This window comes from Poecile atricapillus, chromosome 2, assembly GCF_030490865.1.
Source record: "Poecile atricapillus isolate bPoeAtr1 chromosome 2, bPoeAtr1.hap1, whole genome shotgun sequence".
NCBI classification, from domain to species: domain Eukaryota; kingdom Metazoa; phylum Chordata; class Aves; order Passeriformes; family Paridae; genus Poecile; species Poecile atricapillus.
This window is the reverse complement of record NC_081250.1, coordinates 32311733-32442711: the sequence shown is the minus strand read 5'-3', so window position 1 is coordinate 32442711 and position 130979 is coordinate 32311733. Positions and strand designations below refer to the sequence as shown.

At 41.1% G+C, this 130979-nt stretch overlaps 1 protein-coding gene across 2 annotated transcripts; it reads left to right on the top strand.

Annotated features, from left to right (window-relative positions):
- The first annotated feature begins 18241 nt into the window (after positions 1-18241).
- On the top strand, positions 18242-128582 carry IGF2BP3 (insulin like growth factor 2 mRNA binding protein 3). Of its 2 annotated transcripts, XM_058832444.1 has the most exons (16): positions 18242-18385; positions 18915-19136; positions 20364-20424; positions 43286-43334; positions 87893-87944; positions 88038-88101; positions 96269-96553; positions 98711-98845; positions 99412-99534; positions 101896-102031; positions 103854-103985; positions 118817-118936; positions 122957-123031; positions 125968-126099; positions 127202-127315; positions 128109-128582. In XM_058832444.1, the coding sequence occupies exons 2-16, from the start codon at positions 18962-18964 to the stop codon at positions 128208-128210; spliced, it is 1755 nt and encodes a 584-aa protein (XP_058688427.1). In that variant the 5' UTR covers positions 18242-18385; positions 18915-18961; the 3' UTR covers positions 128211-128582. The 2 variants fall into 2 exon arrangements, with proteins under 2 accessions (XP_058688427.1, XP_058688428.1); XM_058832445.1 differs by lacking the exon at positions 18242-18385 and having other exon boundaries at positions 18896-19136.
- The last annotated feature ends 2397 nt before the right edge of the window (positions 128583-130979 follow it).

Here is a 130979-nt window from a genome sequence, read left to right as displayed (position 1 = left end):
CAGAGTCACTCAGGACAGTGGTTATCCCTGGTTTAATCAAAAAGCAGTTGTACAGCCCAGTCCAGAGGCTGACCAAACAGTCTAAACCTCCCACCAGTAGCACCCAAGTGGGTTTGGCTCACTACCCCCTGCTGACAACCCCCCAGCTCCCCACTGTCAAACGGAGGTCCCTGGGCTGCAGGTGTTTCCCATCTTGAAATCTGAGGGACTGCTGTGGGCAAAACCTGGGAGCTCCTCTACCTACCACCAGCCCTAGGAAGGACAAAACATTCTCCCATTTCGCTGGTGCCAAAATATTCTCCTGTTTCTCTGCTGCCAAAGCTGGGGGTTGAGGATTGCTAAGCTTGAAGACCTCCTGCAGCTGAGCACTGACTGATGCCAACCAGGAGCACCTTGGGGACTCCCCATCCTTTGCCCTGCCAGTCCCAGGTAGAGAGGGAGAGAAAAGTGCTTGGTCAGAGATTCAACAGTTCCACCACCTGCTCTGGGGCAGCTTCCAAATCCACCAACCACACTGCTGCAAGCCCAGCTGCTCCAGTGGCCGTCTGAGCAGGTAGGATTGGAAGTAACTGGTATTGTGTTTGGGCTGTGGGGAGCAGAAGTATTTGGAAAGCTTGAATTGTGGCCATCTTGTTGTTTGAGTCCTTTGGAAAGAAGGTGCTACTTGTGCTCCAGATTTTCTTTTTAAATGACCGGAGGAGTCCAGAAATTAATGAATAAAAAAGTTAATTTTTTCCTCATGAGGGTCCCTGGTGCCCATCTCTGACAGGGGAGCACAGAGAAAGAGAATCTATGTCTGCTTTTGTCCCCTTCCATCTGTGCTTAACCCCTGCCTTGCCATGCCTCCAACCTTTTCTTTTTAGTTAGAGAAAGACATTTCTGCATTGCACCTGTGAGGAAGACTCGGTGGAGCCTTCACTCAAGGCACAGCCATGCTGCAGCACAGCAGGGGCTGCAGGCAAGCCTGCACAGAGATCAGCCAGAATGGGGGCTTGGACCCCACACCTGGGCACTTCCCAGGTGAAACAGCAGGTGATGGTTTGGCACCTCCACGTGTACCTCAAGATCAGCAATGTGCTGCTGCTTTCCGTGCCTGTGTGCATCTCAGCTGTCTCCAAAAGCAGAAAAGCAGAGGTGTTCACTCAAACCCTGGTGTGGTAACACAACCAGACCAAACACTGTTCAGACAGCACACCTGAAATCCTGAGGGGAGAGACAAGAAGAGTGAAATCAAGAGGCTGATACCTGGCTAGAATGTATCAAAACCTCAAACTGAGAAAACTTTGAATGAAATCATTTTACCTGAGCTCCCAAACTGCAAAAAGAAACAACTTTTCTGGGGAAGAGTGGATTTCCAGCTACTCACAGAGGAAAACTTCATCGCCTGTTGGAACTACACAACCAGGGATGCAAAAGCAGCATCTACCTGCTTCTTTGTCTTTTTCTTTGTGACTTTTGCAACTCTTCTTTGACTAAGAATATCATTAATCAATTTAATTCACTAATAGAAGCAGGTAGCTGGGCAATTGCTAGACCTGTGAAGGATATGCCTATTATTTAAATGAACCTCCACAGTGGGCAGATTGCTTGCTTATTTCTTCCTTTAGCATCTTCAAAATATTTTTTCACAAGTGAACATTTTACAGTTCTCAGTTTTTCCGATTCCTGTTGTGGCCACTGTGTAGTGTCTGACTTTCAGGGGCATTGTAAGCTGCCTGGGAAAGGAAAAAGTGGGCAAGAGAACTCTAATGCATAAGAGGGGTAAGTAAGCAAATATAGTGAGAATTAAGTAGATAGTATGGCTGGGGTATCCACAGTGGGGGAAGTGTGGAGGAACCAGTCAAATGAAAACTTCACTAAAATTTGCAGAAAAATGAACAACCCAAAACTTATCTAAAAGCAAAACCTTTGTTTTCTAACCATGAACCTATCCCTCTGCAAGGGATCCTGAGCCCAAACTCCATGGAGGAATGAGTAGAAGAGCTGATTGTTTTGCACTAACCTGCCTCAGAATACTGGTGTTCCAAAGCAGAAATGTAACTTTGAGGAGATGGAGAGTTTTAACATCAGCTTTGGAGCTGGGAAAGAAAACCAATGTCAGAGAAAGGTTTTGTTTGATGAGACAGGCACCACAAAGATCTGAAGGAGGCAGATCTACAGACAGTGCCACGGAGAAGACTCCTGCAGTACGGCTGGAGATGAGAACTAGGTTATTGACGGAGATACATGAACTCTCATGTCCTGCCCTTACTGATGCAAGTCACTCAAAAATTTTTCTTATTGCTCCACTTTGGCACAGGGAGAAAAACAGTGACTTCTTTCCCCTATTGGGTAGTCAGAAACCCCCTGACAATCCAAAGCAATTGGGACTCCTCCTTCCTGGCAGGAGGGGACAGCAGAAGTGAGTGGGGGCGCAACTCCTTGTGTCCCCAGGGGCAAGGCCTCAGCTTTTGCTTGTCTGAATAGGACCAAAGTCTGCTCTAGCCTGGATCCAACCTCCCTGATCTTTTAAAATACATCTTCATCTTTTTTTCTTGACCAGAACTTCAGGTAATAGCTGGTTTTTAAAGAAATTTTAATGGCAACTCCCTTTGTCTTGGAACAGGTGCAGATTCTTAAATTCCTGTGGCAACTGTTAGTCTGCTGAAACAGAGGTGATAAAATGAGAAAGCAGGAGGAAGATCAGGATGGGGAAGAGGAGGATGGGAGCAGGAATGTATCCATTCCACAACTCCATGCACACTCTAAGAATTTAAGGTAACTTTTTTTGAATAGCCATATATTCTTACATTAATAAAACAATTTCCTATGTTAATTTTTTGGCAGAAGGCTGAAGAAGTAGCAAAGTGCCTCAGGAGTGGTCTAGCTGTTGAGTGCTGTGAAGGTGCCCTTGCAACCTTCACAAGTTTGGAAACACTTGTTGCTTGGAGGTGATTTGAGTGCAGGATTCACCCTTTAGTCCATGCACTTTTACAGGAACAGGGGTTGCAGAGGTGTAACTGAGATGTCTTATGAGCAATTATTAAGGTTTTTGATGGACAGGAAAGCTATGGTTATCACAGGGTCACTATAAAAAACTCTCCAGCTTCCATAAGAGCTTGGTCTGGATGAATTTTTCTGCAACATCTGACTTCTTACCCCTTCCCCACTTGTCCTGTGAAGTACACAGAGGAGAGAGCATAGGGAAAACATCCCTGGAAGCACAGCAGAAAGCTCATGGCTCCTGCCCTGATGGTTTGCCTGGGACAGACCTAGTCACCACCCTCCAGCACCTGTGGTGTCACGGTGATCCCTGTCTCACCCAAGAGCACCATCTGGCTTCCACCCTCTGCCCTCCCAGCTTGTGCAGCCTCACGGTGCCAAGGGAGGAGCTGCGTCTCCCACCAGCACCAGCTTGTGAGCCAGCCCAGCATGTCGTCCTGAAGCTGCAGGTGGTAAATTATGGCTGTCTCTGGCAAAGTCTGTGTCCCAAAGATGAAACTCATTTCTTCTACAACTTCTTGAGGAAAAACTAAATTGCAGCTGCTGCTTCTGTTGCAGCACACCGCACGGGGAAGCTTAGCAAAACCAAGGAAGGGGGTTGCCATCATCTCTGCTTGAACTGAGAGCAGCTGTCGATGTATCCAGTTCTGGGCTCCAGCACCCACCTACCCCATCGGGACTGGTGAAATGGATATGGGGAGGTAAGCAGGGTCTGAGAGCAGCATCTCTGCTCATCTCTCCCTGAGCCTGGCTAGCGGCAGAGAGGATTTCCACTTGAATACCTACCCGGATAGCGAAAATCATCCTCTGCAGCATGTGGAAATATAAACCTTCCTTTTCCCGCCTGCTAAAGCCACCTGCTCTTGTCCCCTCCTGCTTTCTACTTTTAGCTCATTAGTTCCACTGTGACTACACTCTGCTGTCTCACTGCCTTTTACTGAAGGCACGTCACAGGCAACTAAATGTGTCTGAGCAGCTGTTTGACCCGCTTGCTGCTGAAAATCAGCACGGACCAGTGTTGAGTGCCTAATTAATAACAGCTCCAGGGGAGAAGCAGCCCCAAAAACTCTGACAGCTCCAAACACTGCCAAGGTCTTTTCGTCACACACTCCTTTCTAAAAGTTGGATTTGTTGATCCTTGTGGGTCTCTTCCAACTCAGGATATTCTATGATTCTCTGATTCTATGATTTTGAACTTGTTTGGAGTAAGAAAGATGAGCCTCCATGGCTATAATGATAATTTTATGAGTTAGCTTCTTAAATATCAGCACGACAACAGCTCACTGAAACGTGCTGCCAGCTTACTTTCTTGGTGGTGATATCCATGCAAAAACTTCCCATAATCTTCTACTAATCAGGAGGAATGTGAGTAGAATCTGAGGAGGTACCCAGGAATTTCCAAAATTTCACTCGGTGCATTGGATCAGGCTTAATCAGCAAAGGCTCTGCTTTGATTCTCTCCCTTTGCTGGGAAGGTGATCTTCCCCTCAAACAAGATAAAGTGTTGTCTAAATCAGCATCACCTTCATAATCAAAGTACAGTTCCTCCTTGGCAAAGAGGGAAGAAGAAAACCGTCGTGTGTAAGAGAGAGATAGGAAGGATTTGCCAGTCATTTGGGTGTGAGGCAAAAGCTAAATGGCGTTTGTGAGCTTCAGCAACAGGAATAATGAATGCACCAGAAGTGAAGAGAGAAAGGAGGTGTAAGGAAGGAATTTCCTGTTGCTTTGCTAAACCTCACTGGAATGTGGGCAAGGAGAGGGGAAAACAAGGTACAAGACTGAGGACAGAAGCACAAACTGGAAAATTCAGAAATTGCTCAGGAAGTTACAGAGGAGAGGGAAGGGAAGGGAAGGGAAGGGAAGGGAAGGGAAGGGAAGGGAAGGGAAGGGAAGGGAAGGGAAGGGAAGGGAAGGGAAGGGAAGGGAAGGGAAGGGAAGGGAAGGGAAGGGAAGGGAAGGGAAGGGAAGGGAAGGGAAGGGAAGGGAAGGGAAGGGAAGGGAAGGGAAGGGGTTATTGGAATCAAGAATTTGGATAGAAACACTGTGTGGAAAGAGAATATTGTGGGACACACCATGGGACAAACACACTGTGGAGCAGGTGGAAATTTTGTGATCTCTGCCTGTGGGGAAAGAGTGGGAGTGAGCGAGATGAAGATGAAAATGAAGAAGAAATTATGCTTGTCCAAGAAGTCACTTCTGGCAGTGCATGACACTGCCTGGAGCTTTGTGTTTTATCCGCTTTCTGAAACCAGTGCTAAAACTTGTCCTCTCTGTTATCTCATCACTGTCACCTCCTCACTTCCAGCTGCAGTGAAGGTTCTTATTACACAAAGTTGATTTGTGATGAATCCATTTATATGGTATATTGCTGAGTGCAAACTATTAACATTTGAATCAATAACCATGGAACTTGTAAAATCACACAAACAGCAGAAAGATTTGCAGGGAGGAGAAGATGATGTTTACAGTCCTTTAAGTCATTAATAAAGAAGCAAAACTTCAGTTTCAGAGTGAGCTACAGAAAGAGTTTTATTTTTCTTCTTGCAGCTAACACACTGTTTTTCTTCTGGAGTCAGACAACTCTTTAGTTACTGAGTGAACAATATGGATTTTTGACTACCGCTCTCATCCCTTTTTTGCTTTCCTTTATGCTGGCACAAATTTGCTCTTCCTGTCAGACATCGTTTACTGCAAACCCACAAAGATCTCATCTGCTTTTAACTTCCTCCTCTCAGCTCAGGGTCTGCACTGCTTCTTCTCCAGCATAGTGCCAATTTCTTGGCAGAAACTGCCTCTGCTGTAGGCAGTGTCTGCCTGAGCTTCAGAGCGTGCTGACCCCAGCATTTCCATCAGCAACAGCTTCCCAAGCCCACAGCTGCTCCACCCAAACCTCTGGTGAGATGTTTCCACCACCAAAGTCCTACTCATGGGAGACCAGTCATCAAAACAGAGTTGTAAGATATCTGAGCACTGTTTTTCAAGAGCAATCCCATGAAGGAAATGCTCAACCATGTTATATTGAACCAGTCTTTCACTGCCCTTTAGGGCTATTTCTTCTCTACCCCCTCCAAAACCCAGTTTGAACTTACAGGGATTCCCTAAAGCAGCAGTAAAGTTCCAGCAAAGCCTGACACTCACCAAATCTCTTCTCAGAGGCAAGTGGGAACCCTGCAAATGGGGGAACCTACACAAGGAGTACATCATCCTATAGTTCATTGCATAAATGGGCTTCCAGAGGGATAGAGGCATCAAATACTGTTCAGTAAGAAGAGGAAGGGAGAGAGGCAGGTAGAGAGACAGGGAGACAGAGAATTACAGCTGGGGAAAGAAAACTGGGTGGAAGATTAATGTCAAGAGTTGTAAAGGGAAGGAAGGAGTAGAAAGGAAACCCAGATGAATCAGAAAAGGCATGGCTGCAAATTGGGCAAAGAAGAGTAGAGACTTAATAGGAAAATAAGCAGCACCAGAGGTTTGTCACACTTTTCCTGTGTAAATACACATCAAACTTCACAACTAGCTGCCTCTGTTGAACAGCAAGGATCCTGTTGCTCTGAAAATGAGAATGTGAAGGCACCAGGAAGGATAGGACTGTATTTCAATAAAATAAGAGCTTCTGAACAGGTCACAGGGACTGTGCGAGTACCCCGGTAGGGCTGAATTCAGCCTGTTTATGGGTTACAGATCCCACAGGGTGACTTGCTCTCTGGCTTGCACCTTACTACCCTTTTCCCTTTGGCTTTTGCTGGCAGAAAAGGAAACATTCTGAAAATCATTTCCTAGGACATCAGTCTTTCTAAGATCAGATTTATCTATAGCACTTGGGAAGAAGGGTGTGTTTTATCTTTGCGGGGATGTGAAATACACTTTCTTAGGAACCATACATGTACACACTCTTCTTCCTCTGTCTCCACTATCTTCAACACCACAAAGAAAATGTGAGGAGCCAGCATCCCTGCTAGGGGCATATGTCTGAATAGGCGCAAGCTTAATAATGTCCCAATTTAAATATGTATAGAGCCAAGTGTGAATCGTTAATGTAAAAGCCCGCACATGCTCAAACATTTTGGGGCGGTTTGGCTTTTCCTTGGCGGTGAGGTTGGGGCATCTTTCGCGAGGTCAGTGCAAAGGAAAATATCGGTGTCTTCCCTTCTCCCACTGCTTGGAAACCGGGATCTCTGTTGTCTTTGTCCCCGGTCTTTTGTGGCTACTGCAAAGGAGCATCTTCCAGAAGGCATCGTGTGCTTGTCCTCCAGTGGCTGCTGCCCTCCCGGCCCTTTTCCAGCCGGGGGCCCCCCGCCGCAATCTGCCGGCGCTCCACGACCCCGGCGCGGGCATGGGCTGGGGGCGGGGGCGGACGGGCTGGGGAGGGATTTCTGTGGGGTGTGAAGAGACACGGGGCGGGTGAGGGGGGCTGGGAGAGCAGCGGCAGGCAGCGGGGAGCGAGAGGCGGCGGGGGCCGCTCCGGCGCCTCCCGGGGGCTGCCGGTGCCGGCGCTCCCGCCGCTGCCCCTCGAGCGGAGGCGGCCCCGGGCCGCCCGCAGCCGCACGGCCGCGCTTTGGAGCGGGGGCTCCCCGCTTTGGTGCGGCCCAGCGGGGTCCGGAGCTGCGGGGGCGGCCGGGGCTTCCCCAGCGCCGCCGGCTCCGCCGCGCATCCACGCCCGCGGGCCGAGCCTCACGCCTTCCTCCGGTGCCTGAACCCCACCCAAAGAAAGCATCCGACGGAAGCCGCTGTCGGAGGGAAGGGAGCCGGGAGGTGAGCCCGCCAAGTGCCCGACCCCGCGAAGCCATCAGGCCACCTTCGCGGGCGCAGCCCCGCTCTCCGCTGCTGCCCACCCACCGCTCCCGCATTCCCGAGCAGTCCAGAGCGGCGTCAAGCCCCGGCGGCGGCTGGCTCAGCCCTGCCTCCTCCCCGCCTCAGCCCTGCCTCAGCCCAGGCTCACCAGCTCCAGCCCCTTCCCCAGGCAGATGTCCTCCCTGCTCGACTCCCAGATGAGCCTGTCCTCCACACGTCGACAGGCTCCTTGCTTAATCGTTAGGCAGCAACTGCTGCAAAGGGGAGGAAGAGCGGGGAGAGCATCTTTTATGAATTTTATAAGCCTCCCCACTCGTGTTTTGGGTACTTCACAGTGTCCTTGCTGTCAGCGCCCCACTGGACGTAGGAGAACTCAATGAGCTCCAGAGTTTTCTATGCAAGCCCTCAGCTCTAAGGAGAGAGTGTCCACGTAAACCCAAGTTCTACTACTGTCCTTACATTATCTCTTTGTTTGGCCATGTGAATGCAGAAACTATTTTGTGATCCTGTAAATGTCATTAAATCTATTAGGGTTCAGCAAGTAGTGCATGTTTCCACCTAGCATCCGATCAGGGAACGTCAAAGTAAACCAGGAATATAAAAAAAATTATTACATTTTGAAATTAAAATGGTGTATCTGCAGGCACCTAGTACCCACAACACCAGCATAGATTTGACTCCTTTAGTGGGGCATGGATGTCCTTTTTTGAAGAAATACTACATGATGAGTGGAAAAATGATAATTTCCCCCATTCCCAAGGGACAGTTCTCTGTGCCCACATGCAAGTGTTTTAGGATGTGTCAAAGAAAAGGCACCATTTCATCTGTGATGCTAATGAGCTCCACTGGCCACTATTGCTCTGCTTTTCCTTTAGGACTTGGTGGCTGCAGTCAAAGGCAGCCCCACCACTTCCCTCCGGGATATTTCTCACCACATTACCCTGTTGAGTTTTTCCCTTGAGAATTGTTGAACTTCTTCAGAGAGGTTTGCTAGAAAGGAACCCATTCTTATTTCAGGACAACACCTTACTGTTAAGAGACAATATTGGCCACAGCTGAAAAGAGTTTAAAAAATTGTGTTAAAATGTTCTCTCTCAGTGTTGTTCTCTGTTTAGTTCTGTTACACCTAGATCAGAGTCTAAAACAGCAACTAACCATTATGCAGGTCTTCATTCCAAGACAAGGAGAGGTTTTTATCTGTTACTTGGTTAGTCATTGATAGAGATTTCTGATGCAGTCAGGAATATAGTATTTTGCCATATCTAAAACTTATTCTAAACTTATTTCAGGGATCACGTAGAAAGAGTTATGGAAAATAATAGATATCTGGGAAAGACTAAGAGCTGTGTTCAGTATTTAACAGCAAGGAAGTCTTCACCTCTCACACCAAAACAACCAAACACCGTTTTTATTTTAATATGTTGTTGGTATTTCTTGATTTTTATTTTACTTTAAAGATTATTTCCTAATCTAGGATATACTTCCTCAGCATTTAAGACTGTTTGTGTCCCTAAAGTGTATAAAAAGAAAATAATTAATAATAATAAAGATATAATCAATTAATTGGTTTGAGCATTACAGAATCTTAAATAAAACTTATCAGAAAATGCATTTGTTAAAAAAATTAGGAAATTAACACTTTAGCAAGAACATTAATACAGAAGAAAAATTATACACTTCTGAAGTATAGTGCAGATACAAAACAAAATTATAGGATTATTATCTTAGAAATTCAACAGCTTTGAAAAAAAATAAATCTGGATTTTGTTTATGTTTTTAAAATTTGAACATGAGTTTTTCAAGCATGATGTTTACAACCAGAAACAGTCATTTGATAACCAGATCTCAAAGGTGTGCAGAGCTTTCCGCTGCTTGACCTACAGCGTCAAATCTGCAAAGCATGTCCTGGCTTGTTTTCACCAGGCTCCACAGAAGCTTTAGGATGAGACTATGCCTGCACAGATATGTCTCATGCCATAGATTTGCAACAAGATGTCCAATGTGAAAGAAAAAAACCCAAACCAACAAAAAAACACCCAACATTTTGTATAAGACTAAAACTAAATCAATTGCAACTTTATCTGCAGTGGATGGAAACAGTGGCTGTCTGTACAATAGGATTCTTCTAGGGATTTTAAGTATAAAAATCTCTTATCTTTTTCACTCATTTTTTTCAGTCATAATTTATAGATAAAACAAAATATTCCTTCAGGCAACCGTTTGTTTGGTTTTTTGGGGGTTTTTTTCTTCTTTTTCCTCAAAAGAGTTTTTGAGCTGTCTGAAAGTATATATGGGGTAAACTTTATTTTTCTATGGGAAAAGAAAGGTTTTTTCCCTCTTTCCTAATTATTAAGACAACTGAACTTTGAAACTTGACAATTTGCTGCTTCTCATTGGAATACACCCATGAACTACTTTGAAGCTTGTTTTGAACCTCTGCAAGTTATTTACAGGACACAGAGAAAACCATAAATTAGGTTGACAGCTTTTGCATCCAGAAAGCTGATCTGGTTTGTTCTCTTTTTTTCAAAAGCCAGCAACTGAAAATCCCCTTTGCAGCTCAGGAGTGTAACCTTTAGCCAGGCCAGGGAAAGATTTCCTAAGGAACTGAGGGGCACCTGTTGGCTTTTGAATTGGTGGAGCCAGGAAATGCTCTTGTCTTGTTATTTCCACTACTGAACTCCCCCTGCCCACACTCTTTCTCAAAGTAAATAACCACAACTTGCTAAAAACCTGTGCCTCCAAAACAAGCAGTTCTTGGGTGAGTTTTAGACTCTTAGACCTTAAGGCAGTATTAAAAGGGTGCAATTAAAATTAAAAAGGGAGGATATAAAAAAGTTATATTTAATCAAATAATTAAATTATATGACTGATATGAAACATCCCCATTTATTGTTACCTTTTTAGAAAGAGTGATTTAATTATTTTGATTATTTTTAGTCCAGGAGAAAAAGCTCTATTTTTATGAACTTGTCAAACCTGCAAGAAATTTAACTAAAATTGTGTAAATTTCAGGGTTTACTTAAGCAATTTGAACACTGAATTCAATTAAGTTACTTTGTATCTATGTTCCATTGATATTAAAACATATATTTGGAATTTTTTGTTTTGAAAGAAATTAAGATCATATTTTGACTGGAACCATCTTTCAGTTCAAAATTAGCATTTCAGCATTGAATATTAACTTTAAAAATCCACACATGACTAAGACAAAGGGGCACAAACACTTTTGAATTTTCCTGCAGCCATCATTCAGTGTAAGAAAGTAGATTGAAGCAAGCAATTGACATTTTTTTTTTTTCCACCCAAAGAAAGAAAGGAAACACATTTTGGCATTTCTTTGGTAACGCAGCTTTGACTATATATTTTTTTTACATTGTTAACTTAAGGCAAATAAGGCAGGTATTAGCTTTGCCTCTAGCTGTTGCCTGTGAGAATGTTTCACTGTTTACATACAGGCTGGGGCTTTATCACAGGTCTGATGCAAGAAAGCTGAATTTTTTCTCTGGCCTCTGTGACCCCATTACGGTACTTTGTTAGTGTGCATTCTGTGAGCTCAGCCCCACTCCTACAGCATGACTATACGTTCAAACAATGGACTCAAAACAGGCTTGCAAAAAATAGCCTCAAACTAGCCTTGCAGGCTTAGGTTTACCTAAATATATCACTTGTTTCATGTTTTCCTACTTGATTTTCTAACTTTGGTTTGAGTAGTATTTTAAGAGCATTTAAAAGCTCAGATAAACTGTTTACTGTTGCAAAACTTTAAAGAAACCAAAAACATTTCAGATTCAAGTTTTTCTTCTAGAAATTTGTAGAAACAACTACTTAGTCTAAGATATGTTTGTGTGCCTCCAGTTGTATCAAGGATTGCTCAATTGAGATGTAAATTGAGCTTTAAAACAGGAATTAATTAGCATGAAACTAATGCTACATGTATGCACTTTAATTTCATCTAGACGAAGGCTTCTATTTATTTTCACAGCTTTTGCCTTATAGAGTTGCAGGAAATTTTTGTTTCACAGGTCTCTCTTCTACTACTTAAATACTTATTTTTGTAGAACTTTTAGTTACTTCCCCTTCTCTGGAAAATAACTAGACTCTGCACAAAATGTTTTAGAAATAATACAGTCAAGCTTCATTGACTATTTAAATGTCAGAAAACCATAACTTGGGGGGAAAAAATATGGAGATTTCCTTACGTAAAAAGATTGTGCCAGCCATTTTATACTGACAATACCTACCCAAACAGATCTCTTGCAATCAAAGTTCCCTAGCATTTAATACCAAAACCATGTACAATATACTAAGGTAATCCATTGCAAAGCAAATAGTTATATGGTATAGCTTTCATGAGAAACACAAAAGACTGAACCTAATTTATTTTAAACCAGATGAACAATAACTTAAATGACCTAACGAAATTATTCATATATAAACACTAATGTCTGCAGGAGGGGCCAACAATCTCACAAGCTCAGCCTTCAGCTTCACAGGTAGTTTTTAATTGCATATAATCTATAATTCAAAGAATCAACTATTCAGTCTTCTTAAGAAACAGACCAGAAACAAAAACATGACTGAAATTAACATTAAGATGGTTTCTGATCTTGAGAAAAATAATACATAGCAAATGACAGAACATATTTTGTAGTGGGAAAACACACTTTAAATACAAACATTCATGACCACATTCTTCAAAGGATATACATATTAATGGCCAATTTAAACAGCTCTTTTCATGAATGTTACATTGAAATTGGAATGCTTATTCCTGATGAAATTTGTAAAAGACCAAATGATTGCCTGAACTGGATCCAGCAATGGAATAAATGTATTTTAAGTTATCCAAACAAATTAAAACAAAACAAAAAAATAAAGTATGAAACTTCAGCAGCTACCATCTTAAATTTTGCCTAAACATAACAAAATAACTATTTTGTATCCAAATCAAGATTTTAAAAAATATTAAAACCAAATTGTTGCAGAGCGTCTTCAAAGGCCAACATTACACTAGCATTTTTTAGAGAAAGGGAGGGGATATATCCTTATTAATAAATAATGGCTACTTGGAAGGAAATCTGGGCATCAAAATCTAACCAATACCAGGTATTAAAAAGCAATTTTAACATTCCTTCTCTATAATTTTAAGATAGAGAAGGTCCTGGGGCTGAATTCACAATAGATCTACGATAATGTTAGCTGAAAACACCGTTATCATACCAGTAAGGCAAAACTGATTCTGGAGAGGAGGGTCTCATTGTTCTCGCCAAAGGGATTTCATGCTTGGGTTGCTGCCCCATTTTACTCCCTTACTTGATATTTTTTTCCTCTTGGCAAAAGATCTCCTTGATGAAAGGAGGAGCAAACAAGAAATATATTCTGATTTCTCCAAATTGTAAGAAAACAAAATGAGAACAAAACCTCATCTGAAACAAGTTAAAACACACTTAACTAGTGAGAAACACTTTTACTTCTTAAATAATGCCTTCATTTTCAGTTCTTCACGCCTTGTAAAAGCCCCACAAAATTTTCTTTAGCTAGAGGAAGCCATATTGGCAATTATTCCTGTCACTTGATCAAATAAAGTTCTGATTTTGTCTGGCTGTAATATATATGATATATATATATTTTTTCTACATGCTCTTTCCAACACAATTGCAAAGATCTCAGATTTCAGATATTGACCTGAAATATGGTTAAGCTCTCCTTTGAAAGTCCCATTTTAAATCCAGCTGTGCCAAGTGAAGTGAACACTGATGAAAAGTATATATATATATATATGTGTATATATATATATATATAAAGACTTAATTATTTTCATGTAATTAAAATGTAGGTGATTAGATTTTTTTTTTTTGCAAGATCCGTTTGCAAATGTTTGAAAGATGAAAACAAGATACACTGAGCATTCAGTACTTGAATAAAGAGATCCCTGGACAAAATGGGAAAAAAAAATACTTACTTTGAAATCAGCATGTAGAGATTCGTTCTAAGCCTCAGCCACCACCTTTCATATACCGGACTACTTATTTAGAAATTGTTTGTATTATTTTAATGCAGTAACACCGTGATTACATTGCTTTACAAAATCAAGAACTCCTGCAATTTTCCGGTCAGCAAAAGAGCACAGACAGCTAACCTCTTTGTAATTCTTTTTTATTGGAAAGAAACTCGAACAGAGCTGGCTACATTGTTTTATCTCAAGCTCTAAAACTTCCGATGCATCGTGCGGTTTATTTGTTTCATTCCACGCCGGCACAGCCGCGCTCTCCGTTGCCGATTCATGGCGTTTTGTAGCATTTTATGACCAAAACTTCCGAGCCGGAGCGGAGCGGGGCAGAGCCCGGTGCTCCCGCAGGCGCTGCGCCGCGCCCCGGGCCGCCCCGGCAGGTCCCCGGTGTCGGGTGAGCCGAGCCGAACCGAACCGCTCTCAGCTCCAGCAGCGGAACCAGCCGCCGGCACCGAGCCGTCGCCGCCTCCCCGAGCTGCCCGGGCGGGCTGGCGGTGAGCGCCGCGGGAAGGGCGGCGGGACCCCCGGGAGCGCCGCTCGCTCCACGCCCGGGAGCGCAGATCGCTCCACGGCGAGGGGCCGCCGCCGCCCCCCGGCCCGGGGAGACCGCGCCGCTCCCGGAGCGGGCATCCCGCGGCTCCCCGGTGCGGGCATCCCGCGGCGCCGGCCGCGCTCCCCGTGCCCGCACGAAGCCGCGCGCCACCGCTCCTTTGTTCGCCGGCCCTCCCGGCACGGGCTGCGGCAGGGCGGCCCCCGGAACCGGCACCTCTGCGGCGTGGCACCCACTTACCGCTTTACAAAGCCCCGGCCCGCCGCCGGGAGGGAAGGAGGGAGGGAGCGGGCTGGCTCTCTCATCCCATCCCATCCCGTCCCATCCCATCCCGGCCCTGCCCTGCCCCGGCCGGTGGCGCCGCGCCCCCCGCCCGTCTCGTCTCGTCTGGTCTGCTCTCGTCTCCCCTCCCCGCCCCCGCCGCCGCCCCCGCCGCCGCTTTCGCGCCACGCGCCCCGGGGGCCGGCGCGGGAGCCAATGGGCGGCCGCGCCGCGGCGGCGGGCGGCGCTGGTAGGCGCAGGGCGCAGCCAATGGGAGGCGGCGCCGCCGCGCCGCTTTACTACGAGCGGCTATGGCCGCCCGCGGGGGCTGCGCGCCCCGGGGATGGCGGCGAGGCGAGGGCGGGCAGGGGGACGAGCGGACGGACGGACGCGACGGACAGACTAGGCAGGGGGCGCGGCGGGGCCGGGTCGGGGACCGGCCGGGCCACCGCTGTTGTCCGGTCCCGTCCCGTCCCGTCGGCGCGGGTGTCCGCCCCGCGAGGACCGGCGGCTCCGCGCCCGCGCCGCCGTGGCGGAGGCAGGGGCGGCGGCGGCTCCGCCGTCGTGGCGGCGGCCGCCCGGAGCCCGCGGGGAGCGCCCGCCGTGCCCCGCGCCGGCCGCCCGGCCCCCGCCGCCCATCGAGCCTCAGCCGACAGCCCACGCGGGAAGCCTTCCGTGGGCGGCCCTAGTCCAAAAAAACCCCACAAAACCAAAACCCAACCGAGCCCAAAAGAAAGAAATTTAATGGGAGATATTGGGGCTGCGGGCGGTCCGACGTGCTACCCACCCACCGTGCGGCGAGCCCAGCGGAGCGGGGGGGCTCCGGGCCTCGGGAGGGGGCAGAGAGGGAGAGCCCTGCCCGCCCCTGGCCGTGCGAGAGGGGGGGACGGACACGGCGGAGGCTCTTGGATTCTCACCCGGAGGTGGGGAGAAGCACATGGTTGAGTTTTAATTCTAAACGGCAGAATGTCGTAAAAGCCCTTGCTAATTAAAGATTGGCTGTGCTTCCTTGTGTGCAATATTTATGTAAGTATTTCAACTTCTTCTTGGCTTCTGTGGGCAATAAACACAAACAAATGAAATACAGAAAAAAAATTAAATTTTTTAATAATGCCTTTTCTTACAGAGGTAAATCGAAAAATACATTAATATGTGGGAATGCTCTGTTGTGTGCTCACGCATTTGATTTGTGGCTGCCAAAATAAATTACATCTCAAATTTTAAAGCTATATTCCCAGTAACGTTAACATTTGGGAGTGCCCAACTGGTCTGAACTATATTCATCTGTGCAGGAAAGTGGAGATTTGTCAGGCAACATGAAACAATTTTTGTTGTTGAATTGCCTTTTTTGGCATTCAAGGTTTGGAATTACTCTTGAAACCACTAACCAACCCACACTTCTTAACAAACAAAGCTATACATTATTTAGATTTACAGAAAATATTTCAGCTTATTAACAAGAGGTTTCAGAGCATAAAAAAAAAGGGGGAGATTGCTAATAAGTAAGGGTTCCCCCCCCCACCAACCACTTGATTACAAAGCGGTTTATGATGTTGTTGGACAACTGATCCATAGTGTTATGAACATTCAATCTTCATTTCTTAAAGAAATCTTCTAACAAAGCAGATTTTTCAGACTAGAATATTAAATGGAATACGTGCACCCTATTTAGTAATTTAAGAGGAAATACCAGATAATGCTATAGACCAACCATGTAGAAATGAGCACATGCAGACTGCCTTATAGATGCAGTACAAATCAAATTTATGAAGAATGCAATTAATCTGCAGGAACAGTGACTAATTCCTTTCACAAGTTTAACTAAGAATTCAGCTGTTTGGAGGGGGCTGTTTTTAACTTAGATAAGCAAGTATTTATTTTAAACAGACTATACAGATTGAGGTTATGAAATACAAATTCATTTAGGAAAGAATTCCACATCCAACAAAAAAAAGTCACAAACAGGTTAAATCTCTAGGAAAAAAAAAAATTCTTCTATCCCCAAGTTAATTATTTGCTAATTTTCTACAAAATGGAAGTTGTGATTAAATTCTGATTAGTGAAACACAAAACACTCGATTTCCTCAATCACAACCTGACAATTAAAAGTTCATTAAAATAACCCTGAGATTAAACAATGGGTTGAAATCACAAATATTAGGGTTTTGGTCAGCCAACTCCTTGGATGCACACAACAAAAGGGCCGTGTTTCCAACTTACTGCAGCATTCCCCCAGCCCCTGACAATTTCACAATGGTCTGGGGCTCCAGCCTCATGGTGAGCCATGTCTCCTTGCATCATCATACCAGCACAAGAGAAATCTTCAGCGGCTGACTCACCCCCTGAGCGCTGGGTACCACCACCACCATCGCCGAGCTGCGGCGGCCGCAGCGTGCGTAACAAAAGCCTGACCCCAGCACGGCTTCCAAGGAGATTTAAACCACCCCTCTTTAATCGTACACTTATTAGAAGTTAGGCACAAAGCTAGGAAGCGTTCCTCTTTACTACAGATTTCCAGACATACTACAGGACATGTGGAAATCCAGTCACTGCTCACTAATAAAAGTATTTAACCATTTTCCATGGATATACCTATTAAAACGTACCACAAGAAGCCTACCACGGAATAAATGAAACCTTCGGCTAAAGTGCGTTGAATTATTAAACAAAACCTACTAGATCGCTATATTAAACACAGTGCTGGCTTTCATTTCCGTATCCTTTCTTCATCTTCAGGCAACGTTTTGTTTGCACTGGAAAGGCTCCACACCCCCAAACCCCTCCCCCACAAGCCCACCATTGTATCTGTACGAATGTGGAGAATTATGAATGGTTCCTTAGACCGGGCAGGGGGAGGGGGGGAGGAAAAGAGGGGGGTCGCCAAATCCCTTTGTGTGCCGTTACCAGCCGAGGGCAACGGTGCCTTCGCGTTTCCCCCCACGCCGTCCACCATTGCCCAGATGGGCAGGGAGCGCGGCCCCCCGCCCCTCCCCGGGCCGGGCAGCTCCCTCGCCCCAGGACTCTCTTCTTCATCATCCCCCAACTCTCCTCCACCCCTTTGTCTTTTTTTTTTCTTTTCCCTCTCCCCCTCTTTCTCCTTTCCGTAAGACTCAGCGCAAGGGGCACCGCGAGTAATGCGGGATCATTACCATATGGGGCTCCTCCGGGGCTAGAGGGACCCCCCGCCCCCGCCCCGCAGCCCCCCAGCACGCAGCCGCGGCGGCGCTGCGCGGGAGCGGATCCCGCTCTCTCCCTGGCCGCCTCCCCCCGCCATCGCACCCCCTCTTTTTCCTCTCCCTTTTCCTCCTCCCCCCAACCCATACTGCCGGGGAGCGGGATCGCCCAGGCACGACCCCGATGAATAATCCCCACCGCCTGGCACGGCGGGGGAGGAGCGGGGCGGGGGGGCGGGCATTGCGGTGCCTTTTCCCCTCCCTCCCTGGGATCACACCCCGCTCACACGGGGGGAGGTGCGGCCGCCCAGCCGTTTTTGGGCGGAGGGGGCGCGCAGAGCGGACTCCCCCGGCGGAAGGGCAGAGGCGGCGCAGACCGGAGCCCACCCAACTCCGGTTTCCATTTCCCCCGCCCTCCGGCCCTCTCTAAACTTGTCCTGTCCTGTCCAGCCTCCCCCCACCCCTCTCCCCGTCCTTCACCCCAGTCATCCTCCTCCTCCTCCGTGAGTGTGTGTGCGCCCCATCCACTCGCTAATTGAAGAGCTGGGATTCCTCACGTGAGAAGTTGATTTGTAGTTTGAACACGTGGCTCATTCAAAAAGCCGGAATATTCAAGTAATTTTTTTTTTCTCTCTCTCTCCGTCCTTCCCTCCCCCCTCCCCTCTCTCTCTCTTTTTTTTTTTTTCTTTTTTTTTTTTTAATACGGAGAGGCGGCGCCTGCATGCACGTAGTGTGACATTTTCATAGTCCGCCTGCTGCTGCCAAAGGGGCTTGGGGGCAAGACAAAAAAAGTAGTTTTTTTTTTCCCCTCCCCTCCTCCTTTTCCTCTTCTCAGCGCGCCATCCGCGGCCCCGGCGCTGGGTGTTTCCCCCGTGCCCCCCATGCGCCCGGGTAGCACGGCAGGCACTTAGGGCTCCCGTTTGGCCACGCTTTTTTTTTTTTTTTTTTTTTCTTTCTTCTTTTTTTTTTTTTTTTTTTTTTTTTTTTTTTTTTTTACCCCTTGAGAGAGAGAGAGGGAGGGACACAAGCTGCAGATCTGATTTTTTTTTTTTCCCTCTCCCTGTCCTCTCTCTCTCTCTCGCTCTCTCCTTCCTCCATCGCATTTTGTTTTATTTCCCCCTTCCTCCCCACCTCCTCTCGCAAGACGAGGGTTGCAGCCCGCGGTGCGCGCCTCCCCGAGCCGCCAGGAAGATGAACAAGCTCTACATCGGCAACCTCGGCGAGAACGTCAGCCCTCTCGACCTGGAAAGTCTCTTTAAGGACTCCAAGATACCCTTCTCGGGCCAGTTCCTGGTGAAGACGGGGTACGCCTTCGTGGACTGCCCCGACGAGAGCTGGGCCATGAAGGCCATCGAGGCACTTTCAGGTGAGCGGCCCCTTCCACCACCCCCGCCCTCTCCCCGCAGCCCCGACGGCTCCCGCCGCTCGCTCTGTTCCGCGGCCGCGGAGCGGCTGCAGCGCCGGCCTGGGCCGCGCCGCTGCCCTGAGGGGGGCCGGGGGGGTCCCCGTTCCCTCCACCCCCAGGTGAGGTGGGAACTGTTGTTTTCCGAGCGCGGCCGGAGCCGCCCGGCCTTGCCGTGGAGCCTTTGCGCGGGGCTTACGCGGCGGCGGCCCCCCGGGAGTGGCCGGGGAGGGGCGGGAGCCTGGGCCCAGGGACCCGCGGCGCGGCGGTTCCCATGTTTTTCCAAGCCCCGCGGCCAGCCCTGCCCGGCCGGGGGCCCTCGCTGCATTGGGGGGGAGGGGGGGCGGTGAGTGCAGTGAGGCGGAGGCGGGCTGCGGGCGCGGAGCCCTGCGCGGGGCAGCGGCTGCACACACCCACCCCGGGCACAGCTGGACCCCCCCGGAGCGGGCCGAGGCTCCCTTCGGCTTGGCTTAGGCCGCGGGGCTGGGGGCGAGCCGCCGAATTGTTCCAAACTTGGGAGGGGGGGAGCTCTGCCTGTCCCCCCCGCCCCTCGCTGCCCTGCTATTTATTTCGGTTTCTCTTCGCTGCTCTCACGCACCCATCACCGCCTCCAGCAGCGCCGGCTCCCGGCCCCGACATCCTGTTTTTGTGTGCTTAAAAAAAAAAAAAAAAAAAATTTATTTTCGCGTGAAGCGGCTTTGCGGAGGTCTGTCGGGAGAGGCTGCCTCGGAGGAGATGGGCTCAGGTCTGCGGGGAGCGGCTGCCTCGGAGGAGATGGGCTCGGGCTGCGCTCCGCGCCTCCCTTCGGCTCCCTTCCCGCCCGCTTCGGCGCAGAAAATCGCCCCAAGTTGGCGGCGCGGGGGGTGGCGGAGCCCCCGCTCCCCCTCCCCGAGACGGGGCCGAGCCCGGCTCCCGCACACGACGTTTCGCGGGCTGTTTGCAGCGCGGGGCGGGGGAAGGGGCCCCGCCGAGGGCAGCGCGGCTCTCCCGCGGCAGCGGCGCGGCCCCGGGCGCCGGGCTGTGCCGCCTTCCCGGGCGCCGCGGCCCCGCTCCGCCGCTGCCCCGGCTGCCGATGAATGGGCTAACGTGTTGCGCTCCTGTTTCCTGCTTCGCACCCCTGCGAGCCCGCTCCTGGAGACGGGGACGCACAGCCGCGCTCGAATATTTTCCCCTTTCTGTTTATCTCGGCAGGTAAAGTGGAGCTGCATGGGAAACTCATAGAAGTTGAACATTCGGTCCCGAAAAGACAAAGGTAATTTATTTTTATCCACATCCCCCAGCCCACCCCCCCACCCCCCCCCCTCGCCCCGCACCGCCCCTTGCCCTTAGTTATCCAGTGAGAAGCAATTTGAAAAATGCTTAGGTTTGTGTTTCTCTTCCCTGTAGATAAATGGACCGCTTTCTTAAACCCACAGGCGTGCACTCAGTGCAGTCCGAGCGGTTTTTAGAATCACCCCATGTATTTCTAATGTAGTGTCTTGGCCAGGCAGCAGCAATTAATTACTATTTAATTAATATTTTTTTTAGAAGGCCCCCTTTCTATGGGAGAAACAAATTATTGTGGTCTGATGGCAAATGATTGTGTAGATTTTAAAATTTAAAGTTCCATGAGAAGAGTTAAAATCTGTGTGCTAGCAGGAAATGAAATGTGGTGTTGTGCACTGTATAACGGGCAAGCACGTGAGCTCTGCTTCAGCAACAAAAAGCACCTTGTAAATATACTGGTGCTTATATATTTTTTTGATCCTGCCATGTTGGAGTCTGCAGCATTTTACAGACACATAGTAGAAGTCTCATCTGTATTTGAGAGGATTTTATCATCGCTATTTTGAGCTGGTCTATAGAAGCAGCAGGAGAAGGACTCCTTCCCAGTAAGGACAGGATTTATGGATCCTTAATTTCTAAACATACGTTTAATTTTTGCAAGGCAGTAATTTTGTTTGGCCTCATGTAAAGAAGCAATATTTGGAATTAAGCAGTAGTATTTTTATGCTGCCTATAGCAATTCAGTCTGCTTCTTTCACAAATATTTATATGATAGAAAACCTGGCATGCACTAGAGAGTAAAAAAAAAAAAAAAATCAAACTTTCCACGTGCTTGTTCCTGCACTCCATTATTCAATCTGGGAAGTATGTCTGTCTGTGAAACTTTATTACAAGGGGCTTCTACTATTTCAGGATTATTTTTAAAATTACAGTCTTTTTAGGATAGTTGATTGGAAAGATGGTTTATCTGTCTCAATGGGCATTGTATCATGGTGTTTTGAGAATTAGAAGTTTGATCATCCATTTAGTGCTAGAAGAAAGCTTCACGTGAGAAAATATGGAGGTTTTTTGCTTTAGTTAAGGGAAGAGGGATCCCCTCTCTGGACAAATTCATTACATGTGAATCTTTATATTTATTTGATACTTTTCATTGAAAATTAATATGGTGTATGTGCTCTTCTTTAATATGCAATGCATATAGTTTTGAATTACAGTAGCCTGTATTTCCTATATTTTCTATAGGAAAATACTGTTGTAGATGGAATATACTTCTAGATTTAAGAAGAAAATTCCATGGGACATATAAAAATTGGTGATTTCCTATTAGTCTAGTAAATAATTTTACTGTTACTAATCTTAAGTTTGCACAAAGAACATCCTATTTATGCTTTTGAAAAGGAATTCATTACACTGTTATAAAGGTAAATTTATAATCACTGGTGCTTCCCTAACTTTTTTTTCTTTTCAGTCATTGTTTAATGTGTTTTAAAGTATTTTTCTGTTCTTTCAGCTGCCAGCTGAAATGGTGTAAAAGTCCATTCTTTGTACTGGGTACCGTGTCATATTTGTGAATTAGCAATTATCAGAAACATGTATCTATCTGTAACTTGTTGAAAAGAATTCTGCACTGAACTTAAAGCACTTTTCTTGCCATGCAATGCCTGCATATAGGAATATTGAAAAAAATTGTAAATGTAATTGTTTCAGCGCACCCGTATTGCTTCTCCCAAAGCCCTTATTTGTTAAAACACTGTTTCATCATGCATTATCATGTTGGAATGCATTAGATATAGTTCAGATTTATACTACTGTTTAACAGAAAATTAAATTGTGTTTCTCATGACTCTACTTCCTTCCCCTTTGTCTCCACTCCCCCTCTCCCGAAATCTAATATAGAGAGCCACTTAAAATTCATTCAGTGGCCTCCATATGTAATAGTGACTCTCTTGTTCCTTTTATAGACGTCTAATTTTTTTTTTGGGGGGGGGGAGGGGGGAGGTGGGGGGAAGGGGCCAAAAATTGGCGATTCTTTCCCCTTGTTTTTCTAAGCATGGCTTACTAAGCGCATATTTAGAGCTGTTACATGTAAAAGCACAGTTTTCAAATGTTGAGTATTGTTGCTGAAAGTGGTTAAGTTGGTTTCAAAGTAACTTATTTGAAGTCTTTGTGTCTTTTTTGCACCAGGGAAAGGTGTAGGAGAGCTGGGGTGTGGCGGGGGGGCTGTTTCTCTCCAGGCCCACCCAGTGTGTTTGCACGCTGTAAGGCCGGGAAGCGCTTTCCAAAGAGCCCTGTGCTCTCCAGCAGGCGAGATACGGCTGGAGAAGTGACGCCATTTAAAAAAAAAAAGAAAAAAAAAAAGAAAAACGTGGATGCGTCAAGTCTGTCTTTCAGCATGAGTGTACAATTAATAGTTTGGTCAAATGATTACTTCATAAGAGCAAAAGTTGTTTTGTAGTGCAACAAAATTATTCAATACATTGTATTGACCTCTGGTGCTTTGAGGCTGCTTCATGGAGACTCCTGGCTCCCCTCCTCACAGCCTCTTTAAACATGATTTTTATGGGGGTTTCTGTTGTTTTTTTGGGTTTTGTTTTGTTTTGTTTTTTTTTAACCAGCGTGAATACGTTATCACTCCTAAAGGTAGTTTGTGGATATCTTTCTCCAGAGGCAGCTGAGGTGCACAGGAGGAAAGGGTAAGGGTTTGATAATCCATATCCTTGTCACATAAAGGAAGGTCAAGAGGTGGTGTCAGCTAGGGTTGCCATAAAGTTGAGCTGAATCTAGAGGACATGGAGAGTGCCTGGCTTGTTATTCAGGGCGAAATTCTTGGGCCCAGTAGTCACTGCATTCCAGCCCTTGCTGGATCTTCTGATTTGAAGTGGGCACCACACCCAGGTTTGCAAAATTGCCTTCCTACCTGCTGTGAAGGAAGTAAGGGGAGAGCCTGTGTGTGGCTTTCCCCCCGCCCCCCACCGCCACTTCCCTGGAAGTATTTAAAAAACAGACAAGGAGATATGCTGTGGTTGAAAAAAGAGCCTTGGTCAAGGTTTTCTCGATGGAAGGGTGGGGAATTACTCTGGGGGAGGTGCAAAGCATTTAATAAGCTCAGGAGTAGATTCCTGACTTACTATTGAAATCTCAAGGGAATGCCAAAGGAATGCAGCATTTCTGCATTCAGACCCCTTGGTGTGGAAGAAGGCTATTGCAATATTTAAGGGTTTAGGTCACTTTAGCATAAAGTTAGAGGAGGCACTGTAGTGATTTTGACTGCGAGTCACGCTCTGCGAGGGAAGGCAGGGCACCGTTAGTCACATCCACTACTTAGATGAATTTTCTCCTGACAAAGTGGGAGGAGGATGGTGGCTGCCCATGGCGTACGTGGAACTTGTGGTGCGAGGCTTTGGGTACTACCTCGCTGCAATCCAAGAGCAGCTGGTATCTCACAAGGCGATGTAGGCTGCAATCTGATTATTCAAATGGCCCTGATGTCACTTGTGCGTAACGAGGGGGGAGGGCAGGCGCTAACTCTGGGCACCTGGGGATGTGCCTGGCGCAGCCTCCCGGCCTGTCTTCCATGTCCAGGTGGGCTTCCCACCCAGACCTGATCCATTCTGCCTGCTCCTGGGGCCCTCAGGTACCTAAAATGCTCACAAACACCTCAGCCGTGGTAACGACAAGGTGTTTTTTCCAATTGGAAGGTTAATTATTTTTTTTTCCCCCACCTTGAGGGCTCTTTGTTGAGAAAACAAATTCACTGTGTCCCTTCTGGGGAATTTTTTTTGGGAAGGGAGCAGGAGAAGTGGGTAACAGAGCTGCACCCTGTAAGTAATGCTGATCTGTGGGGAGAGCAATGGCCTGCCAGCTGGCCTTCCCCTCTGATGCTGAGGTGTCTGAAGGTTGATTTGGGGAAAACAGAACCCAAGCACTCCTCATGCAGCCACCTGTGTTCCACTGGTGACCATTAGATGGGAATTGGATTGTGTTGCTAATTTTCAGTATAATGAGGGTTTGTGTCCTGTGTGCCCAAGATGGTGGGAAATGGTTTTGTGAGGCTAAAGTGTGCATGGTGGCTGCAGTGGTCATAGTTATCAGAAAAAAAAAAAAAAAAAAAATTAGTTGCATTGATTTTTGGTTTTGCTTCTGTAAATATCAATTAGGTAGAAATATGCTCAAAGAAGACATGTTAGAAAAGATGCCATTTCTTAGCTGTATTTGTTCTCTTTTCTGTTGTCTCTGCACAAACTCGGAGTGTTTTTGAGAGTGAAGGGCCAAAACTTCACATAGTGATTTAAAGTTTTTATTCTGTTTCCACATTTATTTTTGCAGATGTGAACAGAAGATTTTTTTGTTTTAATCTTTGAAATTTTACAACTAGAGTGGAAACACCAGTTGTAACTATTCCTATACAGACAGTGAGATGTTATGACAAAACCAGATAATCTTCCCCAACCATGCTAATTTACATTGTGGAAAATTTAATTTTTATTGTTCCTCATACTATTTGATCATTAATTAAAAAAAATAAAAATCCCTCCTAGCTGCAATTTTTAAAAATCAGCTGGAACACATGAAACATAGCTGTAAATGTGTGTCCTGAAAGGTTGGTCCTGTTCTCGTTTTCCTAACTTTACAGAAGGTACCCTGAGAAATACACTTGTAGTGGACTTTAAATTGTGCAGAGATATGGTAAATTTTAAAGAGGTGGAATAAAAACTAATATTTTGGAAGTGTAATTCAAGGTTAGTAAAAATATGATCAGGAAATGTTTAAGGTTTTTTTTTTATTTCTCCCTTTTTTTCCCGTCAAGCATGGGGTAATAATATTTTCCACATTTTTGAGACCTTGAAGGTGGTACTTTTGTAAAATGGGGCTGTGTTCATTTCAGTTGCTCTTTTAAGTGCAGAGCATAGGACTCTACAGTGCTGGAGTCCTTTTATGGCTGCTGGCTAGCTACTGGGTGGACTTCAAATGCTTAGTTTTGACCTGAAAAATTTTTAAATGGCCTGAGATTTACTTACCTAACAGAAAATGTGATGCTTTCCATAATGCCTGTGAGAGAGGGACCCAGACAGAATTAAAATACACCTAATACTTAGCCATGGACAGGGTTAGTCCTTCAGGGAACCTCACAAAAAAAAATTCTTTACTCCTTAAACCTGTTCCTCTCCTTAGGGCCATCTTATCTTTCAGTATTTTATTGCCCTGGGATTTTGGTAAAATACACATAGTGGCGTGGATCAGTGCTGAAGACACTCTTTCTTCTGGTGACTTCATCCTTGCATGAGTCCAGTGAGATAGGCACAGGACAATATTGATGTAAGACCTTTTTTCTTTAAATTTAAGACCAAAATTTTTTATTGGAATTTTATTATTCAGAACCAGTAAATGGATGGAGAGCATGTACAAAAATGGAATGCTCTATGTCATCCAAGTATGGATAACAACTTCATGTTTTGTATATAGAGAGGGATGGATTAGAAAGTTTGACTAGGTTAGATACATTTAGCTATATCAAGGTGCTTTATGTAGCTCCAGAGTGCTTCAAGACCATTGTTTTAATGTACTTTTATTTTCACATGCAAAAGGTCTGTCTCCACATCAGTCCATTCTTCATCTCTAATGATGCAGAATGTAAGATTATGTAAAGTTATATGCTAATTACTGTTGAAAGCTAAGATAAAGCCATGTTTCCCCTATTTTGTCTAGAAACATGATGGAATCAAAATACTTGAACATTATTTTATAATTTTAGTCTGAGGCTTCCAAACTTTTCTCCTTTATTTTTTTTTTTTCCCCTGGGCATGTGAAGTGTAGGCACTTGAATGCCTTTTCACCCTGCATCTTTGCTGTCTGAGTGTTACCTCTGCTGTCCAAGTGACGAAAATATCTTAAATGCGCCATTCAAAAATCTCTCCGTGTGTCTGTGTTGGGAGTATGCTGGGGAGACCAGTTAGCCCAGTGCTTACTGGTGCTACCCAGCCTCTCTGGGCATGTCTGTCCATCTGGATACTTCAGTGGCAGCTCTTCCTTGTCATCAACTGGAATATGTAATTTGGTTTTGAAAAATTTCTGTGTGGGAGCAAGAGCTCCCGTGTGTTTGTGGTAAGTATCAAAAAATTGTAATTTTGTATTACCTCCTGGTTTTGCTTCTTTCCAGATCTGCAATATTGGTTTGTGAGTGTGTTTTCAAATATTTAACAGAGAAGAAAATCTTGATATATGTTGTGGGATACTTAGCAAATGAAGTGCACTATGCACTACCCTAATATTGACCCTAGTAAACTTTAAAATACTCTATGTGTAATAGCAGTAAAAGAGTGGTGCCAAAAAAGGTAGTTTCCCATTTGTTTTTTCCTGCAAGGGCATTGACATTTCAAAACGAAAAATGATAATGTTAATTGTTATTTTGCTGACTTGTATTATCGTGACAGCTGGCACAAGAGGGAACCTGTATATATATATATATATATATATGTAGTATAAAAGGTCTCCTGTTCAGCATAGCCTCAGCAGCCGTGTGCTTCCCCTATAGCCTGCCTCTTCATGGTGCAGGGCAACCAGCATCCACTGGCCCTTTGCAGATCTCAATGAATGGAAAACTGCTGCTAACATGCAAAAGGATGTATTCTGTGCTTTTTATCAGGTTAAAATTTGGATAAGAACACGGATAATGAGTCAAAGAGGGATCCGACTCTTCTTGGGTATGGGGACTAAGTACAGAAATTAAACTCTTGAAATAGAAGATCTTCAGCTGGGAAAAGGCTTCACTCCATTTTAAATTTTTTAGTGTCTTGATTATCTTGTGACTGTAGCCTCTGCATTATTTCTCACCAATCAGTAATTTCAAAGAGAATCTGTATGTATATGTGTGTCTCTTGTGTGTGTGTATATATATATATCCACATATGCATTTTAAAAGATTGTATTACCATAAAGTAATTTGCAGTTTAAGAAGGGACCAGCTAAAAATATCTGGAGAATTTATAAAAATAGTAAGGTTGGGTTTTTTTGGGGTTGTTTGGTGTTTTTTTTTGTTTTTTTTTTTCCCTAGTACCAATACCCTTGAACACAACTGGAGCTGAATGTTCACTTTTGAAAGATTAACTTTCATGCTCAGCTGAACTTTAGGAATGTTATTTTAAAATATGTAGTCTACACCATGTGTCCAATACATTTTTCCTCTTTGAAAATAGCAGTGCTTTATTGTTTTGGTAAATTGGTTTTTAATTTTTAAATGTTAAATGTACAGGTTCTGTATGCTTTTCCTCAAAAATGGAGTTCACTTCACCTTAATGGTGCCTTAAAAATTGTAGCACAGATATAAAAATTCCCAATGAAGGGAACTCTAGTGTGTGTGAACAAAAATTTCTGTTGGAAAAAATAATAAGCTTAAGTTATTAGCTGGGTTTGCAGTTACTTATTTTCCTGAAATTTCATATTAAAGAGCAGTCAGAGATGGAGTAAAAAGGTTGTTGGGCATGGATTTGGAATTATTCATTAAATATCTAGCATGCATTGATCAAGGTTGGGCTCTAATTTTCCAGGAATAATCAGGGCAGGAGTGCTGGCTATGAGAAAGGGGAGGGGTGGGGGAATCCCTCCCTCGGGTGGGGTGTGCTGTGCAGGTGCTTCGTGCAACTTTCATCCTAGGGCCTGGTCCTGCACTCTCTCTGCCCCTTCTCCCCTGCAGTCAGAGGGAATCACATGGGGAGACTCCTGGAAACAGAATTGACAAAATGTCTCTAGCTTTGATAGGGAAAATGTATACACCTAGCAAAGGCAAAATACACCAGTTGTTTGGTTGTTTTTGCTTTTTTTTTTTCAAAACAGTTGTTTTTTTTAAAACAGTTACAAAACAGAAAATCCAGAAATTTATTTTTGGTGGTAGAGTGGATTATTTGGTTTATACGCATTGGGGAAATTCTTTGTGATGGTGGCTTCCTGGTATGGAAGAATAGTTCAATTTTTCCTCCTACATCTAAAGTAAAAATTTCAAAGAAGAGTCTCTTTAGGACAGTGCTCAGAAAATATAATATGTGGGATGCTAGAGGAATTTAGGTAGTAGTTTAATCCATGACAAGAGGTTATATTTATAACGTAATTAATATAATTTCTTAATATGAATTCTGATATACATGCTTTAAATTATTTTTTGGAGAAAGTTTGGTAGCAAACTTACACAGGTAACAGCTAGGGGGAAAAAATTGTCTATCTTGGACTATTGTTTCTAATCAAGCAATAATTTTTCAAATGACTGCTAAATGTGCACCAGCTTGTACAAACTCCCCTCACCACTGAGCTACTGGTTTGTTAGAGTTATGTGCTGCTGTGCTGTAGAGAGCACAAGGGTCTTTCCTACCAAGGCAACAGGATTCCTGAATGAACCACATCTTTCTTTGTGGAAAACCAGTGCTCTGGTGTACAGAGGGAGCTATTCACCAGGGTCAAGACGGAGGGATTCGATGCTAAGTGTCTGTTAGCAGTATCGATTGCAGTGGGTGCTGGTGCTGATCAGCAGCACGAGCTCTCACACGGTGAGGTTTGTGTTAATAGGAGCTCAATTATTTAAGCGAGTTCTAGGTGGTGGTGGGCAGCAGCATAACTTGGTGTTATGCTAACCAAAAGTGTTAAAAACTGCCATTGCTAATCAGGAGGCACTGCTATTAACCTAAGAGAAATGCTGCAGTGTCTCAATACCTGCTATCTGATTGTATGAATTTTCTACCTGCACAGAAACTTTTAACATAGGATGAGAAAGAAATGAGGAATTGATAGTTCTTATTGCTGTCTTCTTTTGTTTATTTAAATACTGTGAAACTCATTACTAAACCTCTTTTCAGAGTTTAATTCTGGAACTCAGTAGGAGTGGTGTAAAATTGTTCTTGTACTGCTAATACTAGTTCATTTGAAGATGCATCAGAATGCTTATTCTGCTAAAATACTTGAATAAATAATCCACACTCTGAAGCAACCAAACACCCCTCATTGTTATAAGAGTTAAAAAGTAAGGGATCATTTTTTTATTAAATGCTAAGACTTTTTCCTCAGTGATAATCTGAGTCCTTATAGCAAATGGTGAGTTCCTGTTTTCTTTGATGCCTTGCTCCAGGTTGCTGTATTATTGTATTATTTAGAGAGTATTATATACATGATATATAAAAATATATAATATATATTGTATTTATTTAGAGTGTATTATATACCTCTAATTAGAAATTGTCATTTTCCTCCTGTCATGTTCTTAAGAGAGAATTTTTATAAATAATGTAATTTCTACCCATTCTTCTGCACTGGCTACTCTTAAACAAGAAGTGATTGTTGACATGTAAATATGTCCCAAATTCTTCATTTAACATAGAATGGTAGGCTTTAGATAAAAGTGGTGTACACACCCTTTGTACAACTGGACTTTATGGCAGTTGTTCAATTGAACTCAAAGCATGAGCAGAATTGTGCTTAACCTATTTATAGTTGAAGCTACTCATTTTTTCTTGAAAGTGATCTTGGGAAAAGAGTTTGAAGACTTGCCATTAACTGAAGTCTTCAAATTATAAGGATTCCTCTACCTTTGTGCTTGACTAGCTTCACTAAAATCACAGAATTGCATTCACGGGCTGCGGTTGGATTTTGCCTGCCTCTGTGGCAAATAATAAGCTTAATGTATATTCCTTTTCTTCCTGGCCCTTGGGCTCACATTACCTGACCCACACAGTTCACCCAGTATGGCTTTTATTGGTTTTGCACGCACAAAGTTCAGCATCTTAAGGTGAAACAGAGATTTCTGTTCAGATCCAGCACCACACATGTGGTTGTGTCAGTCTCCCGCGGCATAGCCATGCTGTGTTTTGTGCTAGAACGCTTCAAAAAAATGGTTTTTCAAATGAAAGTTGAAGTTAATCTTAACTTTTTAAGCTAGAGACTGCTGGTGGAAATCACATGTGATTTTGTATTCCAGAAATCTCTGCTTTGACATAGTTCTCATTTGTGTCACCAGATGTATCATTTTGGGTGGTACCTATGGGAGAAAAGGGCAGTAAAAGGGGGGGAAAAAAAAGGGCAAAGCATGGAAATGTCTGTCTAAAACTTAGTCATGTTTTACTATGATGAAAGACTGCAAATTCCAGGGGAACAAATGGCATTTGAACAGTGATAATTTTCTGGAGGTGGCTGTGGTCTGTGGCATACCTGTTGAGACTCGGGCAAGATAAGGAGAGCTTGACCTGATTTGGGGGTGCTGATAAGGTGTCCTGACCTCTTTTCCCTCTAACATTCAGCCCTATGAACTTCCCTTGCTGTCTGTATATAATGTGTATGTGGTTGTGAAGTATTAAAGATTGTCTTTGAGGTTTAGGGGAGGAGAGGGAGAGATTGCTTTATTTTGGGGCTTTTAGTTCTGATTGTTACTGGTAGTTTTGTCTCACTGCACAGTCCAGCACTAGGAATGAAGCTGGTGCCAGCATCTTTTGAAATAAACTGAATCTTTGGGGAATGATGGTGGTGAGTAAAGAAGATCCACCAGCAGTAGTGTTACCAAAAAGTGGTTAGTAACCCCCAAAGAAGGATGACTTGTATTTGTGGTTAAATATCTTATAACACCCACAGCCTTCCTTAAGTTTTCTTTTTTCTTTTCTTTTTTTTTAATTTGCTATTTTAACTTTCTCCAGCTCCCTTAAAAATGTTCTTAAATCCTCAGTTGTTTGGTATATCTATATGCACATAGAATGGCTGAATTTAGAAGCTTTGAAAGGCATATTTAAATGATACTAAACTGTGCTTTCAGGTAAAAGCAACTCCATATATTTGTGGGGGCAAGTACCACCTAATTTAGGTATCTCTGTTTATAAATCAGTACCATATGATTGTAAAAATAAGATAGTAATTACTATCTTGGTGTGATAACAAGCTTGCACATCTGTATACAAACTAAATTCAACCTAATTATCTGCTAAATAATTTATTAAATATGGTCAAAATTATCATCTTCTTTCATATGAACTTTATTCATAATCTTGATTTAAATACCCTGCAAAATGCCATGTAGTTTTAAAACTGCAACTTGTAACTTACTAAATGCAAATAATCTTGATGTTAATGATGATTATCTTATAAATTATACTTATGATTTAACTGGTTAGCTATAGCATCATATAAGCTTTTTCTCTTCTTTAAAAGCCACTAATCCAAAATTACAATTTTGCTTAGTTTAATGTGGAGTGAACTAATAATGTCAATGTTAAATGCTATGTAAAGAGTGTACTTTCCTGTGAAGAAATGTAAATTCTATATTTTGTTCTCTGGTCATGGCAGTGTATTCAAATCTACAATGGCAGTGAAAAAGTCAGTGCTGTGATATTCATCCTCAAAACCTGTGCTATATCCTGTTTTCTGTGAAAAAGAAATTAAGAATAATGAAATTATTTAAAAGGTGATACTATTTATCCTATAATTGCTCTATATACCAGTACCAAAAGTCAGGGCAGATTTTTAAATAGTATTACTAATGTGGGGGAAATTATATATTAACTGAAAAGGTTGCTAAAGAAAATACACTTGCACCTCTTATATACAAGCAATTTTTCAGTATAACTTCCCTTTGAAAGAAATTGTAGAATTGAAATGTTGCATAATTTAAAGTCAGTGAACAATTGAATTTTAGTTGTTGACTTTTCCAGTTGAACAGAATGAAATGATACTCTAAGGCTTTAATCAAGCCCTGGTATGAAAGCTCAGGGATTGCTTTCATATATTATACTATGTAAGCCTGTGTGCACTAATCAAAGCTGCTATGACAAAAGCACAGAAGATTGTTTTGGTAATTCTTAAAAATGAAGTTTAATGCAAGATATAATTAACAGCATTTCTATTAAGTAAATATAAATTTTTGCAAAAGATTCTTTACAGACAATCTGATGCTTTAACTATGGCAGTACAAATTATTTACTGTGCATGGGGATTTACTAGGGTAGCTATACTTACCCATACCAAACTTATTGCTAAAAAAAGGAAAAAAAGAAAAATTTGCATGGTTATCACTGCATAAATTCAACTTCTTAAAATGTGTCAATTAAAAAGCTAAGTTTTCTTCAGTCACCAGTCTTTAGATCACACTTTAATGTAAAAAATATTGTGTATGTGTGCAAGGTGTATCTCTTTAGTTCTATGTACCAGCTAAAGGATGGTACATTGTGTACTTCAGGGGTATATTTTTGAGGGGAGAATGTACAGGTCTTCTAAATAACATGTTATTTTTTTTCTGAAAGTACAGCTATGAAATAATTTAATTTGGTCCTGCTTTGTCCACAAAATTTTTGTGTAATTGAATAACATTAGATCTGTGGAGGAGAATTCTTCAGAGAAAATTACTAAAAAAGTTAAAATGTTTGAAAACTATACACCAAATTTGTTTCTCTTTGCAAGTAACAATAATATAGAAGAAGCAATGGCATTATAGAAAGACATTTCTGCCTCTATTGACATTCAGCACAAAAATGATAAGTTAAACGGCAGAGTGGTCAGTTTTGGTGTCTTTTGGGTTTTGACAGGGCAAGAGAAAGAAGGAAAGGAAGCTGTTTGGTGGTGACAGTGCAAACCCCACGGGTTCTAGCACTCTTCTGGTGAAGGTGTTATATCTCATCTGATTTAGGTCACTTAATCAGTTTAAGGCCACGTGGAATTGCTATTAGTAAGGGACAGCACTTGAGTGCTCTTCTTGCTGGTATTTCATTAGTTCAACAAAGTGTACTAGTGAAATAATGACCAGAGCATCCAAGCGAGAATTAGTATCTGTGCAGTCTTGGCTACAACATGCATCAATTTATACTTTAAAAGTCTGTTTTAAACTTGTGTTAATAAGGCTTATTGTGCTGATGCTATTGAGACAGAAGAAGGATTTTAAAGACAATAGGAAGGATACAGTAAACTTTATATTTCTGATGTAAAGCTGGTGAAGTATTCTACTTTTATCCTGTTAGTGTGGTCTAGAAGACTTAAGACAAACAATTTGTCTTTCCACTACTTTTAAAATTTTTCATAATTTGTCTTGAGATTGAAAGGTAGAATTTTTTTTTTTACTTAAAAAAAGTGTTTCGTCATGTAAGCAAATTAGCTGCAGGTCATCGCTGGGCTTTGCTGGAACATCAGATGATGAGCATTTCAAATGCTCAGTTATCACATCAGTGTAAGCTGTTGTCCTGCAAAGTTGATTAATATATGTATTTCTGAAAAACAGGAAAAAAAATGGAAGTTTCAGTCAGTATGGATGCAGAGTGAAAGCCATGTGTGCACACACTCTAAATACTTTGAGTGGCTCTAAACACTGGAGAGAGCCTGAAACCTGTGGCTGTACATTTGGAAGTATTGATATGCTCTGTGCATTTGTTAATTTTACTTTTAGTTTATTTTGGTCTTTTAAGCACTAGGACTATTAGTATTTTTAGATATTTTTATATATACAGTTGCCTAAATTAAATAGTTTGCCCTTGTTGCTATCCTTTTATATCGTGGAAGAGATTTGAAAATGTCAGGGAGCCAGTATGGTAGCTGAAGTTCACATACACGCTTAAAACCAGACTAAGAAGATATTTCACTTATTCTAGCTATAGCATATAAGCTTTTTGAAATTAGATGGTGTTTTCAGCAGTTTGAGTGTTTGTGTTTCCATTATCTAGACCCCACAGGAATCTTAATTTACTGAGATCCTTTTAGGAATTGGACATTAATTTGTGTCAGTTTTTGTAAAGTTGCCTGAGAGAGGCAGGGAACAGGCTTTTCTTTAAAAATTGCACATGTGGGGTGAAACAGTGAGGTGGTGGTGAAGGGGGATGAGTCCCTGAACAACCCTAATGCCACGCTCAGTTTAAGTTTTGAAGCCGCTTGTTCGCAACCTGAATGTTTTACGTCTGATATTTGATAGCAAAAAGAAAAAAATAAAAAAAAGTAGCAAATGCTGAGACTGTGTAACAGAGGTCTTGCAATTTAATGTTATAAGTGCACAGGAGGAGCAACTCCTGCTATTTTGTTTCCCCTCCAGTCCCCTGCCCCCCAACCAGAACCGAATTTGTTTATTCTGGAGCGTTCGGTGAACCCAAATTGACTATGAACAACTGTAGTTTCACTTAAGTGTGACCTGAAAGAGACCAAAATAGGTTGGATTCCCTGTCTATCGCTGTGGTGTAAGGAATCTGGGAAGCATTTCCGATGTGCTCTGCACACACAGGCTCGTGGTTGAGCAGTTGGTCGCAGCAGCATGGTGGCTACTGAATTTGTCTATGAGTGCTGCTAATTTTATTTGGATATTTCAGTCTGAGAAGGGTGAATCACTGAGTTATTGTTAGATGAGATCTAATCTGGTGCCATACCTCCCATACCAAAAAAAAAGTTGCCAAAATTTTGCATAGTACGTGCTATGTGTCACTTATTTCCATTGGATTTCTATCTGGTTTGCAAACTCCTGCCGAGTAAGAGATGCTAGTAGGGAAGATGTGCAAAATAAAAACGCTGTGAGGCTTTATCCAGCAGCTGCCTAGAACAAAGTATTTTGTTGGCTTTTTAATTATTGCAGTCATGTTACTTCTTTTTTTCTTCAGAAATGATTTTGAAGTATCCTTTGCTATCCCTTTTTGCTGCTTGGGCTCTTTAAAGGGAGCTGAATTCACTGGAAATTAAGGGGGGGGGGAAAAAGAGAAAATAATTTTATTTTTTTTTGTAATCTACCGCTCCCTAGCCCCTTACATGGCCACATACTGCAGGGGAACCCTATGCAAATTTCAGTCTGGGACTGCTTCTTACAGCTGATGTAGATTTTCAGAGCCAGTTTGTAATGGAAATAGTGACTACTTCAAGCAGCAGGGCCCTGTGGGCACTAGGAGAACAGGTGATGGGAGAGAAGAAGCCTTTGGCTATTTTGGTGGCTGAAGAAAATGAGGGGTGGGGAGAAGAAAGATAAAAGCTGACCACTGTGTCCCATTAAGGATAATAAGTAAAGGAAATATTTTTGAATGCTTAGAAGTCCTTTTGCTTTTAAAGGTGTTTCTTTTCAATCTTTCATGCATCTCATGACTGTTCTCATGTTTATCCACATCCCAGTTAGTTGCAAGTTAGTTGTGTGGTGAGATAATAAATGACAAGTGACCGTAACTTGAAAAAGTTTAGTCAACAAAAGCAGCTCCATAGTACAGTTGTTTAAGGAATGGAGACCCCTGCTCAGAGGAGAAGGGAAAGAGAAAATGTGCCATTTAGACAAAACAACATACACTCCCACCCCACCCCAAAAAGAGGGGGAGGAGCCAAACACAAAACAAATCCAACCATAAACGTCACTAGCCACAAAGATAGGCCCATTTTCTAAAGGACAGTAAAACTTCCCATTAGATTTATAGCAGTATTTGATTCTTTATTTAAAAAAAAAAAAAAATCTTAACAGCCTTTTCTATTTACAACACCTGAAAAAGTAAAGTTGTTGTTTTTTTTTTTTTTTTAATGTGAAATTCAACATTAATATGGCAGTGGCAGAATCTTTAGAATTTTCTTTTTAAAATGCCTTTATGGTCCACTCAAGGGAATTCACAAATAATGAATATAAGCTTTTAGCCTAATTAGTGATGTGAAGAATTGTTGGGCTAAAATCCTAAAGCAAATGGTAACAGGTGTGAGCCTACCATCCACATAATCCCCATAAACACAAGAACTGGAGCTGGTTTGCCTGTTTTGCATGATGTGACCTGGATGCGCCCATGTCAATCTCTTGGCTGTACTTGTTGAGCTCTCAACCCGTTCCCAGAGGTGTGGATTCTTTCAGAGCTCTGGAATTACTCCTGCAAGGAGAGTGTGGCGCGGAGCTGCGCGGCTGTGCTGGCCCCGTGTGCGGCTTCCTGACTGCTCGGGTAGTAAACAAGCCCCATGTTTCACAGGCGGTGTAGGAAATCTGATCATCAGCACAGAGGGATCTGTGGGGTAATCCAAGAGTCATATTTTCATTCTGAATGCTGAGATAATGCACCTCTCCAAAGCAGCTGCTTCGCTGGGTTGTATGTGTAAGATGAAAGGGGAAAAGTGTAGTTGGGAGCCAGCTATTATGTCTTGCGTGAGCTTTGAGAAAAAATTTTCTTTGTCTAAATTTTATGGAAAATCCTTTTTCTGAGTGGTAGCACAGACTGCTTTTAAATCTGGGTCTGGGATTAAATGAGTTAACACAAAGAGAAGTATTGCTGCAGTTTGCCTGTGGCTTAGCCAAGTTTTGTCTGCTTGAATTGCTGAATTGGGTCTGAAATTGGAGCAATAACATTTCCTCTTCAAGTATTGTGCTGACCAGATCAGTGTGTAGAAATAAAAGGTCAGTATTTGAAACCCTTCTCCTTTCTTCTGCTAGGTGAGTTCAAGATGAACTGACTGTTTCACAAGCTAATGGCTTGATTTGACAAAATGTAGTAACGATGTCATCAGCGTGCCTTGTAATACATACTAGAAATTAAATACCTTTTAATATAAGTGATATAAACACTTCTGTTAGTTAGTTAACTAAAGCTGAGTTTATTTTTTAAAGACACTCAGAATTCCTTCATTTTAGGTAGGAAGTGTGACCCTTTGGTTTTGCATTTATCAGAACTACTTTGTAGGAAAAAGCACATGGAGTTACATAATTGCATGAGTAGGTGCATCCAGAATTTTATAGAAAAAGATGGCTTAGAATGTCCATTCAATAAGCTCTATTTGAATGGACTTACTGCTGTTTGTGAGGCGCTTTCAGGAATTAAATGTGGACAATTTAGAGTGAAAAGATTGCTTAAGCCCATGAAATTTCAGTGTGAAGACAGGGACAGGCACAGACTGCAGCACCTCTTGTAGGACAAGCCACTCCAGTGGCTCAGTCTGTATCGTTACCTACGAAGAAAATTACAATTCCCCCTCCCTCACCCTGTAACTAGAAAACCACTGCTTTTTACCCCAACCACATGGATCTGAATTGAGAGTTAAGGATCATTTATTTTGTCCTGTAAACGTGGCTGCCTTTTTCCTTTCTTCCCACTAGAAGAGCATTAAAAACACTGATTCACTCTGTTGTGCCCAAGCATCAGCTACTTGAAACAACCTGCTGAGGGGGAGCAACTAATGAACTCTGTGTGGGGGTAGCTTTTGTGTGGGGTTTTCCTTGCCTGTTTTTATTTTGCTGGCTGCAGAGTAAACAATAAGACACCTCTTTCCCTTCCCCTATAAACTGAGTTGATTACCATCAGTTTTCCATTTGGCTATGAGTTGCTAACTTTGTTTCTATGGCTGTTCCTGTCAGGACTTTTTATACAGAACTCATTTCTTACCGTATGGCGTTACCCACACTCCATAGAAGGTTTTTTGCTGGGTGGTGTTTTTTTAACATTTCATCTCCAGCTGTCTATGTTCAGTTTGGGTTGTCAGTGAAGTAAGCCTGAGAAGTGACAATTTTTGTCTTTGTGCCATTCTTTGGAGCTCAGGGAGAGAAATGGTTGTGTTGGTGAGTGGGTTTGCATGGCATCACGTGGAGCTGTTGGAGCTGGGAGGCAGAGCTGGGGATACCAGCACTCGGTGCTGGTGGGTATTGGCATACTCTGCTCCTGTGGTGTGACGTGCCAAGACTTCTTCCAGGTAACCAGCATGGCAGTACAGACCTAGAACGGAGGAAATGAACAAGCATTTGCTCTTCACATGTTCTTAAGAGTGGAAAAGGTAGACCATTTACTTTCTATCCCATAGGTATTGAGTTTAAACAGTTGAATGGACTAACATTGTCGATGTTCACTTGATCTCCTTTCAAACATGTCTAAGTCTCTTTCCATAGGCTCTTGCTTAAAAGAAGTATGTTTGTGCTCTGTGGGTTTAAGGCATTAATGTTGTGTGTAGTTCATATGGCTGCTGAAATTAGAGACTATTAAATGGTGTTATTGTTGAGAAATGGGAATTAAGGAGTAGGAAGCAGCATGTCTCTGTGGGGGGAGGGAGGATGGTGAGAAGGGTCTGGTAAGAGTGTAGGTACAATTGTGTGGAAGTGCAGTCATGCTGATGCTTGCATTTGTTTCCCTCTGAAATAGTAAAATTTCGACACATCTTTGAGATAGAAAAAAAATTGGGACTGTGAGCAAAAGCATGATACTTTATTGTTCTTTGCTTTATAATTGTTTATTCTCTTATTTAAAATTATTTTCCCCTAAGGGAGATGCAATCTGATGTGATTTGCCTTTGCTAAGTGTCATACAATGCATAGAGTGAGATTGTATTAGTGAAGGTGTATAGTAAGGCTTAATACAGGAATGCAAAAATAGACAATTTTGATGCCCTTTTAACTTTATCAAGTGGAACTTGATTTATTGAAGGAAAAAATCCTGGTGTATATATTGAGAGCAGAGAGAGAATGAAAGGGTATACATCAAAGAAATTAAGAAGAAAAGACACAATTTCAGCATTTTCTTTCTCCCACCACCTTTTTCCTAAGACATGTTTAGTATTGTTTCATATGTGTGGAGAACTCTTGTGGGTTGGGAGCACTGGGTGTCCCTGTGCATGCTTGTTCTGTGTATTGATGTAAGAGAGATTACCCCTTCAGAGATCACTAAAATGGCTTTTAGTAAATTATCCATCTTTACAGTACTTTGCCCTTTCTGTGTCTGCACACAGATGTAGCACAAATATGCTGCTTGCCTGGTGAAGGGGCACAGTGGTGGCTGCTTGTTTTACTTACTTTCAGTGTTGCAGAGATATTTATGTCCCCCAGATACAATGCTCTGGGTCTCAACATCCCCAGAATAAATATGTTGGTATATGGTCATCAGCAGTGGCTGAAAGTAACTGAATCCTGTTACCTGGATAGCACCTGAGAGGAAGAACCAGAATGCATGCAATTCCTCTTAAGAAAAGTAAATTATTGCCAAACAATTGCTTATGGACTAACCTTGTACAGAAACTAGAGAAGTCTCTTTTCTTCTTACCCAAAACACTTTTTATTTGGTATCTTTGAGAGAGAGAAACAAGTGGGAATACCTGTTCACATGCTGTGAACGTAAGTAGTTTTCCAAAACCTTAGTATGATACAGAACACAAACCTAATTTGGCCAGACTTTTTTTCAGTTGACATGTATTTGCAATGACTATTTAGAACGGGAGAAAGTAATTAAGAAATCTGCTTAAACTGGAAAAAGTGCATACGCAAGGCTTATGTGAGTCACATTGATGAGAGGTGCTGGCAGGGTTTTACTAAGGATTTAAGACTAGGCGGGCTAAATATTAAATTAAACTACTGTAATAAAATACCTTTATGGGATGAGAAAAGACTATTTCTTGTTTTACCCACTTGGTGTGAGTGCAAGTAGTCAAAAAGTAACAAAACTTGAGATTATTTCAAACCAGAACATAACAAAACCCTCTGTAGGGTTTTGCTGCCTGGGATAAAAAAAGCAATAGAATCTTTGCATATTTCTACTTTGCTGAAGAAAACAGGGTCATGAGAAAGACGGAAAGCATCCTGAAAGAGCTAACTGCCTGAGATGGGAGTGTATTTTCAGGAAGATACTCTATACTTTTTCCTTTCTCCACCGATTGTGTGGAGTTCTGACCCTGTGCGCTTGCTGAAGTCAGAACGCATCCTCGTGGAAGCTGCTGCCGCTTGTTAAATTCAGTCAGGACTTTGTCCTTTACCCTTTGCTACACTTTTGCATTTGTTTAGGGATTTTTCTCGAGGAGCCTGAGAGCTGTTTTTCTGCCTTGCTCACATGCAAGCGGCAGAGAGAGTGCCTGCGAAATCACTGGTGCTGCCTTGCAGCGAGGAGCTGCGCGGGGCTGCCAAGGAGCCGGAGAAAGCGGGAGGAGCGCTCTCCGAGCAGGAGCCGCAAGTTCTGGCAGCACGTGGGAGATGGTCGCTCTCTGTCTGCTTGCTGCTCCTTCTGCTCCTGCGAGCACGGAAACAACTAGGTCATTTCTAGCTATCCTTCCTGTGGGTAGAGGGGGAAAGGAGGTACAAGTGTTGTGTACTTTTAGGCATTCTTAAGGAATATATTCAGACTTCTTAGACAGGGGCTAATAGCAAATGAAATGGCAAAATCTCAAATGTGTCCATGATCTCTTACGCTGGTTCAATGTGGTTTCTCTCTTGGCTATGCAAAGCATTATTCAGTTATGTTTTTTTCCCTATGGCTAATTGTGATACAGAAATAATGGAAAAACAAATATTAAAACTTCACATGCATCAATAAACACCAGATTCCAAACTTGTGCACTAGGTGACAAGTTAAAATTACTTGCAGCCAAGAAATTGATGAAGGTACAAATAGTTCCAAATTAAATGGTGTGTTTATAGCTATTCTTGTACTTTTGAAGTGACCTTTCAGTTTTGTACAATAGGTGTCTCACTATTGCCATAAATTGAGGTGCACAACAGGACTGTACCTGTTTTGTACTTAGCTTAACATTTTCTTTTGCTGTTTGTGAATGTGGCAGGGAAACTAGTAATTTTAAGGGGGCATTTCTTCCTTGCCCGTCTCTTTTCCTTCTCCTTTTCAGGATGTTCAAGTTATTTCTATGCTACAAATGTTGACTGGCTAAAGTTTTAAATTGTATCAAACTTTTTCAGTCCCTTGAATTCACAAGGGGAAGGAAAAAAACCCCAATGCCAAACCTTGTGCTAGTCCTCTGCATTAGATGATTAAAAGCACAGATTGCAATTTTCTTGGTCCATCCTTCAGGTGCTGAGCAGTAGAGATTTGTAGGTTTTCCTTCTGAAATGAAATGTGAGGTGATAGTTTTGTGTAACTTGTGTGTTTCTGGGAAGGACTTCCCCCCAGTTTCCCTCTCTCCTCAGTGGATATATACTCTATTCATTGGTGGCCAAACTTGGGCTTGGGCCTGGGGTGGGACCTGCTGCTGGTATGGTGGCAGAGCTGCTGGGCTCGGATCTTTCTGTGAATGGCACTCCTTGCTATGAAAGTAATGAATTTTAATTTGAATCTACAAGTGTGATTATTTAATTTGACTCTACAGGTAATGGCACAACATGGTTTGAAGCACATTGAATAGAGTATTGGCTGCCAATTTTGTGGTTTGAGGCTTTGCTGTATGAAAATTTCCCAGTTATTTTTAATATTGAATGAACGTCCCCTTTTATGTTCTTCTTCTTCAGGACTCAACTTCCAAGTTTCAGGTTGCTGTGTGAGATTATTTTGATGTTTCAGAGCAGTATATCACTACTTGAGGGTGACTGTTTTGCAGCAGCTTTTACTAGCTTAGATTACTAGCTGAGATGGCAGTCTAAGGAAAACTTTGCCAGCTTCAAGGAAATTTTCTGCCCTCCCCATTATAGTGAAGCAGCTCCTGACTTTCCCCGCTTTATTGAAAATGAAACCTTAACTGGGTTGTGTGTGGTTTGGGTTTTCGTTCTCCCTTCCTTGCCTATTTATATGATCAAATGTTGAAATCTGCTCCTACTTGCTTGAGAGGGAGTGAAAACAGCTGAGAAATGCTACAAAACTAAGATCTGTTTCGATTTTCTGGCCAAATCACGTTTGTTGCTTGATCTCATGGTGGCCATGGTGTTGGGGATGACACCTCCACATGAGGAGCAGTTTTGGCTGCGTGGCTTTGTGCTGTAATCTGTGCTTTTGCCTTGAACAAAGCCTGTTGGGAAGAGCATTTCAAGATGTAAAACAGCCACTGCGGGCCTGGGTAGGTGGTGGTGTTAGGGAAAGGAGTGTATTTTAAAAGGATTTGGGGGCGAAAAGGAAAGCTTTTGATTTTATTGCTAGACAGGAACATCTCTAAAACATGTTTTGCTTCAAGACTTCACTGGCTTGTATAAATTTGACTGTTATAAAAAGTCCTTAAAATGTTAAGCATTTTTTTCTGACAGAGGCCATTATTGAGCAATTAAAGTGTGAGGTAGAACTAAGTGTTTGAACACAAGACACTTATTTTAGCTGCTTTGGTGTGCCAGAATGCAGTTGAGACCTTTTAAGTCTCGACTGCTCTCTTGTCCTCTCTCCCTTCCCCAGAGCTCTCCAGGATGGTCAGGCTGACCCTACTAGCTCAACATACCTGAGCCTAGCCGAAATTGTGTTAATCTACACATTCTTGTAAATCCCAAGGGGCTTGTGGCATCTCTGGCATTTATTTGTTCTCTCACTTTGGGGGAAGGGAGGAGACAAAGGACTTGGCTGTGAAGGCAGCCAGCACACTGCCAGGCTTTGCAGTAGCACTTCAAAGTGAATGTTTTGTTTACTAGATAAGTGAAAACTGATGTAAATTTGGGGTGAAAATACAATGAATTTACTGATTCTTACCCTCTCCTCCCAATAAGGAATGAAGAATGTTAGTCATGTAAATATTAGAAAATAGTCCATCATTAAATTAATGAAAAGCTTAATATTAAAGCAAACGTGTTTTTTCAAATTTATATTCCGTACCTTGAAGGAATGTAACATCCTGACTTAGCATCTTGGTGAATTTAAAAAAACAAAATAACAACAAAAAACTCTTAAAGGAGAGCCAGTACAAATACATGGGATTATCACACCCGTTTATAACAGAGAATTAGATACTGGAGGCCTTAAATCTAAAATAGAATTACTCTTCAAGAAAAGTGGAGGCTTCATGAAATGTAACAGCTGTCAAATGTGTAACAAGTATTTCTGTAACAGTTCTTTGGACTTGAAATGGTTTTGACCTGACATTCCCCCCTCGGCGATCTGTTGGTTTTTTTTGAATTCTGTATTTGGTTTTGCCCCTTTTAGTATGACAGATGCTTAAATGTATGACACTGCTATGTATAGTCTATCTTGCAATAATGTTTTCTCTGGGTTTTTTTTTAAAAACCATTTTCTTTAATTTATCTGCAGGAGTCGGAAGCTTCAGATCAGGAATATCCCGCCTCACTTGCAGTGGGAGGTAGGAAGTTACTTTAAAAAAATCGTATCTTTGCTTAAAAACTATGTTTCTGTTTCTCTCTTTATCCACAGGACTTTTCCCCTTCCCCCACCTTTCACTTGCTTTGCACACACCACCCATTCTGTTCTGGGGAAAATCCTTTGGAAGAGGGAACAATAGAGCCTTCTAAGCAATTCAGATAACTGCCTTCATTTCTGTTTTCCAAGTTAACCATAAAAAATGTTGAAATGGATTCCTTGGTGAATGCTGACTTCCTGATGCAGTTACTCTCTTTGACTGAAAGCTCATCCATTTTGGACCTTGCTGGTGTTTGGTGTATGAGCTCAGGAAACTTTATTAAGTTCTTGTTTAAATACTTAATCAAGAACCTTTACTGAAGCAGAAATTTAATTCTGGTCCTTTTTGTGGGTGTGGGTTTTTTTAGGGGCTCTTGTTTGTTTTCCTTTCTCCTCTGTATTGGTGGCATTATGGCAAATTGTTCATTCACAATATTCTGATTATTGGCTCTCACCAGTGTAATACATACTTGCTGTTTACACTCCACAAATAGTGTTTTAATTTTTGTAGTAGACAGCCAACTGTGAGAACAGATAGATCTGTATTCTTTACTGTTTTTTCTACCTTGTGTATGTTTAAAATGTTTTTTTCATGTTTTATCAGTGGTAAGTCATCCTCCTGCCTGAGGGAATTCAGAGGGTGGTGGGTTTGGGGATAAAGCCCTGGTAGCATTGTTCTCCAGCAGGTTTGGTCTGTCGCCTTCATCTGACTTTCCATCTGCAGCTACTTCTTTGTTTGCACTGCCTGATTGCCTCCCAGCTTTGAAGGAAAATGGAGGCATTGGTCTGTTGAATCAAGGCTGTCAACTACAGGGTCTCTGTAAGGTATCACACCACCTCTCATTGCTCCAGCCTTTCTGGTGCCTGCTCTCCATGGGAGCTTTTCCCTGCACTTCCCAAGCCTTGCATACCCTTCAGCTTAACAGTATCCACTTGATAGCTCTTATTTCAATTTCATTACTGCTTTTTTTATGTCAAGCTTCTGGGAAGCATAGTAATAGAAATGGTTGAGGCTGACTAATTTGGAGATTAACTTATTTTTTGGTACAAAATTCCTCTGAGAATTTTGTGTAGGAATAGTAAGTATCAGAGCAGAGGCACAGAACTAAGAGATGTGAATAAACAGATGTTTAACAGAAGTGTTGTTGAGCAGACTTCTTAAAAATGCTTCTACCTGCTCATGACTCCTTACACATGTAGCTAATACTGGTTGTGTATTACAGGTATCTATCCTGTTTCCCATCTGCTTGCTGACTTTTAAATGATCCCTCTTCTCCGTTGTTGCAGTTTCTGTGGTGACATCTGGTCTCAGACAGATGTTTTCTCTACCCATCTTTTTAAAAACACTTTGTCTTCCTAAAGTTCCCAAGGAAGTTAAAATTGTCCCTATTAAAATCATGTCAGCCTTGTCTACAAGTACAGACCTGACCCTTTGAGCACAGAATTTAGAGACCCCAAAATTTCTACAATACTTTTTTTGCATTCTCTTGCAACAACAGGGTTTGTACAAGTACAGTTTGTCCACTAATTTCCTAAAGTTTTTCTTTGTAAATGCTGGTGGTCTGGCACCTCTGCACTTAAGCAGGTAAGCTTTGTATGTCCTTAAAACAGTGCTGATAAAGTACAGCAAGTGGTGATTAAATTAATCAGGGAATTGTCTCAAGTCAGTTTACCCTGGGTTCCAATATCTTTTTTTGGTGTTAAAATCCTTGAAAAAAATTCCTTTGAACTCTGTAAGAAGGTTTTTGATGATTCCCCCTTAAAACAAATCTTTCATAGTGGGGAGAGTAGAAATGTATACGTTCAGAGAGGTATTTATATTGAGGCAAAGTTCTTGCAGAATCTTTTCTGAGTGGATTGTATGCGAGTGTGCACGTATAGCAGCTGGAGTGATTTTACTTAGATTGTGTCTTATAGTCCCTCTGTGCCAATTTGCTTGCCTCATCACCCTTTTGTTAATTGCTTGAATCAAGACTGACTTCTAATAGGTGTGAAATCCTTAAAACCAGACCAAAACTACTGATGAAAGAGGTCTCTAGGTTAGTTAGTCTACTAGCCCTCATGTATGTTCCATATTGAAATACGAAGCACACTTTGTACTCTTCAACACCTTTCCTTTTACTGTGACATAGGATATGTGAAAAGAACAGCAGATTCATGTTCTTGTGAACTGTTTTTCCCCTGGTATAGTCACTATTAGGAAGGTTAGAGAGCCATTCTTTGCAAAAGCTGTAGTAACTGTCTTGGCTTTTTTTGTGGTTTTTTTTCTTTATAAAAACGAGCTCTTTACAAAACCCATGGGACTGCCCCTAGAAGTCAGTGTGCTTGTCTAGTTCAGTTCTCCACAGCTGTTCTTGTTGACAGGGTGTCACACAGTGGTACCTGTATGCCTTGGGCCACGTGGGACTGGGACCCAGCGAGCATCTCTGTGCACAGAGATGGCCCTTGGCTTACAACAAAACACCCACAGGGCCCTCTTATAAGGAAGACAGTTATAACATTCTCAAAAGCAGCTCATCTGCAACAGAGTTTGGTAGTAGCTCCCACTTCTGAGCACCACAGGTGAATTTTGCCTCCTGGTTTCCAATACCAGAAAAAAACAGAGAGAGATCTTTCAAGGAATATTGAAGGTTAATTTGAATTGAGAATGTTTTGAGATCCATCACCTGAGGAAGGTGCCCCGTGGTGGATATAGGCCCTTCATTCTCCATGTAGGTAGAAGCTGGCTTTTGAGATGCATGGAATGCTGGAGTAAATCAGTTTCTGGTGAAACCCTAGAAACTGTTCCACTGCTGTACCCTCTTGTCTTTCTGAGAGATATGCATATCTATTTAGTAAAATCTAGTGCCTTTAGTAGAAGAGAAGAAAGAAAATATTGAACTTTAGTGATAAGGAAATTTTGACTTTCTCTTGGACATAACTGGATGTCCTGAAAACTCATGGGAAGGCATTTGGCCCGCAGTTATTCCATATAGATTGGGAAAGAGTGGATATAAATGGCCACAGAGTAGCAGGGATGTATTAGCAAGACATTTCAGGAACCAAGTACAGAAATTCAGATTAGCTATTTGCTTTTCTGGCTGCCCCTTTTGACAAAAATATTCCAACTAGTGCTCTCCTCCATGCAGGCTGACATTATTGATAAAAATACTGACTCTTAAAATCAGCCATAGCAATTTGGCTTGTAGTTGTTTCCTCTGTTATGTAAGCCCTCACTATGCACTTATCAGACCATCGTGGTATAAGCAGAAAAGGTATGATAACCCTTTTAGACTATATTCAGAGTTAAGTGGTGGAGAAAAAAGCAGATAATGAACTGCTACAATCTGCTGAGTTACTACTTTGAAACAAAACCCGTAAGGTTGCTATCCTGAAGAGCTCACTTGAGAAGTGCAGCTGTAAAAGATAAAATTCTAATTTATTCCAAGGCATTCAAGGTTAAGTTTGTACAAAACCTGTCTGGTAATTAATTTGAACTTCACAGGATTTTTGGCAAAGTTCTGCAGGTTTCTGTATGCGTGGGTTGGGTACTCTTGTGCTCCTTGCCCAGCTAGGAGAAACTGGAGGTGTAGGGAAGACAGCATCTCTGTACGGACTAAGAAAATTTAGAAGTTGCTTCAGACTGCAGCTGGAGTCTGGACTGGTAGAGGATTAGCCAGGATCATGTTTTCTATTCATCTATGAGTTCACTTGTATCTTGCCCTGACCCTCACTGGACTGTCTCTGAAGATTCTGGATCATAGACCAGTTCCATAGATGCGTCATGACTTCTGAATGCATAATCTTCCTTTTCTGCTGCTTATACATAGTTTGCCTATATATTGTATCCATAATCCATGATTTGTATTTTGGAGAGCTCATGCATGGTTAGATTTTTAAACAAATAATTTTATCTTGTTGCAAAATCTGTTTTGTGAAGCAAGCTCTCAAGCAGTGCATAATTTTTAGTGGTAGTGTGTGGGTAGCAGTAGTGTCATATATAGTGGTAGTGCTCTTCCCCTTTTCTGTCCTCACTTTTGAAATACAAAGCCCAGACTGAAGCTAAGAATTGTGACTAGTGGAGGATTTGGAACACTGTTGTTTCCCATTCTCCACATATATCAGTCTCATAATTATTGGAAACAAGTACCCTGGCTCTCTGCTTGTTGCAGAAAAGTAAATAGACCCCTTCTTACTCTTTCCTGAACTGTAGTCTGTAGCACACTGATTTGATTTCTAATTTTAATGGCAAGTACTCTCTCAGCTTGTGTGTATTCAGCACTGGAGGTGTATTTGCAAGACAAAATTGTAGGCCCTCTGGAAGGAGATCTAGGTATGGTGATTTAAAATTGAAGTACCTGGAGTTTGTTTCTGGTGTAACACAATGGGGACTTGAGTAGAGCTCTGAGGAGGAACTGTGCAGTGCCAACCCCTTTTATTTCTCTTTCTTTTAAAACATTTTAAAAGTAGCATCTACGGGCATGAAAGGTGCTTCAAGAGATTTTTCTTTCCAAATATTTTTTCCATATTCAGTGAATAAAACACTAGAGAACAGACTTTCAGGACACAGATGGTGCCAGAAATGGCACTTGCTGGCTCAGCAGGAAGGTAGCTGTTGAAGAGTTCCCACTTATCTTCTGTGGGCTTATTTCCTTATTGGTTTGGATGGAGCAGATAAACAGATAGTGTTGATGAACTTGGTAACAAAAAAGGTAGACTAAAAGCCAAGCCTGTGAAGTGTGAACCTGTTGAGTGAGCAAAGAAAGCAAGAAAAATGCTGTGAATGTGTATTCCTAGCTTTGCTGTGAGACTTGCAGGTTGCTTTCGAGGACAGAAATGTGTGGGAAGGAAGGTCTGATTTAGCTCTTCTGAAGGCAAAAGAATGTTACTAAACAGGGTTTGCTTTTTCTCACTTTTTCATGGAAATGAAAAATGAAGTCTCATAGTGATGTTGAGACCTGCAATGTTTCAGATTCCCCAAGCAGAAGTAGTAATGGAAAAGGATTTCTAGAGCTGCAAAGTGAGTGCAGGTTCTGCATTGAGATTTCTGACAATGCAGGGAAGGTGGGGATGGCTCAAACCTATCTCCATATTTTGTAAGACAACTCTCAGTATCATTAAAAGAATAGAGAGTGATTCTCTCTGGGCCAATGTCTGTAAGTTTAATAGTGCACTGAGTAACTGTCCTGAGGATCTGTAGTAGCTTGTATCACTGCTTTGAATAAAGCAGCTAAGCTCTGTGGGATGGATTGTTTTGTCTTCAGAGATGGAGTGTAAAAATTAACTTTGATGAATGGTACCTGCTTAAGATGCAGCCTATTTTAGGATACCGAGGATATGCAGAGGACAGGTAGGGATCTTGTGGGTTTTAGGAAGAAAAACCAATGAAACTATAGCAATTAAGAATAAGTTATGATTATATGAAGTAGATATTTTTCATAAAACCAGGACGCAAAGAGGAGATGCAGGAATGAGCTGTAAGAACAAGAAGAATTCTAGAAGTAAGGTGACTCAACATGAAAGATGTATAAAATATATCAAAATATGGTCTCTCACCTCAAGCTTCCTCCAAGAATCCTAACTTAATGTAGTGCTATAAAAATAATCTTTAGCTGTAAAAACTCTGGCAGAACACATGCGCAAATCTGCTGCTGCCTGCTAAGTCTTGGAATCTCTGGTAGGGATCTTTGAGAAGGAAACAGAAAACAGTGTGCTACATCAGGCACTAAGCTGTATTTCTTGTCAATTACTACTTGTCCTACTCAGCAGGTGAATGGAGAACATGTTATTCTGCTCTCTGCAGTAGTTCTTTTACATATTGGAAGACCTATGATGCTTTGAGAGGGTTAAGGATGGAGTTTAAGTTCTTTCAATCTCGTCTCAAGACTCTTATTTCTAGGCTATTTATTGTTGTGAAGTCTCTTACCTGGGAATGTCCCACAAGGCTTCTCCAGAGTAATTTCAGTAGTTTAGGATTGCTTTGAGCTCTTGTCCTCAGGTATATTGTCACGCCATTCAACTTTGTGCCATCTTCAGATTTAGTGAGCAGGAACCTGATATAACACTAGATGATGTAGTCCCTGAAAACCCTGTGAAATTGAGCCTTTTAGTTTGACAGTGGTTGGTAATGACTGCTACCTGACAGGGATCCCAAGGTCAGCTTCTCACCTGCTGTTGTCAGTGTTTGTCTTATGAGTTTGTTGTAGGGGGCAGTGTCAAAAGCCTTTGGAAAGGAGATTCCCTTCCTTCCCCCGATTCATTCTGTTATAATGAGAAATTGGAGAGATTTATCAAGAATCACGTACATTGGACAGTATTTGAATCTTGATCAAATACTTCATTTGATTCCTAGCTACAAGATAGAGGATAGAGTTGCTCCTGGGGCAAAGCAGAACCTCAGAAAGGCACTGCTTCCTCCTGGGCTTAGATCTATTCCTAGGGGACCATGGGGAGCACTTCTCTTCTGACAAAAAGAAAAGAGAGGGTGATCATCTTTCCTTTGTGATCTCACCTGGGACTCACACTCTGAATTAACAGGTTTTCCTGATCTGCATATATTTCCCATTATCTGGCTGGGCTTAGCTGCAGGTGAGGCAATCTGATGTTTGAAAGTGACCACAGCAGACCACCCAGTTTTGCACTTCAAATGACATACTGGCTTAGGTTGGGATTTTAATTGCCTGGCTTAATTATAGGGGGTGATATTTACAAGTATATGTGAGGTAATCAACACCACTTGCAGGTGTTTGAAATACAGTGTGGGAGTGAAGGTCTTTGGATAAATATGCAATAAGCATATTTCTCACTTAGATTGACTTATTCGTACAAATGTGTTGGTTACAGCGCTGCTGACAATTGTCATACAATTACTATAAACAAGGGGAAAATCCAATGAGGAAAGTTAATTTTCTTTGAGATTTGGGCTACAGCATTTTTTCATTTAAATCAGAGTCCTACTAAAAACGGTTGATAGTGTTACTTTTATTGAGCATCTGCCCCTCTCTAAGACTTCATACCCTAGAAGTCCCAAATGAAGGTATTTTGTTGTTCTTCTCTTATAGTTGTAGGCTTAGAAAAGTCTTAAATCTTGCATTAGTTAACACAAAGGCTTCTCTAGGAAACTTGTAGTAGCTTAAGTAATGAGTAGGGAAATTAGAGGTGAGGTCAGGGCTCTGTTGCACTAAGCACCTAGAAGATAGAGAAGGTGGTCTTCCAAGGGCTCTGTTGCACTAAGCACCTAGAAGATACAGAAGGTGGTCTTCCAACCAGAGGAGCTAGACAGTGTTAAAACCCTATTTCAGAGAAATCAAAAGACTCATGGGATCTGAGCTGGTTGACTGACATAGCTCAGAGGTGTGAAAGTTGCTCTTCTTATTCCAGGTGGCCCAGGTAATAAGGCCAAAAGAAGAGGAAGTAGAAGGTTTTGGGCTGTGCTGCAGGACATGTGGTGTTGGGTGGATGTTCAGGCAGCTGCAGGACTCATATGGCAGAGGCAAGAAATTTGGCTGAGCAAGTTTTAAACTGTGCCATGAAGTGTCTCAGCTTTTTGACCATAACCTTAAGCGAGCTGAGTAGGAAGCCGCGGTGACTGCAGGGCAGGGTTTGTGAGATGCTGTAGAAGGGACAAGGAGGGGAGAAAAGCTTCAGTTTGGACCTGAGACTTTTAATCTGTTGCCATGTCTGAGCCACACAGCTTTGTGATTGTGAGTTGTCTACATATCTGTGTTAGAGTGTAAGCTGCTTTTAGCTGTGATGGACTCTACTTGTCAAAACACAGCAAACTGGTGAGTTTTAAGTGTTAAATGTGGCCATTCCAGTTAATATGAGCATAATATTTGTCTTTTGAGACTACATTTATAGCCCTGTCTTATTTCCCTTTCAGAATTCAATGGTGGAAATAGCCAAGTGAAGGGTATAGAAAAAGGAAGAAATGTTTCAGTGCAACTGTTTGACCAAAAACACACCCCCATTCAAATTTACTCCATTGTCCTGTGACTGAGATGAGAAAAAGAAATTTTAATTACTGGTTTTTAGTCTTCTGTGATAAAGGAAATCACAACCTGTAATCTCTAAACTTTTCAGAAATGTTCTAATACCTAAAACAGCTGGTAGTGTGCAAGAATTTTGGCATTGTCACCATAGGGTTGCTTGGCACTGTTAAAACAATGTGTTGCTTACAAGCCTAGAATAATAGTTACTTGTTTATCCTGTCACTAACAGTGACTCCAAAACCTGAGAAATCTTAACAGACATACAAAATTTTCTTGGTTCAAGACTTTTTGGGCAACCAGCCACCAATTCTTATTTTTTATTATATGCAGTTCCAGAAAGGTGTTGGTGAAGACCTTTGTTCAAGGACTCACTTGTCAAGGTGTTGCACTCCTTAGCTATAATTTCTACTTAAGAAGTAATGTTAATCATGATGCAACCACTTTATCCAGTATTGTGACATGTTTGTTCTGAGAATTACAAAACCATTCAGGTTGGAAGGGGTCTCAGGAGGTCTACAGCCCAACTTTCTGCTCAAATCAGCTCTCTGTATTGAACTCAAGCCATGTTGCTTTAGGTTTTGTCCTGTCTAGGAGATCTCTAGAAATGCAGTTCATGCAACCTCTCTAGGTGACCAGTTCTAAGGATTAGTTATCCTATTGGCTGGAGTTGCTTTCCTTATACCTGGTGAGGACATCTGTTGTGTCAGCTTAAGCCTGGGGTCTCTTGTTCTCCTACCCTCCAGCTCTGTGAAGAGCTCAGGTCTATCTTCTCAGTGACCTCTGGGGCAGGCTGCTGCTATGCTCCCCCCGAAGCTGTCCATTATTTGAGCTCAATCATTTTCCTCACTGGAGAGGTGTTCCAGTCTCCAGTCATCTTGTGGTGGCCCTTCACTGAATTCATTCCAGGGTCTCAAATGGTGTCTTGTACCAGAGGTCCCAAAACTGGATGAAGTATTTGCATGTGATTGGTTATTCCCTTTCACTTGGTATCCATTAACTTTCCTCCATCCATTGTTGGTGTTCCTGTTAATGCAGGTTGTTGTTGACTCTCTTTGCTGCCAGGTCGCAGACACTTGTTTCTGCCCTCCAGGCAGAAAGTGGCCAGGTTAGGGTACCATCCTCTGAGCCCAAATGTTATTCAGTATAGCATCATTACTGGGACTTAGGCTGGATGTGGAACCTCTGCACATCTGTCGCCTGTGTATATAGCAGGGAAACCTGCCTGGGAATGGTGCTGCATATCTGCAGATACATCTTAGAGGTAGTATGCCAGTGCTGGATAAATTAAGCCATTGTCCAAACCACCCTTAAGTGACACAGCCCAGAAACTAAGTAAGCAGCACCACCAGGCTGCTGGGAGTAGCTTCATTTCACATGTGAATGCACGATCTTGTTTACCACTGGTACTCCAGTGCCATAAACCCCAAACTGCTAAAGGGTTACTTAATGAAAATTGTAGGTTCTGAAGCTGGCAACCTCATAGCAGTCCCAAAGTATGTTTTTGATCCACAAAGTAATATACTTTTTAATAAGAAAAATGTACTTATCCCTGTCAAAGCTATTGACATAGTTTTTCTTTGTATTTCTCATGGAAATTGAGTCTCCTAATTAATTGTTCATGCTGCCCGATATCCAAATCTCACTTAGGTTTCTCTCAGTCAAATAAGGCACCAGCAGTTCCTACTGGTGTTGGGCCTTCTGCTGAAGGGCTGGTATTAGATGTTGAGAGTGCAGCCCAAAAACTGAAGAAATTAGACATCCATACCTTTTCTGTTGGCTGCTGGTAAAGCTACATGCATCTATAAACATAAATGCCCTTCAAATATTGTAAAATTGCTGTGATTAAGAAAATAGTTACTCCTGTCCTTCTCTTAGGGAAGTTCTGAAATAATTCCAGCTACCTGCCTTGAAAGAAGAGGCCACTAGCAGGGATTCTTTCTTCAGACTTACCTATTGTATAATTTGAAGGGGAACTGAGGGAAATGTGTAAGAGTTGTTCCTCAGGCAATACTACCAGAAATTTTGAACTTTTGTTCACAGTAGCCAAAGGAATAGAAAAATATTGACTTGAAGTGGCCTCAATGATTCTTAATCCACTCTACTCAGTTTGTGCATAAAGAACATGAAATCAGCAACACAGGGTCAGAGGAGAGGTTAATGTACAGTCCTGTAACCCACCTTTTCTGTGCCTTGGGAGGGGTACAGGAATAAGGGCAAGGATATAGTGATAGTTCACCAGAGCAGTCTACTGGCTTTTGGGTTTTTACAGCCCTGAAACCTAAAACCAGTGAGTCTGTATTTGAGAAATTAATCTAGGATTTCTGTTAAACAGATTCTTGAAGCATGCAAACTCCTGACATCCACAATACACTGCAGTGAAGTGGCATGGTTTTAGGGCATGTTGCAGGAAGAACCATCCCATTTCACATGCTTTGAACTTCCACCTATCTCCCAGCTCCTCTACTGGAAGGAAGGGTGAATAGAAATAACTCTGTTAACCTTTTCTCCCTCTCTATTTTCCTTATGGTTTTAATGACCTTTATGCCTCAGCCCTTTCTTTTTCAGAGGTAGAGCCTCTTAGCTGTTATTGGAAGCTGTTTCCCATTCTTTGATTATCTTTGTCCATTCTTGGAAATTTTTATTGATTTGGAATTGAGAAACTAAATCTGTACAGTATTAATTTTAGACTGTTTCACTCTGAGGGTAGTTTCTGTCAAACACTTCTGTGTATGTATTAGCTTTGCTCCTTTAAATAACAACACTCCCCACCCCTAAACCAACCAACCAAAAAATACCTGTAATAAAACCTGTGGAAAGCTAGTAGTGGAATGGGGCTTGCTTCTTATGTCTCAAGAGATTAGCAGACTTTTCTTTTTTTGTAACAGCCATGGCAAAAATTGACATTATCAGTAGTGCAGATCCTCCTCTGGGCATGCTGCTGGTTGCCAGGAAATGTTACATTTGAATCATATGCGTACCACATGTTGACCTAACTTTATGCAACTGACTCTTTTGTGGAGGGAGGGAAAGAAAATGCGATTATTTCCAAGGGTCTGGCTAGTTCCACTCCTATTGATGCTATAATGCAATGGTAGTCAGCACATCTCCGCTCGCAGTTGTGCTCAGTTGTGTGGGATTTTTGTCTTATTTGCTAGCCAAGTAGAAACTGGCTCTTGGGCTAATGAACAAGTCTGCTGTGGGGCTGCTCCTGACACAAACTTACTGCATTGCTACTTGTACTAGTACATTGCTGGGTTGCCTCTGTGCTCCCTCGCACAGTAGCTGCTTTGGTTGTAGCCTTGAGTTTGACCATTCAATACTGAGGCCCCATCTGCATCCCTTCTTGCAGCTCCTATTTGATTTCATCCAGTGCTACAGAAAAATCTCGAGTTATATCTTGGATGAGGGGGATAAAGCAAGAAAATGAGCTCAGCTGCAGAATCTCCTGCAGAAAAAGGGAGACATACAACGGAGGCAAGCAGTGAAGCTGTTGTATCAAGCACGGGAAAGTGCCACAGTCTTATGGGAAGGCAAGAGATACCAACACAATCTGCAGCTGCACAATGCCGTTTCATCCAGCAGTTAGTGTTCACTCCAGGAGAGGCATGCTGCTGGGATTTGAGTACTGGCTGCTGGACTGAGGCCTTCAAAACCTGCAAAGAGAACATGAAGAATAGGTAGGAGGTCTCTAAGATGTTAGTGAACACCAACAGAGCCAAATCTGCTGAGTAGTGGGAAGAGAGGTGAAGGTCTGTTAATTTTGTGTTATTATAAAGCCCGAAGCTCCCTCTGATCCTGTGTCCCAAACTGGTAGCCAAGTACATGTGGGCAGGGAGGGGAAGGGAATGCAACTTGAAATAGCTCCCTTATTTTCAGACATTGAGTGTTGTGGCAATCAAAAAGGGGGAATGTGACTAGAAGCCATCAAAACCACTTCCAAGCACATGCCTTTTAGTGAAGCAAATGAGCAGGATTTCTAGAATATAATGCAAACAGGAAATCACTCTGAAAACTGAAGCCCACCATTAACTTGCAGGGGGAAGGGAAGACAGATTAAAACTATCCTTGCAAACAGCTGGTTTGTTATAAAACCTAATAGGGGATTGAATGCATGTGTAAGAAATGAATCCAAATCAACACCTTTTATTGGATGCTGGGGGTTTTTTTGTTGTTCTTGGTAATAAAATCAGGCTGTAGTTATGTGAGTAGTAGATAGCTGTTCATGCAACAATTTCACTTCCTCACATAGCTTCTTTACTGAACTCATTGTCACCCAGTGTGTGCAGCAGCTAGGAGGCTAAACTCAGCTATGTACTTTGAAGTGGAGGGGTTATAATCATGTACCAGTGGCTTCTAGGAAGGTGTTGCTCAGCCCTTTGTTGCATTTGATTTATAATTAAACCTGTAGCCTTCACAATTGCATGTAACAACCGTTGCCCTTTTGGGTGTGTTTATCAATCTGCTGCCTGCTAGCGTGTGCTAGTGTTGTTGTGGAGATTCAGCACAGTTTTGGTCTGGGCAAAAATCTTGCATCCTACCTTCTTGGCACTTGTTTCCTTTTCTTGGGAATTTGTTTTCTCGTATCTCTGCTTTTCTGTCCAAATCTATAAAAATTTACAGGAACCATTCATGCAAGTTTAGAGAGAAGTGATGTGTAGTACATCCCAACTACAGGAATTTTGTTTCTTCCTTTCGGGTACAGGACTCATGTGGACCTGCAACATTCTCACAGGCAGCATGGGATCAGCTCATTATCTCTAACTTTATGATTTGTGGGTATTGGTTATTGCAGCCCTAATGGTTGCTGTTTTAAGTTGCTGTCACAAGCTGAGATGACTTAAATAGTATAGTGACTGCAACCTTATAGACTTGCTTGTTGCCATGTCATTTCAGCCTCTTGCTAATATTCAGTAATTAGCATGTGTATAATCCATCAGCTGGTTTGGGTTTCATACCCAGGAGGAAATCTGTTCCTGGTGACATCCCATTTTTTTCAAACAGGTAGTGGAAGAAACAGCACAGTGGTGGGAATACTTGAAAACATGGCTTTGTGTCTGGGATTGCAGTGGGAGTGTGCAGAAGGGATTCATGATAAATCAGTGATTGGGACTCTCCCAGCTGTGCAGTCTTCTGTGAATTTTGATGGACTCTGAACACCTTTAGCATATGCAGATGGCTGTATAAAGGGTATAAACCTTTTAGCTATGCCTTTTCAGCTATGTAGTATACAAACTAAAACCAGCCTTCAGGTATCTGAGCTCACTGGCTGTGAAATTCATTGTGGGATCTAGGAGGAGAGTGGAAGGACTATGAAATATATCAGAAGAGAACATGAACTTTTGCCAGCTCAGCAGCTGCGAGGAAATAAAAAATCAGGTGTTGCTAACTAATGTTAGAGACAAGTGCCCAGGACTTCCACCACTTTGCTACATGACAGCTTCTAGTCTAAGCCAATGTCTGGCAGTGCCTCTGTAGAAATACTCGTGTGCCTGTAGAAATACACGTTGGTGACTTTTTTGTGTGGCCATATGTTCTAAAAGTAACTTCTGTCTTTGTAAAACAAATAGGAGAACTCTCAAAGCGGTGTCTTCACTCGACTAATGAAATATCTTAACCTGCTTCAACATGGAAGTGTGGGTTTGTTTCCAAAATAGATATAAGCTATGCAATGCTTTGTTTCAGCTTGTCAAAGTCTGATCTTGCAGTTTCCCTGGGATGCATGAAGCATTGATGTGCTTGCAACTGCCCTTTGTGCCTTCCTGTTTAAAGTCTGCAGGCAATCACCTCCTCCATCGTTTTGGAAAGCTACTGTCTGCAGAGCAAAGACAGGAACAACTTATTTTCTTCTTGCAGTAGGAATACTTGATTTCCTGAGACCGTGCATGTCAACAGTTCCAACTAATTTGCCATAACCAACCTGTGTTGTGACCATCCTTGTGTTCCATTGTTCTTGTTTCCATTGTGGAGTAGCTGTTAATTTTTCCTCCATTTAGACAGTGAAGTAACAGCAGCCTCACAGAGGTGAGGCAAGGAATGGGTCATTGAGACTGCAATTGTGTGAGGGGTGTTAGAGTTTCAGCCTCCAGTACCCTTAGATTACAATGACTGCTCTCCATTGCTCCCAATTCTTCTGCATGGTATTATCTTCTGAGCTTTGTGGGATTAAAAGCATTGCCTCCTACATGTAACTACAGAAAGATGCCTTTCTCCTTAGCAAAGAACTGACAAGGCTGTCTTTTGCTTGCATTTTTGATGCAGTGAGACTAGCTGTTTTAGTAGGTGATGGGAGCATCACAAATGCAGGGGAGACCTCCTGACCCTGAGATCAAGGAGCGAACTCATCAGGTCTGTTTGGTCATAATACCTTTCCTGTGCTGGGCTGATGGCACACTGGAAAATCTGTTCCTTGTGATGCCAGGCTGCTTGGAGCTGGCCCCAGGATCCTGCAAGGCAGGAGGTGTTTGTGCTGGGCTGAGAGGCAGCAGGTTTTTGGTGGTAGAGCACAGGAGTATCTCTTCGAGATCCCTGCTGTTGCTCCTGAAACCCATCCCCTGCAGCCCACATGCACTACCCTGCTAGTGTGATCACAGGCATGGAACTCTGCAGTGTTGTGCACGTATTTTTAAGGCCTTCAAAGATACTTTTAATAAACATGAATACCACCAGGTCAAATATGTAAGTGAAAAGACCACAGGGTGCTGGCTTGCAGCAGAATTTGTCCCTTTCAGAGAAGCAGGTGGTACAGGTTGTATGGAAAGATGGAGTGGAAGTAAAATAATGCGCTGTTTTCTGTATTGACTCAAAAAAAAATAAAAATCATTTGAGGAGTAAGCAAGGGTGTAGACTGCCCTGTAGCTAGTGGAGTGAAAAATCTTCATTGTGCAGTGGTGTTTGACAGTTTTCCTCTTTACATTTCTAGTTTCAGTGGAAATGAGTGCAAGTAGAAATGATCAACAGCTGTTCCAGCAGAACTTTTGACTATTTTCTACTCCGTATGTGGTAGAAAATATGATCTCTCTTGCCTTCTCATATCTAACCAAGTTCATGTGATCGGGTTTGGGACAGAAGAAATTTCTATTTTGCAAGTAAGAGAAAAAGTTACCTTCAGTCTCAATGGGAAATTTTCAATGAATAATGATAAAGCTAGTGTCTAAAGCATAAATGGGCACTGCTGACTTTTTCTGCCAGATCTGTGTGTAGGGGGAAGCCCCCAAAAAGCCCTACTGACTTCTGCAGTGTGTTGGCTCGGTCCACTGTCACTCCTTTGGGTCAAGGCAAAAGCTTTTTAGTTGTAAAAGTTAAGAGTTTGAAGTTGTTTTTTTTTTTTTTTAATGTGGAGAAAGAAATACTTCTCAAGAGTGTTTATCTTTTGTCATCTAATTAGGGCAGATAAAGGTACACACTTCCTCTCCCCAAGAGTTTTCTCTCATTCAGGCAATGGTAAATTCATAATCAAATGAGGGATCATTTGAATACTAGGTTTCAGGACATTGATATCATCACATTCAATTTGTGTCTAAGAAGTTAATTATAGATACTGAATATTAGTTCTGCTTTTCTTTTTGACATCTTAAACTTGGCAAAAGAAAAATGTAGATTATAAAAAGGTTGAAAATTAAAGTCTCTAGCTGAGTTCTAACATCTCATGCACAGTTACTTAAACTTTAAAAAATGCTTTTAAATAGATCTTCCCAGACTGTTAGTCTGATGCCAGATGAACAGTTTGGGGGTATTTCTATAAATCAGCAAAAGAAAATTTTACCATGAGCTGAATCCCAATTTTTGTCTGTGAAGAAGAAAAGTTAAATAAAGCCCAAATAATCCAACAACAACCTCAGATCCAACCCTTTCTCTGTTTGTATTTCAACCTTCTAATAAGCATTTTCATAACCTTACCTGAAGGAAACCCCACTGTGGTTTTTTGTGGTTGTCCATGAATTATTCTCTCATTTGAAGTCCCCGTCTTCCTCCTTGCAAAGTATTTGTTTTTCACTAGTTTGGTTTCTTTCTCTGAGTTGAGCAAAAAGTGAGCTAAAGATCAGGACAGGGGTGGGGACAGGGCATTTTATCCTCCTTGCCAGGTACCAGTGCCTGGTTACATTGGGATGGAGAAGGTCTTTTATGAGCTTCAACTAAAGAGTTCTGCATCTCTGCATGTGGATTTTTTCAGGTTTTTGTATAGTCCTGGTGCTGATGATGTCATTCTTCACAAATCATTTGTTAGCCAAAATTTGGATGATACAGAGATAGTTTAGCATTCCAGCAGTGCTTGAAGATGCACAAAGTGAAGGGGTGGGAAATCTTAAACCTATTCTTTTTGAGGAATATCAGGAACAAGTAGTTGAAATTACATAATTGTGAGTACTTGTTTTACCAAAATAAATAGGTTTTCAGATCCCCATTGTTTTTTCTTGTTCTAGTGAGAAAATTACTTAAAACTGTAGAAACACTATAGTTGTTTTGTAGGCATAAGAAATACCTGGTGGGAGATGTGGCAAACATTACTTTAAAACTAATAGATTACTTCACTACTTGCAACTTCCTGGATGCTTTTTATGTATTCTGTCTAAAATCTCCACTTCTATTTAATTTTAAGGAAAATGGGAATTAATTTACTAAATTAAAAAAACCTAAACCAAAACTCTGTATAACCAGAACTGCCTGGAAGTTTTATATTATGATAGCTCAGGAGGTATTAATCTAAAGCCTTCACATTCTGTGGTAATCTGTAACAGTAATCTTTGATTAATCTTTGATTAACAGCACCTTTGATTAAGTGTCAGGATGTGTATCAGATGCCCACCAGATCCTAAAGTAAGACTTTATGCTGTGACTGTCTTGTGTATAAAGCTATAATCTATAGAATATTCAACTTCCATCAATTGTTCATGATCATTATGAATGCAAAAAATGACCAAATGCAATATGCAGGAGGAAAATGACCATAAGTAAGTTCAGACCTCCTAATTCCCTATCCATTGCTATCAAGTCACTCTGCGAGAGTTTTAGAAGAATATTGGTTGAATTTGGGAAAGAGAGATATAAAATAAACACTGTGAGCACAGCAAATGTTTCATACTGATTTTGGATTATGTTGTTCTGCAAACTACTTCTGGAACCAAGTTCTAGAGGTACTAGTTTGCAGTTTGGCAGACTGATTTTCTGTTCAAAAATGTCTGAATAGTACTTTGCTTGCTCACACTTTTTAAGGTCTCCCTTTCCTTGTTGAGTTCATGAAACTGTTTTTTTCATCCTACTGCCTGTGTTGCTTAACTGCCCATCCCCTGATAGTAACTAATTTATGGTGATCATTGTTACGTGATGATTGTGTTTTTTCCTTGCCAAGGTCTCATGGTCACCTGAAACAGAGGTAACTATTGTGCTAGGGTGCATTAACTTCTTGATTTTTACTAGCATTTCAATTCATGCCATCATTGCTTCTTGCATGCTTTTGTGGCTTTATCTGGCAGAATATCTTGCAGAAGCATTGCTTTTCCCTTGGAGAGCAATCCAGATGTAGAAATGCTGTCTAAGGAAATCCTGCTGCTTGACTCCAGCTGCAGTCATGAGGGGCGTCATTAACATGGTCTTTGCTCTTTCCTGCAGTCCCATGCTATTGTAGTTGTTGTCTCCTCTGTTGTGTATCTGTCAAATTTGTTAATCAGCCCAGCCTTTCACAATCTATCAGTGGTAAGATCTTTATTCCAGGAAGCAACAAAACAGAAGATTGGAGAGAAATGTGGGAAACTAAAAGGCATAGCTTCTTCCTTTCTGTTTTCTTGTGGCGTAAGATATATACAGCAGCTTTGGACTATACATGAATGTCAAATTTGTTTCTTATTTCTAATAGCCACTCGATCAAACTGTTCACTGAGTAATGTGAGAGCATGGAACATGTGCTATCACCCAGAATACACAACACACAGGGCCAGAACTGTTGGATGCAGGTACCATGATGCCTACCATTTGCACTGGAAGTGGTGTGCTCCACATTATAGTCTGTTTTGGGATCATCAGAGGTGTTTGAATGAGCAGGGCACTTGCTCTTTAGTGTGTGTCCTGCATATTCCACTGATTTATTGAAATATGTGTTTGTGTGTAGATGGAAGTCCTCCATAAGTAAAGGTATTTGTCATTTGGATTTTCTACTTTTGTTTAGGTGAGGAATACAGATTTCGAAAAAATATTCCTGAAGTGTGTTGGGCACTATTCCCTCTTGTTCATGATGAGTCCACTTTGTGTTGTACAGTTCTTCATAGCTGCTTCTTACAGTACTTGGGGGATTTCCTCACTTTGTAACCTGCGATGCTTCATTCACAACCAAGTTTGCCCACACCACCCTCTCCTTCTTTCTCTGGGCTGTGCTTCAGTTGGTGGGGCTTGCCAGGGCATGGAAATGCGCTTTCCATCTTGCAGGAGTCCTCTGGGTGGGTCTTGCCGACCCAGGCAGGCTCCCTGGGTTTGGCTGAGGCTGAGATGTTCCTAGAGTGCGAGTGCTGGATTTTGTGTGATCTGGATTGGGAGACTGCCCATTTGGCTACACCCCTCCCTCAGTGACGGCCCAAAATAAACATTGCGCAAATCGCGAGTCCCTCAAACAAGCAATCAGTGAAAATTGCAGTGCTTCCACTAAGATTAAGACTAATCAAAGTGGGCAGTGATTGCAGGAGTTAGTCTTTGCTTGGAGTGTGTTCTAATGAAGCCTTAGTTACCCCATGAAGGCACGGAAAGAATATGAAATGACACAACCTACAAAAACTTTACCACTAATTGCATTTTACGTTGTTCAGCTACACCACAATCTTTCTTGGTCTCATTTTTGGTGGAAAACCCTTCTGGTAAAGAGGAAAATTTTGTGTAGGCTAAGTAAGTAGGAGACATTGAGCTTTTGCCATGAGGTGAACACAACTTCTGTGGTAAATACGCTTCAAAATGTTAATCTAAAAAAAAAAAAAAAATGAACACCGCCTCCTGCAAATCAGTGGATTCCTGTGTCTCTAATTAGTTTAAGGGAGAAAAAAAGATGGTATATGAAATGTATACGGTTTCATTTTATGAATTCTAGTTTACTGTGCGGATAATTTTTTTATAAACATAGCTAGTGATTTAAGTGATGACTCATTAATGGTTTAAAAGAAGTATAGTAAAAATGAAACTTGTTGTTTGTGTGAGAGCTATTTTTATGTGTGTGTGGTTTGTTGTTTTTTTTTTTTTTAAGTTATTTTCAGAGTTACTTTCGGTGGAATCCTAAGAGTTCTCTACAGCATAACTATGATTGCCTACCTTGCTGGTTTTGGTTTTGCCTTTAATCCAGCAGCAAGAAACTGGGAAATGTTGATGCCAGGAAAGCTAACTAAAGGTACAGTTTTAAAGAAGGGCTACAATGAAGGTGATGTAAGAATGATGGTAAATTTTGTTACTTGTTACAGTACCAGATCATATCCTCTTACTGTATTGAAGTTATGATTAAAACCCAGTGTAATTCTAATTTTTTAAGTGTGTTACCTCAGTGATTCTTGGCTGGCCAATTCCTTTATATGCAAGCAAATTCCTCTTCTGGAACACATCATTAAGCTTTTAGAAGACTTAAAGCTCTGTATCTTATATACTAGTTCTTCAGAGTGAGGCTTCTTTTTATGATTCGTTATGTAAATCACTGTGTTTTATTTAGCACTTTACTGAGCGTATTGGACTTAAAAGCAGTATGCATGCCTCCTAAAATGTGCATAAATATAAGAACTAAGTTACACTGATAAAAAAATCAAAGTATTTAAATTTCAGAGAGGAGTCACTTCCTGTCCATTTTTTTTACAAGAACTTGTCTATGCATGGAGTTGCAGGAAAAACAACTAAGAGAGGTGTGTTCTGCACTTGAGCAATGTGTCTCTTAGTAATATTGTTGCCTTTACATCTTCCAATTAGCAGAACTTAATTCTAAAGATAGGCTGGGCTTAAAGTAACGGGAACTCCAAATTCAGTGACTCGTGGGAGGTTCTAAACCAGTCTGCTTTTCTCAGCCTTGCCTCTGTGTGTGTATAATCAGGTCTTGAAATCCATAGTTCTTTTCTGTTATCTAAAAGATAACATGATTTTGGATGACCCTTCTGTCAGACCCTCTGTTCATCAGAAAAAACAACAAAAAAAAGGCAACTACAGTTTCAGAACACTTCCAATGAGGCGTTAGAATTATTAACTGAAGTTTTAAAATACAACACTTGCCTTGAATAACACTGTATGTTACTGCTGTAAGATTAGAAATACTGACCTATGATTTATAAACAAGCTATTGACTTGGTGGACACTTGGTGCGACACAATTTTAACAGATGCCAGTGAAAGGTTGTTGCATTTTGTATTAAGATAGAGTTTTTAAAACAGTATTTGCTTTCATTTTAGGCAACTTAATTCAGAGTTAAGAATTTCACTTACTTAATAGTTTGAGGCAAAGTGATAAAAAGCAACCCTGAGCATAATCCTTCAGATTTCTGCAATTATATGCCTATTTCCCCTTATTTTTTTTAACTTCCCTGTTGCTTTTCTACTTGGCTGCTGCTTCTCTTCCCTGAGTCTCACCTGCTCTCCCTGGTGCCCTTCCCAACAGAGTATTGTACTGGCTGACCAGTTTGGATCCCATGTGCAAAACCCAGTCTGGTGGGGCAGTCCCAGAGGGCCAGAGCTGGTGGGCTGGTGGTGCAGGCAGGCTTTGGTTGGAACTGAGGGTTAAAGGTGGCCTGGGGTGACCCTGGGGTGACACAATTTGTGCTTTGCATGACTGGGAGAGTGGGAGAAGGACAAAGGTAGCTGCATGCATACCTGAGATCAGGGTTTTGAGGTCAGTATGCAGCAACCCAGTTAGTAATTGCTTGGGCTTGGAGGGCAGATTACCTACACCCTTCACCCTTGGGCTGTAGGGTTTAGCTGGGTAATTTTTCAGCAGTAGAATATCCACAGTTCTTTAGAGTCAGGCTGTCTAAACTTCAGCAGTGTGGATGCTCACAAAACAGTCATGCTGGGCTAGTTTGTGAAAATCTCACCTGTGGTTTACACAGATCGCCTGAGCACAGGAGTGATCATATTTAGGAGAGATGCTTCAACATGGGGATTAGGTCCACATCCTACTTTGCTTATCCCAGCACAGTAACTTGGAACTGTCTTTTGTTTTATTCTGTTTTCCCTTATTTTTTAGCAGCATGTTTTGTGTGATGTGCTCTCTATGAGCAACTGTTGATAGTGAGGTAGTGTTAAGCAAACATCTGTTCCTATGGAAAATTAGTGGGATTCATGTTTCTCAACACCATATTTACTAATGCAGCCAAAAAGAGATGCAAATATTTCTCCACTCTGTTTTCCTCCCCGCCCCTCAGTCCCAAGTTATACTTGTTTTCTTGCTTTGCTGGCAACAGGAATTTTACACAGTGGTCCGGTGCTGTCCCTATTTACAGTCCTAAGAACAGCACAGTTTGCACATCAGTCACAGCAGCCAAGGCCGAATGAAGCTGTTAAAGCAACACTGTCATTCTGTTAACCCTTCAGAGCAATGTCTGACCACATTTTGTGCCATCTGCTCCTGCCTTCAGACCTGTTTCTAGTTGACCTTCTTTCCTGAACTCGGTGTGGATAACACTGGATGTAGCTCTCACATGCACTTGCTGTCAGAGTCTCTGTACTCTGTGGACCATGCTGGTCAGCACACATGTTCTTTTAAGTGTTTCTTTATCTACAGGAGTTTGAAAAGAAGATACTCTTGAAAGTTCTGTCAACTTTTCTTAAACAGAACCTAAGGTAGTTTCTTAAACTACTGGACATGAGTGTTGAAGTCAGCGTAGTTATGAAGATTTTTCTATGCAGTTGGAAAACTCAAGTAAACTGACTTGGGTTGTTTTTCTTCCAATTTCCGACTTCAGTTCTGTAACAGCTGAATGGCTTCTTCCACTAGAGCTCTGGAGAGCATGTGGCAGCTAATTTTAATCTTGGTTTTCAGAATGAGCAGAGCATACTATGGGCTGTTAATTAGTACCTGCTCTAGTATCTCTGTTCCTTGCAAAGCTGTTGAGGATGCTGCAGACCACATACTAAGTTGCAAGGTTTTTTGGTAGGATAAGTAGGCACATAACTATAAAGACTAAAACTCTTGGGTACAGAAACCTTTCTGTAATCTTAGGTAGAATGCCGCTTGTCTTGCGTATGCATTTGTCCTATTAAACTCTTATTTGTTTATTGCCACATTTTCAGGCAATGAAGTGCTTCATAGTTGTTCTGTTTGTTTACATATGGCTGTGCTAATTTTCTGACGCAGGTGGAGGTTTGGAGATCTGACCTTGCTGCTGACCAAAGATCTGTTTAACTGCTGGTAGATGGCCTAAGCACAGCTCTTGTGGTGACCCTATGCCACTAGAGTGGAGAAAGGACTTTATCTTCAGTTTTCTGGAACTGTGCATCTTTTAGTCCTTGTTGTCTCCCTCACTGCAAAGCTTATTAGCTAAGTGTAAAGATACTCAGTGGGTCTGACAGTGCCTTGCAGTAAAGAATTTGCTCAAAACTACTCAGATGAAATTTCAAATAAAGGACACTTAATAGTGAAAATGTAGCAGACTTGTCTGTGACAATGGCTAAAGACAGTAGTGGGTACATAGATATTAATTGAAAGCAGAGGGTCAAGAGTTATATGTATTGGCAAAGCCTTTGTTGTTTGATAATTTTTTCTATTAACAAATGAGAGCTACCAGGGAAAGTGTACTTTATGGTGTTATGCACCGTATTTGAGTTTTGGAAGTACTGAATAACAGTAGAAATAGTGGTCAGGATTAAGGCTTCTTGCTTCTTTTAGATGGCTGTACAGTATTTCATCCAGCAATGAAACATTTTTCTGGGGTTTTGTTGAACAGCTGATGCTGGAAGTACTGAAAAGTTTGAAAATTAGTCATGTGGTACCTAAAATAGAAAACCACTGGGGAATGTAAGGTTGTTGACAACAGTTGCTTTTTTTTTTTTTTTTGCAGACCCTTTATCATTCTTGCCTATCTGAAAGACTTACTTTTTCACTTGAAAAAAAAAAATTAATGTAGTCCATTAGCTTTCAGTTTACTGCCCAGCCCTTCTTGTGCTGCTTCAGGATTTTGAGTGCTCTGCAGCCATTTCCTTCCGCTAGTGCTGAGCTCTGGGGCTGTGTCAGGAGCCCTGATGCTGCCCTGGTGAGTCACCCTGCAAAACTGAAGCAGTCCCATGTGATTATCCATACACAAGATTGGGGCTCATCTGTCTGTAAATAAGCATGTGCTTGTCTACCTTGTTTTTCCTGTAAACTGCTGAAGCAGTGAAAGCGCTTTCTAGGCATGTGCCCTTGACACACAATGCTAAAAATAGGGCAGTTTGACATTGCTACAAACTCACAGGCTTCCTTCTTGTCTAAAGAGTCACTCCCCTATTTCAACAATCATTTGAATAGGCACGTTTTCACTCAGAGGTGTTCTGGGATGGGTTTTTTTGTGTCCTAATCGAATGCATGGAGCCTCCAATTTTATTTCTTCTGTGTATGAGTGAAGCTAGGCAGCATATCTGTAATGCTCTCAGTAACTTTTTATAGTGTCACTGGAAGAGAGCAGGGGTGGCTTTCAGTCTCTTTAAGGCATCTCTGCCCTTTATGATATTTGTGCTTTATTGAGTATTTTAAGCACTTGTTTCACTTGTGAAGTCCTATTGCTGTCTTTTGTCCTGGTTGTTGTCACCGTTACTGAAGCTGCTTCAGATGTGGTTGAGACCTTGTTAAAGGAATAATCAGTTATATTAGCCAAAGCTGGTCTATTTTTGACTGTGCTTTTGTCCTACCTTTCTTCCAAAAAAGCTGAACTAGTTAAGCCCCTGAAAGCATTTCATGCTGTTTTACTGGCGCAGTACTGGGTGCACTATGTGAAGGTTGCTGTACTTCCCTCAGATGTGTTCCACAAAACTTGTGCTTTAGACCCGTGTGCTGTGACACCATGTGGTGTTTCCCATTGGTCATTCAGGAAGCAATTCCTCAGAGCACAGCCTGGTTGAAGCACAAAGCCTGCATTTGGAGCCTTATCCTGAGAGACAACTCTCTGTGCTGGGAGTGGGAAGGGGGATGTTTAGAGCTGGGTGTGTGAGGCCAGGGGGAAGGGGAGGGGAAGAGAGATTTATTTTAACTAACTGAAAGCTTAATGTAGCTTCCTTCCTTCCCTGCTTCCTTTGCCCCCTGCTTTACCTTTACAGTAAGAGCATACAATAGTCTGTGTGTCTTTATATCTGCTGGCACAAAGAAATGGGTGGGTTTGCCCCAGACTGTCCTCCCAGTGTGCCTCTGCCATGTGGTGTGAGGATGGCACAGGCAAAGCAGGCTCTGAGCAGGGGAAACCACTGGGGGTGGTTGCTGTGTGAGCAAGGACTCTGTTCACACCCCAGCCCAGACAGTGGAAGCATGTTGGTAGGGCAGCCCCAAAAACTCTGCAGCAGCAGGAATGTGGTGTGTGGGGAGCAGGGCTGGCTCATCAGGCAGCATCCATGGGTCAGGGATGGGCTGTGAAAGTGTAAGAGATCGGAGCAAATACTGATTTTGGTAGGGCAGGGCTTGGCTTTGCTAGGTTGGTGCTGATGAGAGAGCAGTACTCTATCTCATGGCCTCCTCAAATGGCCTTGCTAATCAGCCTCCTGCTTTCTTGGTGCGGTTGTAGCCAGCTTACAACTCAGCAGATTTGCTGCTCTAGGTGGAGAAATTCCCAGTGCCCCCTCTCTCCACTCACTCATATACACCCACAGGCTTGAGACTTCCCTGGGGCCTTTCTCTAGTAGCTGGAATGACTGCAAGTCTTTCAGCTGTTCCTTGGAGGTCATGTTTCGTGGGCTTTGGAGGGCTCTCGCCCCTGTGCTGCAGATGCCTTCGAAGCAGTTTGTTTGTGTGTTTTTTCAAGTGGTGGCACATGGAGAGTGACTGGTGCTACCGGGAAAAAGCTGATGGGACTAGCCAGGTGGAGGAAAGACTCAGAGGCTCAGCGCTGGGAAGCAGCATTTACAGGGAGCCTTGACTCTGCAAATATAATTTGGCTTATGCCAAAACGATTGTCCTTTCAAGCAGAATAGCTCTTAGGGCTTGCACCATATCCCACCTTATACCAACACTTAGTGTTGCATGGAATTCCTTGACACTTATATCCATGAAACTCTTGAGTGACTTTCACTTTAAAATAATCTGAGATCCTTGAGAAAATGAATGTTTAGTCTCTGTACTTCATCATTCTCTATTGCTTTAGAAGCAGAACTGAGGAGTTTGCAAGCTGCGCTTAGCTTCTTTCCCAGCTTGAGCCACGATAAAGAACAAGTTATACGGCATTAAAAGACAGAGACCAGGCTGTAAAGCAGTACAAATTAAGCTGTGCATTTCTAAATCATGAATAATTCTGAAAACCCTGTTGTACGAGAGAAATGCATGTCCCTGCATTTTTGAATCAGTCGCAGAACCGGCGTATGGTTGGGACAAAGAAAAGGGGAGGAACGTGACTCATGATGCATGAAAATATATAATTCACTGCAGTCTTTCACAGCTCATAAGCAACAATCTAAAAGGAGAAGAAACACAGCTTAAAAAAAAAAATCTAAGCATGAAAGGGCTTTCTCTGTTGGCATCCAACAGGCTGACACCCTTGGTGGGGTGGCTGCATAGTTTTGTCAGTGGTGTCCAGACTCACTTGGTGAAATCTGTGGCCAGCCACTCTCTCCAGCCTCTCACCCCACTGTCACCATCTGAAATGGCTCTTGGCATCAGGTGCCCCTGGCTTGGCCAGAGCCGCAGTGTGGAGCCATGGTGTGGGGAGAACATGGGCTGCTGCTGGTGAAGCCGCAGGTGCACATCTGGCTCCCACCTTAGGCTTTCTCCCTCCTCTCTCTGGGGTCCAAGGCAGCCTCTCGTTCTTGCTGCTCACGTGCTTGCTCTGCTCGGAGGTGCGGGGCAAAGGGCAGCTCTGCCTGCTGCAGCCACTCCCAGGAGTTCCTGCGTGGGAAGCCCTGGGATCTGGTTCCTCTCATGTGTGCTTGGGAGCGCAGCCTCCCCGGCAGGGACCAGCATTGCAGGGCATGAGCCTGAAGTGTTTTCATGACACTTCACACAGCTGTGCGAGGCTCAACTGCACTGTCCTGTCGCCAGCTTTGCAGACTTTTGAGCTTTTCTTGGGACGTTATTGTTGTAAACAGGCATGTGCTTCACATATATGGTGTTGTGCTGGTGTTTTTAATGAGGGAGGAGCACTGCATGCCGCACCAGTAATGTGCATTGCAGTCGTTACACAGATGGCTGTATCCTCACGCGGTCTGGTTCATACCAGATTTACAACTGCGTGTTCATTATTAGATTTGGAGCTGTGCGTGAGTGCTGTTCGTAGAGTTGCCTGCATATTTAAAGTTTGCATAGATACAATTCTTCTTGGTGATGCCTGGTAGAGAGCCGTGCCGCTTTCTTTACTTAGCAGCTGACACTGGAAAAAAACAAACCCCAATATACTTGTTGTGAGGGTTTGATTTTCTAAAGCCAAATAAGTAAGTTTGGATACACTTTTGAGGATCTAGACTATTTGCTATCTCTGCTGGGAAGGACAAGGGTGCTGAACCCTTCTCCTGGCTGGCTTGTTCTGGATTATGGAATTTCAGTTTTGGCATCCGAGTTAGAAAACTGTGTGCTTTCTTGGAGCTGATTGGAGGTCTGTAACCACTGCAACAGCACAACTTATACTTGTATGGGGTAGTTTAGAGGTATATACAATGGAGCATTTATTCGGTTTTTATTATTATTGGCCAGTGCAAAGAGGTGATTGTATTTTACACAAAAACCCGGAACGTTTCAGCATCTCTGTACAAAATTTACCACTTGGAATTTTGTAATTATGGTTCTAGTTAAGCTTGCAGTTGGTAACTCCAGAACTTGAACCCTTTGCCTTCTCGTTAATGGTTAGAAAATGAGTGTTTAATTGAAAGGTTCAGAGTTGACCGATGGCTGCTCTTTCTTCGTGGTGTAACAAATGAAGGACAGGCATATAATATGCTTGATATGCTCACAGCATTTCTTGGGGGTACTGTGCTTGTGAGGTGATGGTGATATTACAGTTAAACCTTTTAAGAGCTTTGAAGCTGGAATTGCAAGCTTTTCCTCAATTTTTTTAACGGAAATTTATTAACAACTTTATTCTCCAAAGCTGATTATGGCTAAGAGTTAAGAGATTTTGTAGTTTGTGCTGTTGCATCTTGATGCACCTCTGTTACAAACTCAGGTTGTCACCTGTTGTGTTCATGGCACTGTCATAAGTGGTAAGGAACTTGTGTTTTCACTTGTTCTGTACTACTCTGCTTTTCATGGTCGGTTCCCATTGCCATATTTAGAGGCTTTTTTTTTTAAGGCAGAAATCATATGAAAAAAATGTCAGCCTCCAAACCCCTAAACCAAACCTTTGCTATCTTTTTCTATTTACAGCTGCAATCAGCTCCATGTAACCTTAGCACCCACCAGCTCTAGAGCTTTGTCTGTCCTTTTTCTTCAAATCACTGCACACCTATTTATACTTCTACAATGGTAATTTCCATGTAAGAACACAATAAAAAGTATATTTGGAAAAACTAAAGGGAAGGAAAAAATAAATCCTTGTAATACTGTTTTTTCCCTTACATACTTTGTATTTAAAGGGCAAATGTATTTACACAGGTGTACTTATTTGCTCCCTCAGTATGTGAACTGTATAAAAGATGGATGATAATGTTTTGTGCCTATGCACTCATGTACAGATTTATATTAACAAATTATGCTTTTCTTTACAACACCATTTCTGACTTTTAATGCTGCATAACTTGCACTTCATAGTTGGCTCAAACTGAGAACAAAAATAAGGAGCTTGCAAACACCTTGGTACTGTTTCTAAAGCAATAGAGAATGATGAAATGCAGAATCGAGGCATTCATTTTCTGGAGTATCTTAGATGATTTAAAAGTGAAATTTATTCAAGGATTTGATGAATATAGGCTTACTCTACACCAGTTACTGATACATCAGATTATATCTTTAGAGACAAGAGTTTTAATGGATGATATTTTCCCACTGCTGAGTGGAATGGCTGTAGGTATTTCTCTTTACTTCACACTGTCACCTCCTTTCATTCAGATCAACTTCATCCTCTATGCCACTTCTGTCATCTTAGTCTCTTCACCCAAGTGTTTCTCTGGAGGCCTGGGTTTGCTCTTTGTGTGCCATTTTAAGATGTATGTGGACAACTCTGAGGGTATCTCCAGCAGGAGAAGTATAACCTGACCAACCTTTCATGAAGATGAAAGTCTTCAAGTGCATAAAATGTTTCAGTACCTGCTGTGAAATGGTAGAAACCTTAATAAGCATAAAATCCATGGTGATATGGGGAGGATATCTGTAGTGTATGTGTAGTCTAAAAGTCAATACTCCGATTGTACATATTCAAAGCTTGACTTGAAATCACCAAGGTGTAGATGATTGTGCCTTATGCTGGGTGAAATTAGACTGCTGTTTAGACCTTGAATAGCTCAAGTGATGGTGTTTCATATAGCTGTTTACAGAATTTGGGAGCCCCACCAAAAGTCAAAGCCAACTTCAATCTAATGCATCAGCCTAGTCTTGGTTCTGACACCAGGTAGCTGCAGCTGTCATGGGGCTAGGTCTAGATTTGGTCCTCAGCTGTAGGCCTACTGTGACGTGGACACTGGTGGTTGGATTGACTGGACTTCAGCAGATACTGAAGGCCAGTGAAGCATTTGAAATTTAAGCCAGTGCTCTGTGCATGCACCTCTGTGTGTCTTCATGCTGACATTGTCCTCTTTGAAATAGTGTGTGTGGAAAACACCACAGGTGCCTCAATACTGAGATAAGGGAACACAAGTACAGGGTGTGTACACATGTCCAAATTACAGTATTCAGGTCTCAAAGTACAGGGCTTGTTTTATAAAAAGACGTTCACGAAGCCTACAGTGTACTGTAAGGCTTCTGTACATCTTTTCCTAAATTAGTAATTTTTGATGTTGCAAAACTGTCCCTAGTAGACCTGCTCTCAGCTGCTGATGTGAGTTCTAGTCATATTTTTTTCTGTTTTGCCTGAGGAATATTTAGCTATGAATACCTTTAGGAGGCCAACTTGAACTGTATTTGTAATAATAAACACAATGCTATGACAAGATGCTGAATTCAGTAAACAATATTCCATATGTCCTACCAGATAGAGATGTCACTTTTTAAATGAACCAATTGTGAGTGAAGTGACCACTATTCATCCTATGCTAATGCCGTGCAGAGTTCTTTGAGATGTGTGTGCTGTGAACACATCCCACAACCTGTATTTTTATGCCTGAAGCAGCTTCTCAAGTCAGCTCGCTCTTCTGCACTGAGTCCTGCTATCCTGCAAGTAGGAGGGGTATGAATGAATATGTATAGTATGTTGTGTGTGTAGATATGCATTTGTACACAGTAGAAGGGCACTATTTTAACTTCTAGAAAAAGTATGTAGTCAGCTGCATGCATTCAAGCACAAGCAGCTGCCATCCACATCTGTAGCAGTGGCAGTGAAGACCTGTGCAGGAGTGTGGAGAGAAATGGGAGCTAGACCATTTCTCTGAACAAATTCAAGTTATCCTAAGGATGGATTTGTTTATACTTACATCTGCCAACTGCCAAAACTAGTTTGAATGTTTTTCTAAGAGATTTCTAGGAGGACAATATTCCATATGTCCTACTTAGGAGAATGTACTAACAGGGTTAATATAAGTATCTTCACTAGTTTCATGTTTTTCTTGTTAAAGCTTGCTTTTAGCATTTCTCCTGTGATGAAAAGCCAGCTGAAGGTGTTACCTGTACCATAACAAGAAACAGATGAGAGGAAGTGGGTAATGGTTATTTGTTGGCTTCTAAAAAAATTAGACTATTTATGTAACATGTAGTCACAGATGTAGTCAAGAGTGCAGATAAATCAGGTTTCCTTTTCCCAGAATTTGGACAGAGATCTCTTATTTCCTCATTTCTTGTCTGAAGATATAAAAATACCACAAGCGCCGAAGATTATAACAGGAGTTTTAATGCAGCCAAAACAGTAAGGAACATCACCTCATACAGGTATTGTTGTTCTGTGACTTAGGTTCTCTATCAGTGTCATGTTAGAATTTCTTGGTTAGCTAGATATAGGGAATAAAATGAGTTACAGAGGGAACTTTTCTACTTAAAAATACCAAAATGGGTAGGGGTGGAGGAAATAGGAGTACAAGAGGAGTAAGTGATTTCTGATTCCCCTAGAAAGCCCACTGCTTGGTTATGTAGTGTTAGATCACCTTCATGTATGGTGCCCTGTTCCTAAAAATGTACGGAGGGTAAATTTTGTCCTCTAGTTTTAGTCAAGACTCACAGAAGAAAAAAAAAGCCAAACATTAAAAAAAGCATTGTAAGTTAGCATTGAGATGACTTCAAGGGAAAGATTGAGATTGGAGCAGTTGGTCCATCAGTCCAAAAGGCCTGGTCTTTTTCTCATCTAGAAATAGGTTGCTGCTGTTTTTGTGAATGTCCCTTCTTGTGAGGATTCTTCTGAAAGGGTCAAAGTAAAAAATACCAGGCAAACTGGAAGGGAAATTTATCTTGTCTGTTTCTGAGCATGCAGAAATGAACATTAAATGAACCCGTTTATAAATTTAACCTTAGAAGACTCCAGCTGACTGAAATTGGATATCTAAGACTGTGTATTGAAAGGGCTGCCAGAAAAAGGAGGGTCCAAGGTAACTTCTCAGAGTTAAGTCTGTGATAACACCTGGTGTGTGCTTTGGGGGCTGCTCTGATAGCCATTGCTGATAGAGGTTAAGGGGTGCCCTGCATTGTCCTGCTGGGAGACGATGCAAGGAATAAAGCTTGCATGGCTCCTTGTCACCACCTATTCATATTTTCAGAGCGTTAACCCTGAGGTGGTTCCTTTAGCATACTGGAAGGCACGAGAGCCTTTATTAAACACAAAGAGGGCACACCCTATGCATGTTGTAGTGTGCAGAGGCAGAGTGTGTCTGCCTTAATTGTGCTTTTGTTCCTGAACACTCCAGAACCGGGTTGGAGGGTGACAAAGGAGAAAATCTGGCTTGAGTTTTCCCTCTGCCTCTTCAAGGAAAAACTAATATGGTCATCAAAAGGTATTGAACTATCCACCTTTTTCTAGTGAAAGCTCGCTGTTGTGGATAAGGTTACATGCAGAAATTTTCCTGCATGCTAGTTGGGAATAACAACAGATAAGTTGGAGCCCGCAGCTAAGATGAGCATGTTGGAGTGTCTGTTTACAAATCAAATATCTGCCTGGCATGGCCTGCCCTGGCAGCAGAGCTCTGTGTGCACTAAAATTAAAGAGGAGGCTGGAAAGGGAGACATTCCTCGTGTTCTGGGCTGATCTCATTGGTTCAGCAGCATGTACCACTACTGTGCTGCTGGCATGGTAGCCAGCACAACTACAGTAGCACATTATGCACTGGTGGGTAAGAGCTCAACAATAAGGGACTGGAAAAGACCACTTTCCATAGAGAGGTTTTTAGAAGGCTGAATATTACCAAAATAATTTCACAAAGCTATATAATCTGAAAAGCAGCTGAAGTGACTGATCTTGATCTGCTGCCAGACCTCATGGGGTATTGCTTTCCACAGGCTGCTGCAGCATGCTTGGCCATGTTACCCCATCCCATAATTTTTTTCTGCCATAACTGAGCTTACTATTTGTGCTGATTTGAAAGTTAACCATGCTTTCAAGTAAGCAGAGGGAAAAGTGATTTTACTGTTGCTATGTGGCAGAATGGCCAAATGCTTGCATGTATTTTTGGGGTGGTACTGAGTGTTTAGACTTTAAATTCTAGCCAAGGGTGTTCAGGTTTCTATGCTTGCCTCTGTGTCTGGCAGCAGCTCCTCTAGTGTTGTCAGCCCTGCTGCCAGGGATGTTGTGATGTCCTGGAGGGGACAATATGGCAACCTGTTAGTCTGAAACTCTCAGATTCATTTCAAGTCAAAGACCTTAAATGTTGGTAAAAGGTCCCCAATGTGTGGAGCATTTTCTCCTTTTAAAGTAAAAAACCCCTGTGATGTCCTTGGCTTTTCCTGCCTTGCAGTTTGGAGCAGTAAGTCGGCAGAAAGGTGGCATTTGTAGTGCTTCCAGGAGCTGTGCTGGTGCAGAAGCTTGTTCTCCACATTGTGTCCATGTTTTATTTAGAGTTTGACACATTCTCATTGCTTATTGGGAAGTTTGCTTCTAGTTTCACAGGGGAAGAAGGTGGTTTGGGCTTCTGCATTTATTTTCTTAGCGTTTAAATATTTCTCATATCCTCTGGGATGCTGTGCTGTCTTGTGGTCTGTATTCATAATTTAAGAACCTGTCTTTATAGTAGAATATGTGCAACCAGGCCCACCTTCATTCAGTTGATTCATGTCTGAAAACCATCTTGGAGTACCTCTGTTAAGCACAGCTCTGCTGTGTTTATTAGAAGGTCTTGTCTGTCATGCTTCTGGTTCTCCACCCTGCTCCCCTGCTTTCAAGTATCTGGGTGATGAAAATAGTGTTGTCTTGTGTTTTCTGGCTTCAAGGCTTGTGGTATATGACTTTTTAAGCATGCTGAGTTATTTCTATCTCCCTGAAACCAAGCATCAGGGGGTGTGGTATGTGTAAGGGTATGTGCTTATAAGGCAGTGTGCATTAGGTGACTTCTAACCCTGCTGCGTTTCTCCATCTTTCTCATTTGTGTTCATCCTCTGTTCCCTTGCACCAAGAAGCTGCTCTTGTATGGACACTGACCTGGGGTCCTGACCTTCCTATTTGCTCCCTTCTCTCACCTGGTTGTGATGCAGCTTGTCCCTAAATGATGTAGTTGAGATTTTTTTGGATGGCTTTCATTTTACCCCTCATTTTGCAAGCCCCTCTAGAACTTATTGCTTCTACAATAGATGGAGACTTCAATGTCCCTTCCTACAAGGCACAGATCCAGTTCCCTCAGAAATCTCTCCTGACTCCTGACTCACTCTTCACCTCCATCCCCAGAAGACCTGGCACTGGCTGGCCACTGGTCCTTGTGTCCATCCATCCTCCCCAGCCTCCCTCCCATCTAGGCTACACTTCCTTCAGCTGCCTGTTCCTCATTTTGATGTCCAAGCAGCCCTTGGCTACACCTGCAGGCTCTCTGGGCTACTCTGGTTTGGTGCTGCTTGTCATGCACAGCTGCTGATCTCATGCACAGCTGCTGATTTCATGCTGGAGGTGAGTGCTGCTAAGCTAATGCTTCAAAGTAAAGTTTTCCCCATTCTAGCACTCTTCTACCACTGCTTTCTGCACCTTCTTGCTGTTCTTAGCTCTGAATAGAATGTTCATTCTTATCCAGATGCCATGAGCAAGAATTTCAAGATCTGTGGCTCCCTAAATATTCAGCAGGCGAATAACCAAGATTTCTTAGTTCCTCTTACACCGCCTCCTCTTTCTTTCCATGTCAATAGCAAAGCACTGAAGTACTCTTTCCCTCAGTGCCTAAAAATCTAATTCTCCTTCTGTTGAGCTGAGTATTTAGCTATGAATCAGTGAAAAATCAGAATGAAGTGTGCATTCATACAGACATATACTGGGATTTACACTCCTACTTCCCTTATTTTAAACAGTGCTGGCTTTTTAAATGTCAAAAAATTTAAATTTTACGTTTTTTAAGGAGAAGGGGTTGTTTTGACAAGGGAACATAGTTTATTGTACAGTAAATGTGAAAGTGGTAAATGGCATACAACTTCTCTATGCTCTACAGTATTCTTCACCTTTACTCTTAAATTTTACTGCTTCAGATTGCTTTTATTAATGTTCAGGGAAATGTTGCTGTAGAGAGTTATAGGGCTTTCAGCAGAGGTTGGCTTGTGCAGCTACTTATGGAGCAACAATGAAACACAACCTGAGCCACTTATTCAAATATTTGCAGTGCTGTTCACAGCATAAGAGGTTGCATCAAAACTGAGTCCAGGCTTCTGGAAAATAGCAGGTTTGTGTTGATGGTTTTTCTTAAAATCAAGTGTATCAGTCTAGCACCTGGTGTAACCAAACTGCTTGGATCCTTGCACAAGGATGACTTTTACAAAGGACAGCTCTGCTGAATAAAAGAAGAGCAAACCCCAAGGACCCTAAAACCATATATCATCCACATTATTTAATATTTCCTCTGTCCTCTATGAATCCCAGTGCTTGTAAGCAATGAGGGTAGTTTTTTTCACATCTGTACAACCATAGAGTAATAATTATTGCAGAGTGAGTACAACAGTGTAAACTTGCCCCCTTTGTGATTGCATTTCTTTTGCTTTCCCTTTAAAATTAGGGAAAACATTCTAATTTTATTAATAATGTGGTTGAACAATAAACTTCAATGTCTGAGAGCTTGCCAGAGACTGAATACATCCTGTACTACTCACTACTTTGTAGAAGGCCCTGAATGCAAGTAGATGGAAGCGAAGATCACCCTTACACTCTAGGCGTAATTAACTCATTTAATTATGGCCCTTCTCCTTGAATTGTTGTTGTAAGATGTTCCAGTCATCTTACTCTTCATTTTATTGCTCCTTCAAAACTGACTCTTAAAAGTAATTCATAGTCCGTAAGCTGTCAGCTAATACTCATCATTCACACCCTGAATTGTTTTGTCTTGGTGTGTATATAGGTCAAATGGTGTTAACATGGTACATCTCTTGAAATTTTGATTTCTAGTTTAGATAATTGCATTCAAAAGTTTGTGGTTATCTGTAAACATCCTCTTAAACCTTACCTGTCAGATTAGTGTGTGACTTGGTCTTAATACTGGGATTCCTTAAGGTAGACTTGAAAAATCTCATAGATCTTGGTAAAACTGTGTTTAACAGAATTTCATTATAGAATTTTTTAACTTTGAGGGGGGTTTTAGTAACTTGGCTTTGCATGTTTAAAATGTGTACACCTTAATTTCTATGACTGAGTGATTAGGTAGCTACTAGATAATGTGTTTTACTAGAGAAATTTTCTGCACTCAAAAATCCTGTTTCCCCTTTGCTCCAAGGTTCATGTTTTTGAAGTCTGAAGGCTTTGACAGCATATAATTGTTGTTGTTTGCAAAGCTTTCATCTCTGTGTTAGCACTGTGGAGACCTTTACTGTGGATTTCATTTCAATTCAGTTGTGCAGCTCAAGTAACTCAAGCACTCAAAGGTGGTGGACTTGTCCTACCAGGATCACTCCTCCTTGCCATAAAGTGTATGTAATTTTTGCTTTTGTTTGATCCCAGGCTTCAGTTCTTGAGTCTTGCTACAACTCCTTTCCACTTACTTCAGTGCCCAGCCCTCACAGCAGTGACTAGGTGAGGTTGTTCTTTTCACCCCTCTCCCTGGAAATAGCCATGCAAATGATGAGAGATGGGTTAAAAAAAAAGGAAAAACTCTTCTCCAGCTGTGGAGATTGACGTACTTAATTTCAGGTATAGCTGTTAGAGCTACTTGGCAACTGGGCTGCCCCATGGGCTATGGGACAGCTACTGATGGTCTGCACTCAGGGGCAGGAGTTCTGTCATGCCAGCATATTTAGGGAGGTGAAGTACATGATGTATACTGATGTCTTGAGGGAAAGTTTTGGATGAGGATATCCAGCAATGCAGCCTCATGTCTGTAAGTCACTATAAATGCAAATAACAATTCCCTCCCTTCAGCAGTCTCTTGTATTTCATTGTTTAGAAGCCAAACCTGAAATGTCTGGTCCACAGCAGTGCTATCCCTTAGTAGAACTGCTGGGAAGCCAAAGGCATGGCATGCATCCTATGGAGGACCATTTTAGAAAGGGAGAAGGGGAATCTTATAACTCCAGAAAAATGCTTCAATCTTTTTATAGTTTTTCCTGGTTATAAAGAGATTTGAGATATTCATTAAGTGGTTGTTAAGGACTTATCTTTTTCCTGAAAGCTTGTCATTTTGCATCTTGTGCACAATAGAGGGAATGTCTCAGATGTGATCTCCATCTGAGTTATAATATACTTCCTTTTTATCTGCACTAATCTGTGAACTAAATCAATTTTACAGGATTTTCCTCTGTGATTCTCTCTATCATTTTTGGATAGTTACAAGCAGACCTTAGAAGAAATTCTTAATTTTAAAATATGGGACAATCTTCCCAGGAAAGATTTCCCTGGTATCAAGCTCTGAGTTGGCTCTGTTTCTACAAAGCACAGTCATATCTGTACCAGAGGGAAGAGTTTTCATACACGTGGCCCCTTCTTGAAATTATGCCTGTGCCCTTGTGGAGAAATTTCTTGGAATTTTTAATTGTTGATAGGTTCCAAAAGATGATTTGAAAATTGATTTTTTTTTTGTCTGACAGATATTTGTTATAATTGCAGGATTCCAGCTTTGCAGAAGGCATTTTTTTGAATGCACAAACTATTATTGTGCTGAAACTAAAAATATCAGGCTAGCACCAGCCTTGTAGAGTAGTAATGAAGTGGCATCAAGACTTTTAAATAGCTACAGAAAATAGCTTTTAAAAGTGCTATTTTTGCACACACAGACAAAGGAGAGTAACATGTATAGGAGAAATACAGTTTTCCCTAATAAAGCTTGCAATTAAAAAGAACACGTTTTCTGTAATGACATGGAGGTAGCAAAACTGAGAGGACTGAAAGGTTGAAGGGGAAAGGAAAGACATAAATGTTTCTGTTCTAGTTTTCATGGCCTGGAGCAGGACATGGCAGCTTGCACTGTCAGGCTGAGCCTCAGCCTTCCTGATGGAGACCAGCACTTGATGCCTCCACAGGAAAGTGTCGAAACTGCCAATAAGGCACCGACTGTATCTTGGTACAGTGCTGTGAGTAAAGCAGAAAAATCATCCTTTATCCCAGTGTCTTTTCCAAACATTCTTTTAAAATTTGCTTGTTCCCTTGTTTTTATGTCGTCTATCATCTAATCAGAGTTGGGTAATGAGTGTTCACTGGATAGTAATGCTTTTAGAACTTTTTTAGAACGCTTTAGAACTTTTTTTTTTCCCCCTTTCCCTTTGGCAAACTACAAATGACATCGTAGAAGAGTGTTTCCACTTAAGCTGGCCGCCTCAGTTTGAGAGGAGGCAGATGAACATGAGCTAGTGTTGCTGCTGCATCCTACTACGTTTCACAACACCCATCTGCCAGCCCGGCATGTGATCCTTCCCTCATGCCGAGCCACAGAAATGTCCTGGTAGCCCGTCTGCCTGAGAAGGGGGGGGGACCCAATAGTGCCCACAAGGAGCTACTGGGAATGGGGATTAGCTCCATAAAACAGCAGTTCCTGCTTTTAAGGACCAATCAGTGTGACAATGCTTTTAATTTTCTGGAAATAAGGATGGGTACTGAATCAGGAGCATTAGCATTAGTGTAAACCTGGTTCATAAACTCCACTGTTATCTGAAACTGCTCTTGAAGTTATACCTTTAGCGTGAAGAGAGGGGAGATTAATCAAGTATTGTAGCAGATATTGTGAGGTGCTTAATTGCATTCAGATAATGTTGCATAAATACTTATTCTCTGTGTTTTCAAGGTTGTTTTCATTTAATTTAGATGAAGGGTGAACAGAAGCTGCCAATTTGGCCATCTCTACATGATTCGTTATTTCATAATACCTGTATCATATTCTCTTTCACTCCTTTCCAAACTGAATTATCCTGCTCCCTTTAATCTCTTTGTGAAAGAGGCCACCCATGCATCTAATAAGTGGGGTTTTTTACTTTTCTCTTAAACATTCAAGTACTTTTTTTAGCCTTGCAGTCCATTTAATGCCATTTGTCAGCCTTGATAGTATGTTTTTTCATTCTCCATCTCATACATCCTTAGCATAATGTACACTAATCTTTGTTCCTTATCAGACATTAAAGAGACTGTTCCCAGCTAAGGGTGTAATGTGGGAACATGAAAGCACATGAGAACTTTTTTGTGTGCTGTATTCAGTACCTGGGCTAATTTTGTAGCCCAAAAATTTCTTTTGAAACTTCTTCTATTTTCAGAGCTTCATTAGAATATTCTCTCGGTGAATTTTTCTATTGTATGAGTTATTTTTAAAAAAAGGGGAGAGAGGGAGTTTTGATACTGATGTTATCTGTAATGATTTATCATGTTGCTTATACTTGTTGGATTTCTTCTTTTTTTTTAGAAACCACCCTTCTATTGGTAAATCATGGTAATTATACTTTAAGCAACTTCTGACTTAGCAGATTCAAGGCAGGTCCTTTTAAATGTTTAAATTAAATTGAAAAAATTCAATTTAAATGTTTAATATTAGTGTGGTTTAAAAGCATTTAGTCCTCTCTTTCCATTATATATTTTTTTAATATACACAGGTTTGTGTGCATGTGTATATATATATATATAAATGTAAATGGTCCAGCGGTATTATCTGGAAATACTTACACACATGTGGTATGTGGAGTTAGTTATAATAGGTGTACTCATAGTTGCATGTAATGCTCTACCTGAGACCTGTTTTCAGCTGCTTTCTATCTTTTGCTTAATTCAAAACACTGAAATTGAGATAGTCCACAACATCTCTTACCTCCTAATTTTTTTTTTAATTGAGCATTTCAGAAGTCCCATAGTTGACAGCAAGGTAAGTAGGGACCCTAGTGTTTGCTCTTGGCACTGTAGGGAGGGCTATTGGCTGGGGCCAGAGGGTGGCTCTGCTGTCACTAACAAGTCCAGCCTGTGCAGTAGAGATGACTAGTCCATGAGAGTTGTGACCCACTTATTCACCACACACTTTCTTAATTTTGTAACTAGTCGAGGACTTTGAGGAAGACAAACCCTTTTGGTTAGGGGAATTGAATGTTGCCATGGCAAACTGAATCCTGCACGTTTTGGTCTCTGGTGCTGTGCTAGCTGCCCTAAGCAGAAGTTGCTCTTAGTTGCTAACAGTGTCTTCAGCTTGCCTTGTGATGAGCCTGAGGTCTTTCTTGCAGAAGTGCCGTGTTCTCCTTACTACCAAAAGTGGCTTTGAAGCTGCCCTTTGAACACGCAGACGTGCTGAGCACTATGGAAAATCAAGCCCTTGGTGTCCAAATTGGTCACTCAATTAGTAGTTCCTTTGACAATTTTGTCTTTGTTCTCTGTGGTTCAGCATTACATTCTTAAAACCCTGGTAATGCCACCTAAACAGAATTGTATTATAGGGTAAACTTATTATTAGTTTTGAACATTTGGATATAACTGTAAGTTCCCAAGAGAAGAATTCACTCCAGGGTTTGTATGGGATGTGGTAAATAAGCCAGAGTTATTGTTTTCAAGCACTGCCTTTCTGGTGTGTGCAAACAATGACTTCAGCAGCTTCCAGGCTTATTTTTCTGATTCTTCAAACTATGGTCATGGTTTCATGAGGCAGTAAAATGGGTTTTGGAGGGCCTACAAGATGAAAAAAACCATCACCACACGCTGCAGCGCATTGAGCCATTGCAGGCTGGCTTTGCCTATTCAAATGCCTTCAAGAGGTTTCAGAAAAATAACTGTGTCCTGGCAGACCTTGTTCTGAATTGGGTATTCCATGCCCCTTCTGCTTTGCCTTTACAGGCATGCTGGTTACCATGCTCTGACCTTTTTGGTGAAAATGGGCAAAGTTGCAATGTTTGGGCTGTGGAGGGATGACAGTGATGCAAAGAGGCTGCCCAGGCTGGGAGATGCACAGGGTGACCTGGAGCTGAGTTCACCTGTCCACCATGGTCTCCATTCAGGCAATGCAGTGTTATCCAGTTATTTTGTCAACAACTGACCATGGCAAAAATAACCCTCAGGAATTTATTAGGGGCTTCTTCAGTTTAATTTTCCTTGTAAAGCCATGCTAGCTGGGACCTAGCTTTGTTTGGGATATTGTTTCTTTTTACCAACCAAAAATAATGCCAGACTGAAGGTGCTTTGAAGAGCCTTTTTTTGCTGTGGTCAGTTTTTGGCAGCTGGTGTGGCTGTGAGAGGAATGGCACCTCTGGCAAGGTAATGTCACACCCCCAAGTCACAAAATGCCAGGTCTGCTCCTGCTGCACTGCAAATTCTAGTACACCAGGGCATGGTGGGGGGTACATCAGATTAGTTTGGCTCAATTAATATAGTTAATGGAAAATGGCATTATGGTGCTGCTTTTTTTTTTTTTGTTTGTTTGGCTGGGGTTTTTTTTGATTTCTTTTTTTTTTTTTTTTGTGGACTTAGGTATATCAAGAAAGTACTTGAAATATGCAGATGGCATTCGTGGTTCAGCCAGGCTCAGTATCTCTGATATCAGCACTGTTTGTTACCCACCCGCATTCTCCTTTCCTTACCTGGGTCTTTTGTTTTCCTTCACCCCTATCTGTCCTCTGTTGAATCAAAATTGTTTGTTTGTTAAATCACACTGTACACGCGAAGTCTTTGCAGCCAAAAATTTCTATGTGGTTTTTCTACTGAATTACCCTAAGACTTCTGTCTGTTTTAGTCCCTGCTATTTATGATTTCAGTTGTGTTGTCTAATTTTAATTCCTTGTCAACATGACACAGGAGTCATGGAAACAAGGGGGTGGTAGTGGCCTAATGGATTTGGTCTACATGAGTGGAGAAAAATAACTTCAGGTTCCACGGCACCACTGTGACGTTCCTGTCGCTAAGTGCATGTGTGAGAGAAAAGCAATATGGATAACTGTGCTTACAGACCAGATGTCATGAGACTAATTTCCTTACAGTGTACGACAGAACTCCTACAGCACTATAAGATGAGGTGTATAAAATAGTCTGCTCTGAAAGTGCAGAAAACAACTGCTCTGATTTGTTCAAAAGTGATACTTCTAAACCTGTGAAATCTGTACGAGAACTGCGGTATTTTAACGTGTGCGTCAAGCTCTCGGTTTCACTGAAGAGTAATGTTTCCTTCTTTCTTTTTTCCATGTAAAGCAGCCTCGATTTGTGGGGCTTGGTGTAGGGTAATGCTGTTTATAATGAAGTCAGAATTGGCTTTTAGAGCCTGATGAATGAAAGTCCACAGTATAAGACTGCAGCTTTTTGTGAGAGAGACATCTGTGCTATAACAAGAGCAGGAGACCCAATTTAGACAACTGCTAGAAGGAGAGCTCAAGAAAAGGAAAGACCTTTTTTTTCTAGCTTAGATTAAATATTTGTACAAATAAACTTTTCAGCTGCTCATCAGAATTGCTGCTGCACCACCAACTTGGCTTTGAATTTTGTTCTGGTTGCCCAACAAGGCTGTACTCGAAGAGTGTTATGGAAGAGCAGCTCAAACAAAACATGTTTGTTTTGCAGCAGAACTATAGGCTTTGGGCTAGACAGAAAAATTCGGGGAGAGGAAAAAGATAGTGAGAGACATATGAAGAAATGAAAGATGTGAATAGAAACTGACTATTGCAGTAAATATGTGTAAAGCAAGAAACACGTGCAGGAGTTGAATTCTGTGTTTTGAAAGTGAGTTACAATACAGGATCTGGCTTTGAATATGACTGCAATTGCTTCTCCCAACTGGATCAGCTGGTTCAGTTAAAAGTGTTCTCACCCATGAATCTTGCTCCTCACACACACACATATATATATACCCCAGCCACTGCTGAAACTTTTGTATTAGTGCATTTTAAGTAGTCTAGTTAAAAGGCTACCTCTGCAGTGTTGATCACACTTAAAATCCTTCTGGATGAGGCTGATGGTGATGAAAATTCAAATTTCTCCTGAAGACAGTGCTATAGAGAACAAGTGCCTTTGACCAGAGATGATTGTTTCTCATTTTGGTTAAAGCAAGCTCCAAGTCTTTGAGAAAACTTCTCATAAATCTGTTCTGCAAAGGAACTCTTTTAAGAACATGGAAACCCAAATCACTTGGATTAAAGTCCAGATGGACACTGTCTCCAACTGAAATGGATCAGGAGAGGATTAAGGAGCAGTATAAATGGAGAACTCCTGCTGGAGAGGGGTGTGATGCTGAATATGCTTTTCTGGGCTGCTCCTCAGCCTTTACAGCAAAGCAGCCTTTGGGTTCTTAGGCTCCTGGGAGCAGATGCAAGGGATAGTGTTCTGAGAAGTTTCTGATCGCAAACATGCTGAAAGTACTTTTTAGGGAAAATGTTTATTTTAAAAGTTGTGTGGATTCAGCTTTAAAACATTTCTTTACTTAGTGAAGATGGCGGCTTTAATATGTGGACCTCAATAGAAGGGTATGCTTAGCCCAGAATATGAATTTAATATAGAAATACCTTACAAAATATTGATTGATTATTGCAAAGCAAATTGTTGTGGCACTTCTGCCATTCTAGCACTGCTCTTTGCCCTGTATGAATAAGGATGGAAAATTAAATTCTCTTTTGAAATGATGCAGCTTTGGGGCAGAGTGGCCACGAGCTGGTGGTCTGCACAGTTCAAATGTAATAACAACTAAACATGTTTGTTCATATTGTGGCATGGTCTACAGTGTAGAACAGCACTGGTGTTGGTGTACTGTAGGGACAAAGGAATTGCTTTATCAGACTAATGAACTCTTTGGTATCCTATTTCAACTAAACATCTCAGAAAGGATCTCTAAGCCAGGAAAAGCTTTGCTTTTCTTGTTTTAAACCCCTGACACCTGAGATTCTGTTCCCCCCGCTGGTTTCAGTGGATCCCCTAAGCAGTCTGTGGAAGAAGGTTTTCCTCTAATCTCATGCTGTGGTTCTCTTGGCTTGTGTGGGGTACAGCTGCAGACCTGCAAGACCTCACAACTCTCCCACTCATCTGTGCCAGTGTTTTAATTGTCTTAAAAGGATCTTCCACAGACTTTTAATTTATTTTAATCCCCTGGAGCATCTCTGCTTCAGTAATATTTAGCAAATTTCAGAATAAGCATTCACTTAGATTCCAATTGTCAGATACGAGGAATGGCAGAAAAATTATTTTTTAGGGAATTGAAAAGGCAAACTCTCAGACTAGGCTAATCTCTACTTGTAGAATGAGAGGACAATTAACAACTTGTCTCTGAAAACAAAACAGTTGCCAAGAAAACTTACTAGAGTCTCTACAAGAAGGATGGGGAAATTCTGCAGTTGCTCAAACTTGGCGAGCACTGCGTTGCCTTTTAAATACCTGGTTAGAAACGTTACCTTTGAAGCATCTATGTACAGTTTAAACTTTAGTAGGGGGTAAAGAGCGGAAATTGCACTGGTAAGTTGTCCTCAGATTTGGGCATATAAACTGCAGTTTATCTTAGAAATGTCTTTTATGTTGTAAAATATGTGGTAGATTGATAGATTATAATTTAGGAATTCTAATCTCATGAAGATGTAGACTGAATTTTACCTTTTTAGGGACTGGGGTTTTGTGTACACTCAATTGCTGGCTATAGTAAAGGGAAGTGTACTGCAACGGGAAGTGGCACAGATGCTTTTTTATGCCTACTGCCTTCCTTCTATCTTTGCTTCCTTGTTTCCTTCCTTTCCTCCCTTTATTTACATTTCCCCTCAAGACACTAGCTGCAGAAATGACACTTTGGTTACAGAAGGGATTGTAAGCTTACTTTTTCACTTCTTGGTGTAAATTGTGAACTTTTCCTGCATCAGTTAAATTTCTGAGACAAAACATTAGGATGTAGTACATCACAATGATGCACTTGTGTCTGTGCTAGTTAATGCCAGATTCACCATTTTCTACAACATTATTGCTCACCAGGAAGAGAATAAACTCTGTACCATGTGAATTTTAGATGTGGTACAGCTGTGGGTGTGCTAATGCTTTTACTGTAATACTCTGACACCCTGATTTTTCCCCAGAAGTTTGTGTACTTCCCCCTTCTTCATCTTCCATTTGACTAGAATAAAACTATGCAAAATAAAACTACTTAATTTAGATTTCTTTTGCCCCTTGTCACATACATTTACCTGTTTCTTCCTAGCTTTCTACTGAAGGAAAAATTAATGGTGACTTTAAAATAATGATGATGAATACTGTTGTGAGTGGTTCCCCTGGAATGGTGATCTTTGAGAAATCTGTCAAAATAATTGTGAAACAGCTCATTGTGCTGGTCATTCTTGTTACTTTCTCAACACAGACAGTTCCCCACTAAGGAAGAGAATAACACTTTTATGTACAACCTGTGTTGGGAGGAAGAACCCCAACAACTCCAAACAGGGGCAAAGTTAGATGTATATTCTTGGAATATATGGAGAAAGTTTTATTTTGGATTTGCTGTTCTCTAATTCTTTCTGCCTCTGCTTTAGCCCAGTCTTAGAACAGGTGACTTAGAGGTTTATTTTCACAGTTTGGAACGTACAGAGCAGTGTGACTTCCTCAAACTACACTTTGTATTTTCACGTTAACGGTATTTCAAATGCAGATTTTCGGATATGAGAGAGAAAACAAGCAGTGTACGCTTGCTCTTCCTGGAATAATAGTTTCTTCTTTGTTGGAATGGCTCTCTTAAATGATCTGTATTCTCTTACAATAATTTAAAAAATTCTGGTGGTTTTTAGAGGCTTTTTTGCTTTGCTAATCTGCTTTGAAATTTAAATCTGTCATTTCTTTTATCTTTTATAGGTGCTGGATAGTTTGTTAGCTCAGTATGGAACTGTGGAGAACTGTGAGCAAGGTACTGTTTCTATTCTCAATTTGCTTCTAAATTTGCAGTGGGAAGTGAGTGCATACTGAACTTACCCTCCCTCCTTTGCATTTTCCTTTCTAGTGAACACTGACACGGAGACTGCAGTTGTAAATGTAACATATGGCAATAAGGACCAGGCTAGACAGTAAGTATCTTATTTAGTTGTCTCTGTCACCTAACCTGCATTTTGGGGTTCATGTTGTTGTGATTTTATATGTGACATTGCTTCTGATCGCATCACCATTTTAACAATAAACTAAGCCTTTTGGGAAAGTCTGGTGTAATTAACCTTAATTAACAATTTGTTATCATATTTTCTTTTGCTTTGATAAAAAATAAACTAATAATTTCAAAAAATGGAAAAATTGAAAAAATTTATTAGGGAGAGCAGAAAGTTAATTTGCCAATGAGAGAGGATGGGGGTTATTGTTTAATGATATTTTAGCCATGTTTTAGTGATACCCTCTTGCAACCTTCATTGTTTTGTGTCTGTTTCTTAACAATCATAGCAAAAATAACAGGAACAAAAAGAATGTAGCTACTAACCAAAATACAGGGCTTTTTTTACTAGAAAATTTAATGCTGCTTCCAAACACACAAAAAAGTGTGATCTGTGTACCTAAAATAATTTATTTGGTATTTTTGAAATTTAAGAAACCTATTTTATGCTTGTATCTTCAGTAATTGAGAACTTTTAATCTAGACATTAAAATTCAAAAATGTTTATCTTAATCATTTTTTGTGCATGCTTTTCCTTTAAAAATCTGTATTATGTACTTTGCTAAAGGCTTAATTTTGTTTCTCTACAGCAAAAAAAGGACTTGTGTGGTCCTTAAGATTTAACCTGGTGACATAAACACACTTCATCTCTTTTTAGTCATAGTAGTTTAAACAAAACCAAGCTCATGGAATAGCCTACAATGATCTTTCTATTTTAACTTTGAAATTTCTGCCACCTTGTGGTAAACTAAAACCAGCAGTTAAGATGCAGAGTGTGGTTATGGTATGCATTAATTCAAAATTACAAATGAAATAATATTTGTACATATAATTAAGTAATTATGATCTGTGTGTAACTTGAATGCAACACATGTATTTAATCTTTCAAAGCATTAGGTTACTTGTAAGTGTATTATAAACAAATGTGATGGGAAACTTGTGTCAGTGGTATCTCCTGTGTACACTGGAGCTGAAGGAAATGATGTTTTCATTTAATTCACTATTTAACTTTCATCAAAACCTGAATTGTTCTAACAAGTTCTTCAGGTTCTTCTGTTCCTTTTGATTCTGTTGCACAGCAATTAAGAAAGTTTGTATTTCTAGTTCTGGAGAAACTTATGGTGCAATGTTACAGATTAATACTACCTGTGCCAGTTTCTCCTGAAAGTATAAGAAGGAAGTACTAAAAATACCATGGAAAGAGGCACGATATATTTTTTTGAGCTGTCATCTGTGATGTGCGTTCCTGGACTTGTGCACTCCCTTCTGAAGATTAAAACAACAGTTTCCTCCCCCAACTCTACTTGCTAAATTTTAAGGTCAATCCCAAGGAAATGCTGGGATAAGCAAAGACTGTGAAGAAGTGTCAAAGATAATTTTTCCTTTTTCATAAGAAACCATGTGACAGTAACTGAGAACCTCTTGAGTTTGAAGCAGGCAAATTGACATGCAGTGTGGATGTTGTAGGGGAGCTGAAGCAATACAGGTTGAACGGTAGCAGTTTGGTTCCTTGGAACAGGTAGGGCAAGTGGAGGAGCATTGATTTGCATTTGTGAATGGCTTCACATGGGCACGGGTTTTCTAAGCCGATGAGTCCGTATTATGTACAGAACATGTTAGCTCAGATTGTCTGAGTTGGGAGATGACCTTGCAGTTGTTTAGAAGCCCCTAGGAGAAGTGGCTAGGTCAAGGTATTTTTAGGGAAAAAAACTGAGGAATTGGAATGAAGGCTTGCTACAGGACCTGCATGTGTGTGGGTTATCCATAGTGACTGCAGTGCTGTTTCAGTGAAATGGTTTTCCCAGACATGATCTGGCTTTGCTGCTTGGAACTGGCTGTGGGGGACAGCCGTGGCAGGGGAGAGAGAGGGAGCAGTGTGCAAGTGCTGATAGCTGATAAAGGCAGTGCTGGTCATCCTATGAAGGACATGCAGTAACAAGAACTGACTTTATCAAAAGCTGTTTGGGCTTGTAAAGAGTCAGCAGCTGGTAACAAGCTTTGTAGTTTGGAATTTAGCTCTTCAGGGTAAATGGTGCTCTTTGCCATGAGTTTTGAATCCAACACCATGACATGAAGATTTCTATGCTGCCACATACAGTGCGTCCCTAGGTCTAACTGTACCTCTTCTGTACTTTTGCAACGCACACACTAACCTCACAGTAGTGTTGGCTGACAGAACATGCAAAGTTGGCTACTTCCCTGCTGGATATCTGTATGGCACTGCCATGACTGTTGGAGTGTTCTGGCAGTGTGTGGTGAGGGTGCTGTAACACAATCTGGAGATACTTTTGATAAGCAGTTCTAAGTGAGTGTGGTATGCATTGCTTGGAGGACAGTACTTTTGAGTAAAACTTGTGCTTCCGCCCAGCTGGGAAACTGAGCTGCCTTCTGTCTTGCAAATTTAAGTAGTTGTGGCAGAGGCTTTTTCCTCTAGGCTGGTACTACAGTTGCGGCATGTTCAATTCAGGTCTGCATCCAAAATTAACTTGTAAAATGAAAACACTGAAGATTGCTGCAGTCTTTTTGAGAAAGAAGTCTTACTAGAGCACACAGCACCCAAAATCTGAGATGTGTGCACTTCCTGAGTTATAGCTGGGGCAGAGGTCTGTGCCTTTGTCCTGTTGTAGTTGTGCCTCTTTCCTAGCTGGAGAGGCATAGCCTGTCTTGTCGGAAAGAGCAGGATGCTGCTTCTGGCCAATGTGGCCAGAGCAAGGGAGCCAGCATGGCAGATCAGGCACTTTTTGGCAGCCTAGGAGCATTGCAGAAGCAGTGTGTGGGCCTTGGAAAACCACCCTTTGCTCTCTAGGACTGTGAGTAGCAAAGAGAAGGCTGGCACTACCAGGTCTGACACCACACCCCTCCTCTCCTCTCCTGCAAGCACTTGGGAAGAGGAGAGATTTGTTCCAGCTCTGAGTGGCCCTGCTGCTCTCCTTCCCAAAAACTGGAGAAGGCTTTACAAAGCATGTGCACTGCTGTGGCATTGGCAGTTGTTGAATGTTGTTGTGGGTTGTGGAATATTTGGAAGAGAGGAGAGAGCGAGGGACAGAGTCTGGAGCCTGTGCTTCACCCTGCACAACCCAACCAGCTGCACGCAGGTGCCGAGGCAGCCTGGGACATGCTTGCCATAACACAACCCCCCCTTCTCCCAACCTCAATCCCAACATCACTGCAGCCAACAGGACATGCTGTGTCCTTGTGACATGCTGCCACCAAAACTATAGCTTCTATCTTCAAAATTTATATCACCTTCTCTCTCCCTCCCCAAAAGGTTATAGTGTGTAGAAATCTAGTGCATGCTACAAGATTTAGCCTCATCCAGGATTTTGAAAGTCCAGTAGTGATCATCTTTTAATCAGAATACTTGCAAAAAAAAATTTATTACTCTTTCAATGAAGCACACATTTGTGTGTGTGCACATGTATCCTTGAATGAACAAGGGTTCACATGACTAATACTTTTATGTGCCATTGTGAGTCAGGGCTAATGTTGCCATAAGAATGATAATACTGAAAATTCAGTGGTGTATTATAAGCTTAGATTTTGTTTTTGTTTTGTTTTCAGAGGTACCGTTGAAACCTATATTTTTATTTAATGTAAAAAAATTATTATGCCAAAGAAAATCTGCCATGTACGTCTGTCTTCTTGTATGCAATTTTATCTGTTCAGGGAAGAAAAAAGAAAAGTGGCATACGTAAAAGCCCCATGTAGGAGTGAAATATGTTCTCCTTCTAGTGCTTCATGTCATCATGCTATCAGTGGAAGAATGATTCCCAGCACAAGACCTGGTGCTTTTACTGTAATCGTTTATCTAGGGTGTTTAACCTCCAGTAGCATCAAAAGGGAGAAGGCTGGGCAAGCTTCCTCTTGTAGAGAGCTCATGAGAGGAGAGTGGTGAGATGTCATTTTGATGGGAAAAACTCAGGTGACTAATTTATAGAATACTTGTTTAAATGTTTCATTTTTATGTAGGAACTCCTGCTTCTGAGCAGGTGTCACATGAACATAAACCAGTCTGCTATCCATCTTATCAGTACATGAACAGTAGTTTCTGCAGTCTCTTAATGAATTCATTTTATTAAAAAATTCAAAACTATTCTAAGAGATTTCTGTGTACCAGCTCTCGCTGGTATGTGAAATGGAAACATTTCTCTTTTCTACTAAATATAAATTTTAAAAGAATAACTTCAGGGTGGAGGCCACATCTTAATGGGGAAGTTAACTGAATTTTTCCCCATCTTTGTCCTCACTGAGTGATTCTTTAGGCTTTTAGATTGTGTAAAAGATGGTTTATGGGTTGTTTCAGCAATGCTCCCTGACAGAGGTAGTCTGCATGGCCTTCATGAACTTGTGGTGTCGTGGAAGGAGACCCCTAGCACTTGGGAAGGCAGAGGTGGTGTTGCTGTGTTCTGGAGTTCTCGAGGTGGTCAGTAAATGAGAGCATGTGCTTTACAGAAGGAGCTGGGTGTAACCTGTATTTGGTGAACTGCAACAATGACAATAGCTTTGCCTGAAATAGATGTCCCCAGTGCTGGGAAGAACTGGTCACTTGCTTTTAGCTGAGGCTCAGGCTTCCCCTGAGAGTAAGGCTGGCCCTCCTGATAGCAAGTGCTGTCCTAGATGCTGTTTTACAGGAATTTTGCATCTATCTAGAGGATAGAAGTTCTTAAACACTTGTCTCTTCATGGATTTTCTTCCACATCTGTCTCTCCAGCCCCCAAAGCAGTGCCTAGATGCCTCTAAAATTGAGCTTGTTATGGTGCAGAAGAGCTGCTGAATCATCACATTGCCTAATTCTAGCCCATGTTTTGTGCCACAAAACTGATGAAAATGGGTCCAGAACAGCTGAAGCAAAGTGTATGACAGTACTTTAAAAACCTAGTGAAAATTATCAAATATTGGAATGTGAAGGCCAGAATCAACAGCCAAAGGGACCTTCCAAAAACTGGGTTTTTTTTTTCCTCTGTAAGAAGGGCACTAGAACTGTGTATGTGTTACATCCACTGCAAGTCAGTAATCTTGGCATTCCACTGTGTGTTCCCAAATCAGTGTAGGATGTGGGACCACATACGAAGGAAATATCAGTTCCACAAAAGGCTTGAGAGATCAGTATTTAATTACTGATTCTTCTTCTGACTTCCCATCAGTTGAACAAGTCAAATTATAAAACAAGTCAGGCTGTAAAATATGGAGAACTCAGTGACTCACAGGGTGAATTAGTGTGTTATTTTTCCATGTCATCATATGGTTTTGGTGGCCAGAGATTGTTCACTGCTGACATAATTAATTTTCCACAATGGCAAATGAACTTTTCTAAGTTTGCTTTGAATTTAAGGTACTTATAGCCATATGGAACTATTTAACAATTTATAAATTGTTATTAAGAAGAAAAAAAATTCCAACCTTCTTTCCAGGAAAATATGGTGCAGATATATATATATTTGTTGCTGTAAAGTGTTTGTTGTGAAACCATGATAGGTATGAAGCCTGGTTGCAGACAATAAGCCTAATCTTTCCTTTCCCAGCCACTTCTAAGGAAGAGTGAGAAATCTGGTGCACTGCTTTACAGTCAGGTTTTATGTTAATGCTGGGACTCTGGTCCAAGATGTTTTAAAGACAGAGGAGGCTGACACATTTTGGGAAAGAAGCAATGTCTGAACTTGTCAAATAAATGCGTGGAGGGAAATGAGTTGGGATGGATGTTAATCTGGAGCCTATAAGCACATTTACAAAATTGTTGGTGTTCATCTCTCCAACATCTTGGTGTTTGATTCCCAAAGAAAGAGGGCTTGTGCAATTGGATGGTCTGGCAGTGCCATTTTCTTTCTGGTAGCAATTTCAGTGAAACTCAACCTAGAAAGAAAGGTCTTGGATATTTGCCACCAAGAAATTAACAAGAAATTCGCATGTTCAGGGTGTATGAAAAGGCAAGGTCTCAGACCCCTTTTCCAAATAGGATGTCCAGGGAGAGAGACTTCAGTGAAATGCCTTTTATACACAGATGCAGAAACTAAAAATTGAGACAAATCCATAGAAACACAAGTCTCACTAGTCTGCTCACTGCTCTTACTGTTTCGTAAACATGTTTTATTATGTAATAAAATGCGCTTCAAAGTCCATGGAGTAAAAGTTTAAAAATGTCAGCTCTGAAATAACCTCAGCAAATTTTAATCTAGCTCGTTTGCCACTTGCTGTAAAGGATTCTTCTGTTATGGGAGTAATTACACTCCTGCCCAATTCCCAAAGGACTTGTGTCTCATTTGGTTAACAGAAGTATTTAATGAACAGTGATCAGTTATTCAATATTTTGCTTTCTTTGTTCATTGGCATTGCCTTGGGCCTTATTTATTATCAGCCCTTATTAAACATTGTTCCAAAGACACAAATTGTTTTCTCATGAGCTCTTCACTGTCCAACTGGAGTATTTTGAGGATGCTGGCTCAACCCCTGGGAGATGAGGTGACCTGTTATCCTCAGTACCCAAATACCACTTCTTATCTGGGCTTCAACAGCTGCTTGTGACCCAGACTGTCAAATGGGACACCTGGGAGACAAATGTTTTTCACTGGCTGCCCTTGAAAATGTAGGCAATTGGTGGCTATCATCATTCTTTATCTCTGTAGCTGAGGCAGTAGTATAAGTATTGCTGAGGCTAATATTTGGTAAACTGGCAGTAATGTCCTGTAAATGTGAGTGAATGGAGGGGCTGGGTTAAGTTTCTGAATTCAGAGGCCTTGCTCCAGAGCATATGGTTGTTGGAGCTTTTTAATGAAAATATTGGTGAGTTCTTTAATAAAAGATGGAGACTCCCTCCCACTCTTGCCTTTTAATTTATTAAATTTATTTTTTAAATGTATTAAATTATTTATTAATTTTATTTTTTAAAAGAAAATCTGTCACTAATCCTTGATTCAATAATAAGTCTGGCATTTATGAACTAACTCAAATCAGTGAGTGCATGTTTCAGTGATCAGTATATTGCTGATAATCTGAATAATTGCCTGAATAATCTGATAATTGCCTGTCGTAGCAAAACCTGAAATGCCTTTTTTGGGCAAATATACCACTGGCTTACCAATGTTGCATGTTAGCTTAGTTATTCCTAATGTTTGCCAGATATTTAGTCATATTGACTCTATTCTGTTTGTGCGTGGAAGGCTTTCTACCTTTTGGAAATCTGTCATTTTTAAGTTGAGTTGAGTTCCTCCTGTGAACAGGAGAGCCAAGAGCAGGTCAGGTTGGCCTGCAGACCTGTCCTTGGTCAGGAAGAGGGACTGAGCAGAGGGAATGCTGAGTGACCGGCAGGTTTTCAGTTCAAGGGACCACAGTATGAGGGGGTTGTGTACGTATCCCTCTGTGATGCTTGACTAAAAGAACAAGAGAGGTTGAAATAACATTTTAAATGCCTTCTAATAACCTTGCTTTTATGGAGAATTTAACATAGACGTGGGGCTTTAATTTCCTTGTTAACTTTTAAACCTATGTACAATATGGCTAATTAGTAAGTTGCAAGGTGCTCTTGCAGTCTAAGGGGCATTTCAGATGCCATTGACTGGCTCTGAGTGCTTTCCTGCTGAGGTGAAGGTGCTCTCTTCTTTCATATAAATGTGTTTTTTTCATTCCTGTCACAGCTCTATCAGTTATTGCAAAAACTGCAGCCAAATAGCTGCGCTGGCAAAAACCCTAATGAAGGTGCTGTGATAGCAGCTAAAAAGTTTTCCCTCTGGTGCAGCTTTAATTCTATTTGGGAAATTGATTTAAATTAAATCAGGCAAAAGAATGCTTTTGAGTGTATAAGCTCTGTCTCCTGTGAGGTTTTGCTGATAGGGTTGGACCAGCAAAACCTTTAAAGTGCATAGAAGCCCAGAACAAGCAAGAGCTAACTTGTAGTTCTTAATATGGTGACTTGGTGTAATCAAAATCTTGGCTGAAGGATTTAAAATATAACTTTCCATCTTGGAATGAACTTTTAGTTTCATCATGCAAGTTAAAAAGGACAGAAGTCTATATCTGAATAGCTTGTCATTTCATAAGGCCCTGTGTGCGCCCATGGGTTTTTTTTAATCTTCTCTCTCCTCCCCTTTCCAAATAAACAGAGCAATAGAAAAACTGAACGGGTTTCAGCTTGAAAACTATTCCTTGAAAGTTGCATACATCCCTGATGAGATGGCAGCCCAGCAACCTCCACAACAACATCCCCAGGGAAGACGTGGATTTGGCCAGAGGGGTCCTCCCAGACAAGGGTCACCCGGCGCAACCACACGGCAGAAACCGCAGTCGGACGTTCCTCTACGGATGCTGGTTCCCACACAGTTTGTAGGAGCCATTATCGGGAAAGAAGGAGCAACAATCAGAAACATTACTAAGCAGACACAGTCCAAGTAAGTTATTTTACAAAACTGTAATTAGTAGCTTTAATATTGTGTCATCCTTTTAAAGAGGAATTTGTAGAATTTCATTGTTAATCTGCATGGTCGGAGAGCAAATGAAGATAACAGAGAACAGGAAATATTTCGCAGGATTTATTTAAGACCTGGATTCTGTCCTTGACACATGTTCAAATACTAAATGACTTTTTTATCCCTTTTTAAAAGAGGACTGCTAGCAGGATGGTACTCTGTTGGAGAGTTTTGCTTAGAGAGGTACTAATATGGTTCTGGTCCAAAATGTGAAACTGAAAGTTGTAATATGTTGTTTTGGGGGACAGAACAGTCCCATACAGTCAGTGTGGTGATGTACCCAAGTCTTCAAGTGTTTATTCTAGTTTTAGTTTGATTTAAGGCACTTTTTGGATTTGTAAATTTTGTCAATTCAAGATGTGGGGGGGAAAAACCCTAAACAAAAAAACTTTTTATCTCCCCTCACTACTTCTTACATGTTACCCTCCTCTGTTTCTGGAGAATATATTTGTTGCTCTCAAGTGGCAGACCACACCAAAACACAGATTAAGGAAATGCATGGGAGGCAAAAAGCAAGCTGCTAAGTGACCTAAGAAGCTTAGAGCACTGGGGTCTAGAGACGCTGGAAGAGATTGTTTCCAGTGCGTGTTAAATCCCTACCCACAAGGAAGAGCTCAGCACAGATGCAGAAGGAGGTGGGGTTCTTATTCCAAGAGTTTTTCTAGGATACCCTTAAAAGCAGAGAATCAAAATGCTGCCTTCAGCAGCCCACTGGTAGGAGCCCCCAGCTCTGCAGTTGTGCAGCAGGCAGGACCTGGGAATGAGCTGTGTGTGAGGGGACTGAGGGTGGGTGGGAGCCTCAATTTTGAGAGCAGTTAATGAGGATAAGGGACTCCTCTTTAATTACACCCCAGCCCCCAACAAACAGGCTTCCGCCCCTCCCCAAACCCAGGATTATCATGATGCTCCTTCCAACCTCTCATTAGCACGATGTAACCCAGGAGACTATTTAGTGTGTTTAACAACACAGGTTTAAGAGATTTGTGGTGTCCTGACAAGACTTGGTTGCAATTTTTCTATGGGTAATCAATTTTTCAGGTGATACATAAAGCCTCTGGTTCTTGGACTATAAAAGTCCTGGAAGATTGGCATAAGGAAAGCTTTTATATCTAAAAGAAGGGTGGGTAGAGCAGAAATAATTGCAGGTTGCTAACTTTGCAGATATGCAACTTTGAGAATGATGTTTTCATTGGTTTGGGGATAAAAGAGGAAATTTCATCTACTTTCAGTTCCACTAAGAATTGCCACAGGTTTCTTGGAAAATGCTGCCTTGTGAAACAAAATGACTTTTCAGTGCTTGAAAGAACTGAAGAAATAAAGGCATTTACTTGAAAAGCAGCATGGTTGCTTCAGTTAGGAAACAGCTGTTACATGTGGAAGAGGAGCAAAAACAAAAAGCAGAGAACATGTGAGCTGCTGTTATTGGCAGGGAGAAATAATATCAAGGCATTGTCTTTATGCAGGTCATAATTCATTTTTATTAAATTCTTAGAACTACATATACCTATTGTAGAACAAGGCTAGTAGTTTCAGCGTAGTAGATGGTAAAGGTGGTATCAGGACAAAATCAGGCTGGAAAAGTATAAGAAACTAATCTTGTGGATGGATGCAAAGTACTACCGTGCTACATTCTAGTAGAGGTGTGTTGGGAAACTCTGCTGCTAAGGTATTTAAAAGAAAATGGGACAAAGCCTGACTGTCCTGTAGCTGCACAGTCATTCTAGGTAGAGCAGTGTGGCTGGAGATGGAGCACTGGGAAAGCTTGATGAGATGTCTTCAGGGGTTTACCACGCTATCAGTCAAACAACTCTCCTGAATATCTTGAAGGGAGTTTACTGAGAAAAGGAGATCCTAGTGTCCACAAAGGTGGGGTTTAGCTGGTAAAATCAGGATAGGAGAGGCTCTTCATAACACACAAATTTGCATTTATGGTATGTTTAAGTAATTGTAAACTTTTCAAAATTAAACTCCTAATATATAGTCACTGTTACCTCAGAATAAATTCGTTTTATGAGAGTTGGAAATACACAAGGCTTACCATAGAGTATGTGGTTAGTTACTGTTTTTCTTTCTTCCAAGAATTGATATTCATCGTAAGGAGAATGCAGGTGCTGCTGAGAAACCAATTACCATCCACTCAACTCCTGAAGGTTGCTCAACAGCTTGTAAAATTATTATGGAGATCATGCAAAAGGAAGCTCAAGATACTAAATTGTGAGTAAAAAGCATTTCATTGTGAAAGCATTAAAAATTCTGAATTCTCACTGGCTTAATTTAAAGAAGTTGTCTTTAAAGCTCTTAACAAGTGAATATTAGCTGTTATCTGTATCTAAGTAGGTAAAGGAACTGAGATATTTTACCTTTCAGGACAGTCTACTTGCTTAATTAGCCCCAGCATGCTTCTACAATTTCAGTTGTTGTCTGGCTGTGATTTTGAGGTGAACGGGAGCAAATATGGAAGTTTCTTGAGCAACTGACAGCTTTTAGTCAGAGCAAGCATGACAAGTTGAGAGCCCTCACTAAAAGCTTTAAGATATATTTCTTCCCTCCCAACAGCTCTTGCTACTTCAGTCTGAGCTTTATTTAGCTCAAGGTATGTCAAAATTAAGCCATAGGTGATAGCGCTGAAAAGCCCATTGCACCTGGACTTATTCTGCACCCAGTGAAAACATGCAAATGGGAGTCGTGGATATTTCTATGAAAATAAAATTAATCCACAACATGCATGAAAGTTCTACTCTGGTGTCCAAAAGTCTCACTAGGTATAACTTCCATTACAGTACAGAAGAAATTCCCTTGAAGATACTGGCACATAACAACTTTGTTGGCCGACTTATTGGCAAGGAAGGAAGAAACCTGAAGAAAATTGAACAGGACACAGATACTAAAATCACAATATCACCGTAAGTTTTTGGTGGCTTTTGGTGAGATGTCAAATGGCAGCAATGCTGCTGTGGGACATTCAGGTACAGAGTTCTTAGAAAAATATTCTGCGTGTTGAAGGCTGAGATAACAGCTCTTCAGAGGCCTTTCCATCATATGGATTAAACTGTTACTTAAGCTCAGTTAAATTTTATGTAAACAGTGAGTCTTCATTGTAAACTCAGGCAAGAGCAAGCCTAAAAATAACCTAGGCTATGTGGAGCCTGTGTTAGACTATATTTTAAGTGTCAGTTGTTTTTAACATATTATACCATATGTAATGATGAGTGTTTGAAACTCTAAGTCTGGATCAGTTCTGAGCTATGTGTGAAAATGAGTGAAATTAGTGATGTTTTAGTTTCCGGTATATATTAAATTTTTGGATCAGAGGGAAAGAAATAGAGAAAATGAATACTGAAAAGATATCTTTAGTAGCCGTTCTGTCCTTCTTGACCACTGACAGCCAAATCACAATACGTTGGCTAGTCTGCTGCAAAGTAGTATCTTTTGGTCTGAGTTTCTGAGGGTAACTGAGACCTGTTCAAATTTAGCTGAGATTAAACAGGAGTTTCCACCTTTACTGGAAATCTGTAAATCACTGATTAGATTAACATCTCTGTAGAAGCTTGGCAGTCAATAGTAGTTTTACCCTGGAGTAATATCTTCAGAGAACCTCCTGTTCTGAATAATGAATGCTCTGGCATGAACTTTCAAGCACTTGAAGGCATCCTGGATTTGGCTTTGGCCAGAAAGGGTGAGAATTAGACTTACAGGCTGTAGGAAAGGGAAAAGGTTGGGAAAACACATGAAAATGCATGAAGAGGTGTGAATACATGCAGGAGACAAAAAAGTACTGCAGGAAATAGCTCAAATGAGGACAAGGAAGCTGGGAGTAAATGTGGCTCTTCAAAAAGAGGAAAACAAATTTGGATGAAAGCACCTGAGGCCTGCCTTAAAGGTGTGTGCGTTTATGGAACTAGTCTGAGGAAAAGAAATCAAATAGAGAAACAGCACCTAAATAAATATGCTTCAAGAATAGATTTTAAGGCCAGCATGCTCTCTTGAACATGTTCCCATAAACATTTTGTCTGCAAACAGTACACAGACTATTAATGCTAAAAGGGGAAAAAAAGGTGTACAGAGTACATGACAAAATGGTCTTCATTCCACTTGTCTTTATTGATGATAACGCAAATAACATATTGTCTGTAAATAGCTACAGAGTATTTTTTAATTTAGCAAATTAATGGTTTATTTGCATTAAAATCTTGGCCTCAAGATTGTATTTGTCATACTATGCCTAAAATAACCCCCTGAAGTCCTCTAGTGTAGTCAATACATAAATGAGAGCGTATATGCCCATTGATTTTGCTATATCTAATTAGTCTTTCCCGTGATCTCTTCATTCAGGCTTTTTGGTAAGCTTGTCCATAAATTTAAAGTAAGGCATCAGGTTTGGGAAAGTGTTTCCTCTCTTCTCTGGGATGTTTTCCACCACTTTGCTTCCTGAGGCAGTACTTCAGTACTCCCACACTGGAAGGTCAAGGACTGCTCAGTGGATGTGTGTTGTGCCTGGCCGAGATGTGCGGGTTGCTGTGCAGGAAGGCAAGGCCTTGTGTGCTGCTTCCTCTCTCCTTCCTGCCATGGGCTTCCTCACTCCTACATCTTGCTCTGGACTTTGTCTTCACCCCTTTGCCTTTTCTCAGTACATGGATATGCCACGGCTTCCCAGAGTGTTTAATCCATGTTATCACAGTAGGTTAGCATTTGTTGCCAAATAAAGCCCTGGTGTAAAGCTGTCACTCTTTCATTTTCCCTGAGGAGTTACTAGTGTTGAGCAGCAAATGTTGACTTGCACACAGCCTTTCTTTTTTCCCTTTTTGAGGGTTTGGAGGCTCTCCTGCAGGCTCATTGAGGCTGGATTTCTCTCTCCTGTCCCTAAGGAATAATAGTTCTCAAGGAAGAAATGTTTCTTAGGGCATGTTTCTGGGATGTCCAACATGAGTGTCTGAAGCCCTGTCCCTGTTGGTAGTGCTGGTGTGGGGTGTGAGGTGGGACATTGCTGCACTGACCTGCAGCAGCTCTGTGTGTCCCCCCACAGCGTGGTGGCTCCATTTTGAGCAGTGTGTCTCTGCCATCCCGTGCCAAACCTCGCCGTGAGGGGTCTTGTGTTTCCTGTGAGGCTGGAGTTCCCCCAGATTATCTGAGAACTGTATTTGAGCCCAGTTACGAATTGTCTTCGGAGGGCAAACTCGACATGCTTGGGTGTTGTCGCACTCAAATGATAAATCTGGATTATCTTCTCTGTTTGCTAGTTCACTGTGCTTCTGTCTCATTTGCAGATTGCAGGACCTGACACTCTATAATCCAGAAAGGACCATTACAGTTAAAGGCAGTATTGAAACTTGTGCCAAGGCTGAGGAAGAAATTATGAAGAAAATCAGGGAGTCCTATGAAAATGATATTGCTGCTATGAATGTGAGTTTTCTTAGGGTGTGGGCTCTTTCTGGGACTAAAACCACAGAAGGGTTTTGGGTGTGAGGGACCCCTGGAGGTCACCTGGGCCAGCAGTGCTCAGTGTAGGCCCCACTTCAAAATTCAACTAGGTCGTGTAGGAACTTCGTCTTCTCCTTAGCATTTCCATGGATAGAAAGCCCATATTGTCTCTGGTTAGCCTGTGCCCTGCCTCACTGCTCTCTGATGATTTCTTTTTTCCCCCTAATATCACATCAGAATTTTCTGTTGCAGCCTCTCAGTTACCTCTTATTTATTTGTGGGAGTGTGGGCAAGTGTTTTTGTTATTTATTTATATGTCCTATTTTAATGGAGGCTTTTTCTGGTTTATTTTTGTGTGGGGGAACTGAGAACTTTATTTAGATTGAGGAAATTACTGAGCATTTAACTTTTTTCTTGTTACAAGAACCTGAAGGAGGGTGTGTTTGTGCTGTTGTGGCCTATGTGCTCTGGCTTGCATGTTTTTTTAAAGTAGTGATTCAGTCTCTTCACATAAATAGCATAATCATGTATGGAAGAAGGATCTCCCCTGTTTTTAATTATTTAATTTAAGAAGGTTTTATTAAAAGTTTTTTTCTTGATATGGATGATAAAGGCATAAAACTTTTTGAAGATGATTGGTGATGATATAATGAAAACAACATACCTCATTAGTTTGCCAAAGTGTTACTAATGCATATTGAGAAATTATTGAGATTTTTTTGATAGTTAGGAAAAGCTTTGTATGTGTGTATGTATCCAAATCTTATGGTCTTACAGTTAGAATGGAAATATTTTTTCAGTTTACAGTAGTCTTGACTTTCTAGACATGTCTGTTCTTAATGCTTGTCCTACCAAGTGGAGAGAATATTCTCCCCACTTTTTCCCCCACACAAAGCAAATTGCAGTACATGAACTACACATGAGGAACAAAGTACTCAATAGTGGTGCATTTTTGTTTCATGTAACAAGCAGAAACATGGGGTAAATTAGAGACTGCATTACTATTTGACAAAGGTATGGAAAGTCCAGAACTACATCTGTTACTGTATAGATTTCAAGTTTAGTTTGTAGTGATTATTAAGGTAGTTTCTAAGGTGGTGAAGTTTTGAGGTTTTTTTGGTGTCTTATGATTGACTTATCTTAATGGCCTGAGATAGTCTGTCTCTCTAGCTGAGGTATTTCTAAATCATATTCATGTTTTTGAGTAATAATCTGGAAAAGGGAAAAGGGTGCTGACAAGTTCTGTATCAGACAACAAATACTTCCTACCACATGATAGTGTCACTTTTCTCAGGTGTGGTCAAGCAAGGGACATGCGACTTTACAGTTGATTCATTCCCAGCAATTGCTGGAGGTATCTCGCTTCATCTTTTGCAAAGGAGGGAGGATGGGGTGATAATATCACATATATATTTCCCCCAGTGTAAGAAAAGAAAGGCCTTGTGAATTATCTTTCTCTGTTTCTACAGAGCTGTCTTTTTAGTATGAGGACAAAACTATTATTTTTCTGATAAATTTATTCACTCTGAAAGTAAATAGTACTATTATCTGAATATCTTGCTGTAAAATTTGAAATGTGTTTTGCTGTTTAAGTTATAACAAATGATCTGCCTTTCTTACTATGTATTTTTAATGTTATTGTCTGTACATGTGTCTAGGAAACAGGTTTGAAGGAGAGTCCTTTCAGTAATGGAGGTGAATTATTTTTTAAAATAACATCCCAAAAGGTTAATAGCGTATGCCAACTAGGATTTTATTAAAGTTAATAACAGAACTCTAAATCTTAACTCTTCTGCCATTGCAGCTTCAAGCACATTTAATTCCTGGATTAAATCTGAATGCCTTGGGTCTGTTCCCACCTTCTTCTTCAGGAATACCACCTCCCGCAGTGAGTGTTGCCTCTGCTGCTGCTGCTGCTTCATATCCACCATTTGGGGTAAGGGAAGCTCTGATTTTGGATGGTTAGTGGATGGTGATACTAATTTGTGCAATGCTGCTGCTCAAAACTAGGGAGAATGCAACATTTTTTGCCAAGTTACCTGGAAAATCTGGGAAAGGTGTTTTGCTAGCTGTGTTGTGTCATTTTTCTAAGTGTTGTCTGTCCTTCTGCTTGCACACTGAGAAGTATTTTGTGTGGCTGCAGTTGGGAGCAGGCATTAATTTCTTTTCTAGTGAAATGCTCAGTGAAACTGAAAATAGTGCTGCTTAGAAAATCGTTAGATTTTATTTTATATAGGATTTGAATAATTCCAGAAAGAAATCTCACATAAATAGTATTTCAGAATTACTGGAATTGCCAATTAATAATGCTAGTCTGCAATTTTATTGCTTGTGATATGGAAGGAAAAGAAAGGATCTCTTGTCATGAAGTGGAGATCTATATGTAGCTAAAATGTCTATTTGAATGTAGCAGTTTATAAATGCCCTGTTGAAATGCAATACTGCTAAATATATAGAATGTAAATTGCATGGATTAATCTCCAGAAAGCTGTGATTTACTTGCCACTTTGCTGAATATCTGAACAAGTTTAACAGAATTTTACTCAAATTCTGTGCTGATTAGTAAACATAAATGAGGTATTTTGCTATGGAGCAGAAGGTCATTTGTTGTACCAGAAAGCTCCAGAATCTGTCTGGAACTGAGATGGTGTTCTGTTTTCAAGAAAAGACAACGTCATTAGAAGAAGGTGATTTTTTTCATTTCCTCCCTGTTTCTGGTGCTGGTGGTCACTAGCAACTCAATGCAAGGTGAATTTTCTGAACAATTCTAACTAGTCTTAAGAAGTAGATGACAGAGCTTTACAAACTCTGCTGTTTCAGTTCGTCCCCTTCTTTGCCCAACAGTGACATCTAGAGAGCTAAGTCTGAGACTCTTCATGAACTAGAAAAGTGAAAATGCAGCACAACACACCAAACTTTATCAAACAACTCAAGTTGTATTATACTAAAGGGTAGCTGTGGTCTAAATATTTTTCCCAGCGCAAGAAGCCAAGAGAGAGTCACTGCAAGGAGCAGGAAAAATTCCACTCTTGTAGCATTGTTTGTGAGAATGAACAACTTTGGTGTTACGAATGTATTATGAAATATATTGAATATAGTATTGGCTTTATCAGAAAAATGTGCTTCAATGAAAGTTACAATAGAAGTATGTTTATACTCAGTTTTTACTGTCAATAGCAGAGCCTCCATTTATGACAAACAAATTCTCTCCCTCACAGCCCTTTTGGAGTCTGCACTCCAATTAGATTGGCAGAGTAAACTAAACAATACAGGTTTCTGCTTCACTGTATTATATAAAATGCCATCTCTGGTAATGAATTGCCTCAATTGTTTTCTTGAGAGAATAGATGTGGTTTGTTAAAAGTATATAATTTTCTTTCTTGGTAATTAAAAGTGTGGCTTTTCCTTTCTTTTTACTCCAGATTTGCAGACTACTTTGCTATTCTTGAGATTCATACTGTAAGCCCACAGTTCTGTTCATCACTTGGTTTATTTTCATTTCTTTCCCACTTTTCCCCTCTGTTGTGGTTCTTTTTGCTTTGGCTTTAAATATTCACCTAAACAGTGCTGAATTTGGTGGTTACTCCTGTGTGTCCCTCTGTTGCTAGTGCACCTTTATCCCCCAAATGCAACTTTTTTTGGCCTGCTAAGATCTCTTGCAGTTTCCAGGTTTCTGGAAATAGGATAATGGCAACATCTGGAAAAAAGCATCAAGAAACAAATGTCATTGTGTAAAAGTGTAGAAACTGTGCAGCTGGAAGGACCACTGTCTGAACTCTCTTGCTTCTGCTCACGCTCAGTCCTCTGAAGTGGCTCTCATTCCATGCAGTCTAGATGTGTGACAAGCCAACATGCAGAGAGAAGGGATAAACTCAGATTTGGAGGTTGAACTCCAACAGGTTTTGTGAAGGTTGGGGGTGGTACCAATACATCCCCTGAGGCAGATATTAAGGGCTTCTAAAGCAAATGTATGAATGAGGGGAGCTATCTCACCTGTGTGTACTTAGATGTGTGGTTTTTGGAAAAGAGCAGGTTGTTCTGTGGGCTTCAGGTGATTCAGACCCTCAAATTATTTGGAGTTCTTGTTGCTCTCTGAGGAGAGAAAACAAGGAGAAGTATGAGTCTACTCCTTTAGTTTCCTTTTTGAAGACTTTTAAGTCTTGCTTGTGTATGAATTAATTTTCTGTAACTTTTGAGTTTTACTGTCCTTTAATTTTTTCCTGCAGTAGTAGAACAGTTTTGCAGACACTGACTAAATAGGTTATTGGGACATGCAGAAGTAGAAAGAGAAAAAAAGTCTGGCTATATTTTGAAGGATAAATTGATACAATTTGAAAGGCTAAAGGTAACCAAGGGGGGAGATCTAGGAGATCTCATGAGGGATTTAAAAACTAAAATGAAATCTCTAACCAAAAGAGGCTTTGGTCTTAGGTCTTAGAAGAAAAATTAATGAAGAACTTCCAGGGAGACTCTGTCCATTTCCCTATGAGCTATTTGTTACAAAGTTCCTTATTTTGATAAAAGCGTTTGGGCAACCCAAGTCCCTTTACCTTGTTCTCAGTGCATGTCCTATTTTTGGGAGCAGAGATTAGTGGACATTGAGAATATCCCTTTCAGGCAACTGGAAATCCTTTCTGAAAAAGCTTCAGGAATCAGGGTGTAAAGAAGTGTGTCCTGCTGTTCTGCTTATTTTTGTGTAGTGCAAATTTTGCCTTCTGCTCAGGGCTGCACAGGGCTGGCTCTTCCCTGTCTCCTGTTTGACTGAGCAAAGGCGCACTCCTCAGCAGTTTCAGCTACACCATCACAAGGGGCCTCTTGGCATCCAAACATCTGAAGTCTGTGCTTCCAAGCCATACAGTGAGCCCTGGGACATCCCTGTGCCGGGTCTGAGGTTGGGTTTGAAGTTCTTGTTGTAATATCTTTGTATGGACCTCTTCTTCGCCTTGTGGGGATGGGCTTGCCTGGGGCTCTCCCTTGGGTCAGAAGATTTTAGGTGGGTGAGTTTGGGCATTTGCAGCAGGATTTCCATGTGGAGCTGATACTTCAAATGTACAACCTGCTAGTGACAAGGTGTGGCTGTGACCTTGTGTGGGACTTGCTCCCAAAGAAACTGAAGTGTCATCTTAATTATTGAAACAATTATCTGCCATATGTCTGCTGCTGCTTTTTTAACATAGGTATGAAGAGGAAAAACATGCATAGTAAACAGGTCTAAGATTTTGTTACAGTGCCAGAACTTAGCAACAGGTGTGAATGCTCATGTGTACAGCTGGAGCCAAGTGTTCCAAAAACATTCTGTATTCAGGAGCTTGGGACTGAGTAGTTAAATAGGTTTAGCTGTGTTAATGTGTGGTGCTTCATCCTATCCCTCTTCATGCAAACCTTTAAGACATTTGACAGGAGCATTAACATTATTCTCCAGCTGCTTCAGGTACACTCTGGTATCACAAACTTAGGAAACGGTGATGTTATCAAACACTAGTTTGCGTTTAGCTCCTCAGACTGGGTCACATTCAGGAGAAGGATTTCTATGTGATTCAGAGCCCTTACTCCATGATGGTTCACACTGATGTACAAGACCAAAGCCTCATCTAATTTAATCTAACGAGATGCAGATTGTGCCTCACTAATAATCTGGGTGCTGCTTTACTCTCTGTCCTGGCAGTGTAGCCTGCACAGGAAGGCACAAGTTGTCCTTGGTACATGTCTGGTGACAGATACAAACATGCATGTGGGTTACATGGCCATTGCATGGCTAACAGTGTCTGGGCACCACAACCAGTGCAGACTAACCATCCATTTTTTTGTGTGTTTTTACCTATTGCTAGCAACAATTCTTGATATTGCAATTGTGTAATTTATTTGCAGAGTCCAAGTTCTGTTTGCCTGTTCAAAGCACTCATTTTGTGCAGTTGCTGAAAAGGGATGCAATGGAATTGCATATTGTGTTTCAGTTCTTGAATTTTCCTCTCTTCTTGCAAAAATCCAAAATCTGTTTGTTTTTTCTCTGGGCTCCTAAAAGACAAACAAATCAGAACATGTGAGAATCATTGAAATATTTTATGGTTTGAGGAAAAAGTAGGACTTAAATGTCTCAGTTGAAAGTATTAAGAGCTAAAAATTCTTTTTACTGTCATGGACATGATTTTGCTCTTATGATCCTGGTGATCTGATCACACCAATGGTCTTTTTTTTTGACTTATCTGTGCCTTTGCGTGACCATATTAAGGACCAGTAGCCTTTCTGTGCCTATTTGTACCCAGTGTCTTGTCCAGCTGCTTTTGGGCCTGGAAAAAGCACCACTTTCTATTCATCCTTAAATCTTTCTCCTTAGCTGTGCACTTAAATGCTTGTGTGTGTTGCAGCTCTGACAATTGCAAAGAGCTTTGTTAGTCTGCCCACTGTCACGTGTAACAAATGTCATGACCTGAGCACCTGCACAAAGTGCTGGGATTCCTATGATAAGGAGAGTAAGGTTCTGCGAAAGGAAATATTACCCATGCTTATGTTTTCCAGAAGATATGTTGCCACAAAAAAAAAAGTTTTAACAAGTATCCCAGCCAAACTGCTTCAGATGTAGTGTTGCTCTGCTCAAAGCTGTTTTGATGGAATTGTTGCTTCTGTCTTCTGAACTGTGGGGAGAATATGCAGATACTTGTCTCTCAAGAATAGAAGTTTGTTCTCATGCAACACTGAAGGTTTTAAAGCTCCAAACAAAAAAGAAATCCTTATCTTAAAGTCCAACTGTGTACAGTCATGCAATTAATACACCTAGCCCACATACTGGGGTTAAGTGGGTTCCACCCTTCCTTTTATAATTGGAACTTTGCATGTTTAATTTTGCATCCAACTGCATTTCTTTTGCAGCCTCTGGGTCTGAAATTTGGCATCCCAAGGGCATGGGGGAAGAAGGGCTAACCTGTGGAGACCTCATCCTGCCCTTGAATGTTCTGAAACAGGGTAGTAGAATTAATTCTGAATCATGGCAGATAAACTCAAACATAAAGCAAGGTGAGAAGTACACAGCTTTTTACCATAAGAGGAGTTCACACCAGCTGCTTTCCTTCATCTGTAAAGTCATGGAAGGGATAAATGAACTTCTGCCCTGTGAAACTTAGCTAAGGTGAAGAGATGCTCCTCTGCTCGTAGTGGGACTGCTTTTTCTGCTGGCCTTTTTGGACACCCTTTGTAGCTTCTTGAAGGTCTGCCTTCAAAAAAAGCACTCTTTCTAACCTTTTCTTTAGCCTCACAGTAGATTTTCAGGTTACATGATATACATACGGGCTTCCAGGAAAACAGAGGGAGAAAAAAGGAAAATTAAAAAAAAAAACACAAAACCAACAAAAAACCCCAAAACCAAAACAAGAAAAACAAAGAAAAGATCATTTCATACAGTAAACAAAACCAAGAAATCAAACCACCTTTTTCTGATTACAAAAAAAGCCTTGTACAGTTCAGCTCATAGGTTGCTTTCCTTTATTCTTTTTTGCCACCTCTTGAAGCTTTTTGTTGCAGGTGAGGAACATGCCAATGGAAAACTTTCTCCTTAGAAGATGTTGTGATCAAGAGAAAGATTCCTTCTTTATTCTCCAGCCATTTTCTTAACAATAGTAAAGAAGACATCTTCTATATTGCATAGAAGTAAGAGAAGAAATAACTGTATTGTGCTTTTGGCAGGAAAGAAAAGTAATTTAAAATGAAAAATTGCTTCATTGAGGGCCTTCATTTGATGCCCTGAGCATAGATGAGAAAGACAAGGAAGAGGAAAAACTGTCCTATGTTTCCAGGTACTTTGACTCTTACTTGGTAAAGTTTGGCTCCTTTGGATGTCTGGGTTTGATAGGATTAGCTCGTGCTACTGTTAACGTCTGATCTACCCAGAGGTAGTAATGTCTGTACATCCATAATGTGTGTAGTTGCAAGTGGCTTTGCTCAGCTTTTTGCCCAGCTTGTTAAGCAGTAGATGATTTTTGAGAAGCTGTCCTGCAGCCAAAAGAGGATGTGGTTTTGGAGGGTGAAGAAGGATTTGCCAGTGCTTCTACAAAATTATTTTATATTGGTGAAATTAGAACCACATACATGCAGCACACACAATCTTGAGGAGGGCACTACATGACAACAACATTGTCTGAAAAAAATCTACCAGCTAAGACTTCTTTTGAAGATTGTAACCTCAGTGCCTTGAAATACACCTTTACTGATGCTTAATTTCTTACATTCATTAATGATGCACTTTTGACAACTGAAAAATTGTCTTCATGGTGTGTAACATTGTGGGATTGTTTTGCCCTGTGGAGAAAATGGTTGGTCTTCCCACTGTGTTGAAAGTCTCCTGCTTCTGCCATGCCATGTTGGCAGGGACGCATGCCCAGAGCAGTCAAACTATTCTGCCTCTGGACATGGACCAACCCCTCAGTGAGGGAAGAAAAAATTTAACTGGCACCATACGATGTACAAAGATCTGGCTAGTCAGTGGTAGTTTTTCGAGGTGTTGATGCCTCCAGTTACTCTTAATAGCTTCTTTTACAGTTCTAAGGTTGTCATAATGCAAATAGCATCACTTGTTAACTAGTAATCCATGCTTTTTAAAATAAAAATGGTTTCTTCTTCACTGCAGGTTTGAGTACTTGTAGAGGTATTTGTAGTTTCTTGGAACAAGAGAGAATTTATTTTGGTTCCCTGCTTTTAGATTCTTATGGGAAGATTTAATTGGAGTTCCCTTGACCATCTTAGACTCTCAAGCTCTTCTGAATGTTAAACTGAACAGGAAATGTAATTCCTTAAGGTGCCAAATACTTTGTTACTGGAGTGTACTGAGTTCTTTCAGGCCAGAAACAAAAGTAGGTCAAGTATTCATTCTGTTGTATCTGGCTCTATCTCTGATTTGTTTGTTAGTTAAACATGGTGGAAAAATAAGTGATCTTTGTGTTTACACAACCTGTTTTTCTGGCAGCTGTCATGAAATCTGAGAACAGTGCCTTTATAAAGTGCCTTTATAAACCAGATCTGATGAGTACCTGCATCTTCCAAAGCCACGTGAATTCATGGGCAACTTCTATGGTTTTTGAGTACCAACGTGGCTGCTGTGTCAGGGCTGTGATTTTTGAAGTGCAAGTGTTTCTATACATATACTTTTTGGTGGTCATACACTGTTGCAACACTGAATACCTATGCTTGCTGCTTGTGAATGACCAGCAAAATTCCTGCTTACATGGTTTCACAATCTGTTCCTTATGCTGATTTCTGATTCTGGCTGTCTGTTCTGAATAAAAGGTGGCAGATTGCTTTTTTTGGCATTGTGGCCAGTCAGATTTTGCAAAAACAAAAAGTTCATGCCATGTTCAGAAATATGTCAAACCAGTTCCTGCTTGTGAAATGCCTTATAACCAGCCTGCCAGAAAATGTTCCTTCTCTGCTTCTGTGATTTCTACTCCCTTGTTGCTAGCAAGGCTCTCATGTTGGAAAAACTTCTGATATATGTGGATTAGTGACTTCTAGTAGTCTAAGAAGATTCCCAGTTAGAAGATGATTGTGATGAAAAGTACTAAATTTGAGAGCCAATGAGTAGAACGAGTAGTACTAAGTGAAATGATTTTAGTGGCCTCTCAAGGTACTGACCATTGTTTAAGGACCTTTGAGTTTTAGGTATTGAAATGCATTAGCTCCCAAAACAGAAATGTAGTCGGGGTAGGTCATTCTTAGATTTTCAACCAAGAGGAGAGGACCAGCTCAGCTAGATGGATGTAACCACACAATTTTTGGGGCTGATTGTGGGGAAAGGAGGTAGAGATGCAGGGGCTTGCCATGGGCTGTGTGTCCCAGAAGGGGTCATGCCCTTGGTTCATGTAGTGACACGAGTGTTTTTCACATAATGCAGCAGTAACACTAATGGGAAGCATCTTGGATTTATCTGGGGTTCATGGGAAGGAGAAACCCTGGCTTGGATGGTGGCTGTACAGTTCATGCATAGCAATATTAGAAATTTAGCATGCGGATCAAAGTTAAAAATACACATTGCTTCTTTTTAATTGTTTTACTACTTCTTGACTGAATTCAGCAATGCAGAATTCATCTGAGTGTGGTCTTGGATTTTCAGGCAGTGAATATGGCAGAAAACTTTGGACTCTCAGCATGAACCTAAATCTGTTTGACGTAAACCTGAAAAGCTTGGAGGGTGCAGGCAGTTCAGTCTGCAGTTTGTTGATTTGCACTGGCAGTGCCACTTAGCTCAGCGATGGTACAAGATAGTGACACAAAGTCACCTGCAAGGATGTTGTGAAACTGTGCATCATGTTAGACCTATCTACTAGAACTTTGTTTTCCTTCATGAGCCCCTTGCTTCCAATGAAGGCTTAAACTTTTAGCATTAGTATTGTAAAATGAATACACTAGGATTTCTCTCACCATCATTCAAGCTTACTTATCAATGCATTGAATCCAGCTAGAATGTCATAAAGGATACTTGGCTTAATGTTAATTTCCCCTTGCTGCAAATTTTTATTACTGAATAAATAAGAGCATTTAATATAGCTGTGGGCCAGGATAATTCTTCACAGTACATTGCAAAAACATGGTTTGAATTTTGGCTTTGGATCTGGTACAGGGTTTGAATAATATGATACCTCACTTCCTGACAAATTCAGGGTATTCTGAAGACTGAATGAGTTGTCTGCAAATCTGCCTTGTCTTGGTAATCGTAGTTGTTGGGAAGGGAGGAGAATGGCGCAAAAAAATGAACTTTTTAATGCAGTCACTTACTGTCTGTATTCATTTACTTTTGCAAAGTGGATTTGTTTATTACATAAAAAAAATAAACCAAAACCAGTATCTCACTAGGCTAGATGGTAGCTCCATGCAGTCTTACAACAGGTCTTAATTATTTCCCTCACAACTAAAAAACCTGATGTTGACTCAAAGTGAATTAACATGACTTTGTAACTTAAAATAAATGTCTCATGCTAAGGTAATTAATTTGTAACATGAAACATAACAGGCTTAGAAACCAGGAAAGATCTGATTCTTCTCCCATTCATGTCTGGCTTAAAAGCCTATTTACTTCAGTGGGTGCAATATTTTTAAAGATTTACAGCCTTATCCCAAACTTTGCCAAGGATTTGCCAACCACATGCATTTGATGGAGCAAAGGGTCTATGGAGACACTTACGCACGAGACTGGAAAAAATTTTGTACTGTTGGCAGGCTTGCAGAAAAAGACTGAGATTTAATGCTCAAGTTAACTTGAGGGACATAAATAGCCACAAAAATGCCACAAGGAAGATCACACCATGCACTCATGATGACTGAGGGAGCTGTGGACTGACCTAGCAGCAGCATCAGCCAAAATCAAGAGAGGAGGGGTCATCTTGGGGAAGAACTGAGGAGGAAAACCTCTGTTGGCTTTTCTGTGTATTGTTTGCTGTTCTGTGTTGTTCTTTGTTTTGTTTTTCAAATGCCATTCTTCAAATAGGATGTCCAGTCCCCCAGCTGTAGTGCCTTGGCACCTGCTTTTTTACCTACCACCCTCTACCTGGAGGTCCATAGCTTCGTTTTTCTGAGTGTTCATTCTTGCCTGGCTGTGCTATGGCTGTTATCCAAGTGCAAGATGAGGAGCAATGCTTTTCCTTCTGATAATCTAATAGGTAAGGGAAAAGCTCTCCTCCTGTGTGGCTTTCTGGTTTGTAGAACTGATGCACCAGGATTTGGCAGAGAAAAGTTGTAGCAACCTTGTCCTAAGGGCAGATGGTCTCTACAAATCTTTCTAACCCTGAAAGCAAGAGCTGCAGAAAGAAGAGTGAATCTGCAAATTTTCTTGGCTGGGATTCCTCAGCTTCTAGCTCTGGTGTGGAGCAGTAGCCCTTGTGCTGAAGGACTAGTTGCAATATCCCAAGGAGGGGAAGAACTTCATTCCTGCTGAGGCTCTGGAAACCAGGAAATGATGGCTGTGCTAAGCCAGTTTTCCAAGAATTAATGTGGTAGGATTGGCAGCAGAAGGGACAATCTCCTGTAGGGAGACCTGCAGGGAGTGAAGGGAATAATCCTGCAGTGCACGGGTTCCAGGTGAGCCCAGTGTAATGGGGAAGCAGCCATAGGTTACAGGATTCACTAATAGATGAGTTTGTCTTGGATGGATGAGGTGGGAATATAAGAGAAATATTATAAGAAGAAAATAAATAGTTGCTATGGACTGTTAGGCTAGGGAGACATGGCTGGGGCTCAGAGAACTGTAGGAGGTATGGAAGGAGGTATATCCAAGCTGCTCCAGGAAAGAGTTGTGTTAGTTTAAAAAAGTCAGAGCTAATAGTGTGCTGCAGCAGTTGCTTAGTCTCACCCAGTGGGGCAGATTAATTCCCAGCTCTGTTAGACCACCATTTTCAATCGTGATTTAAATGAGCAAGTAGGAAATCTGATTTAAGTTGACTTATCAAATTTTACATGTGTACTTTAGTTACCTCTCTGAAAGCATTAGAGTGGTCTGTACCTTTGCTTACAGTGAATATATCTTTGTATTTATACAAGTGTGCAGTTTGCCATTTGCTTTGGGTAATGTATTTTTTCCATTTTCTGTTAAGAAATGATGAATGGTGCTTTTCTTATTTGCTTGATTAATTTTAACTTCTGATTTTCATCAGGCAACATTTGGATGGAAATTGGAATCCAATTAGTGAACAAAACCAGCATTTAAAATTGTTTTCATTAGTTCAATGTGCTGGATATAGACAAAAATTCCTTATCAACCCTGTTTTGTGACTAAAGCAGACTAATTTTTTCAGAAACAAAACAAGTATTTTCAGCTGTTTATGGACTGAATTAATTGTTTCTTGTCACCATGCTTTTGAAGAACCTATTTCTTATATCTAAGAAATCTTGGTTTTTGGAGCTCTTTTCTTAAAGCATAAAATCCCTGAAAAAAAACACAGAACCCCAAAACAACCTAGATTCTCCACTGAAGTGAATATCTCAGTGGTACAAGACAAACTTCTCTTATTCAGGTGAACTAGCCACGGGCCCATACCTACAAATATTGCTGGGGTAGAAGAGGTGGTCTGTTCATCACAAATACTGGAGATGGATACTTGCAAATTAGGGTGGATGTATGGACTGTAAATCTCCACGAACCTAGGTTGCTGCTTTAAAAGATTTGCTTTCTTCATTCCTGTCGGTTCCCAGGGCTGGGCTGACTTTGAATAAAATACTTTCTTATGTGAGGAAAAAAAAAATAAACTGAATGGGGAAGAGGAGAAAATTGTCCAGGAGACCTTACTCTTGTCAAAAAATATCCACACATACATATTTTGGCTTTTAAATTGTAAGTATATATTTAAGCAAACTTAAAGGGAGGGAGTGAATGTTGAGGCTCAGATTTCACAGAGTGGGAAATCAGTTCCCTAAATTTAGTGCTTCTAACATATGTTTAAGATCTAGGAATCTATTTCTGATTTAACTCATGTTAGGAGTTCCTGGAAAGCTCTATGACTTATGTGGCATGGCATGGGTAAGATTAAATTATAGCAGATTTTCTTCCATCCTGAGATCCCCAGAAGCATCTGTAAGATTGATGGGTGGTGTAGTCATTGCATTATGTTTTGATGTGTTTCTTTTGCAGGCTAAGTTTCCAGTAAATACAAAAGGACTTAAAAATTATTGTGGGTAAGGAGATGGACAGATAGTAGTTTGAACATGGTGTTGTGATACTCTCAAAAGCCTTAGTGAGACTTGATTTCTGCCAGAACTAAAAAAGAAAGAGCAGTACGGTTTTTGATTGGTGAAAAATTAGTGTGCATGACATAATTTCTCTAAATTTTGTGTGATGTTGTACTGGAGATTAATTTGGTTATATGTGTGTATATATATACACATGTATATATATATATCTGTATAGCCAATGTGCTACTCCAGACAAGAGTTTTAAAAATTCCAATGTATGAACAGTTGAATATTGATGGATTGTCCACTATTCCCTAATAAACATGTATCACTATTACACCAAAATGCAAGTTTAGTATTAAAGAACCTCAGTCACTCACATAAGAAATAATTTTTAAAATGTCCTTTAGAAAAAAAGAAGCTGAAATGTATCTAAAAGTCAAAACTATGAGGAGGGATAGGAAGAAGGTGCTACAGGGAGCTGATTGTGCAGTTAGAAGCGCACATGTACATCTTCTGTCTTCTGTTGCCTTTGCTGCCCATGTTTCAGGGTGAGGCAGCAAAAAGGAATTTCAGTGGTGAATTGAATCCAGCCAAGAAAGTGGCTTGAAATCAAGCTTTGGGAAGGAGAGGAGAAAACTGCTCAGCAGGCAGATGGGCAACAGAGGGAAGGCAGGAAATATATGCAAACAAAAATAATGAAGTTTGACTTGTTTCTACGGTACAGAAATGTGTCTGGAGGTGGGTTTAGGTAGAAGCTGGGTAAATTCTTGAAAACCAAGTCAAGTTACACGTTTGATTTGCAGCAGTGTTGTAGTAATTAGCTGGAAGAGGCTGGCTGGAGAAGCATGTGAAAGGGAAAACTTCAGCAGTGGATTTTTGCAGGAGCTGGAGCACATGTGGACAATTGAATGTAGAGGTCAAGAAGAGGAACAAGCAAGGGGTGGATAAGATGTCAGGATTGGAATGAGGGGTTGCTTCTACACCCAGTGCAATGGGTCCTTGCAACAAAACTGGAACTTCATGAACTTGTAACCATTTAGAAATAATTTTTTGAAGTGCTAAGATCAAGTGAGTACCTACAGTAGCATTTCCAAATTACTGGAAATCTTGCTGTATTCACAGTGAACATGTAAAAGGACTTACTATGACAACACTCAGCATGTTTGTAATAATAGGAGGAGAATATGAGTAATCTTCTGGAAAGTGGTTTAACATATACTGAAGTGACTGGTATCTTTCATTACAAATACATAGTTTTAGGGCGTAGTTTTGAGATCATTTTAAACTGATCTGTAGGCAGATTAAAATGGGTGCTCCCACCTTTCCCCATTCCCTAATTGTTGTTACTTCCTCCCTTGATCACAGACTGCCACTTGCGTGTTGTGCTGGTTATTTGGATCAGGGACTTAAAAATCAGCTGGATCTGCAAACCTGCTGGCCTCAAAGCATACAAGGCAGTGGGGAAGGCTGAGTGTGGAGGCCTGCATCCATGTGGGCTTAAACCAGCATGAAATGCCTGTGAATCCTAGTGCCTTGTATGTGAAAACGCAGGGTAAACTATGCAACTGTTGCAACCACCTAAAGTGTTTCTGTTCCCAATATCCTATTTTGGGGTTTCTTCACCTGGTGCATGGAGCTGTGCCTGGAATTCGTATCCCCTGAGGTTACAGTTGACTTGTGTTTACCAAAAACGAAGTGGTAAAGCTTGGAAACAAGCATTTTGTTCTTATTTGTTTATGGTTAATGCAGTGGGACTTCATCTTGAAAGACTTAACCTTGAAAGAAGTTACTGAAATTTAAAATAAGGGGGATGTTGGTTTTAGGATTGCATCTGCTTTTTGCTTTGTGTTGCATATAGTGGTGTGGGGGTTTTTCTGAAAATATCCTAGAAAAAGCTGTTTTGGTGAGCTTCTGTATGTGTCTGTATCCCTATTAAAATATACAGCTGAGCAAAGCTAAATGAGCTTGGTTGGTCCCATGTGCTCTGCTTGCTGGTGCTCAGTGCTGGTCTGCATGGCGGGCACTGAGAAAGCAAGGATGAGGATGTTTGTCTTGTCTCAAAAGACCTCTGTGTGAAAAGGGCTTGTTGGCTTGTCTTATGGAGGATGAGCAAAACAAATTTTGAAAATACCCGAGAGGGGTACACAGAGGAAGAAAAATTTTAGAAGGAGAGAAGTGTAGTGTCCTAACTACTTCCTAGTTGAAAAAAAGGCTTTTTAGAGGTAACCCTGATGGAGGTGGATGGATCAATGGTCCAGTAGTGTAGCGTGTACTCAGTGGTGCTCCGTTCATCTGAGTCAGGCTCTTCTGAGGCTGGTAACATAGCTGTGACTTACCATGGCGTGGGAACCCTGCAGTCTGACTATTGCTACACTGCTCCTAGAGAGGATCTCCAGGATTGTGTCATGCTCTCCAGCTGGGGTGTCTGCTTGAAAGCAATAGCAAGATGCAGTGACACCTGATATCCAGTGGATGCAATGCTGGGGTCCTCTCACTTTTAAGAAACACGGTGTTTAATTTACTAGCCTGTCTGAGGACCGCTGCCAGGGCTCCAACTGTTGCATAATGTTACACAGGAGGAATCACGGGCAGATTTCAAGCTGGCTATCATTCCAGATCACTCCCACACAAAGGAAATTGTAGCATATATGTAACTCTGAGGCTTTTTGTACTGCTCTCAGCACAATCTAAAATTAAAAATATAACTAGGAAACTAGGAAGAGTTTGCCTGCTCAGGCTGTAGTAGCCTCTCTTTGCTTGTAGTAGCCTCAGTGTAGTAGCCTTGCAGTGTCTTGCATGTGGAAGAGAATCCAGACAGCGACAGGTAAGAATGAAAGCCTCACAAAGAAGCAATACCTCAATTGTTTTTTAAAGCTCTAAGCATTAAGATTGTGAGTATTTTATACAAGATGAAAGAATCCTCTTTTGGCTCAAACTGGTTTTCTTGTTCTGTGGATTTTGTGATTCCCAAAAAAAGCCAGACCCTTAATACTCAGACATCACAGGGGGAAATAAGAGTTCCCCCTCATTTCCATGCATGCCTGTTCTGTACCCATTTTCCTGTCAGTCTGATTCATAATGTTCAAAAACATTCACTGCATTTTTCCTTCTTCCCCACAGCAACAGCCCGAGTCTGAAACTGTTCATCTGTTCATCCCAGCCTTGGCAGTTGGAGCTATTATTGGCAAGCAGGGACAGCACATCAAACAACTTTCTCGTTTTGCAGGCGCATCTATTAAGGTATTATTACACCAACTATAACTTTCTGCCTATTCTACGTGACACTTTCAGCAAGTTTGCACAAGCCGTGCTTTCGTGAACATCCTCCCCCACTCCATGCTTAGAATGTGATGTGATAAATGGTACATTTGTTTATAAATCATCTTTTAATCTTCCTTGAGACAAGATAATTAGAAGCATGTTTTCAAACCTCTCCTGAGGTGTGAAATATAAGCTGCTAAGAAAACTACTTTGGTGGTCTTAGAAACAGACTTGTGCCTTAATGATGCAGTGCTTAAAGGCTTTCTCCTTGCTTTAAGTAAAGTGAAAATTGGTGGGGTAAATTCCCCTTCTAAACACAGCAGCACAGTTGAAGTTTCCTACTCTCATGGCTGCCCTTGCTCTGTTCCAGATGGATTGGTCTGGGCTGTCAAGCTCAAATGGATCCATGCTGAATTGTTCATGTTGCAGCTTCACCCACGTGCTGCTCGAAGTTCCTAGGGCCAGTCAGTTCTTAAACAGCACATTTACCTTGTTATCAGGTTTAATATCCAGCTATTTGTGTATTGACCACCTTGGTGTAGCTAAGAACAAGATGGTTTGCAGAGGCTGACCTCTAATAATAGAAGCTTGAGTTTTAGTCAATTTGGTGAAATCTTTCTTGGCTGTGTACAGGGGTTAGTACCAATTGCAGTTGTAGGAAGGCCTTGGCTTTTGACCACTTTTTTTTGGTCATTGTAACTACAATTATCTTCTCTAGATGCTTGAACATTTTTTCTTACAAATAATATTTTCTGCCATTTTGTGCTGTATAATGTTTTGATCTAAGTTTTTTTTTTTTTAAAAGAGAAAAGTTTAAAGAGCAGTGCATTTAAAGTGCAATGTGTAGCTTTAGTATGCTGTTAGATGGTCATTTTACTGCACAGATAAAACAATTGCCTTCTTCTCAGCCCAATATTTTTGTTTTGGGGGAGTGATGTGTTTAGTGAGTGCTCTGGTAGGGATCTGCCAAAAGTCTGGGGCGCAGGGCAGGAGCTGGCTATGCTGAGTTGAGCTTGGTGGAGCTGAGCTTGGCTTGGAAGGTGGTCATCTAAGTATGCAGAGCAAAATAATTGGGGAACCCTGACGAATGAGTCTTGTGTGTGGTTTGCCTAGTCCTGATCTGTTTACTGGCCAGTCAACCAATGACACACTGCCCAATTCCATCCTTTTTTGAGCAGAATGTTAAATAGTTATACTATCCAGATAATTTATATTAATTGAGCATTAATCACCATATTTTTAGGGGGAAAATGAAGCAGAAAAAAGTGAGAGGTGTCAATATTTCTTTACCAAATCTGTCTTGCATGGGGCTCTGATGTATCACGTTTCCTCTTTCCCTCTCCATTCCTGCAGCTCATATCTAAAGTTTAAGCAGTCTATGGAAGGTACTGCTAGTTGGAGAGAGAAATGTGAAACAATCTGGACCTCCAAGAACCCGTCCAAACTAGTTCTTCAGTTGGTCCTTGGATGAGAGTTTAGTGGAAAGGGAGTTTCCAGTGTTTCTCAACAATATGGCTAACAGTGGCCTCAGGCTTCCTCTACTGGCTGGCACCCCTCTACCCCATGCATTTAACATTTCTGTATTAATTTAAATCCAGATAAAAGTTTTCTCAAGCTCTGATCTTTTGTTCCTTCAGTAGGAAAAAAAATAAGACACTTTTTGTGAAAATAAGATAAAATCTTAACAAAAGTATACAGATACAGGGTACACTTGGAAAATTGGGAAACTGCATGTGTACTTATCTATTAACATAATGCAACTTCACCTGTAATATGACAGAACATGGAGCATCAGGCTTCCTTTGAAGTGAAAGTATTAAATATAGCAACTGGCAAATTATTCAGAATTTCTGAACTTCCCTTATGTTGACCACCTGCCCTCTGTCATAACTTTGGAGCAAAATAATAAATTGTGAATCAAGGAATCTGTGCTTTTAGCTGAGAGTTAGAGGAAGTGCTGCCTGAGTAACTCCTAACTTGCCAAACTGCAGTAACCATTGTGGAGGAAGTAAGTCTGTGCATAATGCTTGTTTTGAGTTGTGCTGTAGCTTGTTACAGCTGGAAGCATTTTACATCATCCAGCATCTTCTCTGCTCATGCTGAGCTTTGTAGATCTGGTGAAACTCATCACCCATGATGTAAGACTAAACTGCAGATGCACTGGGGCTCTGCATGAGGTTGTCACCTCAGAGGTGCACATGGCTTTTGCTGAGCTCAGGTTGTGTCCCGGTACTGGGGATCCCTGCTTAGCTACGCAGGCTTATTGTGGGACTCCAGCAGAACTCAATTATTCAGCAAAAGAGTCAGGCAGAGATCTGAGTTGTCTGTTGCCCACCCTGTGCTACACTGCTCAGACCTGTTGTGAACAATTGTCATCTCCTTGGTTATAAATTCTTTCCACAGCAGCCCTTCCTGATGAAAGCTGAACCTTATGGGGTTTGGGTGTATAAAGTTGTCAGTTTGTGGCTTGGCATATATAGAAGACTGGTTGTTTTCTGGCTAGGAATGTAAAGTTGTTTAATCTCAGAAGTTAAATTCACCACTTGTATATTATTTGTATGTTTACAACTACTTTTTCTGAGGGCAGACAGACAAAATTAACACAGAATTCTCTTGGGTTACCCCTTCAGACATTGAATCGTTAGTTGGTATATGTTTCTTTTGCAGCCCTCAGCCATGTTTTATCCCAGCTTCTGAGAACAGAATATTCCAGGAGAAAATAAAAGCAAGATATGTCCCAGAACATTTAGACACACATAAGATGTAATGAAGGCTTGATGGAAAATATTTTTCCTAAAATTTTAATGAAGGTGCTGGTAGCTGCTAAGAAAACTAGAGGTGTCTGAGAGACAAAACTGTCTACTTTACACAGATGACAATTGTCATCTTCAGTCGGCTGCCTCTAAACATACCCTGAAATTTTGCCCCTCTGAAACACTCTGTCCAAAGAATGGATGGATTTAGTCTGTGCTTGTTCTTACCACAACGTCGTGTCATGTAAATACACTGCTGTAAAATTAATGTGGATTTTTAGATATATCCAATTGGAATTCATAAATAATGAAAAATAGATGTGCAAACCAGATAACTAGTATGTAATGCCTTCTCTATCTTAGGGTACAATATGAATAACGTTATAAACTTTCCTTAGCAAAATTCTTTAGTGAAAATGATGCCTGGTGACTGGTAATTTGTCTGAAATAAACTACAGCTGTTAAATATGAATAACATCCCTATGCCAACAGCTGAGATGAAATTCTGTAGTGTTTAATATATTGCTCATTCAACAGCAGCTATGTAATACTAGATGCAACAATGGAAATGTCAGTTGTGATAAACAAAAGATTCATTCGGAATGTCAGAGGCTAGTTTGAATTATTCAATGCCACTGGAGTCTGAGAACAACACCCACAGAAATCTTACTGTTGTGGTGACATGAACTGCTAAAGACCCTACAGGCATCTCTGTCTCAGCTCTGGTGGAGCTTAATTTTTATTTGGGTCACACATTGTCCGGTATAGAGGAATGTTTTGGATCTGATTAGTTACAACAGTAAAGTGATCTTCTGTTCTCAGGGGAATGGATGCAAGCTTTTGCTAATGAGCAAAACTTGTTAGAAAGACTATTCAAGCTAGCGGGTAGGGATGAGAGTCTGTTTATTAACCAGATTTGTCTTTTTGAAGGCTACATGTCTTACATCACTCATAGCCACATGAAAACGCCATGTGGGATTCTGCCATGTGTGGATGAGTAGCTGTGTCTTTAATTTTCAGAAGTAAATTTGCTCATGGTGGTTTAGCTAGTTTCTCCATATTTCATTACAGCTAATTAATGCACTTTAAAGAGAACAAACCCACCATGACTGAAGTGTGATGCTGCTGCTGCTGTAACGAATAATTTTTCACTCCTGAACAGAATGTGAGACTGAAATGGGGAGGAGGTGGCTTTAAACTATTCCTTCAAAAGACAGCTACCAATAGCTATGTTTATCCATTCCAGATTGCCCCTGCTGAAGGACCAGATGCTAAGCTGAGAATGGTTATCATCACTGGACCTCCAGAAGCTCAGTTCAAGGTACAACATACGAAAACTTGTCAGTATGTAGTGGCCTTTGGATCCTAAGGGACAATATTGAAAACAAAACTCTGTTCCAAGCACGCTTTATTCAGAATTTTAGTAAACGCTTGGGTTTTGCTTTCCTTTTGCTGAAAGGTGTCACACAGGAATATGAGTAATACAGCACTATTAGAGGCCACATTCTGGTCACCTGTAAACTCATGGGTGTTTCATGTAAGTAGGAATCAAGTCCAGCCTAAAAATATGGCCATATTCTATTCCTAAATGTCTCTTCTATCTACAAGTACCCTTGAGTTGAGTCTTTTAATCTGTTGTGGTACGAGCAACAGTTTTGTGTGCTTAATTGAAATTGCAAAGTTGACAAGATGAAATTGAATCTTCCCAGGTTGTTGTTTTGTGCCAAATGGAAAATGCTTTTTGGGTAGCTCTACAGATAAATGCAAGATTTATAATTGTATTTCCACTACAACTACAAGGAGATACTCAACCTGATTATTCTACCTGTGTTCAAATTAAGCTCCAGAGTGGCTTTCTGCCTTAAATGTCAAGGGATAAATGTCTAGTTTTACCCCAAAAGGAGTTGACTGTGCTAGGAGTGATGCAGGCAGCTCAGTGCAGCAGCCTGGCATCATCACAGATGTGGCCTGGAGCATGTGGAAAGTCACTCGAGAGTTTGCATCCTGGCATCGTTTTCTTGCCTGTTCTTATTTTTGACTTCGTATTTTTGCTTCAGGGCACCTTGCAAGAGGGAGAGGGAGGTGTGCAAACTTTAGGGATATCAGTTTCATTAATGCCTTTAGGATTTTTGGAAAATTACCAGGGCAGGAATTTTGCAGCGGTAATAACAAACTTAGATACATTTGGGATTGTTGTTCAGCTACCATATGCATTTGAGATGCCACTGAAGTCAAAGCATGACTTGGGAATTCTGTGTCCTTGATATTTTCTGTGTGCATGTGGGCTTGGCCCATGGGATGTTTCATGTATTGGGTACTCTTATGGTCTGGGGTCAGCACAAGGTCAGATGCTGGCTATTCTTTTTTTCATCAGATATCAGTGGACTTACCCTCAAGGAGTAGCATGCCAAAGAAAATTTGGGCATCCCTTATCTTGACTTTTCATGTAGGCAAAGGCTTGTCCTCAGGTTATGTCCCAAGATAAACTGTGAGTCCCACAGAGTTCTTCTGGCAGCTCTTCTCTCCAACCTGAATAATGCAAGGAGGAAATTGTCCTTTTTCTGCACCCCATACATAGGTTAAAACCACATCAATCAGTTGCTACTTTACACTTGAGCTCTGCTTGCAAAGGTGAATCAGTGTAGTAGCACAGTCAGTGCTCCTGGACTGTGTTGGTTTTATGAAGGAAAGGGATTATCCCTTGAGGCTTTATTCAGCTCCAGACCTTGTAGCCTTTTCCTTTTAGCTGCTCTTTGAGCAATGCCCTCTTGACTGGGATGGGCAGAGGCAGAGCTCAGTCCTTCCTTTTATCACTGCTGTTATCCTGAAGCTGGCTTATGGCCAGGTCCACACCTCATTAGTGCTCGCCTTAAACTCTGATTAAGAAGGGTCTCCTCTCTTGGGACAGTGGTTGTTAGGGCCCCAAGAATGCAAACTTGTGCTCCACAACTTGAAGAGGGAATAGCTGCTGCCCAGATGAGTAATGAGCTCTTGGAGAGGCAGTGTTATCCCAGAGTCTGTGACTTTGGTATCCTTTCCTTAGTCCACTGTGCTCTGCTGTCTGTGATTCGTGTCCCTGGTAGCTGCAGTGGCTGTATCCCTTTCTTCCTCAGCTGCTGCAGCCTGAGGATGTTGCAGTGTACAGGGCTAGTTGTTAGCAAGGCAATGGGAAGGGAACATGCCACTGTTCAGAGCCTCTACTGCAGTGCTCCCTAGAGTTCAGGCATCCCTGTGACACCACTGTTCATCCATGACTGTGTTGCCTTGGATCTGGGATATATGAAAGTGAAGTGGAATCTAGTGTAGACAACACATTTCAGCCACCGTTTTACTGTGCAGGGGCTTGCAGCCCAGTTAGATTGTTTCCTTTCCTAAAGACCTTTTCAAGAGCTGAAAGACTGGAGATGTTGGAAGACCATCTACAATCTTTTTTAAAAGAAGTCCACATCCCATCTTTCTTTATAATTTGGCAGTAATGTATGTTCTTTTGGAGCATCTAAAAGCCATAGAGTAGATTTGGTTACCATTTCTCACAAATTCACTGATAAATGGCAGTGAATAAGGAAAAAATGTGTTTAAAAATCAGCAAATTTACAACCATGCTCTCAGTGGACACTCTTCTTGTGCTATCTGGCACTTGTGTGTTTCCCAGAAAAAGGAACTGTGTGCTGGTTGGAATAACACTGTTCCCATGGCACTATTTAGATCTGGGCAGTTTGATTCTCTACTTTGGAAATTTGAGCAAGTGCAAATTTATTTATTTTTAAACAATATGTTGTAATGGATTGTGAAAGCAAGCTCTTTGCTCCAACTGGAGTCTTTATCCCATGACTTGCTGGGGGTATTGTGGCTTTTTTAGTTTAGCATCCTTAAAAGAATGGGTTTCCGAATCAATTAGTTGCATTTTGTGCTTCTGAGTGTAATAAAAAACTTCTGCTTGACAGCTCCTTCTCTCCACCACTCTTTACCTCTACAGAAAAGTGACTGCTTATTTTAAAAGCAATATTTCTACCGAAAAACAGAATAATAATGATCTCTGTTAAATTGCTGTGTGGTTCCCTGGTACATCAAGTAATCTTGAAAGCTGGACACTGGTACTTTCTACTTTGGTACAAAGACTTCTTTTAGAAAAATAGTATATTTATTAAGGAAAACACTTTGTCAAGATTGTGTACTAAGAATTCTTCTTTCTGTGGAATTTCTTGACTTTAAGTAGATTCCAGGAAGAACGTTCTCTAACTGAAAGCAATTTTTCAGGCTCAAGGGAGAATCTATGGAAAACTTAAAGAAGAAAATTTCTTTGGACCTAAAGAAGAAGTGAAACTTGAGGCTCATATAAAAGTGCCATCCTATGCTGCTGGTAGAGTTATTGGTAAAGGAGGCAAAACAGTAAGTAGCTGAAATAAAATCCTTAGTGTTGCTCAGTTATGTTTCGTATTTAGTGTGTATATATACACAGCTTGAACTTTTAGCTAAACTAATTCTTTGATGTTACATTAAAGAAGGAGCTATTTTCTTAGCTATACTTGTTACATTTTCCTTTCTTCTACTGCGGATTTGAAGCCAATCTTAGAATGATTTATTTCATTTCTAAATATGTGGTAGGAATTTAAGACATGTTCAGACCTCAATATTACAGAAAAAGTGTACATATCTTTGTTTCAGTTAAATTGATGGCACTTCTTAGGCTCAGCTTGTTGTATAAAATAACATCACTGAGATTTTTCAAACCTCAAAAGGTGCTGGTGCTCTGCTGGTGCTCAGGTATCTTCACATGGTGTTAAGTCAGGAGCTAGATGATATTTGCAAAGACATGGTTCAGTCTTGGGTGTCCCTCCTGAGTGCAACAGGGTCTTTAGGTCAAGTGTCAGGAGGCAATGTGGCCTCTTCCATTACTTGCAGTGGTAAGAGGTTTAAGGAAAAATATATCTGAGAAGCTGTTCATCTAAAACTTTAATTACACAATGATAAGCATTTCTAAAACAAAACTAGTTTTAATGAGACAAAGACCTCTACTTAACACCATGGAAGCCTGATAAGCTGCTGAAAATAATTTGAACAAATAGAACTTCTCAACTGCTCGGTCTGAAGTTCTCCATCTTGTGTAGGTTTTTGAAGTGTATAAATACTCTGGCATTTTTCTTCCCTATATTATATGATTTTTCTGACCTTACACTTTTTAACTCAACTGTAAATACTGTGGCATCTATTTGCTTTTTTTAAGTCATGTATTTTACACCTTCTGTGTGTTGTATTTGGTCTTTAAAACACTTCTACAAACCCAAAGGACTTGGTGCTAATTTATGTTAAGAGACACAAGAGGCTCATGTTGCAGAGTGCACACTGCTGCATAAAGATGCTTTCTGTTAGTGAGGGGTTTTAAAAAATGTAGCTGCGAGAATGATGTTTCAATGGTCGGGATCTTTGAGGCTTGGTGGTTGTATAACATTCGTTAGTTTAAAGTTTTCTGACTTCTACTATCCGTTTATAGGTAAATGAGCTCCAAAACTTGACAAGTGCAGAAGTTGTAGTCCCTCGTGACCAGACACCTGATGAAAATGACCAGGTGGTTGTGAAAATAACTGGTCACTTCTATGCATGCCAGGTAGGAGGACTGCAATGATTTTCTGTATTGCCTTGATGTTTCCATGGTCATTCTTTTATAGCCATGTGCAGGAGCCAAGGGATGGAAGACTTTTGCGCCTGTGAGAGAGATTTATAACAATAGTGCACGTTTACATATGCATAAATTCTTCTGTCAATTTATGCAGGCTCTGGCACTGCTAAAACTTTCAAAGCAAAAGAAAACTCAAGCTGTGATTGGGCTGAAATTCAGAAGGAACAGGGACACAAGCCATACCATAGTACCTGGAAAGAATACACCCAGATATGTAATTCATCCACATTTCCCCATTTAATATCATGAAGGATCACAAGATTTCTTTCCTCATTTAACTCAGACTCGTTTTTTTTGGTACTTTGCTGCAGGTGACTTGTAGTTCAGAAAGGAGATTGGGGGAGGGGGCCTGGGAAGTCCTGTAAGTCTGACTTTCTGGTTACCCTAGTGTATAAAAAAATTGTACCTTCTTTATTAAAACAGTGGTTCTTATAAGACATTAGTATTTCCAGAGGACTAAAAATTAAGGCTGTAACTTCAGTAGTCCCAACACTGGTAGTCATCTTCCTATTCTCATGCTTTCTGTATTACAGATGAGAAAACTGACCATGCATCATGAGGATGTACAAGTGTATTTTAATTAACAAGTTATCTTGTCAATACTAGAAATTCAGTCATTCCAGGTTTTCTTAATTCCAGTAGCATCTCTTGTTGGTTGTAAACAGCAGTCACTGCAGCATGACATCATGATGGGTTGTTTCTTCTTCTTTGTGTCCTTCAGCTTGCTCAGAGAAAAATTCAGGAAATACTGGCTCAGGTAAGAAGGCAGCAGCAACAGCAAAAAACATTGCAAAGCGGACAGCCTCAGCCAAGACGAAAATAAAGGTTTAGGAAATGGCCCATCAGAGACAGATGCCAGACCAAAGACAGACTGTGTGACAGAGAGACAGGTGGTGAGCACCTGTTGAAGTTTTATGCAGAAGATCCACCAAGCCAATCACCTGTTCGAGGACCAGGCAACCGTTGAACGCTGTCTCTGAGAATGTATTCTTTAGGCTCTCTCAAACTTTTGAAACCCAGCTTTAAAATAAGGACCCCTTCACTTCCCTTTTGTTCTATTCTCACAATTTAACATAAACTCGTTAGTCTTTTTTATTGTTCTTATTATTCCCCAACAACTTTAGAACTTGGTTTAATGAAGCTTTCTCTTCTGAGTTCACTGGTTAAAAAAAAAAAGAAAAGAAAAAAAAAACCAACAAAAAAAAAAAGAAAAGGCATTGCTCTTATAGGTCCAGTTGTAAAAGAAGAAACACATTTGGAGGGTGGGATTGTGGGTGGGTTAGGGTTAGAGCAAGGGTATTGACAAGAGTTTAAGTGTTAGTCCCAATGTTGAAACAAGTGGCATTTTTTAAAAAAGAATTTGGTTGCATTTTTACATAACACTGCCATGAATAACCTAAGGGAAGTGTTGAATGGTGTTGGCCAGGGCATAAAAAGATAAATATGCATTTTACTAAACTACCTCAGGCATTTAGTACCTCAATGAGAAATTGTTCCTTTTTTGCTTTTTTTTTTGGTATTTTGTATACTTTATAAAGCTAATAGTTCTTGAGCATTTTATTTTTTTAAAAAAAATTAAAATTTGATCAGCCACCAGCCAGGAGTACTACAGACTTATCGGGGAAAAATATAGTAGAGCACTTCTAGCTGCTGGCTGATGGGAGTAAGGTGGGTAAAAAAAACACAGCCTCAGATTTCCTGAGGGCTTCAACACCATCATTTGTTTAAAAAAAAATTCAATGAATGTTCAAAAGATAGTGAATGATGCCAACATTCTGATAGCAGCAATGCCGTTTAGTTTTCTTTTAAGATGGGATGAAAAAGTTTGTGACGGTACTTTTTTGGGAACAGGACAAGGAAGTGATGGCAAGAGGCTGGGGTTGGGGGAAAAATTTAGAAGGCTGCAAGAGGCTGAATTTTTTTTTTGTGCTACTTGATTGAATGCATGAACCCTTTGTGCCTTTGACCATCACTACCTATTAATGCTACATTTAACCATTTGCAGCCCATTTGGACTTTGCCATTTTGTTCAAAGAGCAAGCTTCATCTTCAGTTTGATAGAACACTTGATCTGCTGGAGCATTTTTGAGGCCAGGAGGGTCTCTGCTGTCTGCAGATCACATCATACTGCTTTCAGTTACCACGATGGGGGAAGGTCAAACAGTGTTTGATCACATTGAAAGATAATGAAAGGCTAAGTTTACATATCCAGCCGCTGTTATGGGCCACACTAAGCCACTTTGAAGGTTTTGAAAATTATTACAAGAAAAAAAACAAACAAAACAACAACCTCTCTAGCCTGGCTTATAATAGATGCAGCAGGATTTATGCACGTTCTGCAACCAACCATTAGAGGAGAACAAAAAAAAAAAAATGTCAAAAGGCAGGGATAACAGGAAAGTTACCAAATTTTTTAATTTCCAAATGTAATTTGAATGATGATTGTGGTAATAGTGACACATTCAAGTTTCTACAATAAACTTCAGTCTACCTCAGTTTAAGAAAAAAAAAATGTGGCAACACATGGTGCATAAAGACTGCTGTGTGTGTGTGTGCGCGTGCGCGCCTGTGTGTGTGTGGTCGACAGAGCCATGCTATTACCTCTGAACCTTTTTTTGTGATGTTTTTTGTGCATGAGATGATCAGAATCACCATGCTGCACTGATTTGAGGGGCACAGCGAGCAAAAACATTTGTTTCATCATTTTGTTATCTACCTCTTAGGTTCATGTTGAAATAGAGGCATTACTACATAGACTAGATAATTTTCCCAAAGATCATTGTTGTACAGATTAGATAATTTTGAAAATGGTCTGAAGTGTTTTTCCTGCATCTCTTCTTTACTAATTGGTTTAAAAACCACAAACTTATGTTGTAGTTTTAGCAAAGAAAAATGAGTTTCTTTTCCTTTTTTTGACAGTGACCTTCATCTAGCCTTTAGGATAATTTTTTTTTCTTACAATGAATTTAAAATTACTGAAGTATGGAAAGTACATAGCATTTTAATTTTTGTTGAGGCTTAAGTCAGTTGGACGTTCCTTTCTTAACATTTGAGGAGGATTTGACTTCATTATTTTCCATTAAAAATTACTTTACAGATAGGCGCTGCATTTACATCTGCTGATTTAATTACTGTCATCTCTCTTAAATTTCTAGACTTAATATGGTATCTCATGTTTTTCTTTTCAATTGAGACTTGGTAATTTGGAGTATTTGGGAATAGCTAGAAAGTAAATACTGTAAATGATTTCAATATCCAGAAAGTATGGAACATTTTTCATCTGTAATGTGCCCCCCAATGCAGCTCTACTTGCCAGATGCCTCTGAATGGAATAAAGAGTTTAACTCCTATCATCAGATAAAGTTGTGTGGTGTTTTTTTAAAATAATGAGGCATAGGGACAGACTGTTCCAAGTATTTGTGGTGCTTTGATCAAGTTGGTTTCGTGTCCATAATAACTGAATAAGGATGAGCAGTAACCTACAGGTATTCCATAACTGCTAGGGCAGCCAGGTTACAATGTTTGCACTTCCCAAAACAAGCAGTGACTTCTGTGGCTTGTAATTCTGCCTTCCATCTAACAATGCCATATA

Excerpts from the sequence above, each read along its gene's own strand:
- IGF2BP3 (XM_058832444.1), top strand. The coding sequence starts at position 18,962 with ATGAACAAGCTCTACATCGGCAACCTCGGCGAGAACGTCAGCCCTCTC. Across the intron at positions 43,335-87,892 it reads CGCCTCACTTGCAGTGGGAG|GTGCTGGATAGTTTGTTAGC; the intron begins GTAGGAAGTTAC and ends TATCTTTTATAG. Across the intron at positions 103,986-118,816 it reads CTTCATATCCACCATTTGGG|CAACAGCCCGAGTCTGAAAC; the intron begins GTAAGGGAAGCT and ends TCTTCCCCACAG.